The sequence below is a fragment of the Phacochoerus africanus genome, chromosome 4, assembly GCF_016906955.1.
Source record: "Phacochoerus africanus isolate WHEZ1 chromosome 4, ROS_Pafr_v1, whole genome shotgun sequence".
NCBI classification, from domain to species: Eukaryota; Metazoa; Chordata; class Mammalia; order Artiodactyla; family Suidae; genus Phacochoerus; species Phacochoerus africanus.
In genome coordinates, this window is record NC_062547.1 from 76,279,492 (window position 1) to 76,404,734 (window position 125,243).

Consider the following 125,243-nt stretch of genomic DNA (forward strand, 5'->3'; position numbering starts at 1 on the left):
CGGATCGTTAACCCACTGAGCAAGGGCAGGGACCGAACCCGCAACCTCATGGTTCCTAGTCAGATTCGTTAACCACCGCGCCACGACGGGAACTCTGGGGTTTTAGCAACTTTACTGAGGTATAATTCATGCACTTTACCCACTCAAACCCTATATTTAGAGCTGTGCAGCCATCACCACTATCTAATTCTAGAACATTCTCATCACCCCCAAAAGAAGCCCCTTCCTGGAGAGGGGCAAGATAGGGGTAGGAGATTAAGAGGGACAGTCTACTATGTGTAAAGCAAAAAATCTGCAAAGATACATTGTATAACAGGGAGTGTAGTCCATATCTTATACTAACTACAAATGGATTACAACCTTTAAAAATTGTGAATCACAAAAAAGTGTGTGAATGTTGTGAACTTGTAACTTACATAATCACCTACCTCCCCCCCCCCCCAAAAAAAAATCACAGTTTAAAAAAAAAAGAAACCGGAGTTCCCATTGTGACTCAGTGGTTAATGAACCCGACTAGTATCCGTGAGGACGTGGGTTTCATCCCTGGCCTCGCTCAGTGGTTGAGAATCTGGCATTGCCGTGAGCTGTGGTGTAGGTCACAGACGCAGCTTGAATCTGGTGTTGCTGTGGCTGTGGCGTAGGCCAGCCGCTACAGCTCTGATTTGACCCCTAGCCTGGGAACTCCCATATGCTGTGGGTGCAGCCCTAAAATGACAAAAGAATATATATGTATCTAGACTTTAGTGGTCACCTCCCCTCCCTCTCTGCAGCCCCTGGCAATCACTAGCCCACTCTGTCTCCGGATGTGCCTGTTCTGGACGTTTCCCATCTGTGGAGTCATACTGTGTGTCCTTCTTTGTCTGCTTCTCCCCATGGTCTCAACGTCCATCCACGTGGTAGTGAGTGTTGGTTGCTTCTCTCCCTTTCACGGCTGAGTGATGCTCCTGAGTGTGAAGGGACCGACCTGTCCATCTGTTGATGGACACTTAGGTTGTTTCCACCTTGGGGCTGTTAGGAGTGAGGCAGCTGTGAACGGGTGGGTTCAGGTTTTGTGTAGCTGTGTGTGTTCTTTCTCCTGGGCGGATGCCTGGGAGAGGAATTGCTGGGTCAGTGGTTGCCGTGTTTAGCCGTTGCAGGAACCGCCAGACTTCTGTGGTGGCTGCACCTTTTTAATCCCCCAGCTGTGCATGGAGCTTCTGTTTTCTCCCCGTCCTCACTGACATTCTCAGTGGACGTAGCCATCCTCGTGGGGTGAGGTGGTGCCTCGCTGTCCTATTAGTTGCAAACATTTGTAAACACAGCCCTGTGTCCCTTGATGTGGGGTGGGGGGACAAGGAGGCCAATAGGGAATCTGAGTTGTGTGCCCAGCTGGCATGTAACCTGGTGGGGGCCAGTGATATGGGCGGCAGGCAGGCTGGGATCGCCCCGCGGTTGGCGGGGCCAAGCCAGTGGGGCAGTGTTGGGTGAGTGGGTGCTGTGTCGGGGGTGGGGGGGCCTTCATCTTGGCTTCGCTGTGCCCCCAGGTGAGCGGCATCAAGACGCTGTACGAGTCGGAGCTGGCTGATGCCCGCAGGGTGCTGGACGAGACGGCCCGGGACCGGGCCCGGCTGCAGATAGAAATCGGGAAGCTAGGAGCTGACCTGGAAGAGGCCAACAAGAGGTGGGGGTGCTGCTGGTGTGATGTTGCCTGATTCCAGGGTGCACCAGGGGGCCGGGGCAGGGGTGGTCGACCTCTATGTGGTGGTGCTCTTGTCTGTGCCGGCCTCCCAACTCGGACAGCCCTTCTGGGAGAGGGCTGCTGGTTGCGGGGATGGCCCCTGTGGCTTGGCCCTCTGGCTGCCCTGTCCAGAACCTTTATACCCCCAACATAATTTGACCATGGGAAAATGTGAAACCCAGCAGCTCAGGAGTTCCTATTGTGGCTCAGTGGGCTTAGAATCCGACAGTGTTCATGAGGACACGGGTTCTATCCCTGGCCTTGCTCAGTGGGTTAAGGATCCGGCGTTGCCACAAATTGCAGCATAGGTTGGATCCCACATAGGTTGAACTGCAGGGCCAATTCAACCCCTAGCCTGGGAACTTCTATTTGCTGCAGGTGTGGCCCTAAAAAAAAAAAAAAAAAAAAAAACCCCAAAACCAGCAGCTCTCCTGGGACTGAATCCACTGTAGCTGGTAGTTCTGGGCCTGACTCCACTTCCCCAGAGAAGGGGCGTCCCAGCCACAGAGCCCAGCCTCAGCCCCTGTGTCACCTCTCGTGTCTCCCACCCCGGGAAGCTGAGGGCCTACATACAACTGTAGATTCCTAGCTACAGGTTCCTAACCCACTGTGCTATAGCGGGAACTCTCTTTTTTTTTTTTTTTTTTTAATAATTAATAGACTTTTTTCGGCCGTGCCTATGACATGTGGAAATTCCTGAGCCAGGGATCATACCCACACCACAGCAGTGATCCCAATCACTGCAGTGACAATGCTGGATCCTTAACCTGCTGAACTACCAGGGAACTCCCCATTTATTATGTGGGTTTTTTTTTTTGTCTTTTTAGGGCCGTACCCACAGCATATGGAGGTGCCCAGGCTAGGGCAAATCGGAACTATAGTTGCTGGCCTACACCACAGCCACAGCAATGCAGGATCAGAGCTGTGTCTGCAACCTACATCACAGCTCATGGCAGCGCCAGATCCTTAACCCACTGAGAAAGGCCAGGGATCAAACCTGTGTCCTCATGGATACTAGTTGGGTTGGTTAACTGCTGAGCCACAACGGGAACTCCTTATTATGTTTTTGAACTAAAAAGTGATCTCTGCTTCTTGGAATAGATTAAGAAAACCCTAGAGTCAGCACTGCCTGCCTCCAGCTGCTCTCTGTAGCAGCATGGATTCTGGAACCTTCTGGACACCTTTAACCCTGGGTGTTGCTCTGGGCCAAAAAGTCACATTTCTTTCTGCTTATCTTGGTTCTCCCCAAGTTGAGAAGGCAGATAATGCATCTCATTTAAAGAGATCCTCGACCAGTCAGAATCACCTCTGCCAATCTGGCACATTTCTTTCCTGCCTTTTTAAATTTAAACTCAAAGTGGACACCATTAGACAATGCAGCGTGTTTTCTGCTGGCAAGCTCGACCATCCACCAATGGTGCCTGTGGCGCAGTGCCATCCCAGTCCCTGGGCTGTGTCAAAGGCTCCTGTGACCGTCCACAGTCAGAATGGTCCCTTCCCTGGCTCCCCTGGCAGGGAGGAAGGCTTCCTGGGCTGCCGGCTGACCCTCACACTGAGAGCTGAGCCCTTGCTGCAGGGACGTGGGTACATGTAACCCCCGACAAGGTGAACCCCCCTGGCTGGTGCTTTTCTTTTCCTAGAGTATTTTGGAAACCCTGTGATGACAGAAATGCGGGTGGCCATCTGGAGGACCTAAGAAGCAGGCCAGGTTCTCCCGCCTAATCCTCCAGGAATTAGTGTTAGACGGGGGCGGGATCTGCCCTACTGTGCCTCATGCTCCTAAGAAGCAGGCACTTAAGCCAATGAGGCCACCAGTGCCCCTGCGTTCTGGCCCCTTCCATGTTCTGCAGAGCCCTAGAAGGGGGTGAGGTTGTTGAGCTTTTTACGTTTCCTGACGCCGTGCTTCCATCACCCTGGCCTCGTTGCTGTCTAGGCCTGCACACCTCACCCCAGGCCTCAGGCCCAGGCCCCCCTCCTTCACGGGCCGTGGAAGTATAGCTTCTGTGGGGCCCCCCACCACTTCATCTGCCCTTGAAACACACACTCACATCTGAGGGGCAGCAGATCTCTGTTGTCTCCACCCACGGAAAAGTTCTGCCCTATAGACAGTGTTTCCATGAAGCTGGCCTTCAGGCGCACAGATTCTAGTTTCCCCAAACTCTCTGGGGAAATGGGGTCTGTAGCCCCTTGTAGGTGAAGAACCAGGGCTGTGTGGTTTAAGCTCAAGAGCATGGGCTGGGGGGACCCCAGACCCTCATGGTGTGACGCCTGCATAGAGCTCCTGTCTCAAGGGCTGGTGTTGAGAACATAGCCTGGCAGCTGAAGTCACTGGGCTTTATGCCTCCACCACTTGAACAGGTGTGGTGTCCCCGGTGGCTCTCACCTTGGACGGACCTGCCCTCGGGATACCAGGGATGCCTGGGGATGTCTGTGGTTGTCAGGACCAGGCAGGTGGAGGGGGTGCCAGGGATGCTGCTCCACCTCTTGGTGTCCATGGGGAGAGACCCTGCGTGTCCCCACTGTTGCTGGGCGTGGCCCAGTTCCAGTTCTGTTTGTTTGTTTGTTTTTTCGGGCCGCACCTGCAGCATATGGAAATTCCCAGGCTAGGGGTCAAATCGGAGCTGTAGCCACTGACCTACACCATAGCCACAGCCACATGGGATCCGAGTTGCATCTGCGACCTACACCACAGTTCACGGCAATTCCGGATCCTTAACCCACTGAACAAGGCCACGGATTGAACCTGTGTCCTCATGGATGCTAGTCAGATTCATTTCCGCTGAGCCACGACGGGAACTCCCTCAGTTTCAGTTCTTTGCTGGGGAACTGGGGAAGCTTTCAGCCCCAAGAAGACTTAGGACAAGAATCAGAAATGCTCACTCTATTAAGAGTTATGTGTTAAAATCTCCTTTGTATCTTACATATTTACAGTTGCAAGCCATTAATTGTCTATTAGAAGCAGGGCGAGGTCACCTGAAATAGTTTAAGTTTACAAATGAGATCAACTTTTCCAAGGTCAGGGTTTTAATTTATAACTTTCATAAATTATAGATGAATTTTTTAAAAAATTAGAGTCCTTCCCTCATTGATCCCTCCTGTGTCCAAAAGTCTCAAGGAAGGACATCGATGTCCTCAAGGCTTCTTTTGAGTCGCTGCTGGGGCGTGTGGTGCAGAGCAGATTTGAAGAAGATGAGGCTCCATTACTGAGAGCAAGGGTTGGTCAGGGCCACGGGGCCCAGAGACAGGCGTGAACTTGGCCTTGGGCTACCCACTAACTTCTACTCCTGACTTTCAGCGCCAAGAAGAGGGAGGGTGAGCTCATGGTGGCCCAGGACCGCATCAGGGACCTGGAGTCCGTGTTCCACCGCAGTGAGGCGGAGCTGGCCGCTGCCCTCAGTGACAAGCGTGCCCTGGAGAATGACGTGGCGGAGCTGCGGGCCCAGCTGGCCAAGGTAGCATCTGCGGTGCTGGGGGCTGGCCCCGCACATGCCCCATGGGTGTCTAAGGTGATCCTGGGGCCCCGAGGACCACCTGCTGCAGCAGACAGAGTCACCAGCTTCTTGTCCTGTGTCTCCAGGCAGAGGATGGTCATGCGGTGGCCAAAAAGCAGCTTGAGAAGGAGACGCTGATGCGCGTGGACCTGGAGAACCGCTGCCAGAGCCTGCAGGAGGAGCTGGCCTTCCGCAAGGATGTCTTTGAGGAGGTGGGTCCCTCTCGGTGGCCTGGGTGCCTCTCCATCCTGCCTTGGGGGTCCGGGTGTCCTTGGGCATGTGGCCATGACACCCTGATCCCCCCTCCATCGTCACATGGCTGTGTTCCCTCTGTCTCCTTGGACTAAGGGCCCCCCGGATAGTCTGGGATGGTCTTGAGGCCCTTAACCATGTCCAAAGTCCTCTTTTCAAAGAAAGTCACACTCACAGGTCCTGGGGATCAGGACATGGATACACCTTTTGGGGGTGGGGGTTGGGGGGGCACCATTCAACCCACGGCAAACCCAATCCTGACCTCCTCATCTCTGGATCTCTGGGCCTCAGCTCCTTGGCGTGGCCAGACCTGGCCCGAAGCCACTAGGGGTCCCCGGCAGGTAGTGTGGGGTTTCTGCACCCGCTGGGGCCAGCAGGGTGCTCGTGTGGGCACCCAGCATTCCTGAGCCTGTCCCCTGGGCCCTCCCACCTCATTACAGCCCATTGTGTTGTCACAGCCAGGATGGAACCTGGGGCCGGGCGCTCTGGTGCTCACTTCTGGGGACAAGCGCTGGTGGGAAGGATGTCCATGCAGCTGCGCAGTGGCTTCTGGCTCCAGCCGGGCCTGGCTCTAGCCAGAGCTGCCAGGAGCTCCAAGGTGGAGCCCACATCTGTCGAGGAGCCTGTGAGGAGGCTGTAGGGGGCAGGAGGGTACCCCACAAGGGGTCCCTGAGGCGGGCTGTAGAGGGTGTTCTGCCATGTTCTTGGGTCTTTGTAAACACACTTGGCTTCCTTTAGAAATGTTCCCGCTGTTCTCATAATCCGTGCTCGTGATGAGAGCCTGGGTTCTGTAGCTTGAGTTTTGTAGTAAAGAGCTTCCCTTCCCTCGAGCTGCCCCGCCCGCCCTTCACCCCACTGTCATCTGGTCAGTTTCTGGTGCGTGTGGCGGAGGTGTCTGTTGACTGGTCACTGTCTCAGCCCACTGCTGTCCTGAGGGCCAGTATCTGTCTTGGACCCCAGGCACCTGGGATGGGCTCCATTAGGGATTCTTCTTTTGGTAACAGCTTTATTGAAATAGTTCCGTAGGAGCAAGTTTTCAAAGCTTACAGTTTAGAGTGGGTTGTAGTCCATTCAGAGTTGTGCTGCCATCACCTCTTCGTTCCAGAAAATTCCATCTCCCCAGAAGGAAACTCTATACCCATTGCCATGAGCATTCTGGTTTTTTTCACCTAACTTCTTGTCGTTGTTTGTTTTTTTAGGGCCGCACCTGTGTCATATGAAGGTTCCCAGGCTAGGGGTCAAACCAAAGCTTTAGCCGCTGGCCTCCGCCACAACGACAGTAACGCAGGATCCAAGCCGTGTCTGTGTGACCTACACCACAGCTCATGACAACACCAGATCCTTAACCTACTGAGTGAGGCCAGGAATCGAACCTGCATCCTCATGGATACTAGTTAGATTCATTTCCACTGAGCCACGACAGGAACTCCAACAACTATTTTTAAAGCATACAATTAATTTAATGATACTTAATACAATTCAGAGTTGTGCAACCATCATCTCTAATTCCAGAACATTCCATCACCCCAAAAAGAAAGCTTATCTTCTTCAGCAGTCACCCCCATCCCTCCCTGCCAGCCCCTGACAACCAGGAACCCACTCCCTATATCTGGATGTGTCTGTTCTGGACCTTTTCCATCCATGGACTCCCACACCGTGTGTCCTTCTGTGTCTGCTTCTCTGAGCATCATGGTCTCAGGGTCTCTCTACATGGTAGCGAGTGTCTCTGCTTCTCTCTTTAGGCTGAGTGATGCTCCCGTGCATGGAGGACACGTGTGTTGTTCAGCCGTCAGCTGGGACTCCTGGGTGGGACACTCTGCGGTAGCTGTGACATGTGCTGTAGGGAGCGAACAAGTGACCCGGCCCCATGGTTGTCAGGGATCCTGTGAGCAGGGCAGGGCGGTCAGCATGTACTGTGTCCCCAGGAGGTGCGGGAGACGCGGCGGCGGCACGAGCGGCGCCTGGTGGAGGTGGACAGCAGCCGGCAGCAAGAGTACGACTTCAAGATGGCGCAGGCGCTGGAGGAGCTGCGGGCCCAGCATGATGAGCAAGTGCGGCTCTACAAGCTGGAACTGGAGCAGACCTACCAGGCCAAGGTGCACGGCTGCGGAAGGGCGGGACACGCTGGCTCCCCTGTCCCGCCTGGGCCCTCACACCACCTTGTCCCCACAGCTGGACAACGCCAAGCTGAGCTCCGACCAGAATGACAAGGCCGCCAGCGCCGCCCGGGAGGAGCTGAAGGAAGCCCGCATGCGGCTTGAGTCCCTCAGCTACCAGCTCTCCAGCCTCCAGAAGCAGGTACCTCTTGAGCCCCTCAGCCCTGGGACTTCGGTGGTGGCACAGCCGTGAATGCCAGGCGCCCAGTGATGCCCTATCCGCCTCCCCTGCCCCTGTTGCCCCTGAGCCCTGAGTGGGGCTGTGGGCTGCCCAGCTGCTGGACCCTCGGTTCTCCCAGGGCCTGGGCTCCGTCCACAGTCCATGCTGGGGGGCCTTCCCTCCCACCTTCAGCCCTGTGGCCACCTGCCTGTGGCCCCGGAAAGCAGGGAGAAAGCCTGGACTTGGGTGGCCACTGCTTATGACATGTGTGGACCCCCACCCCAGGCGAGCGCGGCTGAGGACCGGATCCGTGAGCTGGAGGAGACAATGGCAGGGGAGCGGGAAAAATTCCGGAAGATGCTGGATGCCAAGGAGCGGGAGATGACAGAGATGCGGGATGTGATGCAGCAGCAGCTGGCTGAGTACCAGGAGCTGCTGGACGTCAAGCTGGCCCTGGATATGGAGATCAACGCCTACCGCAAACTCCTGGAGGGCGAGGAGGAGAGGTGGGGGCAAGGAGGGGGTAGGTGGGTGGCTGAGTGTAGCTGTCTGTCCACCTGGCACTGTCCTGTGCTGGACCATCCACTCTCCAGCCCCCAGTCACTCCTTGCCCCCCACCGCCTCCCCACTGCAGGCTGAAGCTGTCCCCTAGCCCCTCATCGCGGATCACGATTTCGCGGGCCACTTCGAGCAGCAGCGGCAGCAGTGTATCCATGGCTGGGCGCCCAGGCCGCAGCAAGCGGAAGCGGCTGGAGGTGGAGGAGCCGCTGGGTACGGGCTCGAGTGGCATCGGCTCAGGCAGCAGTACCAGCAGCAGCAGCAGCTTCCACCTGGCCCAGCAGGCCTCGGCCTCGGGCAGCATCAGCATAGAAGAGATTGACCTGGAGGGCAAGTTCGTGCAGCTGAAGAACAGCTCGGACAAGGTGAGGCCATTCACCCCCACCCGCTGGGAGGCCCTGGGGTCTTCTCCAAACTGCGTGCCATCGTCCATCTTCCCTGCCAGGATCAGTCTCTGGGCAACTGGAGGATCAAGAGGCAGGTCCTAGAAGGGGAAGAGATCGCCTACAAGTTCACGCCCAAGTACGTGCTGCGGGCTGGCCAGACCGTCACGGTAGGTGGCTGCAGAGGGGCAGGCAGGTGGGCTGGGGGGTGCCAGTGGGTGGGTGGGACAGGGTGTGAGGAGCGGCTGGGAAGGGGTGGGGGGACAGTTCTGATATCAGCCACCTGCTATCACGGATCACCTGGACCAGCATTTCTTTCTTAGGCTCTCCCTGCAGCCCTGGGGAGGCCTAGGTGATGTGCCAGGGCCCACAGTGGCAGTGCGCCTGAGTCCAGGCTGGCAGCTGTTGGCGAGAGATGTAACGGGCACAGGGTCCAGGGCTTCCCATCCTAGCTTGGCCCGTTTATTGAGATGAGAGCCCTTGGCCACTGTGAACCTGTCTCTTCTTCCATACCCTGCTGATGATCATCCTCGGGCAGGACCCATGAGGCCTGGAAGGATTAAATGCCCAGAGCATCAGGGGGGCCTGTGAGGGCTGGCTGGTGGCACATGCCTCTGGGACCTGAGCCGACATTAACCCAGAGGTTCTCCTATTGTGTCCCCAGGTGTGGGCGGCTGGTGCAGGGGTGGCTCATAGCCCCCCATCCACGCTCGTGTGGAAGAGCCAGAACAGCTGGGGCACTGGTGGGAGCTTCCGGACCGTCCTGGTCAACGCTGACGGGGAGGTGGGTGCCTTCCTCCACCTCGGTCCTGGGGTCCCTCTGGAGGTGGTGCCTGGGCCAGTCTTGGCATCCAAGCACCGTGACCCTCACCTGTGAGCTGAGTCCCTGGTATCTGGGGTCGGCGTGTTCTGTAGCTCTTGTCTCCCACAGGAAGTGGCCATAAGAACCGTGAAACAGTCCTCAGTGGCACGGGAGTCCGAGAATGGGGAGGAGGCTGAGGACGAGGCCGCTGAGTTTGGAGAGGAGGATCTTTTCCATCAGCAGGTAGAGGCTCCGGGCAGCACAGGAACACCCCACCCCACCCCCACTGCCTCGGGCCCCGGTCCCGTGGCTGCCCTGGGCAGAGCTGGCCTTGGCCAGGCCACAGCTCTCACAGCCGCGGGGCCAGGAGTCCTTGTCTCCTGGGCTTGGCTATCATGTGGTCCTCAGGTACTGGCCTGGGCACCCCAGGAGTGGAGTGTTGAAAGCCAGCTCCATCACAGAGGGACCTGGTGCAGCACCGAGGGTTCTCGTCGAGCCCTGTTCCCATCTCTCCTCCATAGTGAGAGGCTGGTGACTTCATGGCCTTCAGGAACTGATGGGGGCCCCGGGGACCACACTGAATTAGACAGAAATATAAGACTCTTCTGGGGTCTGAAATAACTGTAACATGTCATTTAGCTCAGAACATAGGTGAGGGAGACATGGAAGGTTCTGTAACAGGGGCCACTGAGGCTGAAGCCACCAGCCCTGTCATCTTGTTGGGAGCGAGCTTCCTGTGGTGGCTCTGGTCCAGCCCCTCCCTGACAGGGGTGGGGGAACTACCAGCTACCTGCCTGGCCAGGTGGGCGCATGCCCTCCTGGGCTCACCTGACTGCAGCTGTCCACGCTTCCTTCCAGGGGGACCCGAGGACCACCTCTCGAGGCTGCCGCGTGATGTGAACCAAATGCGCCTCATCACACGTCTTTCTTTACCCAGAGCCACTGAAGACTATTTTTATATCATTGGCTTCTTTAGTCCTTGGTACATTTCTAGAGAATTTTTAAGCAAACTGCCAGAGCGTGGGGGTGGGTCTCTGCTGATCTTTCCTGTCGGTGGGTTTCCCTGGACCCTTCATCACCACTGTCCAGACTGTCTCAGTGCCCCATCATCTCACCTTTGAATTCGAGGCCCAGGAAGCTAGTGGCTGACAGGCTACTGGTTTTGGGGCCTGTCCACTGCCTCGGTCTCCACTGTGGCTGGGGGCCAGGGTGAAGAGGAGGTCTCGAGGTGGACAGCAAAACTGCAGGAATTCAATTGTCGTTTGTTTTATTAAGCTTTTAAAAAACCAAATTCAGAATCCAGGTTCTGACCTGGTGGGGGGCAGGGGCGTCCCATCGGACGTTGGTGACCCAGCCCAGCGGGGACGGGGCGAGGGGTTGGGAGCAGCTGGGAATCACAGGCTTTGGCCTCCAGCCTGGGCTTTGGCAGTTTGTTCCTGCTCTCCCGGTGGGACTCGGGGCGCCTGGGATGGGCCCCCTGGTTCTCTCTCTGGCTGCTGGACCCTCAGGTTTCTGGAGCTTTCTGCAGTTGAGTTCCTCACCTGGTGGGGCAGGAGAAAAGGAAGCCTGGGGCACAGGGACGATCCCATTCTAAAACTTGTGCCCAGCTAAGCGTGGAGGGGCCAGTGTGACAACCTCAGAGGCAAATGCCTTGGGCTCCTGCACATCCACATGTAACCACTCCCTGCCCCCTGTTGGGAGGAGGGTGACTTAAGAGGAGCCACTGGACTCCCCACTCTGGCTCTGCCTTGCACGAGGGGGCCCGCTGTCTCTGTGTCCTTGGGCACATCGTGACGTCCTGGTTTCCTTTGTAACTTCCTTGCTGAAATGATGTCTTAGGCCTGCCAGTGCCAGCCGACCCCTCCATGATGGCTCCACGTCGTGCTCAGCTTCTGGTCATCGGAGACCCCCTCCCCACATCAGCTTACCTTTGACACTCCTGCCACATAGATACACAGAAGTTATTTTTTTAACGGATATTTATTTTTTTACATTGGTCAGTACACAGATTGCCGGTATCCCACCTCAGGGGCTCACTCACAGCAGGGTCACCAGGACAGTCCCCCTTGGGGGGTGGCGTAGGGGGACCGTCTCAGTGGGCCCTGAGCACCGGACGGCAAACTTCCTTCAGAAAGTGCAGCTTGAGTCTTAGAGACGCAATACTGAGCCATGGAGGCAGGCTGGCCCCTGAAAGCGGGCAATTTCTATGCAGCCTGAGCGCCAGCCCCTCGGACTTCACTCTGCCTCCTTTCCTTGGGAATTGCTCACCACAAGGCCTGGCCAGGAAAGTGCCCATGTGACAAAACCAGCGCTGCTGCTGAGTCCACAATCTCCCCACAGCCCCTGGCTTTAAGTCCACAGCCACTGAGCTCCTGGACAGGGACACCCCTGTGGAAGGAGACACATCTCACCAGAGCCTCGCCTCTCGGGGAAGGTGCAGGCCCCTGGTGAGCATTTCCTGCCCTGGCAACACACCATCCCCACCCAGTGTGTGACCTTCCCCAGGAGTGAGAGGCTTCCAGGCCTCTCAGGCCATGGGCTGTTCCCCACCCCTCCCCATAGCAGGAAGTGAGGGCTAGTGAGGGTCTGGAGGGCATGATGAGGTGCTGGGAGGGTGGGTGGAGGTTACCCCTAATCATGTGGCAACTGCACTGGGCTCAGCCACATCCTTCAAGGTATTTTGGAAATTTGGGGGTCAAAGCTATGTCCTGGCATTTGGGTCTGAATTGCTGACACAATTTGGCAGGCAGGGCTTTTGGCCCAGAAGGAAGGGAGAGGGCCCTACCCTCCCTGCCGGCCCAGAAAAACCAGCCCCAGGGTTGCACTGGGGCCTGCAAGAGCCCCCAGGCTCCCTGGCAGGGATTGTTCCTCGCAGGTGATTTGCCTCAAAGCCACCTTTTGGTCATATCCCTGCCCCACAGTTGCCTGGATGAGGTCTTGAGTGGACCCTAGAGGTGGCCCAGGCAGGCACTGAGGTGCCTTTGGTGGGTATGCTGGGCTGGTGGCCAGTTAGGGCTGGAGTTGGATAACAGTTGTGGGTATTCAAGTATCTGGAAACAAGAGTCCAATGTTAAAATGGCAGCCATAGCCTAGGAAACAATTTGCACTTACCCTTTAACATGCTTAACTTTCAGCCATTTAAATGATGCCGAAGTGATTCTTTTTTCTAAACCCTTGTCATGTGACTGCAAGTAACTGTAGCACCAATTTAGAGAAAACTCATTCTCGGCCCAGCCCAGGGAAGGAATGGCCTACAGGGATGAGGTCGGGCAAGGCAATCCCTGGGAGACACTGCTGCGTTTCCCCCAGGGCCTGGGTGCTCACCTAAGACTTGGGCGTTCAGCTGTTTTCCTAACAGCGAGGCTTCTGACTTGGGGTTTTTACTCACACGGTCTTCCCAGCAGTTCTATTTATATCAGCATATCCGAGTTGGGACTGACATTCCTCAAGGACATTAAAGCTACTGGAAAGGTCTTAATTCCAACCCGTAAGGGATCATCTGTACAATATGCTGGTGGACTCGGCTTCAAGAACCCGGCTGTCTAGACACATTTCAGACATCTGTGGGTGATTTTTAAGATGCATGCCAAACGTGTGTTTTGCTTTCTCCAATGATTTGTAATATACCTTTTATGACTGGAAACTTTTATACAACACTCCAATAAACATTTTGGTTTTAAAAATCTCCCTCTGAGTTCACTCCGACGCCAGCCAGCTGGAGCGGGAGCTCTCATCCTCTAATGTTCCCAGTTTGACCCACTATCCTAGTTTTTGGCATTCCTCGCCCACGGGTTTCACCAACGCCCCTTTGGCCACGTGACACGCCCATGTCCCTCCCCGGACTCAAGGTCTAGTGTAGAAGTGCCCGCCGCCTCGTGCGCACGCGCGGCGAGACCCGCGGGGGGCGGGGCCTGAGCGCGGAACCCTGGGCCTCCATCGGTCTCCTGGGGAAATCGGCTGCGGCCTGCTCCTGTTGCGCATGCGCGGGACTTCCCCCGCGCGGTAAGGGTATCCCGCCCGCCCTTGCTCCCTCGTGCCCGGACTCCATTTCCCGTGGGTCCACGGGGCGGCCCACTTCCGGCGCGGGTTGGGGAGGGCGCACGCGGCCGCTCTCCAGTTGACTTTGCGGAGATATGGAAGGCGGCTTTGGCTCGGATTTCGGGAGCTCCGGCGGCGGGAAGCTGGACCCGGGGCTTATCATGGAGCAGGTGAAAGTGCAGATCGCCGTGGCCAACGCGCAGGAGCTGCTGCAGGTTCGGGGCCGGGGGCGGGGCTGAGGGTGGTCGGGGCCCCTGGGAGTAGGAGTCGCAACTGAGGGCTCGTGTATCCCCACAGAGGATGACGGACAAGTGCTTCCGGAAGTGCATCGGGAAGCCGGGGGGCTCCTTGGACAATTCGGAGCAGGTAAAACCCAGGGAGCCAGACTGGTCGTGGGCCCCGACCGGCGGGGAGGTCTCTGCGCCTGCGCGGACTAACGGGGCGGTGCGGTGGGCCCGCTGCACGTGCGCAGTCCGCTGCTGGGAGTGTTGGGGGTCCCAGCCAGAGGTCCAGACCTGAGCCCCGCGCCCTCCCCGTCCCTAGAAGTGCATCGCCATGTGCATGGACCGCTACATGGACGCCTGGAACACCGTGTCCCGTGCCTACAACTCGCGGCTGCAGCGAGAACGAGCCAACATGTGATCGCGACGCGCCGGCAGCCCACTTCCCACCCCACCCCACTCCCAGTTCCATCTCCATAAATGCTGTTTGTGAGGCGGGGGCCAACGTGTGCGTACTGCCTGCCAGAAGTTTATGAGGACCAGACTGGTGCTGGGACAGTTGGGATTCTGTCTCTCCGTGCCCCGTGCGCGCACACGTGCCGGCGAGTGTAACTTGCGTCTGGGGGGCCCCTGGCCCGGGTGGTGCCTTCCCTAGTGCCCCTGTTACCGAATTGTGTCATATGGACCCTGTTGGGGGCCGGCTTAGGCTCTATGTCTCCTAGGGGGGTGCTTTTTTTCTGTTCCGTGGAGCCTGAAGCTGAGATGGACACAGCACAAGCTTTATTCAGCAGTTAAAGTATGGAGACGCGTGAACAAACGAACTCACAGATCAGCTTCTTAGCTGGCGAGAGGAGCTTAATTTTAACAAGGAGGCCTGTGTGTATGTCTACGCGGGAAGGGGCTGAGCTTTTTCCGAGGGAGTGGGGTGCCACCTCTTTTTTATCTTTTTTGGTCTTTAATGTCTGGTCGAGGCTGCGGATGCGTGTGTTATTTAATAAGCTAATGTAGTAAAATCCACACATAATGAGACAGCGTTTGTTGGAAGTCAGATTTGCCACCATTTTCCTCCCAGCAGGGTTTCGTGGTTTTGTTTTTGTGTGTATGTGACTTCGTGTTTTATGCATTTGGATTAACTGAAAGTTAATCTTTAAAGATTTATGTTCACTCCTACTAAAAGGTGGGGTGGTGGTTGGCAGGTTTTGAGCAGGGACCTCCTTCCTGCTAAAGGTCAGGGTGGATAGGTTGTGAGGAAAGGGCTGGAGCAGCTCTGGTGACAAACTACCCCCTTCCTTATTATTGCTCATTCCTTTTTTTTTTTTTTTTTTTTTTTTAACGGCTGCAGGTGAGGCTTATGGAAGTTCCTGGGCCAGGGATTGAATTCAAACCACAGGACTTCCCTTGTGGCTCACAACATAACTACATGGTGTTGCTTCTACAGTGGCTGTGGTTCTGTCCCTGGCTCGGCAACTTCCATGTGCTGCAGGAGTGGCCAGTTGTTATAAAAAAACAAAAAGAAGAAGAAGAAGAATGAATCTGAGCCAAAGCTATGACCTACGTTACACCTGTGGCAATTCAGGATCCTTTAACCTGCTGTGTCAGGCTGGAAACTGGAGCTGCTGCAGCCAGATTCTTAATCTACTGTGCCACAGTGAAAACTCCCTGCCCCTCATTCTTGAGGGTGAAAGTGTGTCTTCTGAGGCTGCTTCCTGTTGAACATGGGGAATAGTTTTTTTCTGTAGCAGAGCTGTTCCTGACTTGCCTAAAACATATCTGATTGTCACCAGGCAGCAGTCCCAGTGCTTATACCCCTGTATGAGTATCAGCTGAAGCTTGAGGACTCTGAACCATTTACTAAAAAAGCTGACAAGGCTGTTCGAGAGGCCAGGCCTGAAGATGATCAGGAGATTAATAGCAGTTAGTGCATCAAGATGAGGAAGAAACCAGGTTTAATTGGGAAGGCCCTGTTTGACTATATTCCAGATGGAGCTTGGGTTAGGACCTTGTGTGTTATATCTTTGTAACCTCTGAGCTTGCTCTTGTATCTCTTTTATGCTTATCTCAATTTGATGAGAGTGTGGGGCAAGTTTTACTGGTAACTGCAGAAACTCCCCCCTTGCTCAGCCAGGAGATAGTCAAGGACAGTATTTGCTCCTGAGTCCAGAGAAGTAGGGGATCCTTGGAAGGCATCCCCCATGTTTTTAGACAAGTTCTCAAGGGCCCATGTGAGATTTTGTGCAGTGATTTCGTAGTACGTAAAACCTCCCAGGGGGCTGCCAGGCCCAGAGCAATCCCTACTCCTTCCAGGATGAGTTTTATTGCCTTTTTGTGTCAGGCCTGGGTGATGTTATGAATGGTTATACCTAGGTTCCTAGAACTTAGCTAGTGTAGCGTGCATTTTGCACAAACTGGGCATCATCTAAGCAAGGGTAGGCTAGGATTGTTCTGATAGGGCAAGTGGTTTATCCCTGGGCTCCAAAGGAACAGGTAGGTACCCAGAGGGAGCCCATGCCTGGTGCACCTATGAGGAGTTGAACCACCTTCATAAGAGGCTGGCCCAAGAGGCGGTGGCCTTGCAGTGTGGGCAGAGAAGCCCACCTGCATATTGGGGGTCACTGGGGGAATTCTTGACTGGTGGCTTTTCCCCAGAAATTTGGGAGGGCCATAGACTAAACATCAGACATCATCTTTTCCCAACAGGTACATCTCCCATCTGGTCCCTATGTATATTCACGGAGTCAGTGTAGAGGGCACCAATGGGTGAGATTTCCACAGGAGTCAATCCCAGGGTGCTTAAATTGTGAGGTAATGGGAGAAACATTGATTGGAATTCACAGCAGCTCCAGGGTGTTACTGTCGGTTCTTCCCTTTGGGGGGGTGGCCGTTCATGGGGTGGTGGAAGCGGGAGATCAGTTAGAGCGGTGGCACTTGAGAGTGAGTGCTTTGTGTTTGTTAGCGATGCTAACGTGAGGGGTGAGGGTCAAGCAGGCAAGCTATGTTGCGGTGGGACGTGGACTTAAAGAGGGCTAAATTTGGCAGAGCTGTGAGCCAAGGTGAGAGTGAGGTCGTCATTCTCAGGGGTAAGATGTAATACCTTTCATCCATAGGTGTCACTGTGGGTGACAGACCAGCACTGGGATAGATTTTGCCCATGGGCAAGAAATTTGCGATTCCATTAAGTTCCCATTCTGCATGGATAGTTGTCTGAAATAGAGCAGAGAATATAAGAAAGAGTTGTCCATAATGGCTCTTCATCCTGTTTCCTGTGTTAACATCCAGCATGGACAGTCAAGGTGTTTGCCAGAGAAGGGCATTTGGCAGAACAGCAGAAGTCAGGTAAGGCAATAGTAATGGCAAGGCCAAATACTCAGCCTATCCACTACATTACTTAGCTGGTGGTAAGTTTGTCCTTTTGAAGAGGAACTTAAGGTCTGTGACACGTTCACAAGTGTAACGAGTGGGTGGCCCAGTCACTTCTTCCTCAGACATAGTGATGTCTTCCCTCTGGTAGGATGGGTCCTGTAATTTGAGGGCAGAATGAGTGGTCACATTGACTAGATAAGGTCCTCTCCACTTGGGGTCTCACTAACTGGTCTTGTGGGTTTCCAGCCTTCCAAGTTTTCAAATAAACCCATTTCCCAGGGGAGAAAGGATGTATGGCCATGCCAGGAGGGAAGGTGGCTCGATTGCCGTGCGGTGGAAAGCTGGGATTATTTCCCTCTCTGTAAGGCATGTTTCTGTCGAGCTGTGTCCCTAAGGTTGATCTTGGAGCTGGTCCTTTAGGAACGTGCCTCTTGTGTACGGGCTCATATGGATTCAGACTGAGCTTTCCTCAAGGGGTGATTCCCATTCTCACAAGTGCAGTGGGGAGAAGGGGGATCCAGGGTTGATGAGTGTCTTGACAGAGTTTGGCTCAGTTTCTCTGGAGGGTTTGACTTATTCTACTTTTCTTGAGGACTGTGGTTTCCGAATGGGATGTAAACCCCATTTAATTCCTAGAGCTCTAGGGACTCCCTCAGTAGTCTGAAACAGAGGGAGGCCATTGTCGCTCTGGATGGACTTAGCCCAAACCCAGGATTTGTCCCTCGAGCAGGGCCATCGAGACAGACCTCCAGGGCAGTGTTGGTTCGATGGGGATGACCTCCATCCAGCCTGAGAACATGTCGGTCAAAACCCTGCAGATATCTAAGATTTCCTTGTGGCCAGGATATTACTGTAAAATCAGTTTGCCAGGCAGTTCCCTGGTGGTGCAGTGGGTTGAGGATCTGGTGCTATCTCTGCTGTGATGGAGGTTTGATCCCTGGTCTTGAAACTTCCACATGCCCACCCCCCCAAATCAGTGTATCCGTCTTGACCTGGGTATGTGGCTCTATGCTGGGTGTTGGTCATTCCCTTGACCTTTCTGGGGGCGGGGGTGTGCATGTGGTGAGTGGTGGGCTTATTCCAGAGGCGGACAGGCAAGCTTTAACCACCTGTTGAAGGAGGCATGAGAAACAGGGCCATCATGGACGTGATGAGCAATCAGTATGGGGGGCCCCTGCCTGTGATTGTGCTCTGGCGGGCGTCCCGGCTGGCGCAGTGCAGTGGCCAGTGAGAGGGGCAGCTGCCCATGGTCATAACCACCCACCCTGGGAATCCTGGACTTTTAAAATAGCCCCATCTGGGGAGTTCCCGTGGTGGTGCAATGGAAATGAATCCAACGAATATCCATGAAGATGCAGGTTTGATCTGTGGCCTTGCTTAGTGGGGTAAGGAAGAATCTGGCGTTGCCATGAGCTGCGGGGTAGGTCATAGGGCTCAGGTCCCGTGTGGCTGTGGCGTAGACCGGTGGCCACAGCTCTAATTCGACCCCTATGCTGGGAACTAACATGTGGCCCGGACATGGCCCTAAAAAGCCAAAAAAAAAAAAAAAAAGCTCCACCTCAAAGTCCTTCCCCTTCTTTCTGGGGTGTAGGTGGGAGTGTAGGACTTCAGGTCTGGGGGAACCGGTAGGAAGAGAGAAGGATCTTAGAGAAGCCTGACTTGGGCTTGGAGGGTTTGACCCGTGTGCCCCCTTTCTTTATGAGAAGCTGGAGCTAGTGGGGGTCAGGGACTGTCCAGAGGTTAATTTGTCAGCCTCATTGAGGACCCCCTCCCTTAAGCATGGGGTCCTCCTTTGGTGCTTTGGACCGGTTTTAGAAAAGTAGGCTGCAGCCTGAGTCAGAGGTCCCCGATTGTGTAAACGCTCAGGGCAGCTCCTCCTTTCTCATGCATGTATGTGTGGACAGGATGGCTCAGGTCAGAGGAGCTAACTTGGGGGGTCTCATGAGATGGTTTTTCAGTTCCAGAAACGCCTGGTCACAACTGGGGGTCCCTTGGAAGGGGTCAAGGTCCTCCCCTTTTCAGTGTTCTCACAAGGGCTTAGCGATTAAGCCACAGTTAGGGATCCCTGTGCAGCGGGACCCGACCATCCTGGGAACCCCAGAGCTGCTTCCTTGTACTAGGGGCGCCATCTGGCAACTCCTTCCTCTCCCTGTACAGGGCCCTTTGCCCCTTTTCTGTAATGAACCCTAAGTGTTCTACCTGCCAGAGGGAGGTGTGCGCTTTCTCCTCTGCAGCTGTATCCTCCCTTAGCCGGTGATTTAAGACCTTAACCGCATCGTGGTGAGGAAGCTCTTTGGTGGGGCTGGCGGTGAAATGTCATCCACTGTTGAATAGCTCCCTGTTCTAACTTGAGGTGACCAACGTCCTTGGCTCAGCAGTAAAAAACCCAACGAGTATCTGGATGTGGGTCCACTCCCTGGCCTTGCTCAGTGGGTTGAGGATCCAGTGTTGCTGTGAGCTGTGGTATAGTTCGAGGATGCAGCTCGGATCTGGCGTTGCTGTGGCTGTGGTGTAGCTGGCAGCTACAACTCGGATTAGACCCCTAGCCTGGGAACCTCCATGTGCTGTGGGTGCGGCCCTAAAAAATACAAAAAAAAAAAAACCATAGGGAGGTTTTAAATCCTTGGAGATACAGAAACATTCAGCACAATTGTTATTTTCTCATGCTGTCAGGGTTTCTGCCACCCAAGCACAAAAATGTATTGAGATTCTGGAGTTAGGGGCACACGCAAGAGGGCCTCTAAGCCGGAGTACCAGATCCTCTCAGGGCGTAGGTAGAGAGTGATGTGTTGGGCACCACAGTGTGAATCTCCTCTGTAGCTTCATTTATAGCCCAGAGGTCCTGAGCTTCCCATTTGGCTCCTTTACCAGCAGAAGAGGAGTGTTGCAAGGGGGCCGGCAGGGTCTAAGGAGCTCTTGCTTGAGGAGGCTTTGTGTTGCTAGGGCTTCTTTGCTTAAGAAGTATTGTGTTTTTATTTGGGTGATTGTGACTGGGTCACAGCCTGACTACGAGGGGCGGTGCCCTTCTGACTCTGCCCATGGTGTCCCGGGTCCCTACTGGGGACCCTCAGGGTCAATCAGGCTGTTATTCTTGGCAGAGGGCAGTCGCACTTAGGCTGCAAAATGGAAGGGAGCTTTGGGTATTGCGATGGTAAGGCGTTGGTCTCTGAGGTGAATTGTAGCTCCCAGTTTGGATAGTGCATCTTTTCCTTTGAGGGGAGCTGAGCGGCGTTCTGGTATGTGTAAGAGTGAGACAGCATTCTACCTTCCGCATCCTACTCCAGGGGCTCTATAAAATTATATCCCTGTGGCCTCCCTTTTGCTCGCTTTATCTTAGAGTTATCTTTCGTCTTTTTGCTTTGTTGGGTGTTCAAGGCTGAGTAGGTGGACCCTGTGTCCACTAGAAAGTCAACCTTTTTTTAGAGTTCCTGTCACGGCACAGTGGAAATGAATCCAACTAGGAACCATGAAGTTGTGGGTTCGATCCCTGGCCTCCTTGCTCAGTGGGTTAAGAATCCGGTGTTGCCATGACCTGTGGTGTAGGGCACAGATGCAGCTCAGATCTGGCGTGGCTGTGGCTGTGGTGTCGGCCAGCAGCTGTAGCTCCGATTCGACCCCTAGCCTGGGAACCTCCACATGCTGTGGTGTGGCTCTAAGGAAAGAAAGTCAACCTTTTTTGGTTTTTCTCCTCCTTTTTTGGCTGCATGGCCTATGGAGTTCTCAGGCCAGAGATCAGATCTATGCCACAGTTGGGACCTAAGCCACAGCTGTGGCAGCAGTGTGCCTGGCTGGGGATTGAACCTGCATCCTGCCGCTGCAGAGACATCACCGATCCAGTTACACCGCAGCAGGAACTCCAGAGAGTTAGCCTCTTTACCCCCCACAGTCAGGTTCAGCCGAGGCTCCTCCAGGTTCTCTGCTTCTTTCCCGTGTATGACCAGTGAGCATGAGCCAGGACACTGTGTCCCTTAGCTCCCTTCCAGTACCATTGGGGCACTCCTGTCCAGGGGCCCTCCTGCAGGCAGTATGGATGCTGATTGGCTTGGAGCCCTTCTCTCCACTGTGGGCGTGGTCTTTGAAACCCAGCGCAGTTCGTCCATGTCACCGAGTCCCTGGGTTGGGGGTGCATCATCACTGGAAGTTGGTTGATCCTGAATCCCTGAAGCCAGAACACTGGCAGTTCTTTCTCTTCATCTATCCTCCCTGGCATCCACCTCCTCCAGATCCCGAACATCCAAAATGCAGACCCCCACCTCTGGCACGGCGGGCCCTCCCTCCAACTACTGTCACTTTCTCCTGTTGTCTGGGTGCTCTGGGAAGTGAAATGGAGCTTAAGGTGGCCCTCCCTTCCACTGCCCCCAGGTTCACATTTGTGTACACGGGAAGGCCGAGGGGGTTTTCCTCCCGCCCCTGGATACCACCCTGAGCCCTATTCCAGTTGATAGGTTTCTTCCCAGCCAACTGAATGCCCTTAGGAATCAAATCCTGTGGAGTTCCCTGGTGGCATAGTGGGTTAAGAATCCGGTGTTGTCATTGCTGTGGCTCTGGTTACAGCTGTGGCATGAGTTTGATCCCTGGCCTGGGAACTTTCCCATGCCATGGGGAAGGCCAAAAAAAAAAAAGAAAAAAGAAAAAAAAAAGAAACTAAACAAAAAGGAGTTGCTGTCATGGCTCAGTGGTTAATGAATCTGACTAGCATCCATGAGGCAGGGTGGATGGTTCAATCCCTAGCCTCGCTCGGTGGGTTAAGGATCCGGTGTTGGCGTGAGCTGTGGTGTAGGTCGAAGACACGGCTCAGATCTGGCATTGCTGTGGCTGTGGAGTAGGCTGGCAGCAACAGCTCTGATTCGACCCCTAGCCCGGGAACCTCCATATGCTGTGGATGCAGCTCTAAAAAAAAGGAAAAAAACAAAACTAAAAGGAATGAAATCCCTGAAATGTGAGGCACTGCCAACCATTTTCTTCTCCATGGTCCCCCCCATCCGTGGCGGGAATGGCCGGGATTCAAGGCTGGTGTAGAGGGTGTTGTTGACAGGCTTCCTCCCTTGCATTAGTTATAATCACTGCCTTTCCTTCACCGGAGAATAAGATGTCCAGGAGGGTTTGGCCATTGCCCAGGTGGGGGAACGTGTGTAGAGTATTCCCTGGGCTAAATTCAGGCCTTCCCGAGGGTCTTCCTTCAACCCCTTGGGTCGATCCTTCCAGTTTTGTAGATCTGAGGGAGGGAAGGGGGACATACATGGTGGTCATCCCCCTCCCCAGTGGGGACCTCCTGAACGGGGAATGGCCTGTTGCTTCCAGAGAGCTGGTACTGTACGCCACTACGGGTGTGCATTGGACTAGTCCCCTGGGGGCTGTGCTGAGAGTTGGGGCAGCGAGGGCAGCAGGTAAGGATGCTGAGTTGGAAGAAGTAGGGGCGTCCTATGAGCTGTAGGAGGGGCAGAGGCCACCCTGGGTGGTGGCAGGAAGTCTGGAAGGTCCTCAGACTGAGATTCCAGGGCTGGGAGAGAGATTTGAACTAGCCTCGAATTTCTTGTAAAGGCTGTTTTGGCAAAGCTCTGAAAAATTGGATAGGGGATCTTGTCCTATTTTTCTCCAGTGCTAGCAGTACATTACAGAGGTCAGATGGAAGAACGGCCGAATTTGGAGAGCCAGTAGTTGGCCAGCTTTTCCCTGTCTGCCAGTTTATGTCAGGGCACACGGTATTGCAAAAGAAAATAAGCAGTCTATCAGTGGGTGGACCTGGGGGGATTAACAGTTAAGGAGGATGCATCCTCGCAGCGATTTCCCTGGGGGACCCGCTTGGTGCTCTAACAAACCTGAACCAGTCCTCGCAGGGGCTGGAAGGGGAGACGCTATCCAAGTTGTCTTGGTTGTTAAAGTCTCCTCTGAAGTCTGACTAGATGCTGGGGGCCCTGGAGATGCCTGAAGTGGGTGCTTCCTGCCAGCAGTCCCTGGGGTTGGTTGTCAGGGTTCTTTCTCTAACCAGGTCAGCTGCCTCGGCGGCAGTGGCAGGGAAGGGTCCTTTTTCTGTTTGGGTAGGTGAGTAATGAAGCAGAGATCAGCAGGGCACAAGCTTTATTCAGTGGCCAAAGCATGGTGATAGATCAGCCTCTGGTCCACCTGGCGGGAGGGGTTAACTGGAGTAAATAAAGCCCAAGGGAGGGAGGCAAGCTGTGCATTTGCCCATGCGGAAGGGGCAGGGCTTTGTCCAAAGGAGTGGGTGCCACCTCTTTTATCTTTTTTTTGGTCCTTAACATCTGGTCCTGGCCGCCGGTGGGTGTGTTTTTAATGTGCAGACATACTAAAGTCAGGGAGTACTGAGAATCGGGGTGTGCGGGAGGCCAGATTCACTGCCATCTTGGTCCGGATTGGTTCCATCTAATTTTTTGTTTGTGCCTTTTAAATTTCTGGACCCTTTAAAGGTTTACATTTACTCCTGCTAAAGCAGAAATGAGAAGGGGGTGGGGGAGGGTTGGCTGGGTGAGCAAGGATCCTCCTGCGAAAGGAGGGGCTCGTAGGGCCTGGAGCAGCTCTAACATGCTCAGGTCAGTCACCCTGTGCCCCGGGCCTAGAGTCCAGGTTTGGCCTGGCAGTGGGGGGCGGTGTGTGTGTGTGTGTGGCCAGACCCCTTCTGCTCTGGGGACAAATAGATTGCTGAGGAAGGTGGAGAGAACCCTGTGAGTCTTTCTTGCAGGGGCCTCTGTGGGGACAGAGCCTCTGTGCCCTTCCTCCCCTAGTGTTCCTTATTCGCAGGTGACAGGCAGTGTATCCTTCACATAAATGGGAGCCCTAAGGATGAGGCTGCCCAAAGGCTGTTGGGGGGGAGGCAGCCCTCTCCTTGAAAGGCCTCCCCCTCCCCCATCCTTCTGCCCACCCCAGGCCCTGTGTGAGGGGGGGACAGGGGGTTGTTGCTGTGACACAGAGGTGCTGAGCCAGCAGGCTACAGACCTGTGTTTATTGGAACAGATTATGCAGTTAACTGCACCCCAGTTACCCACAGCCCCCTCCACCCCCCCACCTGCCACCTGGACACCCCATCTTGGGTGGGATGGCTGGCTGACTCCTGCGCCTTCATATCGCTGGCCCCAGGCCCGGGCAGCCACGTAGTCGTCACTCCTGGATGTTCTGCCAGATCCAGCCCCTCACAGCAGCCACCCGGGTATAGACGCCCGGGAACTGGGGCCGCCCGCAGCCGTAACCCCAGCTGGTGACCCCAGTTAGCACCCACCGGCTGGAGGGGTCCCTGCAGGCCAGGGGTCCCCCGGCGTCACCCTGAGGGGAGGAGAGGGGGGAGGTACTCAGCAGGCCAGTACTTTCCCCCACAGTGGCCAGGGGAGGGCTGGGCTCATCTGCATACCCCTGGGCCACAGGCCACCAGACAATGTCGCTGGGGCACCGTGGGTGCCTCAGGTGAGCAGCTTCCCACATGAGCCTCACATTTGTTATCTGGGGGATGGGCTTGGGGCTGGGGTGAGCAGATGTTGTCGGACACCTGCTTCGTAGAGCAGCCACTGTGGGGACCCGTTCCCGACCTTCTGCTGGCCCAGGGGAGGGTGCAGTGAGGTGGAACCCAGCTCAGGAGGGATGTCCAGTAGATGGTCGTTCAGTGAAAACTCTGAGGCCTGAAAGGTGCCGTTTGACCCATTTGAGGGGGTGCACCGGAGGGTGGAGCCAGGCCCCGCAGAGTCCCTTGCTGTTGCAGTGTGCTCACCGAGCAGCTGTCCACGCCGCCCTGTGGGAAGCCAGCGCACAGCATGCGGCTGCTGATCTGCACCGGGTAGAAGCGGCGGCATGTCTGCTCGCTGAGGAGGCGCACGGCTGCCTTCTGCAGCTGCCTTGCCATTGAGCCTGCGGGCAAGACGGGGCCGGGTGGGGTCTCATGCCCGCCCTGTGCAGTGCAGACCGCCCCCCCAGTGGATTAGGAGGAGGTCCTTCCCTGCACCCCAAACCCCTAACTCGGAGGGGGCGAGGGGGCTGGCCGTGCCTACCTCCCTCACGCACGGAGCCCCAGCCCGTGATGACGCAGCGCGCGCCGTCGGGAGGCCGCGGCCCTGGTTCGGGCAGACAGATGGGCCGCACGAGGCGGCTGTGGCGCACAGGTCCCGCCAGCTCGAGCAGTGCCACGTCGTAGTCAAGGGTGTAGAGGTTGTAGAAGGGGTGCTTGTGGATGCGCACCACACGCTCCAGCTGCCCGTCTGCGCCGCTCAGGAACGGAGTACCCAGGAAGGCTGCCCACTGCTTGGGATCCCCATAGCTGTGGGACATAGGAGACAGGCATTTGCCCAGATCCCTGGCCCCCCTGCACCCTGCCCAGCAGAGCTGTGTCAGCGGCCAGCCGATGACCTTGCACTGGGCAATTGGCCTCTTTCCATCACCGCTTCTCTTTTTCTTAGAACAGTGGGGAGGACAAGGAGGGGCACACCCAGATGCGCCCAGCCAGCCACCATGCACTGTAGGAACACTACAGTCTGTGTCCATTCCTACTTAACAGTATGGCTCTGGTGGCCAGAGCACCCCATTCACCCTTCCCACCTGTTCTGGCCTGTTCCTCCCACTGTGCTCCCTCCACTAGTGGGGCTCTGGCCTTCAAGGCAGACACAATTAGCGGGGTAGGTGGGCTGGGGATGGCAGTACCCTCGGTCCCAGAGGCCCCAGAGTCTCTGGCAGGCCTGGCCCAGGGCCCCTAGGTTGAATGCCTGCATGACCAGACTCGGGTGGTGGGTGGGCAGGGGGTGTTGCAGGGAGAAGGGGATGGCCTGGGGCAGCAGGTGCTGGTATGGGAGAGGTGCAGAGGCGCCCCCACTGATTTTCTGAGCGGAACTCACACATCGAAGCAGTGCGCAGCTGACAGCAGCCACCTCTCAGCCACCAGCACGGCCCCACAGCGGTGTTCCCGCCGCCGTAGCCACAGGCTCACCTGCCACGGCCACTCCCCTCGGCCAGCAGCACTGCCACCCACAATCCTGGTCAGTGCCGCGGCTGGTGCCAGGCCGCAGTCTGCGGGAGAGGCGAGTACCAGGTCAGGTCGGAGGGCAGATGGACCATGTATCTTTTGCATAAACCCTGTGTGGGGGCACCCTGGAGGAGCAGGGAGTGGAGTAGGGGACCCACCTTGGAAAAACACCTCAGGAAGGGACACAGGGCCTGGTCCTTGGTCCTACAAACTTCCTTTGGGCTTTTCTCAATACTCAAAATGTGTTTAAGCTGGTTTCTAGTGCCCTGAGCTTTGGGGCCACACCTCCCGAGCCAGAGGCCAGACCAGCATCCCCTGCTGCCCCCAAGCCTTTGCACACCCCAGCTGCTCTTCCTGGGTACCCTTTCTGGTGTTCTTTACCTGGTCCCTCTGTGACCCAGTGTCCTTGCCAGGATACTCCCTCCAGGCTGTGACCTCCCCTCCCCCCAACACATGTTGCTTAAGCCCCCCAGACTGTGGGATGCTGCAGCGGCAGACCTTGCAGGTGAACACAGGACCTGTCCCCCCACCTCCCACATGTCACTCCATTTCTCCAGATACCTGGCAGCTGGATGCCCGTGGTGGGCTTTGGGACGTGTGGAAGTGGTGTCTCTCCCCTAGCAGTGGTGGTCATGGCTGTGGCGGTCCTGTTGGCAGGTTGGCTGGTCACCCTGCTGGTGGCCAGAGGTGTGGGTCTACTGGCTGTGATCCCTGGGACTGTGGGGCCAGCCGTTGTTCTGGTGGCAAGACTGCTGGCAAGTGTCCGAGTGGTGGCGAGTGGTGGCGTGGGGTGGGAGGACATAGTGTCCACGATCCAGCCCTTCAGCCTGGTGATTCGAGTGTACACGCCTGGCTTCTTGGCTTGAGCGCAGCCAATGCCCCAGCTCACAATCCCCGCCAAATAGAACACGCCGGAGGTCTCTTCACAGGCCAGGGGGCCCCCAGAGTCACCCTGAGAAGGAGGGACAGAGGGCTGGCTGACCATCCCAGTACACTCTCTGCAGAGGGCACTGCTAGGCCCTCCTCTGCTCCAACCAGTGGGAGAGACCCCTCAGAGGAGCCTGGCTGGGGGACCTTGTGTGACCTTGCCCAAGTCACTCTTCTTACGTGTGTATTGGAAATAAAACAAAAACCCAGAAAGCCCTAAAGAAAAAAATTACCTTCCTGGATAGTCCAGGCTTTTCTGTGCAGAAGAATTCCTTTTTGTTTTTGCTTTTTTTTTTTTTTTTTTAGGGCTGCACCCATGGTATTCGGAGGTTCCCAGGCTAGGGGTCCAATCGGAGCTGTTGCAGCTGGCCTACGCCACAGCCATAGCAACTCCAGGTCCTACCTGCGTCTGCGACCCACACCACAGCTCACGTCAACAGAAGTTCTTCAACCCACTGAGTGAGGGCAGGGATCGAACCCGCAACCTCATCGTTCCTAGTCAGATTCGTTAACCACTGTGCCACAACGGGAACTCCATGTACAGCGGAATTTCTTTACTATTTTTTAGAGTATTACCATAAAACTGCTGTGACTTTGAACAATGAGGCCTTGATGCTCCTTCTGTTGAGTGGTGGGGGGTCTGTCCCTCCCCTTGAACCCAGGCAGACCTCTGTGACTTTCTTCACCCTCAGACTTCGGGGGCAGTGATTCCAGGCAACTTCCAGAGTCAGGTCTTAAAAGTGCCACCTGCTTCCCTTTTGCTTTCTTGGGGTGCGCTTGTTCTTGGGTGTAGGCTGCCATGTTGTCAGGAAGCTCAAGAGCCCTGGTGGAGGCCACTCAGGGGAGCTACCATGTGGGGTATAGGTGAGATCCCAGTTGGCATCTGGCTTCAGACTTGCGACTAGAAATGCCTCCAGATTGTCTCAGCCACCAGCCACGAGTAGCCTCAGCCTCTGGACCTGCCCAGCCAAGGCCTTAAACGTCAGGTGGCTCAGAGGGGCCAGCCCTGCTGCGTCCTGTCTGAATTCCCAGCCCATGAACTCTGCGACCTTATGAAATGGCTGTTGTTCACCAAGCTTTGGGAGTTAGTTTGTTACAAGGCTGTAGGGACTGAAACAGCCCTGCTGCTAATCCCAAAGCCTTACATGTATCTGTAGAAAAATTGTAGTGTTGGAGTTCCCATTGTGGTTCAGAGGTAACAAACTCAATGTGTAGCCATGAGGACGCAAGTTCAGTCCCTGGCCTTGCTCACTGAGTTAAGAATCTGGCGTTGCTGTGGCTCTGGTGTAGGCTGGTAGCTGTAGCTCCAATTCAACCCCTAGCCTGGGAACTTCCATAGGCCACAGGTGTGCTCCTAAAAAAAGCAAGAAAAAAAAAAGGGGGGGGGGGATATTTGTTTCTACCATTATATAATAAGCATGTCACATGTGAGATCTTAGAGTTTGCAGCATTCATCCAGCAGTTATCTTCAAGGTAACCTTGATAGATTGCTGTGAATCCCATTTAACACAAGAATCTGAGGCCCAGAGAGGTTGAGCAACTTGCCTGGGGTCACACAGCTATTAAGAAGTTGAGCCAGGATTTGATGAATCCAGGATTCTGGTTTCAGAATCTGCAGTGGTTAGGTTCCCATCAGAGATATTTACCAGTCTTTAAACCACTGCCTATGAATGGACATGTATGTTATAATCAATATTTTGATATTAGCAACAGTGACACTTTGAGCGTTACCATTGAAGTCTGATGCCATTTGGAGTTTCAATCCTTTTTGTCCTCCTGCTCCACTATGGAAACTGCCAGCATCACGTCTTCATCTATAGTCAGAAGTTTTGGGTGATGTCTTGTTTCTGTCAAGCACTCAAAGGGCCTCTTCCCTCTGGCAGGTCCTCTTATCTCTGATAATCTCAGCTCTGCCTTCCTCCTTCTGTAGTCCTTTCTCATTTCTTAGTTTTCTTCTGCTTTCTGAGAAATTTTACCTTCATCTCTCTTTTTAAGGGCTTTTTCCCCACAGAAATGGTTTCTAAGCCACTGAAAAACCCCTTCCAGCACCCTGTTCTTTCTTCACAGAGGCAGTGTCTTTTCTCACCTCTCTGATGTTAATCATTATACTCTCAGGTAAGTTTTGTCTCTGAATCACTGCTTCTGTTTCCTCCCTTTTCCTCTTCTGTTGGTTCGTTTGGGTCTCATTCCTCCTTTTGGTTTTGTTGTTTTGCATGGCAGACCATTTCCAGAGGTCTCTGCTCAACAGTTCATGTTTGTTTGGATGCTCCCCCATCAAGAAGCAGAGGCCATGTTTCCCACCTGTGGATGTGGGTGGGCTGAGGTGCCTGGATGTAACTCCCCAGGCTCTGTCATGAACATGGTACGGCTTCAGCCAGTTGGCTTGGGATCCACATGCTTGGTGCCAGCCGCCATGCTGTGAGGAAGCCCAAGCAGCCAGTAGGAGACCTGAGGCCTGGAGTCCACAGCCCACAGCCCTGACGGGCTGAACTCCCAGCTTGGTGAATGCACCATTGTGAAAGTGGATACTCCAGCCCCACCAAGCACTTCCCAAGTGTAGGTTCATGAACCAAATAAACAACTGTTGTTTTAAGCCACTAAGCTTATGGGGCGTTTGTACAGAAATAGACCAGTGACACATTCTCTTTTGTCTTGGGTTCTTTTACATCTTTGTTGCTGGCAGTACATGTCTCTGATTCTTCCTCATTTATCCTAGCTTGGGAGTTTGCATTGTGGCTCAGTGGTTATGAACCTGACTAGTATCCATGAGGACGCAGGTTTGATCCCTGACCTTGCTCAGTGGGTTAGGATCTGGTGTTGCCATGAACTGTGGTGTAGGTTGCAGATGTGGCTTAGACCTTGCCTTGCTGTGCCTGTGGTGTAGGCCAGCAGCTGCAGCTCCAATTCAACCCCTAGCCTGGGAACACTCATGTGCCACAAGTGTGGCCATAAAAAGCAAAAAAAAAAAAAAAAATCCTGGCTTGTCTTGTTCCATATCTCCTCTGTATCATTTTTAAAACCAGCTGAAGCTGTATGGCTATTCCAAAATGCTATTGGAAGTGCACTGACTTATAGGAAAAAAATTGGGGAGAAAAGTATCTCCATATGGAGTCTTACCATCTGGGAATATGGTGTATTTTTCTGATCACCCAGAACTTGTCATTTTCTTCAGAGCTTTATAATTTTCTCCAAGAAGATCTTGAACATCCTTTAAAGTTTTTTTCCCCAGACATTGGACAGACTTTTCCCATTATCAATGGAATTCCTTTTTCTATGCCACCAACTTTGGGAAAAGGGATGTTCCTGACTTTAGTATGATGAGCCTCTATCAAGCCATGTTGTTAAACTCTTATGAGTCCTAATAGGACTCATAAACAATCCTGAGAAAAGAACAAAGCTGGAGGCATAACCCTCCCAGACTTCAGACAATACTACAAAGCTACAGTAATCAAAACAGTGTGTTACTGGCACAAAAACCACACATATGGACCAATGGAACAAAACAGAGAGCCCAGAAATAAACCCATACACCTACAGTCAATCTTTGACAAAGGAGGCAAGAATACATAATGGAGAAGAGGTGGTCTCTTTGGCAATTGGTGCTGGACAAACAGGGCAGCCTCATGTAAATCAGTGAAGTTAGACTACATCCTCACACCATGCACAAAAGTAAAATACACTCGAAGGAGCTTAAAAAATTAAATATAGGAGTTCCCGTCGTGGCGCAGTGGTTAACGAATCCGACTAGGAACCATGAGGTTGCGGGTTCGGTCCCTGCCCTTGCTCAGTGGGTTAAAGATCTGGCGTTGCCGTGAGCTGTGGTGTAGGCCAGGGGCTACAGCTCCAATTTGACCCCTAGCCTGGGAACCTCCATATGCTGCGGGAGCGGCCCAAAGAAATAGCAAAAAGACAAAAAAAAAAATTTAAATATAAAACATGACACCATAAAACTCCTAGAAAAGATCATAGGCAAAACATTTTCTGATATAAATCATACCAGTGTTTTCTTAGGTCAGTCTCCCAAGGCAGTAGAAATAAGCAAAAATAAACAAATAGGACCTTATCAAACTTAAAGGCTTTTTGTCCAGAAAAGGAAACCATAATCAAAATGCAAAGACAGTCTCAGAATGGAAGAAAAGGGAGTTCTAACTTTGCTCAGCAGGTTACAAGCCTGACTGATATCCATGAGGATGCAGGTTCGATCCCTGGCCTTGCTCAGTGGGTTAAGGACCTGGTGTCGCTGTGAGCTGTGGTATAGTTTGCAGATGCAGTTCAGATCCCATGTTGCTAAATATTTGCAAACAGTGCAACCAACAAGGGCTTAATTTACAAAATATACGAATAGCTCATACAGTTCGACAACAACAAAAAAGAATACAATCAAAAAATTGGCAGAAGACTCAAAAAGACCTTTCTCCAAAGAAGACATACAGATGGCCAAATAAGCATGTGAAGAAATATTCAACATCACTAATTATTAGAGAAATGCAAATCAAAAGTACAGTGAGATGTCACCTCACACCAGTCAGAATGGCTATTACTAAAAAGTTTACAAATTGGAGTTTCCTTTGTGGCTCAGTGGTTAACAAACCTGACTAGGATCCATGAAGATGCAGGTTCGATCCTTGGCCTTGCTCAGAGGGTTAATCTGGCATTGCCGTGAGCTGTGGTGTAGGTCTCAGAAATATCTCTGATCCCGAGTTGCTGTGGCTGTGGCCAGGAGCTGTAGCTCTGATTTGACCCCTAGCCTGGGAACTTCCATATGCCACGGGTGTGGCCCTAAAAAGCAAAAAAAAAAAAAAAAAAAGTTTACAAATAAATACTAGAGAGGGTGTGAAGAAAAGGGAACCCTCCTACATGGTGGGAATGTAAATTGGTACAACAGCAATGGAGAACTGTATGGAGGTTCCTTAAAAAACTAAAAATAGAGTTGCTATATGATCCAGTAATGCCGCCCCTGGGCATGTATCCAGATGAAACTAATTCGAAAAGATCCATGCACCCCAGTGTTGCAGCGGCACTATTCACAACAGTCAAGACATGGAAACAACCTAAATGTCAGTTGACAAGAATGGATTAAGAAGGTGTGGTACATATTATACAATGAAATATTACTCAGTCATAAAAAGAATGAAATAAAGCCATTTGCGACAACACGGATAGACCTAAAGATTATCATTACTAAATGAAGTAAATCAGACAGAAGGGCAAATACCGTATGATATCACTTACATGTGGAATCTAAAATATGATACACGAGTTCCCGTCCTGGCTCAGCAGTTAGTGAACCTGACTAGCATCCATGAGGACATGGGTTTGATCCCTGGCCTCGCTCAGTGGGTTAAAGATCTGGTGTTGCCGTGAGCTGTGGTGTGGGTCGCAGACACGGCTTGGGTTGGGAGTTGCTGTGGCTGTGGTGTAGGCTGGCAGCTTCAGCTCCGATTCAACCCCTAGCCTGGGAACCTCCATATGGCATGGGTGTGGCCCTAAAAGGACAATAAATAAATAAATAAATAAAATAGGATGCAAATGAACTTATTTATGAAACAGAAATAGATCCAGAGACATAGCAAACAACCTTATGGTTGCCAAAGGGAAAGGTGGGGGGGGGGGGCATAAATTAGGAGTTTAGGATTAGCAGATACACAATATAAAAAATAGATAAACGAGAACCCACTGCGTAGCACAGGGAAAACTATATTCAATATCTTGTATTAAACTATAACGTAAAATAATATGAAAAAAGATATGTACACACACACATAAACTCAGTCACTTTGCTATACAACAGAAACAAACATGAGGCTGTAAATTACTTACACTTCGATAAAATAAATTCAAGGAGCTCCCATTGTGGCTCAGCAGAAATGAATCTGACTAATACCCATGAGGATGCAGGTTCAATCCCTGGCCTCACTCAGTGAGTTAGGGATCTGGCGTTGTTGTGAGCTGTGGCGTAGGTCCCAGAAGCGGCTCAGATCTGGTGTGGCTGTGGTGTAGGCCAGCACCTGCAGCTCTGATTCAACCTCTAACCTGGGAACCTCTATATGCCGTTGGTGCAGCCCTAAAAAAGACCAAAAAAAAAAAAAAACCCCAAAAAACCCAGTGTTGTTAGATATTATCAAGAGTTCATGTTGTGGCTCAGCAGTAAAGAACCAGACTAGTATCCATGAGGACTCAGGTTGGATCCCTGGCTTCAGTGGGTTTAGTTGCTGTGGTGTAAGTTGCAGCTGTGGAACTTCCATATGCCTCGGGTCTGGCCCTAAAAAAATAAAATAAAAATTGGATGCTCTTTTCTATGGCTTTGAAGATGAGCCTGTTTCTTCTCTTCAATCTACTAATGGAATGAATAGCATTAATTGATTCTCCCATGTGGAGCCAACTTTTCTATGAGATCACCTCACCTTAACTGTGATGTGTTTTCATATACTACTGGATTTAATTTACTGATATTTTATTAAGGGTTTCTGCATATATACTTCTAAGTAAGAATGGCCTCTGAATTTTTTTTTTAATTTAAATTATTTATTTATTTGTCATTTCTTGGGCCGCTCCCATGGTATATGGAGGTTCCCAGGCTAGGGGTTGAATCGGAGCTGTGGCTGCCGGCCTACACCAGAGCCACAACAGTGCGGGATCCGAGCAGCGTCTGCGACCTACACCACAGCTCATGGCAACACTGGATCCTTAACCCACTGAGCAAGGCCAGGGATCGAACCCGCAACCTCATGGTTCCTAGTCAGATTCGTTAACCACTGAGCCACGATGGGAACTCTCTGAATTTTTTTTTCCTTTGAGCCCACAGCAAGCAGAAGTTTCTGGACCAGGAATTGAACTCGTGCCACAGCAGTGACTATGCTGGGTCCTACACTGCTAGGCACCTTGAAACTCCCGAGTTTCTTTACCTGTGTGTTTCTTTGGCCTTGACAGCAGGGTTCAGCTAGCCTCTTTATGTTCTGGAGCCAATTCTTTTCCCCTTAAAATGGATCAACCACATATCAAGTGTGACAGGGTGGTCATATATGTATTAATTATATATTATATATATATATACACACACACACATATACGTATTAATTAGCTTTTCTTCAGTTAATATACACTATAGAGCTTTTAAAATCAGTATGTATACATTTTGTATAGATCAACCCATACTTTTTTTTTATTTGGCCGTGCCCTTGGCATGTGGCAGTGCCTGAGGCCAGGGATGGAAGCAGCACTACAGTATTAACCCCAGCCGCTGCAGCAACAACGCCAGATCCTTAGCCCTCTGAGCCACAAGGAGACTCCACCTGCATACTTTAAAACTGCTGCTTCATCTGTGTGGACAAAGTACAATCTCCAAATAACATGATTAGATAGGTGAGTGGTCTCCAGGTTTTCCCCATTCCAGTTCCGAGACAGGGAAGATCCTTTTCCTTCTACTTGGAGTGCATGTTGAATGTGGGTGGGGGGGGGGAGGTGAAGTGGGGGAGAGGCACTCTGGGTGTGGCCCAGGCCTCATGAACTCACCTGGCAGGAGTCAACCTTGCCCTCCAGGAACCCCGCACAGATCATTCTGTCCGTGAGTGAGAAGTTGTAGAGGGCGCTGCATGCCTTCTGGTCTATGATGCCCACGGATGCCCGCTGCAGGATGTCAGGCTTGGTGGCTGTGGGAAGGAGGAGACCCGCACCAAGGCCACTTACAGAATGATCACCATTTCCTTCTCCGTGTCGAGCTTTCCTCTAACCTAACCCCAGAGGGAGGTACCACCCACCTCCTGCAGACATAGAGGTGCATGTCTTCTCAGGGATGCATGTAAAGTGGACCCCAGGGCCCACCTAGGAGCTGTGGAATCTCACCTCTGCCCCCCAAGCAGGTTCCTGAGCACTTTGGTGACCTTTAGGGGGGCTATGCTAAGGTTTCAAAGAAACGTTAACTCTTGGGGAGCTTCCAAAGGATACAACACAAGAGCCCCTGAGTTTTTTTCATAATGGACCACAGAGTAAGTATGTTCTGCTTTATGGGCCACCCACTTCTGCTTTTGCAGCAAGAGAGCTGCCGTGGCTGCCTGTAAACAAGTAGCTGTGGCTTTGTGCCAATAAAACTTTATTTATAAAGAGCAGCTGCACTGGGTCCTCGGGCAGAAGTTTTCTACGCAGAAGTAGCATAGAGGTGGGTGGTTTGGGGGCCTTGAGGCCAGAGCCCCGAGTGGGAGCTCACCATTTCCTTCCTGCGTGTTACCCCATCCAGAGATCATGCACTTGCGGCCCACGGGGAACTTCTGGATGGCCAGCGGGAGGCAGACGGGCTGCACGTACTTGTTGAAGACCAGGGGCCTGGCCAGCTCCAGCACAGCCACGTCGAAGTCCAGGATGCTGGGGTTGTACTGGGGGTGCAGCACCGCCCTCCTGAGCCCCATCTTCACGGGGCTCCCACTGATGCCTGAGAGGGATGCGGTGCCCAGGTGGGCCCGCACCAGCTCCACCTTCGTGCTGCCGGGGAGGGGCCGCTCAGACACACCACCACCACCCCTGTGGCCCCCAGAGTCCCAGGTGGAACTGCAGGGCCCAGGCTCTGGGAGGACACCAGGGGACGTAGGTAAGGCAGAGAGTCCCTCTGGGCCTCATTTCTCTCATCTGGGACATGGGGAAATTGGCCCAGTGGCATTAGAAGCTCCCGCAGCTTTGTGACAATGAAGAGGTCAGTGCTACCTGCCTCTGAGAGAAGGGGAGGTGCCTGGACCCCCGCTAGTCAGCCCAAAGCCCCTTCTCCTTCATACTGCCCCCCCACCACCCATCTGCAGGTGGATGTCCAGACACACTGTGATCCTGGGGAGGTGGGGAGAGGGAGGCCCCCCAGCACACGGACAGCCATGTGAATGGTCTGAATGCAAGGGGGTTGGATGGTGGGGGGACCTGGTGATGCTGGGGAGCCAGGCTGAGGGGGCCTTACTGGTTGAAGCAGTGGGCGGCCGACAGCAGCCAACGGTCCCCCACCACGGTGGCTCCGCAGAAATGCCGGGAACCCTCCTTCAGGCTGACCTGCCAGGGCACCTCCCCGGAGGCAGCGCCGAACCCGCCCACGATCCGGGTGGGCTTCTCCAGCGCTGGCCTGACCCCACACTCTGCAGGGACAAGACAGGAGGGTCCTCGCCTGCTTGTGGTGGGACCACCCTGGTTCCAGAGGTGCCTGGGGATGCCAAGCACAGCCTCTAGGCTCTGGCTGGGCCAGGGCACAACCATTCCATCAGACAGCTGAAGAAATCAAGGCTTAAAGGTGCCCCAAGATCTCAATCGAGCACTGGCCTGACTGGGGGATATGAGTGGAAAAGAAGGTAAAAACGCAGCAATAAAACCCTAGTCACACCAGCTTCAGCCTGACATACACCATATCCTAGACAAAGGCAGAGTTGGGGTGTTATGGGGTTGTGGGCAGGGTAGGTACAGGCACCATTTAAATGGGGCGGAGTTTTGATTGGCTTCGAACCTCGCAGGTCTGTGGGACGGTAAAGGGGGCCCAGTATCAGATCTGGGCTGATGGGACCTGGGTCCTCAGAAACCACAAAGTTGAGACGGGGTGGGTGATGTGTCTGTGATAACTCCAAATTACTCTCTCTCACCCCTGTGCCCACTGCCTCTTGCTGATCCTTCTGGATATTCCATGAATACCCTCCTGGGTGGCCTGAGTTTATCACGCAGTAAATGTGAAGGGTATTCACTGTGCCTCCCCCTGCGCCTGTGACAGACATCACTAATCAATCTCTCAGCTCTTTCCCATGAGTGCTTCAGCAAGCCAGTACCAATACATCAGACCCTGCACTGAGCAGACATTGACTTGTGCTATCTCCCCAGAACATACCTTGCAGTTTGGAAGCTGTGGGCAAGTGGAGAGGTGCAGTGCTGGGGGTCAGCGCGGGTTTGGTGTGGGTGTCAACCACTGGGCTCTTGGGGCTGGTAGGCCAGGCAGTGCTGGGGGTGGGGGGGGGTGGGGGGGGTGGGGGCCACCGTGGGGGACAGAGGCTTGCTTGTCAGGGTGATCGCCTCCAGGATCCAGTCACGCAGCCTGGTAACTCGGGCGTAGACCCCTGGACGCCTGGCTTCTGCGCAGCCGATTCCCCAGCTGACGATGCCGGCCAGGAAGAACCTGCCAGAGGGCTCCTCGCAGACCAGAGGGCCCCCCGAGTCACCCTGGGAGACAGACACACTCTTAGGAGGGATCAGGGCACTTCGGCTGCAGGCAGTCCCAATCCCAGAGCCACAGGGTCAGAAGAGGAGTCCTGATTTGAGACCTCTTTCCCCACAAGCTCATGGACAGCACACAGGGACTGATAATTCACACCTCAGAACTTCGGTTTCTTCTCCTAAAATTACAACAGAACAGCTGGACTATGGGGTCTCTAAGACCTCTTTCAGTTCTACCACTGGTGGTTAAAAACCCAACCCAACCCAAATAAACAACGTCGCCTCCAAACGTCTCACCGGCAGCTGCTGTGTCCTCCAGCCTTGCCAGCACTGCCTGCACTCATCCTGTCTTGCTATCCCCTGTCTGCTCCTCACACCCAGCTCACCTTGACTCAAGCTCTATTTCCTGCCATTTTCTTCAGCTCCTGGGTCTGATGTGGCAGCCTAAGCATTCTCCCCCTCCCACCAGGTCTTAACAAGAGAGCAAAGACAAACTAAAAAAGGAAACCCACAACCATGTGAGTAACCAAACAGGAAATCTTGGTGATGGACCAGAAACCAAGAAGATTCCCTTTCAGGGGGAGGGGAGACTCAGGCAGCCACTTGGGGGGAAGGGGTATTGTCTGGGGCCTCTGGCCTCTTTCCCAGGCCCCTGCGCTTACCTGGCAGGAATCCACCTTCCCATCCAGGTAGCCAGCACACACCATCTGGTCAGTGAGCGAGTGGCCGTACAGATTGGCGCACAGGGCCTGGTCCAGCAGCTCCACAGTGGCTTTCTGCAGCATCTCTGGCTTGACCACTGCCCGGGATGGGGAGAGACAAGTGGGATGAGCACTCCAGGACCCTGGCAGCCACCCCGAGCTGGGAGGCTGTGCATCATTGTTCCCAGCCACAATAGAGCTGCTGCAGCACCAGCTCAGAAATGGGCTGGGAGTAAACATTCCATAAATGCCCGCTAGGCCTGGACAGCTCAGTGGCATCAAAACTGATACCCTAAGATGAGGCTCCCTATCTCCCCTACCCAAACCTGCCCTCCCTGGGCCTCCCTTTACCTGCTGGAGTGTTTTCTTAGCCCAGCAGGAGCCCCATTTCAGCTAAACATTACATCAGATTAGGTAGCATTCTCCTCAAGTCCTCCAGGGCATTTTCCCCTCCCCCCACTCCACCTGGCTCAAATCCAAAAGCCCCAGCCTGGCCTGCCTACCCCAGGCCCTTTGCACATGCTGTTCCAGCTGCCTAGAATGCTTTTCCCTGTGAATCTGCCCACCCTCTTCCTTCATGTCCTTTCTCAAGGAGGCTTCTCCTAACCCTCCCATATTGAACTGCAGCCCCCCCACCATATTTTTCTCTACTGTGCACACCACTCGTCATTTATCTTTTTTCCTCTTTCTTTTTTTGCCCACACCCGAGGCAAGTGGAAGTTGCTGGGCCAGGGGTCAAAATCATTCTGCAGTTGCAGCCTGTGCCACAGCTCCAGCAACGCCAGATCCTTAACTCGCTGTGCCGCAAGTGAACTTCCCATCATCACTTATCTTGTTTAATATCTACTGCCCTCTGGAACTGTGCTGTCCGGTATGGTAGCCATGGGCCATAAGAGGCTATTTAAACTCACATTGAAATTCATTACAATGAAACAAAATGTAAAACGCAGTGTCTCAGCCACACTGGCCCCTTTCATGGGGCAGCTGGCTCCCATAGCGGATGGCAGAGTTGTAGCTTGTGACCACCATGAAGGGAAGTTCCATTTGTTGGCACTGGTCTGGACCAGCGGCTCCATGTGGCCGGGGGCTTCAGTCTGATATGTTTCCTGTCCAGTCCCTGGAGTGGGGACAGCCAGTTTTAGCTGAGGCATCACCATCTCAGGCCCTTTCCTATAACTGTCCCTGTCCCTTGCTCATTTTTATTGTGCCCTGTTGGGTTCCTTCCCATTACTGTCACCATCAAATGTCAATTTGAGCCATAAAGTCAATTTTGTGCTGTAAAGTTACCCAAACACTGAATGAGTGGACACTGCCCCCATGGCTCCTGGGGACACGAAGGGTCAGACTCCCACAAACCTCTGGTCACAACTGACCCACACATAACCTCGTGACAGTACATATGTTTCTGTCTAAAGACACCCTCTAATACACGTTGATGCCTTCCCACTGAGCTCACAGCCCACAGTGCTGTAACTGATGCCTGAATGAAGCTGTGTGACACACCTACTTCCTCCCCATAAGGCGCATCCCAGCCCCCTGTGCTTGGGACACCAGCCAGCACTACAGCTCTACACATGGGGCCAGTTTTGATTTTGTGCAATCTGCCACAAAGCACAAAAATGCAAAAATAAATAAATAAATAAGTAAATAAAAGGTGGCTGTAAATAAACCATGAAAATGACAATGGATTCCAGTCTGCACTGAACCAAGAAGGCAGGATGTCGCCTAGAACTACTCAAGCTTCATATCACAGGACGACCACAAACCACCACGAATTTGTAACCGCCACTCGGGGTTATTAGTGAACTTCAGTGAGCAGGCAAATCTGTAAATATGGAATCTGCAGCTAAAGAGGTCAGACTGTGTGTTGTTTGCATGGCCTGGCTTGGCTTTGCCTGCTGCCCGGCGGCCTGGCTGCAAGCAACAGGTACTTACGGAAGTCCTCCTTGAGGTAGCCCCAGCCGGAGATCAGACACTTCTTCCCGGGTGGGAAGACGTGGGTGGCAGCCGGGAGACACACAGGCTGCACGTGCCTGCTGAAGGGCAGGGGGCCACCCAACTCCAGCACTGCCACGTCGAAGTCAGCTGTGTCGGAGTTGTACAGGGGGTGTGTGATGATCCGGGCCACACGGGCCCGCACCGTGCTGGCTTCCAGGCCACTGAGGTAGGTGGTACCCGCGTAGACCACCCACTCGGTGGGGTCTTGGAACCTGCAGGACAAACAACCCCTCACTGCTCAGAGGATGGCTTGGAGGGTGAGAAGAGCTAGGCACTCACCTGGGAGGCAAAGGTTAAGGGGAGCGCTCCACAATTCAGCCATTGAGACTAATAATACCACTCTCATGCTACATGGTCAAAACTCTGAATAAATGCAAAAACAAAACAAAAAAACAAACCAAAAATTCATGGTGCAGGAATCATCAATATTTAAACAAAGACAGGATCCTACAGGGCTGGGATTAGGGTGAGGCGAGTGAGGCATTTGAATATGGATTGGCTGCTAGATCACACTGTGCAGCCGTTTCTCATTTTCTTAAGTGACAGTGGGTTTTCTGGGCACGCGAGCCACAGATGTGTATAGGAGATTCTGAGGTGATGCCTCATGATGCCTTCCACTTAATTTCAAATGTTTTGGCAAAAATATATAAACATATGTGTGTGTAGATATAGAAAGCAAATATGGCAGAATATTCACAACATTTGCAATTAGATACAGGCTCATGGGTGCTTATTGGGCTGGGTTTTTAAATCTTTTCTGTTTAAATATTTTCATAATAAAATATTGAGAGGAATGAAATTTTATTTTTCTGACCATGATTGTGGTGTGTGGAAGTTCCCAGGTCAGGGATCAAACTCGAGCCACAGTAATGACCTGAGCCACAGCAGTGACAATGCCAGATCCTTAATCCGTTAGGCCACTGTGAACTCCAAAAAGAATGAAATTTTATTTTAATTAATCGAGCATTTATTTGGCCACACCTGCAGTATATGAAAGTACCCAAGCTGAGGATCGAACCTGTGTCTCAGCAGCAACCTGAGCCACTGCAGAGACAATGCCAGATACTTAATTCACTGTATCACAGCAAGAACTCCAGTAATGACTTTTTTTTCTGTCTTTTTAGGGCCGCACCCAGGGCATATGGAGGTTCCCAGGTTAGAGGTCAAATCAGAGCTGTAGCTGCTGGCCTACACCACAGCCACAGCAATAGGGGATCCGAGCCACATCTGTGACCTATACCACAGCTCATGGCAATGCCAGATCCTTAGTCCACTGAGCAAGGCCAGGGATTGAATCCACGTCCTCATGGATAATAGTCAGGTTTGTTAACCGCTAAGCCATGACAGGAACTCCTAGAATGACATTTTAAATAATAATAATAATAATAAAACACTTATTGCCTTGAATGTCATTGCTTATGTGACCTCTGTCGCCCAGACCATGACTTCCTGGGCAGGGAGTAGGCTTCTCCCAGAACCCCAACAGGCTATTCTGTTAGTGACCCCTGGGGGCAATTCTTAGGCAATGGTTTCCCAGGGAAGCCTATGCTTCCTGCCCTCTCCCTAAGGACTCCTCAGATGGAAACAAACAAATAGCCATGCTTGACACAGCCAGAGGCTTCCAGAACCTTCTCCCACCCTTTGGCCAGCTCCATCCAGATTGCCCACTCTAGTTGTTAAAGATTGTGACCCTCCTCAGCAACAAGAAAAAAAAGACCCAATTCAAAAATGGGCAAAGAAGAGCTCCCGTCATGGCTCAGTGGAAACAAATCCAACTAGTAACCATGAGGTTGCAGGTTTGATCCCTGGCCTTGCTCAGTGGGTTAAGGATCCTGCATTGCTGTGCCATAGGCTGGAAGCTGTAGCTCCGATTTGACCCCTAGCCTGGGAACTTACACATGCCTCAGGCAAGGCCCTAAAAAGCCAAAAAAAAAAAAAAAAATCAACCGCAGGGAGTTACCGTTGTGGCTCAGTGGGTTAAAAACATGACTAATACCCATAAGATTGCAGATTTGATCCCTGGCCTCACTTAGTGGGTTAAGGATCTGGCATTGCCATAAGCTGTGGTATAGGTCACAGACGTGGCTCAGATCCTGAGTTGCTGTGGCTGTGGAGTATGCCTGCAGCTGCAGCTCCAACTGGACCCCTAGCGTGGGAATTTCCATAAGCCACAAGTACAGCCCTAAAATGACAAATAAATAAATAAATAAATAAAGATAGGAAAAAAAAAAAACAAATTCAACTGTAGTGGCTCAAGTAGTTGCTGAGGCCCAGCACAGTGGTTTAAAGGATCTGGTATTGCTGCAGCTATGGTGTAGGTCACAGCTATAGCTCGGATTCAATCTCTGGCAGCGACACACACACACACACAAAATGAGTGGGAGTTCCCTGGTGGCTCAGCATATTAAGGACCTGGTATTGTCACTGCTGTGGCTTGGGTGACTGCTGTGATGCAGGTTCGATCCCTGGCCCCAGAACTTCTGCATGCCATAGGCATGACCAAAAACAAAGTAACAAATGATGGTGAGATGTGGAGAAGCTGGGACAGTGGCCAAGATGGTGCGGTAGACTCTGAGCTCATGTCCTCTCACAAGCACACCCACATCACAATTATCTGCAGGACAACCATCAAAGACAAGACTGAACCTACCAGAAAAGATCAACAACTAGAAACATAAGAAAGGAATCACAAGATGGGAAGAAAGGGCAGACTCACAATATAATCAAGTCCCCTACCCTCCAGGTGTGCAACCTATAAGCTGGAGAACAATTTTATTGCAGACATTCTATGATACAAACAAGAGTTCTGAGCCCCAAGTCAGGCTCACCAGCCTGGGTGTCGAGCAGCAGGAAAACAATCTCCCAGAGCATTTGGCTTTGAAGGCCAGTGGGGTCTTGACTGCAGAAGCCCCACAAAACTAGGAGAAATAGAGACTTCACTCTTAAGGGGAACACACAGACTTCTCATGTGCACCAGGAGCCAGGGCAGAAGCAGTAATTTGACAGGACCATGGTCAGACCTTTCTGCTGGTCTTAGAGCGCCTCTTGGAGAGGCAGGGGGTGACAGCTGCTCACCGTGGGGCATAGACACTGGCAGCAGACAGATTTGGAAGCATTCAGCATCATGAACACTGATGTTGGCAGCTGTCATCTTGGCTCTTTGGCTCAGAGACCTGGCCTCACCCAACAGCCTGCAGGTACCAGTGTTGGGAGGCCTCAGGCCAATCAACTAAATGGGTGAGGATACAGCCCCATCAACCAGCCAGCCTCATCCACCAGCCAATAGGCTGCCTAAAGACTAAAGTACCCACAGTTGCCTCCAGACATACCCCTAGACATGACCCAGCCAACCAAAGGGCATAGCTCCACCCACCAGTGGGCAGGGACTGGCTCCTCCCACCAGCAAGACTGCACAAGCCTCTAGATCAGCCTCAGACAGCAGATGCAAGAAAACTATGATCCCACAGCCTGTGGATTGAGTCCACCAACAACAGGCCAGACCCTATCCTGAGACCAGCTGGGCCCTGGTCCTGCCCATTATTAGGCCAATGCAACCCTCCAGACACTCTGGACCCCATATCCAACTGTGTTAGGAATTGCCCACTCCCCACACCCAATGATCTGAAACAAGCTCTGGGGTGCCTGGGCCCTGCAGCCAGACTCCAGAAACCAGCTCTACCTATTAGGAGTCGTCATTAATCCCAGGATCTGGCTTCAACTGCCAGTGGGTGGACAAGAGCCCAGAGTTTTCAGACCTTGAGTCCACCCTACAGTGAGCCAGCATTAGCTCTGAGACCCCCCCTAGGGTTCTCCATCATTGTGACCACGGCCTGCTAAACAGCAGCCAGCAACATCCACACAAGGCAAGGTCTAGCAACCAGGTAGACTAGGGGCCAACCAAGCCCACCAGACCACCCACATAGTCAGCTCACCACACAGTCCTCTTAGGAGGAATCTCTAGAACATCTAGCTTGGGTGATGAGAAGGAAGTGCACTGCTGGACACAGAGGACATATATAGAAGCCACTTCTTCAAGGCTGGGAAATGTAACTAGCCTACCAGATGTGTAAAAATACAAAAAGCAGTTCAGGCAAAATGAGAGGGCAGAGGAACACATTCCAGGTGAAGGAACAAGAGGAAATCCCAGAAGAACCACTAAGTGAAGTAGAGATAAACAATCAGCCTGAGAAAACATTTGGCGTAGTGATCATAAAGATGGTCAAAGAACATGGGAAGAGAATGGATGCAAAGAGTAAGAAGTCAGACGTTTTTAACAAAGACTTAGAAAACATAAAGAACTACTAGAGATGAAGACAATAACCGAAATGAAAAATACACTAAAAGGAATCAAGGGTAGACTAAATGATACAAAAGAACAGATCAGTGAGCTGGATCAGATCAGTGAGCTGGATCAGAACAGCAAGCTGGACAGGGTAGTGGAAATCATGGACATTGAACAGAAAAAAGAATGAAAAGCAATGAGGGCAGTTTAAGAGACTCTGGGACAACATTAAGCGCACTATAATTCACATTACTAGTTCCAGAAGGAGAAAAGAGAAAGGACCTGAGAAAATATTTGAAGAGATAATAGCTTGAAACTTCCCTGACCTGGGAAAGGAAATGGTCACCCAAGTTCAGGAAGCACAGAGAGTCCCATTCAGGATTAAACCCAGAGGAACACACCATGATATTTTGTAATCAAAATGACAAAAGTTAAAGACAATGAGAGAATGCTAAAGCAGCAAGGGCAAAACAACAAATAACATACAAGGAAACCCCCATAAGGCTGTCAGCTGATTTTTCAACAGAAACTCTTCAGACCAGAAAGGAGTGGCACAATATATTTAAAGTGATGAAAGGGGAAAACCTACAACAAATAATACTCTACCCAGCCAGGCTCTCATTGCAATTAGATGAGGAGATCAAAAGCTTTACAGACAAGCAAAAGCTAAAAGGACTCAACACAACCAAACCAGCTTTACAAGCTCTCAAGGATGTGGAGAAATCAGAACCCTTGCACATGGCTGGTGGGAATAGAAAATGCTGTAGCCACTAAGAAAAACAGGATGGTGGTCCCTCAAAAGAGTAAGCACAGAATCACCACATGACCCAGAAATTCTACCTCTAAGTTTATATCCAAAGGAATTGGAAATAGTGAGTAAGACAATCTCAAATATCAGCATGATTCACAACAGTCAAAAGGAGTTCCCATTGTGGCTCAGTGGTAATGAGCCCAACTAGTATCATGAGGATGTGGGCTCAATCCCTGGCCTCACTCAGTGGGTTAAGGATCCAGTGTTGCCATGAGCTGTGGTGTAGGTCACAGATGTGGCTTGGATCCTGCGTTACTGTGGTGTAGGCTGGCAGCTGCAGCTCCAATTTGACCCTAGCCTGGTACTTGCATAGATTGCAGTATGGCACTAAAAAGCAAAGAAAAAAAAAAGTGGGAGGGAACAATCCCAAGTGTCCATGGATAGGATGAATGAATAAACACAAGTGTGGCCATCCACATACTGGAATATTATTTGGCCATGAAAAGGAAAGACGCAATGGATATATGCTACACTGTGCATGAACCCTGAAAACACATTAAGTGAAATGTCAGTCTCAAAAGACAAGTGCTGTATGATTCTAGTTACCTGAGGTCCCTGGAGGAGTCAGATCCACAGAGATAGGAAGTAGATGGTGGGGCAGGGGCTGGGGAAGTCAGTGTTTAATGGGGACAGAGTTTCAGTTTGGGAAGATGAGAAAGTCCTGGAGATGGATGGTGGGGATGGTCACATGACAATGTGAATGTGCTTAATGCCACTGAATGTATACTTAATATGTAAATTTGGGAGTTCCCTCCGTGACTCAGTGGTTAACGAACCCAACTAGGATCCATGAAGATGCGGGTTCAATCCTGGCCTTGTTCAGTGGGTTAGGGATATGGCATTGCCGTGAGCTGTGGTGTAGGTCGCAAACGTGGCTCGGATCCTGTGTTGCTGTGGCTGTGGTGCAGGCTGGCAGCTGCAGCTCCAATTCGATCCCTAGCCTGGGAACCTCCATATGCTGCAGGTGCGGCCCTAAAAAGCACACACACACACACACACACAAAGAAAATTTATGTTATATACACGTTGCCACAATTTAAACAAATTTTAATGCATTCAGATTAACAAAAAGAAAAGAGAAGGAAGGAGAGAGAGAAAGAAAGGAAGAGAAGGAAGGAAGGATTGGAGGGAGGGAAGGAGGAAAGGGGAGGGGAGATTGAGGGAAGGAGGAAAGGTTCCAAGGAGCTTTGAGGACACTCAGGCAAGTGGGGTCCCCAGAGTGGAAGGAAGGTGCAATGGGGGTGGGGTGGGCTCTGAGAGTCAGGGCCATGGACTCACTCATTGAAGCAGTGGGCAGCAGACACCAGCCACCTGGCACTGATGACAGCAGCCCCACAGAAGTGTTCGTTGTTTTCGCGGAGGCTGACTTGCCAAGGGAACTCCCCTGGGGCCGCTTCCACACCACCCACAATCCTGCCGACTGTCCTCCAGCCAGGCTGCAAACCACAGTCTGCAAGACAGGACCCCAAGAAGGCAGAACCTTGGCCACAATCCTGGCACATCTCTCATCCCCACAGCCCTCATGTTCAAAGAATGCCAATGATGCCAGCAAACCACCAGAAGCGAGGAGACTGCATGGGACAGGTTCTGCTCCACAGCCTCAGAAGGAACAGACCCTGCTGACACATTGACTGTGGACTTCTAGCCTCCAGAGCTGAGAGAGAATAAGTTTCTATTGTTTAATCCACTCAGCCAGGGATTTGTTTCAGCAGCTATAGGACCCTCATACCCTAAAGTCAGCTGTATGGGTGCTATATGCCTATGTGCCCCACCCCAAGTACAAACCCTGGACACCAAGGCTTGGGTGAGCTCCCTTGGATGGAAATACTTTGCGTGTGTTGTCACATATGCTGCTGGGAGAATTAGTTAAGTGCTGTCCACGTGACTCCACTGGGAGAGGATAACTGGAGACTTGCTAAAGCCTGGTGTCTCCTGGACTCTGTGCCTTTTGCTTTACTGATTTTCATCCATATCCTTTCACTGTAAGAAGTTATAACCACCCATGTAACAGCTCTACTGAATTCTATAAGTCCTTCTAGTGAACCACTGAACCTGAGGAAGTTCTAGAGAACCCCAACCACGCCTGCCAATTTCAATCAGCCTCCACATCACTGTGAACGTCTCCCTCACCATGTATTTTGAAAGTTTCAAAATATTTGTGTGTTCATCTTTTCATAGGATGACATGTCTGTGTGTTTAGTCTCCTTTTAGGTCCTTCAGTAAAATTTTATAATTATATACAATTATTATAGACATGTCACATCTTTATGTTATACTGTGTTGCTATTGATCAAGAGTGGATTTTTTTTTTCTTTTTATGGCTGCACCTGTGACGTATGGAAGTTCCTGGGCTAGGGGTCAAATCGGAGTTGCAGCTGCAGGTCTATGCCACAGTCACAGCAACACCAGGTCCAATGCATCTGCAACCTATGCCACAGCTTTTGGCAGCTCTGGATCCTTAACCCACTGAATGAGGCCAGGATCAAACCTGCATCCTCATAGACACTATGTTGGGATCTTAACCCCACTGTGCCACAATGGAACTCCAAGAGTGGGATTTTTTCTCATTATACCTTCTAACCCATTATAACTTGCATAAAGCAAAACAGTTTTTTACATGTTAATATTTATCCTATCTTTCCCTCATTGTTGGTCTTATTTATCCAATAGATTTTTTTAGTCAATTTATTGATTCACTTAGACAACCACACCCACTGCAAATTACAACGGTTTTCCCTCTTCCTTTCCAATATTTAAACTGCTATTCTTACTGTATTGCATGGGCTAGTATTGCTAGAAAAATGCTGACTACTCTTGCAACATTTCAATTGCAAGATTCCCTTTCTCATATCTTCTTGGTGACTTCCCACCATATACAAGACAGAGCTCCAGTTCCTGCGCTTGAGGCTTCCTGCAGGTTGACCAGGACCTCTTATCAGCCTGGTTTCTTCCCCCCTCACTCAAGGGCTCTCCACTCCACGCACCTCGAGGTCTCCCTTCTCTGCTCGCTGCTCATGTTTCTTATCGTATCGTGGGTGCCTCCTCCCCTTCTCTGCCCAGCTCCAGCAAATGCCAAGCCCACATGTCTGCGGGTGATGGGCACACTGGGCCAGAGAGCAGGGCCAGCAACTGACTCTGGAAAGGGGACGTGGCCAGGAGACCAGACCAGACAAGCAGACTGACCACAGTGGGCCTCATCGGTTCCATCGGAGCAGTCCACGGTGTCATCACACTCTGGGTTCACCTTGGTTACACACTGGCTGTTTCCACAGGAAAAGGCATTCCCCACACAGCGACCTGAGGCCAATAAGAACCACATTGCTGACATCATGCCGTCCTTCTTGGCTGCAGGGAGAGTCCGCTCTCCACGCGGAAACTCCAGAGTGTGGGAAACATCTCTGCTTTCTTTTCTCTGAGCATTTCTGAAATCACTTTCTCATAATCAGGACAGAGACCTAACTCGAGAATGCCAATGAGCACGGGGCCAGGGCTGTGCAACTCAAGTGTAGTGTGCCATATATGTACTTTTATATTTCTACCAGCCATGCTTTTTAAAAGTAAGATATAGGTGAAATTAAATTTTTTTTTGGTCTTTTTTATGGCCGTACCCATGGCATGTGGAGGTTCCCAGACTAGGGGTCCATTTGGAGCTGTAGCTGCTGGTCTACACCACAGCCACAGCAATGCGGGACCTGAGCTGCATCTGCAACCTATACCACAGCTCACGGCAATGCCAGATCCCTAACCCAATGAGCAAGGCCAGGAATCGAACCCATGTCCCCACTGACAGTACTTGGGTTCGCTAACCACTGAGCCATGATGGGAACTCCAAAATTAATTTTTTAAAGTTCTGGTAAAATACACCTAACAGAAACTTTGCGATTTAAGTGTAAGCTCACATTTGGGGCCAGTCTTTCTCTGGGGGCCAGGAAACTATCCTGGGCGCTGTTGGGGGTGGAGTAGCATCTCTAACCCCACTCACTCAATGCCAGGAGCACCTCCAGTTGTGACAGCCACAGATGTCCCCAGACATTGTCTAGGGTCCCCGTGGGGGTGGGGGCAGGATCATCCCTAGTTGGGGACTGTTGATGTAAAGCTAAATAAATGTATCTACATGTGTTGTGAGCCCTCTGGGAGGAGAGTCACCAAGATATTAAAAACAATGAAATTCCAGGTGGTACCTATTCTCTTTTCTTCCCCCCCCCCAAACTGTTTGTTTTTTGGTTTATTTATTTTTTGTTTGTTTATTGGCCATGCATATGGCATGCTGAAGTTCCTGGGCTGTGGATCAAACCCACTACACAGCAGTGATAACGCCAGATCCTTAACCACCAGGCTACCGGGGAACTCCTTGCCTTTTCTTTCTGGGGTCTCACCTGTGGCCTATGGAAGTTCCCAGGCTAGGGGGCGAATCAGAGCTGAAGCTGCCAGCCTATAACACAGCTATAGCAATGCAGGATCTGAGCCGAATCTTTGACCTATGCTATAGTTTGTGGCAGTGCCAGATTCTTAACCCACTGAGCGAGGCCAAGGATCTAACCTGCATCCTCATGGATAGTAGTTGGGTGTTTTTTTTTTTTTTTGTTTTGTTTTTTTTAGGGTCGCACCCTCGGCATATGGAGGTTCCCAGGCTAGGGGTCTAATCAGAGCTGTAGTTGCCGGCCACAGCCACAGCCACACCAGATCCTTAACCTACTGATCTCGGCCAGGGATTGAACCTGCGTCCTCATGGATGCTAGTCAGATTCGTTAACCACTGAGCCACAACAGGAACTCCTAGTTGGGTTCTTAACCTGCTGAGTCACAATGGGAATTCCAAAATGCCTTGTTTTTAAATTCTTTGCTCATACAGGACTATGAATCTATTTCCCCCACAAAAGGCTGGTGCACAAAACTTATTATGTTGGAGGGATTTCCAATTTTTGTGTCTCAAAAAACCCTCAGGAAACTCCTGAGAAAATCGGGCAGAGGGGAGGGAACTCAGAGGAGCTTGATACACATACCTGATTTTAAGTCTCTTTCTGTAAGCAGCCCCCTCTGGCTTCCTGCAGCAAAACAGGGAAAAAATACAAGCTCACTTACCAAGGGGCCAGGTTCTTTGAAAACACTGTGTTGCAAAGCAGGGAGCCACTCTGTCCACCCAGGAGCTACTGAAATTGCAACTTAAATCCATGAAGATGAAATCAGATGAAACATTCTGTTTCTCATGATAAGAGTCCAACAGCCACATGGGGGCTTCCAGGGTGCACGGCACAGACTTAAAACATTTCCATCACTGCAGAGAGCCTTTGGCAGGGTCATTGAGACTCGCCCAGTAAGTCAGGGGTGGTGGGAAGGGACCAGGAACATACCTCAGGTAAGATCAAGGCAACAATTTTTTTTTTTCATGGCTGCACTAGTGGCTTATGGAAGCTTCCAGGCCAGGGATGGAACCTTAGCCGCAGCTGTGACAACAGCCAGATGCTTTTAACTCACTGCACCACGCTGGAGACTGAACTTGAAACTTCGCAGGGACCTGAGCTACTGCAGTTGGATCCTTAACCCACTGTGCCACAGTGGAAACTCCTTAAAGTTTATTAATTTTTATTATTTTTTTGCTTTTTAGGGCTGCACCCATGACATATGGAAGTTCCCAGGCTAGAAGTCTAACTGGAGCTACAGCTGCCAGCCTACACTACAGCCACAGCAACTCAGGATCTGAGCTGCATCTGCTACCTACACCACAGCTCATGGCAATGCTGGACCCTTAACCCACTGAGCAAGACCAGGGATCGAACCCTCAACCTCATGGTTCCTCATTGGATTCGTTTCCATTGCGCCATGACAGGAACTCTGTTTAAAGTTTATTCCCATTATGGCGCAGCAGAAATGAATCCAATGAGGAACCATGAGGTTATGGGTTCGATTCCTGGCCGTGCTCAGTAGGTTAATGATCCAGCATTGCCATGAGCTATGGTGTAGTTCACAGATGCAGCTCGGATCTGGCGTGGCTGTGGCGTAGGCTGGCAGCTACAGCTCCCATTAGACCCCTAGCCTGAGAACCTCCATATGCAGCAGGTGCAGCCCTAAAAGGACAAAACACCAAAAAAAAAAAAAAAAACTTTTTTTGGCATGTCCATGGCACGTGAGTTTCCAGGCCAAGGATCGAACTAGTACTGAGTTGTAGCCTACATCACAGCTGTGCAACACCAGATCCTTAACCCACTGTGCCACAAGGGAACTCTGGAAAACCTAAAGTTTAATTCAACTTCACCAGGCTCCCCTGCCCCAGCAGTCCCTCCCTTCCAGCCCTGTCTCTGGGGTCACTTGCCTGTGAGCCACACTGACGCGATGGTGCCATAGGTGGCCAGGGGGAGGCCGTGACCCTGCAGCCTCCTATGGAGGCCCCGCTGTAACAACTCCTCCTCCAGGCCTGGCCTCAGCGTCTGCAGCAGGAAGCGTAGCCGGATGTGCACGAGGACACTGCCATTCCCGTCCCTGTAGGGAGATGGCCCTTGGAGAGGAAGGGCGCCTCTCTGCCGGAATCTGCTGGAACCCCCCAGGGTCCACCATGGTGCCTTCACCCCAGGGAGGCCCCCACTCACTGGTAACTCAGCACAGTGCAGCCCAGGCAGCTGGCCTCCAACTCTGTCTCCTCAAAGCTGCTGACAAACTGCAGCGGAAACAACAGCAGCAAAGGTGAGCCCCTGCAGAGACCCCTTGTGCGGAGAACTGGGGAGGGAGTGGGAAAGCACCTCCTTGTAAACTCCATACTCGGAAGTGACGAGGAGGGGCACCTCGGGTTCGTGCCTGTGAAAAGAGTGCTCCATCCACAGATGATCAATAAATTGTGGCCCTCCTCGCATGGGAGCATCACAGCCTGAAAAGGAGCGAAGCACTGACACTCGCCACCACATGCTTGGACCTGGCGACCACGAGGCTCAGTGAGAGAAGCACACACAGAAGAACACACAGTGTGGGATTCCCTGGATGGGAAACGTCCAGAACAGACACAGAGACAGAGGGTACCCACCTGGCTATCAGGGGCTGGAGGAGAGGAAAAAGGGGGTAACTGCTCATGAGGACAGATTTCCCTTTGGGGTGATGGAATGTTCTGAAATTAGAGGTGACAGCTGCACAACAATGTGACTAGACTAAATGCCACTGAATTTTTCACTTTAAAAGTGGGTAATTTTATATGTAAAATAGATCAACAGCTATTTTGATCCAAGGTCCTGCTGTTTGGCACAGGGAGATGTATTCAATATCGTGTAATAAGCCACAATGGAAAAGAATACGAAAAACTGAATCACTTTGCTATACACCAGAAATTCACAGAACATTGTAAATCAACTATATACGGGAACTCCTCAACTATATTTTAATAAAATTTTTTTGAAAAAGAAAAAATGGGTAGTATTCTGTTACATAAATTTTAAATTAAAAAAAAAAAAAAAAGTCTGGGGAGTTCCCGTCATGGCTCAGTGGTTAATGAAACCAACTAGTAGCCATGAGGACTGAAGAGGAGAGAAGCACCGACAGGTTTGAACCGGGTTCAATTCCTGGCCTTGCTTATGGGGTTAAGGATCCAGTGTTGCTGTGAGCTGTGGTGTAGGCCGGCAGCTACAGCTCTGGTTCGACCCCTAACCTGGGAACCTTCATATGCCGCGAGCGCAGCCCTAAAAAAGAAAAAAAAGACCAAAAAAAATCTGGGAGGAGTTCCTGTCATAATGCAGTGGAAACGAATCCGACTAGGAACCATGAGGTTGCGGGTTCGATCCCTGGCCTTGCTCAGCGGGTTAAGGATTCAGCATGGCCCTAAATTGCAGTGTAGGTCGCAGACGCGGCTCAGATCCCACATTGTTGTGGCCCTGGCATAGGCTGGCAGCAATAGCTCCGATTAGACCCCCTAACCTGGGAACCTCCATATGCCATGGGTGCCTCCTAAAAAAACAAAAAACAAAAAAAAAATCTGGGAGTTCCCTTGTGGCTCAGTGGGTTAAGGATCCAGTGTTGTCACTGCAGTGGCTTGGGTTGCAGCTGCAGCATGGGTTTGATCTCTGGCTTGGTAACTTCCACATGCTGTAAGTGCAGCCCCCCCCACCCCCAGTTTTTTTTCTTTTCAGGATCCCTCCTGTGGCATATGGAAGTTCCTGGACCAGGGATTCAATCTGAGCCACAGCTGTGACCTACACCACAGCCATGCCAATAATGGATCTTTAACCCACTGCACTGGACTGGAAATTGATCCTGTGCCTCCACAGCAACCTGAGATGCTACAGTTGGATTCTTAACCCACTGTGCCACAGTGGGAACTCCTATGTCCCAAACTTTATGGTCACCATGCCCCACTCCCTAAACACAGGTGATGCAGTCATGTGTGTTCACTCTCCCTCCTAAAACATGCTTCAATTCACTTCTCTGAACCACACCCTCTGAGTCCACTCACCACTGCCCACATCTAGACCCATGCTGTCCCACAGAACATTCTACAAATTTCCAAAATGTTCTACATTTTTCTCACCCATATGGCAGTCACCCAACCACAGGAGGCTAGTGAATATTTGAAATGTGGCTATTGCCACAGAGGAACTGATTTTCACATTTTGTTCAATTTTAATGAATTCACACTTAGATTTCAAAACAGACATTTGATTCAGTTACCAGAAAACTTAAGTGTATTTGGAGCAATTTGGGTAAATGCTACCGAATCTAAATATGGATGGAGTGTTCCCAATGGAAATTCAGGGTCCACACTGAGATATGAGTGTAAAACACCCACCATATTTGGAAAAGACAATGCACAGGAAAGAATGTGAAATATATGATTAATAACTGCTCTATATATGTTGAAGACATGTTGAAATGATAATATTTTGGATATTCTGGGTCAGGTAAAATGTGTTGTTACAAACAATCTTACTTGCTTCTGTTTACTTTAAAAAAAAAAAAAAGTGGCTACCAGAAAATGTTAAAGTACACATGGGGCTTGTGTTACTTTTTTTTTTTTAAATGGCCAAAGAGCAGCATATGGAAGTTCCATGTGGGTTAAAGGATCTGACGTAGGTCTCAGCTGCAGCTCAGATTCAATCCTCGATTGCAGCCCTTTGAAAAAAAAAAAAATCCTGGTAGTTCCTTTCGTGGCTCAGTGGTTAACGAACCCGACCAGGATCCATGAGGATGCTGCTTCAGTCCCTGGCCTCGATCTGTGGGTTAAGGATCCAGTGCTGCCGTGAGCTGTGGTGTAGGTGGCAGACGCGGCTTGGATTCCAAGTTGCTGTGGCTGTAGCGTAGGCCAGTGGCTACAGCTCCGATTCAACCCCTAGCCTGGGAACCTCCACATGCCACAATTTAAAAATTTCTCATCTAGCCTCCCCTGTATTTCTCTTAAGATAAAATTTTAAACATTTTTTTAAATTGAGGGATATGTCACCTACCATAAGACTCACCTTTTAAAAGTGTCCATTTATTTATTTGCCTTTTTGTCTTTTTAGGGCTGCAACCATAGCATATGGAGGTTCCCAGGCTAGGGGTCCAAACAGAGCTGTAGCCACTGGCCTACACCACAGCCACAGCAACAGCCACATCAGATCCAAGCCGCATCTGTGACCTACACCACAGCTCACGGCAACGCCAGATCCTTAACCCACTGAGTGAGGCCAGGGATTGAACCAGCGTCCCCATGGATGCTAGTCAGGTTCCTTAACTGCTGAGCCATGACAGGAACTCCTAAATGTGTTTTAGATGCATTTGAGTATATTCACAGAGTTGTACAACCCCATCATAATTTTAAAATAGTCTCATGCCCCAAAAGAAACCCCATTGCCATGATCAGTTCCCCCCTCCCAGCCCCTGACAACTAGGAACCCACTCTCTGTCCCTGTGGATGTTCCTGTTCTGGACATTTCCCATCCATGGACTCACATGCTATGTGTCCTTCTGTGTCTGCTCTTCTCACTGAGCATCGTGGTCTCAAGGTCCATCTATGTGGTAGCAAGTGTCAGTGTCTCACCCCTTTTCATGGCAAACAATGCACGTGCGTGTGTGTGTGTGTGTGTGTGTGTGTGTAGGTGGCCGACAGGGTGTGTTTAATCCATCATCTGTGGATGGGCATTTGAGTTGCTTTACTCTGGGCTATTATGAGTCACGCTGCTGTGAACATTTGTGTGCAAATTTCTGTGTGGACATACATTTTTGCTTCTCTTGAGCAGATAGATACCCAGGAGCAGAACTGCTGGGTCAGATGGCAACTCCATTTTTAAACTTTGGAAGAAATGCTAGGCTGTTCTCCACAGCGGCTGCACAATTTCACATTCCCACTGGTTTGATTTTTCCACTGAACTGAAATTTACAACCTCTTGATGTGGCCTTTAGGTCCTCAGGAGCCTGTTCCCACCAGATGCTGTGTGCCCTGCGGTCTAGAAAGCACCAGCACCACCACTCTGCCCATGCCCCACATCCTTGACTCAGAGTCTGCTTTACTCTCTCTGCCAGGGGGCGCTGCCTTGTTAGAGCCCCTGGCCATCCACTTGCCACACCCCTTTACCCTGCCCCCTGATTCTCAGGACCCTCACCAGTGCCTCCAGGGTGGGCGTCAGCGTGCGGTAGTAATCAGAGGTCTCCTGCTGCAAGCTGCAGGCAAACCGGATCCCTCGCAGCTCCGCTGTGTGCTCCACTAAGACGCCCTGTGTAGACAGGGAGGCTGCGGGCAAGACCAGAGCCTGGTGAGAGCGCCCACTTGCAGGGGCAGCACCCAGTCCAGCTGGCCGCCCAGGCCCCCACCCCCCCGGGGTCAGGTCATCCTGACAGATGAGGATGGCCTGACACCCAGGTTCTGAGTGATTAAAGATGCTGCCTCACCAGCTCTCCTCCATCACCCACCTGAGCCCCCAGGTATAGCACAAAGCCCCAGGTGTCCCCCAATGTCCTTGAGGGCTGGACCAGCTCTGGCCATCCTCGTCCAACTGGATGTGCCTTGGCCCAGGGTCACAAATTGCTGAAATAGCCTCAGAAGCCCTTCTCTTGGCTTTGGGACAATTCCTGAAAAAGTCACTGAATACCCCAGGGCCACAACCACAGCTGGGGGCACCAGGATCCTCAGACTCCAGGCCCTGCACCATAATACCATTTTCAGAAAAACACTGTGTCTCTAAAGTACCCAACAGCAAAGAGGAACAGCCCTATAAGGTTTTAAAGACTACAACCCTATACAATACATGAACACAGGGATTTCGAACTGTCAAAAATGTGTGAAATTGGCAAAGGGGCATACTAGTCAAAAACAATCATAATTGAAAAAAAAAAAAAAAAGCTGGGTCCCAACTTTATTTGTGTGAATATCCATCTAGATTGATATTTAGATATGTGTTTATTCAATGGATAGAATAAAAAGCAATTCTAAAACAGTTTGTGCTCTCATGCAAGGAAATAAAAAGAAAGAAAACAAGCCTGCTGTGTAGACCCAAATGCTTATGCTCTGGGTTATTTGGATAAGCCTCAGACTCTTCCTCTGAAATAACCACAGGCTCCCAGGAAATGAAAAACAGCCCAGCAAGGCCGCTATAACCCTCTCCCCAGACTCCCCCAAGGCCAACAAATCCAAAGTAAAAATTTTCAGCTGTTGTGGAAAGGGGACAAATTTGAATTGTAATTTAAAAATTGTTTTTATGGAGTTCCCATTGTGGCACAGTGGAAACAAACCGACCAGGAACCATGAGGTTGTGGGTTCTATCCCTGGCCTTGCTCAGTGGGTTAAGGATTTGGCATTGCCATGAGCTGTTGTGTAAGTTGCAGAGATGGCTCAGATCCCGCATTGCTGTGGCTGTGGTGTAGGCTGGCAGCTGTAGCTCTGATTCGACCCCTAGCCTGGAAACCTCCATGTGCCACAGGTGCGGCCCTAAAAAGCAAAATAAATAAATAAATAAATAAACAAAAATAAAAATTGTTTTTAGGAGTTCCTTACTGGTCTAGTGGGTTAAGGATCTAATGTTGTCACTACTGTAGCTCAGGTCTGAACCATGTTGTGGCATGGGTTCAGTCCCTGGCCCAGAAACTTCTGCATGCTGAAGGGCATGGCCAAAAAAAAAAGGTGTTTTTAAATTTTAATTTTGGAGTTCCTCTGTGGTGCAATGGGATGGGAGATGTCTCTGCAGCCCCAGGACACAGGTTCCATCCCCAGCCCGGCAGTGGATTAAAGGATCCAGCATTGCATCTATGGCTTGGATCTGCTCCCTGGCCCTCCATATGCCACAGGGCATCCAAAAATGAAAGTACATAAATAAATTTAAATTTTGGAGACAGGATTAAGATGGCAGAGTAGAAGGACTGGAGCTCCCCCCCCCCTTTTTTTTGTCTTTTTAGGGCCAAACCTATGGAATATGGAGGTTCCCAGGCTAGGGGTCGAAATGGAGCTGCAGCTGCTGGCCTACACCACAGCAACACAGGATCTGAGCCACGTCTGTGACCTACCCACAGCTCACAGCAATGCTTTATCCTTAACCCACTGAGCAAGGCCAGGGATCAAACCCACGTCCTTGTGGATACTAGTCGGGTTTGTTAACCACTGAGCCACAGTTCATTAACCACTGAGCCATGTTGGGACCTCCCTGGAGCTTGCTTCTCTTATAAAAGCAACAAAATTACAAAGTTTTCCACCTGGCTTAGTGGAAAAGAATCTGACTAGCATCCATGAGGATGCAGATTCCACCCCTAGCCTGGGAACTTCCATGTGCCCTGGGTGTGGCCCTAAAAAGATAAAAAACATTAAAAAGGCAACAAAATAACAACCAAAAGTTACAACCAACTGCTGAACAACCTTCAACAAAATAGACTGGAAACTATCTAAAAAGATACTCTACTCCAGAAGACAGAGGAGGCAACATTGAGACTGTAGGAGGGACAATTATGTGATGTAAGCAACCCCAAGCCCCCAGGTGGGCAGCCCACAGGCTGGAAAGTAACTATATCACAGAGGCTCACCCACAGGAGTGAGAGTTCTAAGCCCCAAGTCAGGCTCCCATGCCTGGGGATCTGGCATTGGGAGGAGGAGCCCCCAGGGCATTTGGTGTTGAGGGCCAGAGGGGCTTATGCTCAGGAGCTCCACGGTACTGGGGGAAACTGAGACCCCACTCTTGAAAGGCACATACAGGCTTTCATGTGCACTGGGTCCCAGGGCAAAGCATGTAAAAATCTGAGTCAGACCTGCCTGCAGTTCTTGGAGGATCTTCTGGGGAAATGGGGGATGACTGTGGTTCATTGAAGGGGAAGGACATTGGAGACAAAGGTCTCGGGAATAATCATCGGTGTGAATGTCTGCTGGAAGTGGCCATTTTGGAAAAATCCGGCCCCACCCATCAGGGCTGAGAAGCCCCAGGCCAAACAACAAACCAAATGGGACCACAGCCCCACCCATCAGCAAAGAGGCTGCCTAAGGACCCCCCAGGCACATAGCTGCCTCTTAGCACACACACAGAGGATCCCCACCCACCAAGGGATAAGAATCAGCTCCACCTACCAGTGGGCAGGCACCAGTCCCTCCCAGCAGGAAGCCTGGAGCAAGTACCACCCCCCAATCCCATACCAACTTCAGTCACAAAGGGGGCAGACACTGAGGCAAGAGAGGCTAAAACCCTATTGTCTCCAAAAAGGAGATCACACCAAAAATCTATACGAAATGAAAAGGCAGAGAATTATGGCTCAGATATGGGAACAAGAAACGCCCCCCTCCCAAAAAAGCTAAGTGATCTGGAGATCACCAGCCTCTACGAAAAAGACTTTTGACTGACGATAGTAAAGATGATTCAAGATCTTGGAAATAAACTGGAGGCAAAGATTGATAAATTACAAGAAACACTGAGCAAACAAACAGATTTAAAGATTAAGCAAGCAGAGATGCAAAACACAATAACTGAAACTGGAGTTTCCATTGTGGCACAGCAGAAACAAATCTGACTAGGAATTTGTGGTTGCCAGGTTCAATCCCTGGCTTCACTCAGTGGGTTAAGGATCTGGCATTGCTGTGAGCTGTGGTATAGGTCACAGATGTGGCTTGGATCCTGCGTTGCTGTGGCTTGGTATAGGCTGGCAGCTACAGCTCCAATTTGACCCCTAGCCTGGTAACCTCTGTATGCCACAGGAGTGGCCCTAAAAAAAAAAGCAAAAAACAAAAAAACAAAAAAAAACCCCACTGAAATAACAAATTCATTAGAAGGAACCAAGAGCAGAATACAGGAGGCAGAAGAACAAATAAGCAAGGTGGAAACAGACTGGTGGAAATCACTGATGTGGAAAAGAAGAGGGAAAAAAAGATCAAAAAGAAAGGAAGACAGTCTAAGAGAACTCTGGGACAACTTTAAAGGCACTGACATCCATGTTATAGGAATGTCAGAAGGAGAAGAGAGAGAGAAAGAGGGCCAGAGAAAATATTTGAAGAGATAACTAAAAACTTCCCCAACATGGGAAAGCAATCATACATTAAAACCCAGGGAACATGAGTACCATATAAAATAAGCCCAAGGAGGGAATTCCCATCATGGCTCAGTGGAAACAAAGCTGACTAGTATCCATGATGACACAGATTCGATCCCCAGCCTTACTCAGTGGGTTAAGGAGTGAGCAGTGGTATGGGTTGCAGATGCAGCTCAGATTCTGCATTGCTATGGCTGTGGCATAGGCAAGTAGCTACAGGTCTGATTTGACCCCTAGCATGGGAACCTCTATATGCCATGGATGTGGCCCTAAAAAGACAAAAATAAATAAACCCAAGGAGGAATACCCTGAGACACGTATTAATCAAACTGACCAAAATTAAAGAAAAAAGAAAACAACTAAAGCAGCTAGGGAAAAGAAAAAAATAACATACAAAAGAATCCCACTAAGGTTATCAGCTGATTTTTCAGCAGAAACTCTGCAGGCCAGAAGGGAGTGGCAGCTTATACTAAAGTGTTGAAAGGAAAAAACCTCCAACCAAGATTATTCTACCCAGCAAGGCTCTCATTCAGATTTGAAGGAGCAATCAAAAGCTGAACAGACAAGCAAAAGTTAAGAGAATACAGCATCACTAAACCAGCTTTACAACAAATACTAAGGGAGGTTCTCTGGGTGGAAAGGAATGGCCACAACTAGAAACAAAAATATTACAAATGACAAGGCTCACCAGTAAAGGCATAGATATGGTAAAGGGAGGAAATCATCCACACACAAATATGCTACCAAAACCCAGAAATTGTGAGAAGAGGAGGGTACAAATGTAGGATACTGGAGATGCACCTGCAATTAGGAGATGAACAACTTGAAACAATCTTGTGTATATATATAGACTCCTGTATCGATACATTATGGTAAATGTAAAGCAAAAATCTACAATAGATACATGCACAAGTAAGAAAAAACAATCCAAACACAACACTGAAGATAGTCTCAAACCATAAGAGAACAAGAGAAGGGAAGAAAAAAAGACCATGAAGACCAAGGAGTTCCCATGGTGGCTCAGTGGAAACAAATCTGACTACTCTCCATGAGGATGCAGGTTCATTTCAGTGGGTTATGGATCCAATGTTGCCATGAGCATTGGTATAGGTTGCAGATGCGGCTTGATCTGCTATTGCTGTGGCTGTGGTGGAGGCTGACAGCTGTAGCTCCAATTCAACCCCAAGCCCAGGAACATCCATGTTCCATGGATGCGGCCGTAGAAAGACAAAAAAAAAAAAAAAAAACCAACAAAACCAAATAAAAAATAATTAACAAAATGGCAATAAGAAGATACACATCAGGAGTTACCATTGTGGCTCAGTGGTTAACAAATCTGACCAGGAACCATGAGGTTGTGGATTTGATCCCTGGCCTTGCTCAGTGGGTTAGGGATCTGGCATTGCCATGTGCTGTGGTGTAGGTTGAAGATGTGGCTCCGATCTGACGTTGCTGTGGCCCTGGCGTAAGCCTGCGGCTACAGCTCCAAATGGACCCCTAGCCTGGGAGCCTCCATATGCTGCAGGGGTGGCCCTAGAAAAAAAATAGGCAAAACGACAAAAAAAAAAAATGGAGATACACATCAATAATCACCTTACAGGTAAATGGACCTAATGCCCCAACCAAAAGACACAGACTGGATGAATGGGTACAAAAACAGGACCCATATATATGCTGTCTTCAAGAGACCTGCTTCAGTTCTAGGGACACATACAAACTGAAAGTGAGAGCAGAGGAGTTACTGTCGTGGCTCAGTGGAAATGAATCTGACTAGTATCCATGAGGATGCAGGTTTTATCCCTGGCCTCACTCAATGGGTTAAGGATCTGGGGTGTTGCTGTGAACTGTGGTGTAGGCTGCAGATGCAGCTGGCATCCTGCGTTGCTATGGCTATGGTGTAGGCCAGCAGCTACAGCTCCAATTTGACTCCTAGACTAGGAACCTCCATATGCTGCGGGGGCAGCCCTAAAAAAAAAAAAAAGAAAAAGAAAAGAAAAGAAAAGAAAAACAGAGAGAGAAAGAAAGAAAGAGAGAGAGAGGATGGAAGAAAATATTCCATGCAAACAGAAATCAAAAGAAAGCTGGAGTAGTAATACTCATCAGATAAAATAGACCTTATAATAAAGAATATTATAAGTGACAAAGAAGGATGTTACATCATGATCAAAGGATCAATCCAAGAAGACATAACAATTATAAATATATATGCACCCAACATAGGATCACCTCAATATATAAGGCAACTGCTAACAACCTGAAAAGGAGAAACTGACAATAACATAGTAATAGCAGGGGACTTTAACATCCCACTTACAGCAATAGACAGATCATCCAGACAGAAAATCAACAAAGAAACATAGGCCTTAAATGATGCATTAGACCAGATGGACTTAATAGATATTTATAGAACATTCCATCCAAAGGCAGCAGAATATGCATTCTTCTCAAGTGCACATAGAGCATTCTCTAGGATAGATCACATTCTGGGCCACAAATCAAGCCTTGGTAAATTTAAGAAAACTGAAATCATATCAAGCATCTTTTCTGACCACAGTGCTATATGATTGGAAATCAACAAGAAAAAAATCTGTAAAAAAACAGAAACACGTGGAGACTAAACACTGAAGAAAGAGGAAATTTAAAAATACATACAAGTAGGAGTTCCTGTCGTGACTCAGTGGTTAACAAATCCGACTAGGAACCATGTTGTGGGTTCGATCCTTGGCCTTGCTCAGTGGGTTAAGGATCCGGTGTTGCTGTGAGCTGTGTTATAGGTCACAGACATGGCTCGGATCCCTCATTGCTGTGGCTCTGGCATAGGCTGGCAGCTACAGCTCCAATTATACCCCAGCCTGGGAACCTCCATATGCCAGGGGTGCGGCTGTAGAAAAGGCAAAAAGACAAATAAATAAATAAATAAATAAAAATACCTAGAAGTAAATGACCACAAAGACACAACAATCCAAAACCTATGGGATGCAGCAAAAGCAGTTCTAAGAAAATTTATAGTAATATAAGCCTACATAAGGAAATAAGAAAAATCTCAAATAAACAACTTTACACCTAGAGCAACTAGAGAAAGAAGAATAGACAAAACCCAACATTAGCAGAAGGAAAGAAACCATAAAGATCAGAGCAGAAATAAATGAAATAGAAACAAACAAACATAGAAGAGATCAATGAAACTAAAAGCTGGTTCTTCGAAAAGATCAACAAAATTGATAAACCCTTAGCCAGATTCATCAAGAAAAAGAAAGAGAGGGCTTAAAGTAATAAGAGTAGAAATGAAAAGGGAGAAATTACAACAGACATCACAGAAATATAAAGGATCATAAAAGACTACTATAAGCAACTATATGCCAATAAAACAGACAACCTAGAAAAAAATGGACAAATTCTTAGAAATAGAATTTTCTAAGAATTTCTATTTTCCAAGACAAAATAGAAAAAGATGAACGGACAAATCACAAGTACTGAAATTGAAACTGTAATTAAAAAACTTCCAACAAAAAAAAATCCAGGACCAGATGGCTTCATAGGCAAATTCTATCAAAAATTTAAAGAAGAGTTAACACCTATCCTTCTGAAACTATTCCCCAAAAAAATTGTAGAGGAAGGAACACTTCCAAACTCATTCTATGAGGCCACCATCCTGATACTAAAACCAAACAAATATACCACACACAAAAAAAGAAAGAAAATTAGAGGCCAATATCACTGATGAACATAGATGCAAAATTCCTCAACAAAATCCTAGCAAACCCAATCCAGCAATACATTAAAAGGATTATACACCATGATCAAGTGGGATTTATGCCATGGATACAAGGATTTTTCAATAGCCACAAATCAATCAGTGTGGTACACCACATTAACAGATTGAAGAATAAAAATCATATGACCCTCTCAATAGATGCAGGAAAAGCTTTTGACAAAATCCAAGACCTATTTCTGATAGAAACCCTCCAGAAAGTGGGCATAGAGGGAACCGACCTCAACATAATAAAGGCCATATATGACGAACCCACACCTAACATCATTCTCAATGGTGAAAAGTTGAAATAACTCCCGCTAAGATCAGGAACAAGATAAGGATGTCCGCTCTCACCACTACTATTCAACATAGTTTTGGAAGTCCTAGCTACAGCAATCAGAAAAGAAAGAGAAATAAAAGGAATCCAAATTGGATAGGAAGAAGTAAACCTATCGACTGTTTGCAGATGACATGATACTATACTTAGAAAATCTTAAAGATGCTACCAGAATGGTGTAGGTCACAGATGCAGCTTGGATCCCATGTTGCTGTAGGGTAGATGTCCTCTGATGTAGGCCTGTGGCTACAGCTCCAATTAGACTCCTAGCCTGGGAACCTCCATATGCCATGGGTGTGGCCCTAGAAAAGACAAAAAAAAAAGGTGGGGGGAGGGGGCGGGATGGAGTGGGAATGCAGACCCCAGACAAACTACTAAGAGGATCTTGGACAAGGCGAGAGAGGAACCAAAATACATACACAATCCTCACCCTCCTTCCCACAGTGAAAATACCCCTAATCCTCCAGACAAAGAATATAGATATCAGACAGGTCATTTAGCAAAGATTGATCTAGTTTCCTCAACAGGAATCTCCCCAAATTAAAATTCTACTGTCCTCTTTTTTTTTTTTTTTTAATGGACTCTCTACCCACAGATCCTTCCTAAGTCAGTCAGGCACAAAACTGAGTTCAGAGACGGGTTTCATGAAAGATCCGAGGATCCTGTGTCTCAGCCAGAAATCAGAGCCCATTCTCACAAGTCTTAGAGATCATTTTTACCAGAGACTTTAGAAAAATTTCCAACAGGAGGCCTTAAAACTTTACCTTTGAACCTCAAAGGCTTTGTTGGGAAGGGATGGAGGAAGTAGGCCAATCTTAAATGCAAGAGAATTGGCCAGAAAAAAGCAATGAATCTGAGGAATGAATGTGTATCCTAGGAGCTACGTGTGTAGTCACAGACATCAATATTGCCTTTTCAATTAAGATTGGCTATAATTAATAGTCTCCCTGGAAATGCATCTCCATAATCTCTATAAAGAACAAGTAATAGAGAATGTATGCCACTCTCCATGGTGCTGATGAAATCACTGTCTCCCAGAACAAGGGCATTCTCCTCATCTGGAGAAGTCCGAGTTCAATCTCAATCTCTCTCTCCCTCTCTTTCTCTCTCTCTCTCCCTCCCTCCCTCCACTGACCCGCATAGCATGTGTGAGTCTTTGCTTTAATGTTCAAAAACCATGCATGATTTTCTTCACTGTTCCTTAACTGTACTGATGATTTCAAATACATTTTATAGTTCTATCATATATCTAACACTACTATCATCTCTAGCCAATTCTTTTTGGTAAGTTTAGGGCATGTATTCCCTTCTCCCTCACTATCTCTATCTCAACCTATATATTTACAATAAATTTGAAAGAAGAAAAAAAATTAAAGCTACTACCAGAAAACTTAGAGCTCTTCAATGAATTTGGTGAAGTTGCAAGATACAAAATTAATATATAGAAATAAACTGCACTGGGAGTTCCCTTCATGGCTCCGTGGTTAATAAACCCGACTACAATCCATGATGTTGTGGGTTCAATCTCTGGCCTTGCTCAGTGAGTTAAGTATCCTGCATTGCTGTGGCTGTGGTATAGCCCAGCTTCAATCTGCCCCCTAGCCTGGGAACCTCCATATGCCACAAGTGTGGCCCTTAAAAAAAATTGACTGCATTTCTATATACTAACAATGAAAGATCTGAAGGAGAAATTAGGGAAATAATCCCATTTATGATCACATCAAAAAGAATAGAATACCTGGGAATAAATCTACCTAAAGAGACAAAAGATCTGTACTCTGAAAACTATAAGATGCTGATAAAATAAAGCAAAGATGACACAAACATTTGGAAAGATATACCATGCTTTTGGATTAGAAGAATCAATATTGTCAAAATGACTATACTGCCAAATGCAGTTTACAGATTCAATGCAATTCTTACCTAATTACCAATGACATTTTTCACAGAACTAGAACAAAATATTTTAGTTTGGATGCACCTAAGACCCAGAATAGCCAAATCCATCCTGAGGAAGTAAAATGGAGCTGGAGGAATCAGGCTCCCTGACTTCAGAGTATACTATGAAGCTACAGTCATCAAAACAGTATGGTACTGGCACAAAAAGAGAAATATAGATCAGTGGTACAGGTTAGAAAGCCCAGAATTAAACCCAAGCACCAATGGTCAACTCATCTATGACAAAGGAGGCAGGAATATACAATGGAGAAAAGACAGTATCATCAATAAGTGGTACTGGGAAAACTGGACAGCTATGTATAAAACAGTGAATTTAGAACACTCCCTAACAGCATACACAAAAATAAACTGAAAATGCATTAAAGACCTAAATATAAGACCAGATACTAAAAAACTCTTAGAAAAAAAATAGGCCAAATGCTCTCTGACATAAAACAAAGCAGTATCTTCTCAGATCCACCTCCTAGAGTTATGACAATAAGAACAAAAACAAAACAAATGGGACCTATTTAAACTGAAAAGGTTTTGCACCGCAAAGGAAACCCTAAACAAAACAAAAAGAAAACCGACAGAATGGGAGAAAATATTTGCAAATGAAGAGACTGACAAGGGATCAATCTCCAAAATACATAAAAACCTCCTGCAGCTCAATACAAAAAAAAAAAACAAAAAACAAAAAACAACAAAAAAAAAAACAGTCCCATCAAAATATGGGCAGAAGAGCTACACAGACAATTCTCCAAAGACATACAGATGGCCAAAAAACTCATCAAAACTATCTAATTATTTGAGAAATGCGAATAAAAACTACTACGAGGTACCACCCTACCCAGCCAGAATGGCCATCATCAAAAAGTCTACAAATGCTGGAGGAAGTGTGGAGAATAGGGAACCCTCCTAAACTGTTGGTGGGAATGTAAATTGGTCCAACTGCTACGGAAAATAGTATGGATAATCCTCAAAAAACTAAAAATAGAATTACCATTTGCTCCAGCAATCCCACTCCTGGGCATCTATCCAGAGAAAATCATGGTTCAAAAAGACACATGTACCCCAATCTTCATTGCAGCACTATATACAGTAGCCAAGATATGGAAGCAACCTAAATGCCCATCGACAGAGGAGTGGATAAAGATGTGGTACATATACACAATGGAATATTACTCAGCCATAAAGAGGAATGAAATACCGGCATTTTCAGCAACATGGATGGACCTAGAAATTATCATGCTAAGTTAGTCAGACAGTGTGACACAAACGTCATATGCTACCACTTATATGTGTAATCTTGAAAAAGGATACAATGAACTTATTTGCAGAACAGAAATTAACTCACTGACTGAAAAACTTTTGGCTACCCAAAGAAGACAGGTTATGGGGGTGGAGGGGGAGGGATGGGCTGGGGGTTTGGGATGGAAATGTTGTAAAATTGGGTTGTGATGATGGCTATACAACTATAAATATAATAAAATTCATTGAAAAAAAAAGATAAATAAATGTTAAGTGCTTCTTTAAAGCCTGCCTTGATTTCAGAGGTCTTCCTGGAGATTATATCTAGGTGTTTTTCCAAAATGTACCTGACTTATATAATGGAGGTGTGAAATTGTCTCCTGCCTCTCCTTAGTGTGAGCACAGGCGCGCGCGCGCGCGCACACACACACACACACACACACACACACACACACACACTTTCTGCACTTCCCCCCAGAGCCACCAGGGGGAGTCCATCAGCTGTGCCAGGCTGTGAGCTATTCCAGATACACACACACACACACACACACACACACACACACATATATATATATATATATATATATACACACACACACATATGACATTGCCAGATCCTTAACCCACTGCATCACCAAATATTGGGGTAACCCACATTGGATGGCTAACTTATACTTTTGTTACCATCATCATTTCACGCATGAAAGGTGACTTTCACATCCTGACACAGAACTAAGAAGCTTATCATCTCAGGAGCCTTGTCCAGAGCAGGGCTGCCCAGCTGGACTTCCTGTGATGACAGAAGGTTCTAGATCTGAGCCATCCCCTGCAGAAGCCACAAGCCACCCATGAAACATGGCTGGTGGAGACAGAGGAACTCAATTTTACCAGTTTTTTAATTTAAATGGATGAAGTCAGAGTTGCTGCTGTGGCTCAGTGGAAACAAATCTGACTAGCATCCATGAGGATGCAGGTTCCATCCCTGGCCTTGCTCAGTGGGTTAAGGATCTGGCGCTGCCGGGAGCTGTGGTGTAGGTAGGAGTCGAGGCTCGGATCTGGTGCTGCTGTGGCTGTGGTCTAGGCTAGCATTGCTGTGAGCAGTGGTGTAGGTCACAGACGTGGCTTGGATCTGATATTGCAGTGGCTATGGTATAGACCAGCAGTCACAGCTCCAATTGGAATCCCTAGCCTGGGAACCTCCATATGCCATGGGTGCAGCCCTTAAAAAAAAACAAAAGACCGAAAAAAAAATGGATGAAATCTATGTAGTGCTGGGGCTCAGGGCTACTGTGCTGATAGCACTGGTATGGGACAGCCCTGGAACCCTGCACAGTCAGTAGGGGTCTGTGGATCCTTCTACCAAAATATCAAAAGAGCTTTCTTTGTGTGGGTGCTTGTTTTCTTTTCTTTTTGGCCGAGCCCATGGTGTGTGGAAGTTCCCAGGCCAGGGACAGAACCTGCGCCACAGCAGGAACCATGCTGGATCCTTAACCCACTGAGCTACCAGGGAACTCCTTTGTGTGTTTTTATTACTCAGCCCCACATCATTCATGATGGGTCATCATTTTGTATGTTTCACTGTAAATAATATGAACATACACTGGAAGCAAATATGGAATGGGAGCCACCGTTGACTGTGGGAGGCGGGAAAGTCAACTATGGTTAATTTCTTATACTTTCTACTACTTTTCAAATTTCTCAAGAGTTTTTAAAAAGTTTGTTTCCCTATTGGTCTCCATTTTACCCCAGCTATGACTCTTCCTTAAGAACCCAGGCAATGGGACACCTGAAATACACAGGTATTACGTCAATGTCCAGCTTGGAACTAAGTGCAGTCATACTCGGCAACCAGCCCAATTGCTTTGCTCTTGGGGGGCCTTCATGGCCTGCCTGCCTGGCCCTTTGCTCTGGGACTTTCTGCAAGTCACCTGCTGTGTGGACCCCTGCAAGCCCATGGCCACTCACCCATGAGGACTCCCAGGGTGACAATGACGATGCTGGTGGCCACCACAGCTGAGAGGGCAGCCCAGGAGCATGTGACACCTGCAGTTTGGACATCCTTGGCTGCCCCGGGCACCAGCTGTAAGTCACTGGCGGTGGGCTCCATGGTTCCCAGACCCGGGAGCAGTGACCTGGAAACCAAGAGAAAAGAGACAGAGAAACAAGATCAGAGCAGGGGGGCGTTTAGTTTCTCTTCCCCTAAGCAAGGGTCTTCCTTGTGCAGACCTGACAGCCATCAACTGCACCCTAGGCATCAAAGGGTTCCACCTAAACAGTCAAAAAACAGATTCAACATGATTGCTGGCTGGACTGGTGCAAATGGGCTCCCTGTGGGTCCCTTGCTGGAAAGAATATGCAGGAGTTTCCTGCAGTTGCTGTAATAAGGCTTAAAGGAATACAGATTTATCACTTTATAGTACTGGAGGCAGAAGTCTAAATAATAGAGGTCTGGGAGTTTCTGCTGTCATACAGAAGGTTAAGGATCTGGCATTGCTGCAGCTATGGCACAGGCAGCAGCTGTGGCTTGGATTTGATCCCTGGCCTGGGAACTTCCACATACTTCGGGTATGGCTGAAAGGAAAAAATAATTAATGAATAGAGGGCTGTGCTGCTTCTGGAGGTGGCTGTCTGCAAGCCACAGGTACAGCCGAAAAAGAGGGAGGGAGGGAGGAAGGAGTAATAGAGGGTTGTACCGTTGTTGGGCAAGCCCCCCAACCCCCACACCCCTGAAATCAACACTGCTGACACCTTGATCCAGGACGTGCAGCCTTCAGACTGAGAGAATAAATGTCTGTTACTCAAGCTGCCCTCACTCTAGGTCCATAGTGTGTTCTGATTTTCTGTTTTCCCCTAACGTCCCTCTCCGTCTCCCACCCAGGATCCCCTGTGACATTCAGCTGTCAGACCTCCTCATGACCCCTCTGGGCTATGAATTTCTCACTTTGCAATGCCCGAGCAGTCTTTTTTTTTTTTTTATAATTTTATTTTCCCACTGTACAGCAAGGGGGTCAGGTTATCCTTACATGTATACATTACAATTACATTTTTTCCCCCACCCTTTCTTCTGTTGCAACATGAGTATCTAGACAAAGTTCTCAATGCTATTCAGCAGGATCTCCTTGTAAATCTATTCTAAGTTGTGTCTGATAAGCCCAAGCTCCCGATCCCTCCCACTCCCTCCCCCTCCCATCAGGCAGCCACAAGTCTCTTCTCCAAGTCCATGATTTTCTTTTCTGAGGAGATGTTCATTTGTGCTGGATATTAGATTCCAGTTATAAGTGATATCACATGGTATTTGTCTTTGTCTTTCTGGCTCATTTCACTCAGGATGAGATTCTCTAGCTCCATCCATGTTGCTGCAAATGGCATGATGTCATTCTTTTTTATGGCTGAGTAGTATTCCATTGTGTATATATACCACCTCTTCCGAATCCAATCATCTGTCGATGGACATTTGGGTTGTTTCCATGTCCTGGCTATTGTGAATAGTGCTGCAATGAACATGCGGGTGCACGTGTCTCTTTTAAGTAGAGTTTTGTCCGGACAGATGCCCAAGAGTGGGATTTTGGGGTCATATGGAAGTTCTATGTATAGATTTCTAAGGTATCTCCAAACTGTTCTCCACAGTGGCTGTACCAGTTTACATTCCCACCAACAGTGCAGGAGGGTTCCCTTTTCTCCACAGCCCCTCCAGCACTTGTTATTTTTGGATTTATTAATGATGGCCATTCTGACTGGTGTGAGGTAATATCTCATGGTAGTTTTGATTTGCATTTCTCTTATAATCAGGGATGTTGAGCATTTTTTCATGTGTTTGTTGGCCATCTGTATATCTTCTTTGGAGAACAGTCTATTCAGGTCTTTTGCCCATTTTTCCATTGATTGATTGTTTTTTTTGCTGTTGGGTTGTATAAGTTGTTTATATATTCTAGAGATTAAGCCCTTGTCAGTTGCATCATTTGAAACTGTTTTCTCCCATTCTGAAAGTTGTCTTTTTGTTTTCTTTTGGGTTTCCTTTGCTGTGCAAAAGCTTTTCAGTTTGATGAGGTCCCATGGGTTTATTTTTGCTCTAATTTCTATTGCTTTGGGAGACTGACCTGAGAAAATATTCATGATGTTGATGTCAGAGAGTGTTTTGCCTGTTTTCTTCTAGGAGTTTGATGGTGTCCTGTCGTATATTTAAGTCTTTCAGCCATTTTGAGTTTATTTTTGTGCATGGTGTGAGGGTGTGTTCTAGTTTCATTGCTTTGCATGCAGCTGTCCAGGTTTCCCAGCAATGCTTGCTGAAAAGACTTTCTTTTTCCCATTTTATCTTCTTGCCTCCCTTGTCAAAGATTAATTGACCATAGGTGTCAGGGTTTATTTCTGGATTCTCTATTCTGTTCCATTGGTCTGTCTGTCTGTTTTGATACCAGTACCACACTGTTTTGATGACTGTGGCTTTGTAGTATTTCTTGAAGTCTGGGAGAGTTATGCCTCCGGCTTGGTTTTTGTTTCTCAGGATTGCTTTGGCAATTCTGGGTCTTTTGTGGTTCCATATAAATGTTTGGATTGTTTGTTCTAGTTCTGTGAAAAATGTCATGGGTAATTGGATAGGGATTGCATTGAATCTGTAGATTGCTTTGGGTAGTATGGCCATTTTTACAATATTGATTTTCCCAATCCAGGAACACGGAATATCTTTCCATTTCTTTACATCTTCTTTGATTTCTTCGATTAAAGTTTTATAGTTCTCGGCATATAGGTCCTTTACATCCTTGGTCATGTGTATTCCGAGGTATTTGATTTTGTGAAGTGCCCGAGCAGTCTTAATATCTTGTGGAATGTCCATCTCTGGAGGTCCGTCTGGTGTTTCTCTCATGATGGGACCAGGGTGACATGGGGGTGTCTGTGGAATCCTCCCCACCAGGCCCCACCATCCACCTCTCCACCTCCACTCTCGGGGTGTCCGCAGCAGCCTCATCCTCCAGAGAGCCCTCCTGACCTCTTGCACCCTTAGCTACAGACCCTCTTCTATGGCATTCATGGACCATCCTCTCTGCAACCAGCTCTTCCCCAAGATTCCACATTTGTCCACCTCCTCAGAAAATGCTCATCACAGAACACCCACAAGACACACAGACACTTGTGGGACCAATATGCCCTGTGGGATAGTCCCCAGCATTGTGTTTGGGTTTCCAAGTTGGTTGAAAGAACACAAACCATTTTCTAAATGCATTGTGGCTGGCAACACAATCCCAGTGCGTACTGACCTCATCTTAAAGGTAAATGTTGAGTCCAAGGTCAGCTGGCCCCATGCCTTGTTTTTATAAATAGTTTTATTGAGACACAGATATGCCCATTTGGTGGCATCAGTGGTTCTCAGCTGGGAGCAATGTTGCCTGCTCTGGTGATATCTGGCGGAGGGGCTGCTCCCAGCTTTTGAGGGGTGGGGGCCAGGGATGCTGCTCAACACCCACAGTGTCCAGGATGGCCTCCCACAGAGAACAATCCAGCTCAACATATTAGTGGTGCCAAGTCTGAGAAAACCAGGGTTATGTACATCTTTGGCCACCTTCATGATGCTGAGGTGGAGTTGAGTAATCAAGGCAGAGACCAATCTGACCTGCAAAGCTAAGCATACTTCCTCTCTGGCCCATTAGAAACATTTGCCCATTCTTGCATAAAGCTGTCCCCAGCTGATAGGTCACCACGAATGCTTTGATGTGCAAGAGGATTTGCAAATGTAAATGCCAGAGTTTGCCCCGGTGTCACCATGCAGGTGCTGGAAAAGTAGCCTTCTCCATCTGCTGCTGGGGGGGTGGTGGATTCACTCCAGGGTGGCACAGGAAATGTTGTACTGCAGTAAAGTGGCCCACTAAGCACAACTGGAACGCTTGCCAGCCTGAGAGGTGGAATGCACGCCATGGCAGACAGAACCAAGATGGCAGCCATGACCTGCCTCCTGAAGGTCCCCCTTCTGCCCCACCCCACCCTCCCCCAGGGTGAGCAGGCCTGTGACTTGCTTCTGATCCACAGACTAGGGCAAAGCTGATGGAATGGACCCAATTACCTGTACGGGGTGATATTCCATCAGATCATAGGGCTTGTCTTGGTGGGGGACCCCTTCTCTCACTGGCTTTGCTGAGTTGTCTCCTTGGGGAGCTCCATGTGGCAGCGCTAACTGACGCCTCTGGCCACTGGCCAGCAAGAGACTGAGGCCCTCGGTCCTGTGACACAGGGAACCGAATTCAGTCCCCAAGCCTGTGAGCTGGGAAGCAGATCCTTCTCCAGCTGAGATGTTGGATGAGACAGCAGCCCCAGCTAATACCTTGATCGCAGACTTGAAGGAGACCATGAACAGCAGATCCAGCAAAAGCTATTCCTGGGCTCCTGACTCACAAACACCAAGAGGTAATAGACTGCATGGATATAAGCCACTAAGCAGGTGGCATAGGAAGTGCATGACACTCCTTCATCCATTAAATCCTACTTGAAAGTAAAATGTTGGCCTCAAGAAGTTCCCTCTGTGGCTCAGCAGTTAACCCAATTAGGATCCATGAGGATGTGAGTTCGATCCCTGGCCTTGCTCAGTGGGTTAAGGATCCGGTGTTGACATGAGCTGTGGTGTAGGTCCCAGATGCGGCTCAGATCCCACATTGCTGTGGCTGTGGTGGAGGCCACCAGTTGCACCTCTGATTTGACCCCTAGCCTGGGAACTTCCATATGCCACAGGTGTGGTCCTAAAAAGAAAAAAAAAAAAAAGTGTGTGAGTTAACAACTCTGGCCTCCAGCTCTCTCCCCTGCTGAATAGGCAGAATGCACCTCCTGATCTGGTGGACCTTTGTCTCTCCAGGGCCCAGGGCCTTAGAACCTCAGATCCAAGGAAGCAGAGCTGAGAGGTGGGGACAGGCTGAGCTCCGGCACTTCCACCTCTGGAACAGCTCCATATCAAGAGCCAGCAAATTCATGTAAGGCAGCTGGTTTCCACTACATGAAACGCAGAGAGTCTGGCATGTGTTAAGCCACACTCAGCTCCCTGCTGGAGAATTCTCTTATGTTCCTAAGACCTGAACAGACCTTTATGCCAAACCCAGCATGTTCTTAGCCTGCAGAGAAGCCTTTTTCTTCGGGGTGGGTGGGTGCAGAATCTCATCACCTCCCCTTCTGCCCCCAAGCCTGGGGAGGGTGCTTCATGCCTGTGGGAGGGAAATGATTCATACCTGGCCTCTGACACACTCTTCCCCATGTGAGCACCACAGAGAAGGCAGTGGGGGAGCAATCCTGCTCTATTTCCCCAGACAGGGGTCCACGAAGGTGCTCTCTCAGCCAAGTGCTTTTCTGGTGGGAGTGGAGCTGCTTCGGAGGCCCACAGGGATGGGTGGCAGGCCTGGGTGGCAGATCTAATACAGGACACCTAGCGAAATGGATTTTAGATCAAGTAGATATAAAAAACCCTGTGATGGTTGATTCTGTGGGGCTAGGCCATGGTGCTGGAGTTTTGTCAAACATGATTCTAGAAGCTGCTGTGAGGATGTAATCAACATTTTTTTTTGGCCACATCTGTGGCATGTGGAAGTTCCTAGGCCAGTGATTGAACCCAAGCCACTGCAGTGACAACTCCAGAGCCTTAACCTGCTCCACCATAAGGGAAATCCATAATTAACATTTAAATGAGTTGATGGTGAGTAAAGCAGATGGTCTCTCTAGTGTGGGTGGGCCATATCTAATCAGGTGAAGGCTTTAAGAGAAAAGACCAAGGTCCCCCCTAAGGGAGAGAGAATTCTATCTCCAGATGGCCTTGGAACTTGAGCTGCAACATCAATTTTTCCCTGGGTTTGCATCCTGCCCTGTAGATTTTGGATTTGCTAGCTCCAAGGATTATGAGCTAATTCCTTAAAATCTCTCAGTCTCTGTCTCTCTCCAGGTTACTGATTCTAGTTCTGTGGAGAACCCTGACTCTCTAATAGTCTTGTGTAAAATCTAGGAAATAGTTGTACTAAAAAAAGAAAGTATTCGTTATTTGTTTGAATTGCTTATATTTCTTGTTAAGCCTGGAATCCCATCCTAGGGCCCAGCTAAATGTCCCATCCTATCATGGTAACATGTCCCTGCTAGGAACAGCCACTTTGCGCCTCACTGCCACCATCCAGAGCTGGTGAGAAAGGGGAGCTGTACTGGAGTGGCAGGGGTAGGGGGGCAAGTCTGTACAACACTTACCCCTTTATTCTTACACTTGAGCTGAATTGCCTTCCGAGGAGCCAGAGAATCTCTAAGAATCACTTGATGAAATGTTTTAGGGACAAAGACACCGAGATTCATTTCTGTGATTAGGGCTGGAAACTCAAATTTAGTATATGAGCTCACTGACCCCCCCACCCAAACACACACACTGTGTTCATTCAACCCCAGCCACCCCTGCCACCCCCAACCCCATGGGTTTTCTAAGGATTCCTGTGTTCTCTAAATTGTCTTGTCATCACCATCATTAGAGCACAGGAGGGCCCCTACTGCTATTTAGCATTGAATATAGAAGCACCATTCATTCCATTCCCATCAATCCGATGTTTACGCTGGGCCAGGCCTGGCTGTTCTGTGCTGGGTACCCGGCCCTGAATGAGACAGTTGCAATTCTCAGCTCATGGAGCGTAAATCTTAGTGACAGGGACCCAAGTAAATTAAAATGGCAGCTACAATAAAGGCTGGAAAGGAGAGATGTGTCTTTCCATGGGGCTTTTGAGTGTCTATAAGAAGGAAACTTTGACCTGGAGAGGGGGGTTAGGTGAGGCTTCCTGATGGAGAGATGAGTTAACTGAATCCTGAAGGATAAAGAAGAATCCAGTAAATTCCCATTGGAATCAACAGGTGTCCACACGCTAAGAACAAAATAGGTAAAATCCCTGTAGCAGGAGGGACCAAGTAAGGGTCATCTTCGAGGAAGTGTATCAGTCATCTACTGCTGCATAACAAATTGCCATAGATGTAGCTACTTAAAACAACGCACACTCGTTCATCCATGGTTTCCAAGCATCAGGATTCTGGCATGTTTTAGTGCTTCCTCTGCCCAGGGTCTCACTCAGCTGCAATCAAGGTGTTAGCTGCATTCTCATCTGAAGGCTCAACTTGGGAAGGATCCACTTCTGAGCTCCCTGTTGTTGACGGAATTTGCTTCCTCGTGGTTGTAGGGCTGAGTCCCATTTTCCATCTGTCTTTTGGCCAGGGGCTGCTCTCAACACCAGAGAGCTGTTTAGTTTCAAGCAAATTTAGAATGCATTTCAAACTCCCATCTTGACTCTATCAATATCTTGCCAACACTTAGAGTGACCAACTGTCTCAGTCTTCCCGGGGCTTTCAGTCCCAGAAAAGTCCCACATCTCGGGAAACCCCTCCATTCCAGGCCAACAGAGGTAACGCCAAAACACAATCTGTCCAAAACTAAACTACTTTTTTTTCTTCAAAACTTCTCTCATCCACACAGTTGCCCAAGCCCTGAATTCTCACTTAAAGTTGGCCCTCCATAGCCACAACTTCAACTAGGAGCTGACAGAAAATATTCAGGTGAAAAAAAAAATTCCACAAAGTCCCAAAAAGCAAATCTTGAAGTTGCCACATGCCTACAACTATTCACATAGCCTTTATATTCTAGTTATAGCTATTTACACAACATTTACATTGTACTAAGTATCATAAGTCATCTAGAGATGATATAAAGTATACAGGAGGATGTGCATAGGTTATGTGCAAATGCTCAGTCATTTTGTATAAGGGATTTGAGCATATGTGGGTTTGGGTATTGGGGGCGAGTGGTTCTGAAACCATCCCCCTCAGATACTTAAGGACGAGTGTACTTATCCCCATCAGACTAATCTAGCAGTAAGTCCTGCAGATTCTATACCCTGAGTTTTCTCTAGAACAGGTGTCACTCAACGTTTTCTGCAAAAAGGGCCAGAGAGGAAGCATTTTCAGCTTTGTAGTCCCACAGGCTGTGTTGTAATTACTCAACCCTGCTATGATGTCATGAAAGCAGCACTAGGTACATGAACACACATGAGAGTGTTTTCAAAAAAGAGGCAGTGGAGGAGTTCCCATTGTGGCTCAGCAGTTAACGAACCCGACTAGCATCTGTGAGGTTGCAGGTTCGATCTCTGGCCTCACTCAGTGGGTTGAGGATCTGGCACTGCTGTGGGCTGTGGTGTAGGTCTCGGAGGCAGCCTGGATCCCACATTGCTGTGGCTGTGGCATAGGCCGGCAGCTACAGCTCCGATTGGACCCCTAGCCTGGGAACCTCCAGATGCCACAGGTGTATGGCCCTAAAAGAGACAAAAAGACAAAAAGACAAACAAAAAAAAGTGGCAATGGGCCATAGTGTGCTGACCCTTGGTCTAGCACCCAGCACTTGTCTTTATCCACACTGCTTAGTACAAGCTGTCACCACCTCAAATTTGAATAGTTGCCAAGATTTGGTCCCCCCACTCCATAATCCACACTGGAGCCAGAGTGATTTTTTGCCAAGAAAACTCAGCTACTCCTCCACTTTTAAAAAGTTGAACCCAATGGGTGAAGGGCAGAAAAACAAAGTAAAACAAAATCTGTCAAGAGAGAAACACCCTCATCCCAGGCTCTGCAGAATCCCCACGGATAAAAGCACGCTGAGAATAAGCTTGCAACCCAACAGTGCAAAACACACTAGAGGGAAAAAAAAAACACCAACAGAAAGAGTCAGCAGACACAAGAAGGCAGTACCAGACATGTCTGAGTGAAGACATTCAGAACGTGAAACTATCCTAGATTATAAAACAGATCTGTTTGAAATTCTTTCAGACATAAAATAACTGAAACTATGAAAAATGATCTCATAAAAAAATGGGTACAACTTTTTAGAAAGTAGAAGTTCTAACACTGAAAATTACAGTCATTAGGATTAAATTCTCAGTAGATGAGTTAAACAACAGATGCAGGTCAATAAAGAATAAATGACTCAGGGAGTTTCCATTGTGGTGTAGCAGAAACCAATCCAACTAAGAACCATGAGGTTGCGGGTTTGATCCCTGGCCTCGCTTAGTGGGTTAACGATCCGGCATTGCCATGAGCTGTGGTGTCGGTCACACATACAGCTGGGACCTGGTGTTGCTGTGGCTCTGGCCACTGTAGCTTCGATTAGACCCCTAGCCTGGGAACCTCTTTATGCTGCTGGTGTGGCCCTAAAAAGCCAAGAAAAAAAGGATAAATGACTCAGGAGTTTCCACTGTGGCTCAGCACAAATGAACCCAACTAGTATCCATGAGGACACAAATTCAATCCCTGGCCTTGTTTGGTGGGTTAAGGATCTGGCATTGCTATGAGCTGTGGTGTAGGTTGCAGACATGACTTGGATCCTGCGTGGCTGTGGCTGTGGCTGACAGCTGTGGCTCCAATTCAACCCCTATCCTGGGAACTTCCATATGCCAAGGCTGCAGTCCTAAAAAAAAAGAATAAATGACTCAAAAGATAGATCTATTACCCAGATTGCAGCAAGAGAAGAGTTGGAAAACTTGTGACAGAGGTTAATTGATACATAGCACAGATAGAACGGAAGGTACCACTCTATATCTTATAGGGGTTCCAGAAGGAGAAACTAGACAAGGGAGAGAGGCAATATTTTAAGAGAAATTAGCTGAGAATTTCCCAGAGTGGTTGAAAGACATGCATCCTCAGATCTGAAAAGCACTATGGGAGTTCCTGTAATGGCTCAGTGGAAACAAGCCTGACTAATATCCATGAGGATGCGGGTTCGATCCCTGGCCTTGCTCAGTGGCTTAAGAATCCCGCTTTGTCCGTGAGCTGTGGTGTAGGTTGCAGATACAGCTCAGATCTGGCACTTGCTGTGGCTGTGGTGTAGGCCAGTGGCTATAGCTCCGATTTGACACCTAGCCTGGGAACCTCCATATGCTGCAGGTATGGCCCTAAAAAGACTGAAAAAAAGAAAAAGGGCAAGAAAAGCACTATGATCTACAGAATAAAAACAGAGGAAAGATGATGGAAGTTACTAGAAAGAAAAGATAGGTTATTTACAACAGAAGGCTGATTAAGAGTGACATCAGGAGTTCCTGTCATGGCTCAGTGGTTAATGAATCCAACTAGGAACCATGAGGTTTCGGGTTCAATCCCTGGCCTTGCTCAGTGGGTTAAGGATCCAGCATTGCCGTGAGCTGTGGTGTAGGTCTCAGATGCAGCTCGGATCCCGCGTTGCTGTGGCTGAGGCATATGTCAGTGGCTATAGCTCCGATTCGACCCCTAGCCTGGGAACCTCCATATGCCGGGGAAGCAGCCCTAGAAAAGGAAAAAAAGAAGGAAAAAAAAGAGTGACATCAGATTTCTCATCAGAAGTAAAAGAAATCGGAGATCCCATCATGGCTCAGGGGTTAATGAATCTGACTAGCATCCATGAGGGCATGGGTTTGATCCCTGGCCTTGCTCAGTGGGTTGAGGATCTGGCCTTGCTGTGAGCTGTGGTGTAGGTCACAGACTCAGCTGAGATCCTGCATTGCTGTGGCTGTGGCACAGGCCAGCAGCTACAGCTCCAATTCAAATCCCAGTCTGGGAACCTCCATATGCTACCGGTGCGGCCCTAAAAGACAGAAAGAAAGAAAGAAAAGAAATCAGAAGTGAGGGAAGAATATCTTCAGAATGGTGTGAGGGAATGGGTCAACCAACAATTATATGCATAAACCAACTTAGTCAAGGAAGAAAATGAAATTCAGACATTTCCAGGAAGAGACCGAGAACTTTACCACTAACAGACCTTCACTGAAAAAGGTACTGAAGAATGTATCTGGGGAAGAATAAAATTGAATTAAGAGGAAAAATGTGAGAAGTAGTTCTGTGAGTCCAGACACTGGTGTACATGTGGGAACATATAAAGAAGCTCTATGTATATAAAATACTAATAATGAGCAATGTGGGTGTACAAAAAACCAACGCTGAACTAGCACACAAGACAGAAGGGATGGTTGCAGTGAAAAGACATTAAGGTTCAAGAAAAAAAAAAGGAGAGACTATGGACAAATTCCACATTTGTTAAGTGTCTGTGATAACATTTTAAGGGTAACTTTAATAAGAGAATTAAAATGGATAAGTTCCCATAAGTAGAGTGAAAAAGATATGAAAGCAAGGAAAAGGGAGGAAAACAAAGAAAAAGAGAAAAAGTACAAAAGTACTAATCTTACAAGCTAAAAGAATTTATCAGGTAAGACTTTTTTTTTAAGCTATTAAGTGCTTTAAGTGGTCTCTTGTAAAAAGTGAAAGTCACAAAATGGAAGAGATAAAAATTCTAAACTCGTATGTACCACATAGCAAAATACGACACAAGTTTGTTTAAAGGACTTATATATTCTCGGCATTAGAGAACAAACTTACTTTTTCATACACACCTGGCCTATTTACAAAAATTAACCATGTAGTAGCCACAAAGCAAATATCAACAAAGCTCAATCTCAGACCACTTCTCTCACCACAGTGCAATTAAATCAGATCACTAGAAATAACAAGAAAATCATGATTGAAAATATAAAAATCACTTCTCATGAATTAATGATTCTAAGAAGTTTTGGCTAAATTAAGAAAATACTTAGAACTGATGATAGTGGATATGCTTCACACCAAAATCCTGGATGCAGCCTTTATAGGCAAAGACACAGAGATCACCATCCATGTTATATCAAGTTGGACAGGCACTGATTTCAGTGCTGTAGTCACTGGGATCTTGACACTCTATGGAAAACACAAATCTCTGGGCCTAGCCCCCCAGCAGTGTTCATAGCATGGAGGTCAACTGCCAGGATCCTGGCATTCCCAGGAAGAGAAGCCCACGTCTTGGGTTTTTCTGTCCCAGAGCAAAACCTCATCTGTGCACCATGGGCCATCATGCCTGCCTTCTCTTAGTTTTTCCTTAAGCAGCAGCTGAGAAGGCAAATATATCAGGAAGAGAAAGGGGTGGGGATTCAAGGGGGGAGAGATATTCCTTATGGGAGTCATAACTTTGGGTTTGGGAGTTCCCTGGTGGCTCAGTGGGTTAAGGATCCAGTGTTGTCACTGCTGTGGCTTGGGTTTGGTCTCAGGCCCTGGCACTTCCACGTGCTATGGACACAGTAAAAGAAAGAAAAAGAAAAAACTTTGGCTTTTGCCTCTGGTTCTGGGAAGTGATCTCTGGGAGACTGAGGTCCATCAATGACTTAGAATAAATCAATTGTGCCCAGTGAAAGCCCCAGACCTTGGAGCCTGGGGCAGCTGTCTTGATTGGCAACACTCTGTGCCTGTTGTCGCCTGTTGACCAGAAGGATGTGCCCTGACTGCACAGGAAGGGGATCAGAACTTCAGTTGATGACTTGATTCTCCCGATTCAATGGACTAATGTTTATGTCTTCCCCTGAATTTCTATTCCCTAACCCCCCACATGCTGCTATCTGGAGGTGGGCTCTTTGGGGGCAATTAGGTCATGAGGGTGGAGCTCCCTGAATGGGATTAGTGCCCTCATAAGGGAACCAGGATAGCTCCCTGGATCCTTCCACTACGTGAGAACACAGTAAGAAGACAGCCCTCTATGAACCAGGAAGCAGGCCTCACAGATACCAGACCTGCCAGTGCCTTGATTTTGCATTTCCAGCCTCCAGAACCATGAGAAATAATGTCTGTTGTATAGGATCCCCCAGTCTCAGTGTTCTGTGCTAACAGCCAGATGGGCCTCAGACAGCTGGACCCAGCCCTGTGAGTCTCTCTCTTTGGCTGATATTTTTTTCTTTTCTTTTGAGGTTCATGCCTGCAGCATATGGAAACTCCCAGGCTAAGGGCTGAATAGGAGCCGCAGCTGCTGGCCCATATCACAGCCACAGCAATGCCAGATCCTTAACCCACTGAGTAAGGCCAGGGATTGAACCCCGATCCTTACAGAGGCAAGGTCAGGTCCTTAGGCCACTGAGCCACAATGGCAACTCCTTTTTGGCTGATGTTAGTCCATAATCTTAATCCATCTGACTGTTACAATTAAACTTTTTTTTTTTTAGGGCAGTATCTGCAGCATGTTGAGGTTCCCAGGCTAATGGTAGAATCAGACCTATAGCTGCCAGCCTTTGCCACAGCAACAACAGATCCGAGCTATATCTTGGACTTGAACCACAGCTCATGGCAACACCAGATCCTTAATCCACTGAGTGAGGTCAGGGATCAAACCTGCATCCCCATGGATACTAGTCAGATTTGTTTCCACTGAGCCACGATGGGAACTGCTGTTACGGTTAATCTTAAGCTGTAATTGTGATTGTGACAGCTCTTAGTGATTTCTGAGTCTTTCTAGTGAACTGTCAAACCCCAGGGTGGTTTGGGGAAAACACCCCACCCCATTAGTTTCCCGGGGCAGCTGTAACAACTGATAATTGTCATCTCCCAGTTCTGGAGGCCAGGAGTCAGAAGTCAGCAGATCAACAGGGCTGGCTCCCTCTGAGGCCAAGGGAGATCTGTTCCAGTCTCCCTCCTGGCTGCTGGGGGGTCACTGGTGATCTCTGATGTCCCTTGGCTTGTGGCTTCATCACCCCTTCTCTACTTCCATCTTCACACGGCCTTCTCCCCCTGTGTGCATGTGTGTCTGTGTCCAACTGTCCCCTTTTTATAAGGACACCAGCTATATTGGCTTCTGGCCCACCCTGACTTCCTTTTAACTTCACGACATCTGCTAAGACCATATTTCCAAATCAGGTCACCTTCTGAGGTGCTGGGGGTCAGGACTCTAATGCGAATTTCAAGGGAGGACACAGTTCATACGGAACATCCCTGAACTTGCAATTGGTGTCACAAGTAAGAGCAGGTCCTATGTGGGGACTGTGGCTGCTGACCCTGCAGTCAGCCCCCACGGCCTCATGAAGGAGGAGTTGAAAAGAGAGAGTTCACACTAGGAGAACAGCTATCACCCCAAACCAGAAGATAGCAAGTGTCAGCAAGGAAGGAGAGAAACCAGATCCCTCGTGCACTGGTACTGGGAACGCAAAAGGGTGCAGCTGACTGGAAAGTAGCCTGGAGGATCCTCAAAAAATTAAACATAGAACCATATGCTCCAGCACTTTCACTCTTTGGCATATGTACACCCCAAAGAATAGAAAACAGGGTCTCAAACAGATATTTGCACACCCATGTTCAAAGCAGCATGATTCACAGTGGCTAATGGTAGAAACAACCCAAGTGTCCATTGATGGATGATGGGTAAAAACACGTGGTCCATCCATACAGAGGAATATGATGCAGTCTTAAAAAATGAAGGAGATTCTGACACCTGCTGCACCATGAGGACGTGATGCTCAGTGAGAGAAGCCAGACACAGAGGGACACATAATGTCTGATTCCACTCCCAGGAGGTCCCTAGAGGAGTCAGATCCACAGAGACAGGAAGGAGATGGTGGGGCAGAGGCTGGGGAGTCAGTGTTTCATGGGGACAGAGTCTCAGTTTGGGAAGATGGGAAAGTCCTAAAGATGATGCTGGGGATGGTCACAAGACAATGTGAATGTGCTTAATGCCACTGAGCTGTGCACTTGAAAATGGTGAAGATGGCAAATTTTACATTGTGTATAATTTACCGCACTAAAAACAGATAGAAGGGAATTAAGAGAGAGAGGGGACCTGATACGTCCCGGAAACTGAGATGTGAGAAGGGAGAACTGTTCACAAACAGAAACATCCAGACGTGGAGGCCAAGATGGAGTACCTGTGAACAAATGAAGAGACTCAGGAGAGGCCAGGCCTCCTGCCAACCCAGCCCCAGCCCCACACACCAGAGCATTCGTGCCCTGGCCCGACCCCTGCGCGGCCTCCCTGAAGGGTAGAGAAACCTCATCCAGCCATTGGCAGGCCTGGTGGAGGGCAGATAAAAATCAGGCTCCAAAATCAGCCTTGGAACTAAGCAAAGCTCAGAAAAGGCAGTGAATGTTTGGTCTGAAACATTTGACAGTATTTCTAGGCACTTCCAAGAAATAGCTTTTTTTTTGACACTGTGGCAGGAAGGGTAATGCATGGAAGATGTCTCCATCCTGGTCCTCAGATCTGTGGATGTGTCATCTCACGTGGCAGAGAGACTTTTTTAAGGCCCCTGAGGTGGGGGTGACCCTGGATGCCCCAGGGGTCCAGTGTCATCACAAGGTCCTCATAAGAGGGAGGCAGGAGGGACAGAGGCAGAGAGAGACAGGAGATGCCGCGCTGCTGGCTGTGAGGATGGAGGAAGGGATGCAGCACCTCTAGAAGCTGGAAGAGGCAGAAACCAACTCTTCCCTGGAGTCTCCAGAGAGATCGGCCCTGCCCACACCTGGGTTTAGCCCCACAGGCCCACTTGCTAATAGAGGCTCTCTGTGGGCCTTGCTACTCAGCGCTGACCCAGAAGAGAGCTGTGTGTTGAGTTGGGGCACTGGGCAGATCTTTTGCAGGATGAGCACCTTGACAATGGGCCTGCCCTTCCCCCACCATCCCCTCTCATCAGATAGAAGGAACGCGGATCATTGGAAGACCAAGGACCACATTATGGCTTCAACCCAATTCGTTCTCTAGCCCCGAGCAAAGCAGTGAACCTCTCCATGCTTCAGTTCTGTCTGGTCCCTGATCAGCTTTGTTCCTTTGGTTCTAATTTTCTATGGCACATGAGTGACAACCTCTTTGCCTTCCTAGAATCCTTTTCTTTGGGGAAAGGCCCACCCTAATCATGATGCCCCACCCAGTGGGCCCCCAGCCCGGCTAATTACAGTATTCGGTGTCCACCCCCATCAGTGATTGGTCCTCACTGGACCCAGGCCTGCCACTCACAGTAACCACTCCTCCATCCCCATCAGTGATTCGTCCACACTGGATCCAGGCCTACCAATCACAGTACCCCCCCCTCCATCCCTCTTGATGATTGCCCCCTAGGACCCAGGCCTGTCAATCATAACCACCCCTCATCCCCATCAGTGATTTGTCCAAAGGGTTGCATATGAATGAAGGTGGCTAACCACGTTTCTTCCTTGAATTTCAACTATATGAAACTGTCATTTTAGGTACCCAAGAACAAGATATGATCAATTTCATAGGTTTTAACTAATAATAGGCAGGATGAAAGTCTTCCCAGAGTGGTTCCTAAGCTGCCATGGCTAGGCTTGGGGCACTGGCAGCCTCATTGGCCTCCCCTAGGAAGGAAGAGGCTTGGTGAATGTTGGGAGGTGGGGGTCACAACCAGGGAAGGACCTCAGGGACAGTAAAGAGTGACCCAACCCTTCCTGGGGCCAGGTGATCCTCTGGACCGCCCAGGCACAGAAGCCAATCTTTGCTTGACCTGGTAAAAGTTGGGGTTGTGTCTCTTATGAGATCAAGATTTACGGCTGTTGGACAAGCCAAAGTGGGGAGCAGGAACTTCTACAAGGACACAACAGGCCTTCACCCACTTTATCAGCCATTGTAAAAAAGAGACCATTTAATCAACACCATGTCAGGCTTATCTGAATCCTAGATGGCGTCACCTCTGCATGCCATGGGATGCCCATTCCCATGAGGCCTGGCAGACCCATGCACTGCCCACGGTCAGGATAGGACCTCCCTCCTAAGCTTGTCCTCCACCTCTGAAAAGGGTCCCTGGAGACCAAGGAGCCTCGCGGGAGGTCTGTGTTCTCACCAACTGGCCTCCCTTGGGGGCAAAATCTTGATGAGATGACACAAGTGGCCACAAGGCAAAGCATGTCAAACTATTTGTAAACTAAACCCATGCTGCAGTCCCTGCAAAAGCCTTCTGCACCTGCCCCTTCCTCTCATCTCCCTGCAAAGTCTTTGCAAATGGTTGGCACAGAAAAGGTGTTTCTTGCTTGAGTGAAAAGCTGATGCTTTTACCAAAGGTGAAATGGGAGTGTGCTTATTGGCTTTGCAGAAAATGGACCAAGACCCTCCAAGTAGCAACATCTCTGTGTTGCTTTATTTTCCATCTAATGTTGAGGCTCAAAAGATGAAGGCTAGATTGATCACCAGCTAATTATCCCTCTTTAGTCATAACGTAAGTCCATTTGAAACCCGACTTTCCCCAAACATCCACATTTCTAAATTGAAATAAATTTCTGAGCAAGATGTAAAGTCTACTTCAGGTTTTTTATTTTATTTTTTTTAAAGGTGCCTCAGACAAATCATTTGGTGTTGGGTAGATCAAAAAACAAGTCTGACTGTTTCAATGTATCTTTCGCTTTTCAAACATAATGGAGACAGCCTGGCTCAGACAGGCGGGCCCTTTACTGAAGAGAGAGGCAAAGGGATGGAAGTTTCAAGAAGATCCTTCACGCCTCTAATCTCAGATGGCAAAACATCTTCTAGAATGTGCTTTACTACCTTTTTTTTTTTTTTTTTGCCAAGATTGAGAGTGGAATACAAAAGCAGAGCAGGAAGGAGGGAAGATAGCCGATTAAGAGAAATCAGAGAAAAGAGAAGAGACGATTGCTGGCTCCACGCGGTGACCTCAGGCTGAGAGAGCGCCCTTGACAGGATGAGGCATAATTCATTTTTCTGAAAGCAACGTCCAAAGATAAGTTACTACCTGAGCTTGAGAGATACATGAGAACACCCCAGGCCGATCTAAAGAATGACTGTGCAATAGGCAGAGAAGACAGAGCGGAGGCGGAAGACTCCATCCCCGTTACCAGAATGATCCCTGAAAGCTTCCAGAAGGATCTGTACCCGCTCAAAGATCTGAAGTGTCCACCCCCGTCCAGGGACGGAAAGTGAAGGGGCTATGTGACATGACCAAAGCACCAAGAGGGTGCAGAACCAGACTGCCAATGGTCAGCACTGAGATCTCAGCCGAACCGGAGGCTCCGTCAGCCTCCCCTCCCCTGAAACACACACCACTGACATCTCATGGCTTCAGCCAAGCAGTGATGGGGTAACACTGAGCAAGCCACCCCCCATGCGGGGTGGCAGTCACCCCAGGTCACCTGGGATGCTTCCAGTTTTAACGTGGAAATTGGGACATCTGGTCACCCTCCTCCCGCTTTGTTTTCACAGGCCAGGGAAAGTCTGGAGCCATTCAGGGCTTTTCAAGGAAGGGGCCCTGAGAACTGAGCTGTGATCGTGAATGAGGCGGGGAAAGTGTCTGTTTCCAGCCTCCTGACCTGCACAGAGAGGCTCAGTTTAAGCCCAGCGTGCCTTCGAAGCTATGCTAACACTTGGCAGAACCTGTTTCCAGAGAGTGTCAACCTTAGCTGCAGGACGCTAGGCCAGGGCAGGGGGGTTGGGGCACCAAATCCCTTGCAACAAGAGCAATAGAATTTTCTCACTGCAGCACAACAGGACTGGCGGTGTCTCTGCAGTGCCAGGACTCAGGTTCAATCCCTGGCCCAGTGCAGGTTGCAACTACAGCTCAGGTGTGATCCCTGGCCCAGGAGTTTCCATATGCCGAGGGGCAGCCAAAAAAAAAAAGGAGGAAAAATGATAGTTTACGCAACATTTTGTAAAAAATCAAAATAACACCAAAAAACTCTTACGACCCACTGAATATCAACATTTTACATACAGACAGGATCCAGGAGTTCCCTCTGTGGCACAGTGGGCTCAGGAGCATCTTGGGAGTGCTGTGACTCAGGTTTGAACCTTGGCCCGACACAGCGGGTTTAGGATCTGGCATTGTTGCAGCTGTGGCTTAGGTCACAGCTATGGCTGGGGTGGCCAAAGGCCAAGGGGTGGCCAAAAAAAAAAAAGACAGGATCAATCCTGCATACGCCCAAAGCATCTTTCTCTCCTCCCCATCCTGGCCCTGCCCAGGTCCATCTTTGCTTAAAACGTTGATACCCGGCATATCCAGAATTCCTCCGCATTCACCTGATATTTCCAAGATTGCACTATAATATCATTTCTCTAGATCTAGAGTTTTTTGGCATCCACTTAAACTCTGGGCCCAAGGTGAGTGTCCTGCTTGCCTCACCTTAGCCTGGGCCCTGGAGGACATTCATGAATGGATAGCACCCTTTGGCTTTCTCCCCAGTTTGTTTTTCAGTTCCACTCTCTTACTTGTTTGCTGTTTGTGCATGTCAGCGATTAAGCTTCCTTTTTAGGTTTAAAAAGGAGACCACTTCAAGAAGAAAAAGTAAATATTTTCACAGACTACCTGCAGCTATGCACCTTGCCCCATTCCAGTCCGTGGTTTTAATAACATCCCTGACATCTCCAAGCCAGACTCATCTTCTAAATTCCAGACTCACATTCAGTTGGCTACTGGAACCTCCTTCTGGGTGACCTAAGATGACCTTCTCCTGGTGCTCACACCCCTGTCTAATCTCCCTGCCTTGAGTGTGGGTGGGGCTTGTGGTGTATTCCTAAGCAATAGGACATGGCCGAGGTGATGGGATGTCACCGTCATGATTAAATGACATCATATAGGACCCTCATCTTAGCAGACTTGGGCTAAAGACCCTCTTGGCTGGTCTGGTGAATAGGTCAGCATGTTGGAGGGGCCTGTATGGGAAGGAAGTGCAGGTGCTTCTAGGAGCTAAGGTTGTCCACCAGCCAGAACTGTGGTCATCCGCCAGCAACCAGCAGGCGTTTACAAATAGATCCTTCCCCAGCCCAGCCTTGGAATGAGAACACAGCCCAGCCAGCACTCCATCGAAGCCCTGAAACACCCTGAGCAGGGAGGGGACCCGGCAAAGTCATACCCAGACTCAACCTACAGAGATCCTGACATAGTACACAGGAGCTATTTCAGGCCACCAAATTGGGGATAATTTGTTCCCACCAGTCCGACACCCCTTCTCAGCCCCGGAATCTCTGTTCCCCCATTTTCCCCATCTCAGATGGAAGCTCCACTTTTATGCCCACTCAGACCACAACCCCCCAGGGCCATCCTGATGCCTTTCTCACATTCTCCATCAGTTGGCCTGCAAATGCCATCAGCTCCTCCTTCAAGAACCTTGTAGGACCAGGCCACTTTCATGCTTTCTACACTGGGCTACACAGAGATCTCCCAGGCCCCTCAGTAGGGCTGGCTGCTTCTACGACATGGCACCCTCGGGGAGCCAGCTGAAACCTGACTCAGGCCCCGTCCACCTCTGCATGGGACTCCCCCAGCTCTCACTCAGGGCAAAAGCCCTGAGGGACCTGGTCCCACCCACTCGGCTGTCTGTCCTCAGCTCTTCCCTCTGCTCTGGCCACACCAGCCTCTCCTTAAATCCACAAGACACTGTCCTGCCTCAGGGCCTTTGCATCTGCCTGATGAGCTTGTCTATACCCTCACGCCTATCACCTCCACTTTTGCATCCCCCGCTTTGTGGGTTTTCCCCTGAACTGTGCCGGCTGCACCTGTGGGAAAACCAGGTAAGATGGTTTCTGCCAAGGAGCCAAGCCTGGATCCCCCTGGAGCCCCTTTTGCAGAAGTGGCTGACTACTGGAAAGGGAGCCAGCGAAAGAGCATGTCCAGCCCAGGATGGACAGAGAGAGCAAGTTACCTCACTCCCCAACCTGACTTCACAGCTCCAGGAGTTCTGGTTTGGTGACTATAGCTGGTATATCGTCCCTTGAGAGAACAGACATGTACTAGAGAAAAATACCTTCAGCATAAGTAAGTCAACAAGCAGTGTTCCCACCATGGCGCAGTAGGTTAAGAATCTGACTGCAGCAGCTCAGGTCACTGCAGATGTGTGGGTTTTACCTACTCTGTCACAGTGGGTTATAAGATCTGATGTTGCCACAGCTGTGGCATAGGTTACAGCCGTGGCTTGGATTCATTTCCTGGCCCAGGAACTTCCATATGCCAAGGGTACAGCCATAAAGATTAGGGGAAAAAAAAAAAAGTCAACAAGCATGTTCTACATGGCAGGCACTGCACTAAACAACATTTACCTTCATTATCCAACTTAGCACCTCAACCCACCTACAAGACCGGCTGTATTCTAAAGGAAGAGGAAATGGAGGCTACCAGGAGCTGTGGAACTTGCCCAAGGTCACGGGTTTTAAAGATCCACAGATCTCTGCCTCGCCTCTCTTGAGTGGAGCCTAATTCTCCTCCCTTACAGTGTGGGCTGCATTTGATTCATGCTTAAAAAATAGAAAACCCCAGAGGAAATGGCCGAGTCATCTGAGGTTGTAAAAGGCACAGAGGACTTCCCTCCTGAGCCCTAGTGCGAGGGACCAGCAGCCATGCAGTGAGGAGGCTCAAGCAGCTCCCCCACCCTGTCAAGCTTTCAGGTGAGGCAGCCCCAGCTGCCATGTGCTCTACAACATCCTTGAGACACTCTGAGCCAGGACCTGTCCCCCCTCCTCTGTAACACATCCCAAATTCTTACCCACAGAAATTGGCATAATAAATGCCTGTCTTAATCTGTTAATTTGGGGGACCATTTGTTACACAGCAACTGAGAGCTGATACATGAGGCAGGCCCCAGGACCTTTCCACTCTCCCTCTCAGAAACCACACACTCTTCTCTGCAGCCCATCCTGTTCCCTTCCCGGCATCCTCCCCTGCAGCCACCCCCCACCACGACATGCCCCACCCTGAATCCTCTGCTTGCCTTTAACAGCCAAATTCTTTTTGTCTTTTGTATTTTTATTTATTTCTTTTTTTTAGGGCTGCAGGTGCAGCATATGGAAGTTCTGAGGCTGGGGGTTGAATCGGAGCTGCAGCTGCTGGCCTATGCCCCATTAATGGCTGATTTTATCTAGTTGCTTCAAACAGCAGTTCAGCCTCTCCAAGGGAAATATACCACTTGGGGTCACTTTTTTCCAAGCAGGGTCAACTCTCAACTTCATTCAGTAAAACCCCAAACTTCACCTTGGCTTTGCTCCTGGGGCTCCTAAAGTGTTTTCCCTTCCTCAGTCTCAACATTACGTCCACCTCCCTAATTTGTTTCTTACCACTAATCCAAGGTGCTCACAGTTTTCCAGCCCGTTTATCTCCCCTTCTTTGCTTCCACAGTGGCACACTGGTCTATGGAACAGGCATCTCTTGTCTGCCCTGCAGCCTCTCCTATTTCTCCTGGTCCTGCGCCTCAGGCCCAAATCCAGCCAGGAAACCTCCCCTCCCCTACTGCGCCCACTTCATGAAATAAATCACTCAGCAAGTCTTCAGGAAATTTAATAAGCTTGGTCTTTTTTTCTTTCTTTCTTTCCCTTTTTGTCTGTGGACTTTTTGTTAGGTTTTCAAGGGAAGAGGTGTTTGTGAGAAAACTATTTGCGGTGATGATATCTCATGTTTTTGTAGCTTTTTAACGTGCACAGAGGAAAAGGGAGTCAGAGACTCGGGGTGGGGGTGGGGGTGGGGCGTTGAAGCCAGAAACTGATAAACATGGGTGATACCCAGCAAAAACGGATAAAGACAAGATTGAAAAAGGAAACTTCCAGGAATTCCCATTGTGACTCAATGGAAACGAACCGAACTTGTATCCATGAGGATGCAGGTTCAATCCCTGGCCACAGTCAAGGTGTTAAGAATCCAGGTTTGCCATGAACTGGGGCATAGGCCAGCAGCTGCAGCTCTGATTTGACCCCTTCTTGGGAACTTCCACATGCCATAGGTGCAACCCTAAAAAGCAAAAAGAAAGAAAACTCCAGTCACTTATGACTTGTACAGTTAAAGTTAACACAGGTTCTAAACACAGTAGGGGATCTCGGATGGGATCCCAGAACAGAAAAAGGACATTTGACAGTGTTTAATGTTCATTTCCCCTTTTTTTTTTTTTTTTTTTTTTTTTTTTTTTAGGACTACACTTGTGGCATACGGAAGTTTCCAGGCTGGGGGTCAAATGAGAGCTGTAGCTGCTGGCCTATGCCACAGCCACAGCAATGCCAGATCCGAGCCCCATCTGTGGTGTTGCCCACAGCTGAAGGCAACACCAGATCCCTGACCCACTGAGCAAGGCCAGGGATCAAACCAGCTACCGAGTTGGGTTCTTAACCTGCTGAGCCACAATGGGAACTCCCTATGTTCATTTTAATGTCAAGTTCTTGGTTTTGATCATTGTGCTGTGGTCATGCAAGATTTGAACACTAGGAGACCCTGGGGGAAGAGTTACCGTCTCTGCAATGAAGACGATTCTGAAATCATTCTCCGAATTAGTAGAGGTAAAATGGGAAATACAACAATGTCTGAGGCAGATGTGACCCAGCAACCCAGCATGCGTTATCCTCTACCTTAATTTTAGAGCCATGCATACTAAAATAAAGAGCTGGCAACAGCCATCTCTCCCTCCTCCCACTTTTCTGTGGCTGGGGTGTGCTTATGCGAGAGAGAACAAGTCACAGGCAGAATGTTCACGCCTAAAACCTCTGTGGGGCTCCCAGACTTGTGACAGTTAATTTAGCCCTGATGTCACTCCCATTGGTGGGGACCAGCACCGATGTCCCCAATTTACAGATCAGGAAACTGAGGCTCGGAGAAACCATCTCTTCTCTATCTCTCCCTCTTTCTCTACCTTTATCTCTCTGTCTCTGTATCTGTCTCTCTATATCTCTGTTTCAATCTCTGTCCGTCTCTGTGTGTCTCTTTCCCTGGGTCTGTCTGTCTGTCTCCTGGGTCTGTCTTGTCTCTGTCCTGTCTCCTGTGTCTCTCTCTTTTTCTCTCTGTTCTTGTCTCTTCTGTGTTTCTGTGTCTATTTCTGTTTCTTTTTCTGCTTCTGTCCCTAGCTATCTTCTCTGTCTCCCTGTCTCTTTTTCTCTCTGTTCCTGTCTCTGTATCTCTATCTCTGCATCTCTATTTCTGTCTCTCTGTTCCTGTCTGTCTCTGTTTCTGTCTCCCTCTTTGTCCCCCCTGTTTCTTACACAGAGTCCTAGAATTCAGGAATTTCCCCTGCCTTGGGTGGTTCTCCATCATGAACTGGGTATGGCTCCCCCAGGACACTGCTATCCAGGTAAGACAGAGGAGCCCTAGGCACATGGACCAAGAGCTCTAAAGCCCACCCATGGCAGGAAGACAGATGGTGGGTGGCCAAAGGGAGAGGGTTCAGTGTCCACACCTGGGTTCAGGCCCCTGCTCCCCACACACCGGCCACAGGGCCACAGACCCACAGGCTCTGCCTGCCAGTGTCTTTCCCCTCCCTCTACTCCTCAGACAGGAACAGATGCCCACACCTTGGCACCACCACTTCTGCCCCCACGTCCTCCTCCAGGATGGACACTTGCCTGCACCAGTGGCTGCAGTACCAGAGGTGGACCTGACTCCACCTTGTGCTGAGCTGGGTGCCCACTTAAAGGAAAAGCCACCCAGCCCATCTGTGTGAAGTCTCTCCCAGCTCCACACATTGTATCCTAATCATTCAGAATCTGGCCAAGTATGCTTTGAACAACATGGATCTTACCCAGGCTGGGCTTCGGGGCCTGTCCACCACTGTCCCACATGGTGGGCAGGTCCAAGGTGACACCTGATGTGGTGGCACAGGAGGGTACATGCTGCGTCCTGGGGGTTCCTGTGGAGCATCAGGAATTCCTGTCCCTACTTCCCAAACAAGGAAATTGGGAAGCAGGGTCCATACACATACACACAAAATCATACAGAATCTCAATGTGATCATGCACATAGCCACACACTACTGTGACACATGTGTAGTCACATACTAGTTACACAGACACACAACACACACACCAACAGGCAAGGACACAACCACACACAGCCATAGGCATTCCACCATTGGCCCTGCAATTAATCCCACTCACAACTATAAACACACCACACCTGGGCTGGGAGCCCCAGATTGACCCCAGGTGAGACAGGGCCAGGAGGGCCCTCCATGGAGGACCCCTGGGCAGCCACCTTCTCCAGCAATGGGTGGGGGGAGAGTGGGGGGAGCTTCCAGCCCCAGGTAACTGACTCTACGGCCCCTCCCCCATATGACCCACACCTAAAATTAAGGCCCTGTGACCACACCCTCCCCAAACTGTTACCCCCAAGTCCTTGTTATATTTTCACTCACAAGCAAGGGATTGCCTGAGAGGAGCCACAGGGAGGTAAGCAAGGGTCCCCTCAGCAAACCCCCAGAAACCTCCCAGTCTTGGTCCATGGTTTCCTGCCACCCCCACCCTCCACCGCCCGTCGCAGCTCCTGCAGAGGCACCACCGCGGGTTTACCCGAGTTACCGGGTGGGAAGGTGGGAGAGTGGCCGTCGGGGACAGGGAGCCCTCGGGGTCCCCCCAAACCCAGGGTACCCGACTGCGTCTACAGGGCCCGGCCTCATTCACAACCCCGGGGGGCGTCTACACAGTCCGACGCGTCTAACAGCCCGAACCACATCTATACCGCCTGCGGCGTCTACACAGCCTGACGGGTCCCCCGCGCGAACCCGACGAAGCCAGGCTCAGGGAGAGGGCTTCCGCCTCATTTTCGTGACGCCAGACTCACCGCGCTCTGCCGGACGCTGCACCGCAGCCCCACTCCCGCAGCGAACCGACCCCGGGCGCCTAAAGCCTCGCGGACAGGGCGGGGCTGGGGGCGGCACCGGTGAAGGCCCCGCCCTCCCGCTCACCCCTGCCTCACCTGAGCTGGGGGCGCCGCCTTCCCCAGCTTCCCGTGACAGCCCCTCACTGCGCCCCTTCACCTGCACCCCTGCGACCCACCCAGGCCCTCCCCCACCTCTGACACCCTGCGGTGGGGGGGGGGGGACTCTGAAAGGACAGTGGGGTTGTGGGAGCCCAGGTGTGTCCCATGAAGGCCCCCTGTGTGAAAGGGCTGGGCCAGCAGAGGGGAGGGGAGTGGGCAGCCCGTTCCCAGAGCCATGTGGGGAGGTGGGTTCTGAATCCTCGGGCTTTCGGGAGCTGCGGAAGGTCTGTGAGGTCTGGGTGGAGGGCACTGGCCTGGGCAGATGACCCTGGACAGAAGGCAGGGGAGGGGTGCCCTGGACCTGTGGGAGCAGATGCTCAGGGTAGGAAAGAGCTTGGGGAGGGGTTCTGTGTGAATAATTATGATTTCTAACCAGCGCCACAGCAATGGCAATGAGATCCTTAACCCATTGAGCCACCTGGGAACTCCCAGTGATTATTAAATGAACTTTTCTCCTTTTTTTCCGGCCACACCTGCAGCATATAGGAGTTCTGGACCAGGATTTGAACCCAAGCCACATTCTTGACCTATGCCACAGCTGGGGCAATGCTGGGTTCTTAACCCACTGCACCGGGTTGGGAATTGAACTGGCAACACCACAGAGACAAGCCAGATCATTAACATTTTGAGCCACAACAGGAACTCCGCTAACGAACTTTTAATTTTGGAAGTTTCACGTTTATGGAAAAGTTGTGAAGGTAATACCCGCGTACCTGGCCCCAGTTCCCCGTTCCTGACAGTTTACTTCAGTGTGGTACATGGCCACAATCACCAACAATATTTATCAATCCCTTGGGCTGTGATTGAATCCAGGTGTTTATTTTGCATCCCACTTTGAGCTGGACAGCTGTGTGGGAGAAGCTCATTACTCCTGGGGGCTATCTTTTTTTTTTTGCCAGGGCAGCCGCCAGGCTCTTTCCAAAAAACCAGCCCCCTCACCTGCTGGTGACATCCAGGTGGTGACTTCCTCATGTGGCTGACCATCCCCACCCCTCTCAAGCCAGGCTTCTTGCCCTCCTCTCATCTCCCCACCGCAGCTGCAGCCGGAAACAGCCCTTCTAGTATCTCTCGGCTCAACAGTTGCCTCCTCCAGGCAGCCTGCCCTGCCACCTGCCCAAGACGGAGCCGGAGGCCTCTCCTGTGCTGAGTCCTATCCTTCCTCACCAGAATGGGCTGTCTTCCTAGACTCACACACGGGTCCTGGGCCTGAGCAGAGGGCCTGGCACAGAGTAGGCCTGCCATGAACAAATGAGTGAAGGAGCCTGTGAATGAATGAGAAATATGTCAGATCTGCCCTGCTTAGTGAAAGAAAATCACTGTGCTCACACTTTTGGTCCACTTTGTAGTTCAGACGCAAAACACTGATGGTACTGTGGCGAGTGCCTGATACGAACCTGGGGGAGCCAGCCCCGGAGCCTCGCCTTCCCTATGTGTAAAGGATAGGCTGGCATCAGCTGACACACGTTAGGACAGGGCCAGCTGCCCCACCATGCACGCAACCTGCAACCCTCGAGATCTGTGCTCCACCTGCTGCGGCCGCCACCTGCTTTGGGCAGCTGCTGGCTAAGCAAGGGCCTTATGTTATTAAATAGTTGAAAAGTATCTAACAGAGAGTATTTTGTAACCCGTGAAAACTGCATGAATGCACATTTTGGTGCCCACCAAGTTTCTGGCCACAGTTAACACCGAAAACATGTTGTCTGATGCCTGTCTGTTTACACGTTGTCTGATGCTCCCAGCTACACAGCTGGCTGATTGGTTGTGACAGCAACCATCTGGCTCTTTCCAGAAAGTCTGCAGGCCCTGCTCTTGGTGATTCCGTGCTTCTTAGATCATCACAGACAAGGTAGCAGTATCCGAAAGCTTCTAAGCTTCCTGCGACCCTCACCTCCCTGAAGGAAGGCACCGCACTGCAGCAAAGCTGGAACCCTGTCTTAGCGGCTGTGGATTTGCTCCTGGTGCCTCCCTCCACACTGGAACCCTTGCAGGACGAAGGCCACCCAGGCCTGGCCCACCGAGGCCTCCCCCAGCTCCACAGAAAAGGCAAAGACTCAGGTGTAAATATCAAAAGCTGTATTTAATTATAAGATTCGAACAGAAGCAAGGCAAAAACCGCAAACGGAAACTTCAGGAACTAACATCTGCCTTTGAATTCCTTGACATTTGTCAAACTTCCAAAACAGAAAAGAATAGATTCCGCGTTCTTACACCATCATACAAAATGGCTTAGAGGAAGGCTAGACTGGGGCCCTCCCCCGAGGCTGCCCTGTGCCTGCAGCCCAGGTCCAGCTCCAAGGCCACGGTCTCCCGTGGGTCCTGGCAGGTCCAGCTGCTCCACCCCCACCCACACACCAGTTTCTTTTTAAGAAACATACCTAACCAGGTGGAAGCTGTCGTCTGATTTTTTAGGAATAAACATCATTTCTCCCTCGAAAGGTGTGGCTGACAGAGAGGGTGAGTCTGTCTGGCGCTGGTATTGTTTGGAATGGATTGTGGTTTGGCCCCCACCTGCCATCTGCAGCACAGTGGCGGGACCAGAGGGACACAGAGCTGGCCCTGGAGCCAGAGGGTCTGTGCCTTCCCTCTCGTCATGGATGGGGAGGAGCAGGCAGGGCTCTGTCGCCAGACGGTGACATGGGGGCCGGCGGCATCTGTCCTGAGGTTCAGAGAACCCTGTCGGTGAGGTAGAAGACATAACGCCAGTTCCAAATATCCTCCCACATTCCAGAAGCTCCCCGCCTTTGCTGTAGCTGGAGGCTGAGGTGCGTGCACTGGATGGGGCTGAGAGCGTGCAGATGCCCATGGCGAGGGTGGGGGCCAAGTTCCTCTAAGCGGAAAGGCAAAATGGGCCCTGGCCTGGCGCCAGCCCTGCCCCTGAGAGGAGCAGTCCCAGGGACTCGTGCCCCAAGAGGCGACACTACCAAGTATTTCAAAAAGTCGTGGCCGTTTATTAAAACACGGAGGAGCTTGAGCACAGGCGCTGGGCGCTTCCTGGCAATGAATGGCTGTGGGGCAGGGATTGGAGATCACCGCAGGCCCCCTCCTCATGCCCCCAACCCAGAGTGGGGGTGTCCAGACCCCACCTAGCAGGCGACACTGGAGTCCAAACCCCTGGGGCCCTGCTGGACAAAAACGTCCCTCCCTCAGGAGGCAGAGGTCCTCCCTCTCAGGCCCTAGGACCTAAGGGAAGCAGCAGCCAGGGAAGCACCAAACTGGGCGTGTCTGCCACCACCCTCCCCGGGGCCCCACCCGGACAGGAAGACTGCGGAGCTGGCCTGAGGGCCTGGGCCGGCAGGGGCTTGTGCAGCGCCGCTCAGGCTCAGAGCAGGGCTGGGGTCCGGGGTGCAGCCAGACAGGAAGAAGAGGACGCGCACATCGGCCAGACCAGAGCACCAAGTTGGGGGCCAGGCGGGTCCAGTCCTGGGCGCGGGGGGCCGGTGGTGAAAGTCTGAGTCTGTGTGCCTTCCCCTAGGCCGAGGGGTCAGGTAGGCCTGCAGGTTTGGGGGCAAGGCCGGTGGGGCTCTCAGGCTCCCGGGGGGGTGCACTGGCCTCGGTCTCCTTGGGTACAGGAGGTTCTGGGGACTGCTCAGCTGGCAGGGAGGCCGGGAGTGCTTCCTGCCCGGGAGGCTGCTGGGCGGTGGTGGTGTCCGAGTCCGCCCGGGACTGAGGGCCATCAGCCGCAGCAGGTACCCATGCAGGCTGAGGTAGGTCCTTCTGCAGAAGAGACTCCTGGTTGGTAGGGCGTGGGGGGCGGGGCTGTGGGGAAGGGGCGCAGGGCAGGGAGCCCCCCCACCTGGGTGGGCTTCAGGCCCAGGAGAGGGAGGCACCCTCCAGGGACTCAGCACCACCACCAGCACTCAGGGCCCCAGGGGCAGCCACTCTGACTTCTCGGAATTGTTCTCCCTCCAGGACCTCCCAGAACTAATCCACCTGCTCTATGGCAAAGCCGACCCCCACTGGGACTGAGACCTCTGGGGACAGTGGGCTCCGAGCCCAGGACACCTGCCCGAGGGCCTGGGAGAGGGTTCTATTGTCAGGCAGCTGATGGGAACCCAGGGCCACAACAGTCATGCCATCTGCAGTGGGCACTCAGGTGGCTGCATCTATGTGGACAAGTTACACACGTGAGAAATGCTCAGGGGCCCCGTCAGGACAGGGCAGATTTCCTAAGAGGGCCTGAGAAATGCCACTGAACAGCAACATCCTCCAGAGTTATGGGGATATGCCATTGCCCTGTGCTGCATGGACAGTGTCCTCTGTTCCAAAGGCCTAGCTGGCTCCCCTCCCCAAAGTGGAAGCAGCAGGAAGCCCAAATCCAACTGCAGCACCTGTGCCTTCAGCCAGGGGGTGGCAGCATCACCCTCAGTAGCACCACCAAGAGCTCTGGTCCCCCACCCCGACCCAGTGGCCACGCAAGTACAGCACCCCAAGCAAAACCTTCCAGAGACTGGGAGATCTGCCCACAGGCGCGGGCTGCGGGGTTTAGTTGTAACACTAGGTCTTACTCAACTTTAACTCTAGTTAGGGCTTATTAGGCTATTATTTCTTGCAGACAGTCATAGCAAACTGGTATTCACCGCAAAGCCGCTGCCCGTCCAGAACATGCCCAGCTCCCTGCGCCAGAGCGCCAGGGCACAGCTGGTGACGAGAGTGCAGGGCACCAGGTAGAGGAGGGCGGGCTGGCCGCGCTGCATGAGGGCCAGCGCCATGAACGTCACCAGGAGGCCAATGCCGTAGGCTGTGGGGACAGAGATGGGCAGCGTGTTACCACCGTTTGCAGGGCTGGAAACAGTGGGGTTGTAGGAGAGGCAGAGAGCGGGCCAGCTGAGGGGAGTGGATGCTTCCAGAAGCGCACCATCTTCCCCACCCCTTTCAGGCCACGCCCCACCCGCTGGGGCAGGCAAGGGGGCACGCTGGGTCCCCGCCAGACTGCAGAGAGGAAGGTCTGGATCCATGAGAGCCGGAGGAGGAGCTAGAAATATAACCCAATGGCTCATTTTTATAAACCTTTAACTGGAAAGGATCTGAATGAAAGTAAGGTGCGTACGGGAGGAAGGCAAATTCTCCCCGAGCTGTGATCATATAAAAGACTGTTTCTGGAGTTCCCATCGTGGCGCAGTGGTTAACGAATCCGACTAGGAACCACGAGGTTGCGGGTTCGGTCCTTGCCCTTGCTCAGTGGGTTAACGATCCGGCGTTGCCGTGAGCTGTGGTGTAGGTTGCAGACGCGGCTTGGATTCTGCGTTGCTGTGGCTCTGGCGTAGGCCGGCAGCTACAGCTCCGATTCGACCTCTAGCCTGGGAACCTCCATATGCCGTGGGAGCGGCCCAAAGAAATAGCAAAAAAAGACAAAAAAAAAAGGGACTGTTTCTGATCCTGTGCCTCAGCCAGGAAGGACTGAGGGGTGGAGAGGCACCACATCTGCACTTTGACCTCATGTTCAGAATAAAATGTGTTATTTACAGATGTCTGAGTGTAAACGTATACACACACATACACACGTGCACACAGAGCATGTGGACGGAAGGAAAACAAAGCAGATGAGATGAGGGGTTAGAGATGCTCATCCTAAGCGCGGGGGTGGGGGGTGAGGAAAGGGGGTGGGGGGGCGGGGTGGGAGTCCTCTGTACTAATCTGGCAACTGAGATGTGCAAGTATTCCAACATAAAGTTACAAGAAAACACACCGTTTACTGGAACCTCTCCTCCAAGGTCAAGAGCCCCATCTCCAGCACCTACTTCCACTCCCGGCCACCTGCTCTGACCCTTACCTCTGCATTTCCAGTGACAGGACAGTGCAGGGAGAGTTCCCGATCATCGGCTGGGGACTATCCACGTGTCCCTGGTTCAACGGGAGCAAACTACAGGGTTCCAATGACAGGAACTACAGAACGATGTGACACACTGTGGTTCACACCGAGAAAAGCTCTGCAGGTGCATCTGTACAGACTCATCATGGAGACTGTAAGCCCGGAGGCCAGGCCAGGTAGGGTGGGGCCTGGACCTGTAGGAACCTGGGTAGGGAGGGGCAGAGGTAATGGCCCTGAAATATGTCAGGAAGGCTGGCGGCATCCTGCTGGTGGTCAACAGTGTTGGAAGGGGGCCTGCGCACTCTGCGCCCCCACTTTGCTAAGGAGCTGAACAAGAGGGACAACAGAATTGGTTTGGACTTTTTTTTTTTTTTTTTTTTCTCCTGGCTGCACCCAGGACATGTGGAAGTTCCTAGGTCAGGGATTAAACCCACACCACAGCAGTGATAATGCCAATGGCCTTAACCTGCTGAGCCACAAGAGAACCCTGGTTTAGACATTTTTAGAAACAAGTGGGTCCAACAGAAAATGAGAAAACATCCCTTTGGTATAAATGGCTTTGATAACAAAAGAAACAAAGAAAAAACAAAGGAAAAAAGAGAAAGACAAGACAAAAGAAAAGAGAAACAACAGCAGCTGCGGAAGGTGAAGAGGCTGTGAGGTGGGCACAGGCCCAACCCCATCCACATGGAGATGGGGCAAGGCTGGGGCCCTGGGGCAGTGGGCTTACCGATGGTGCAGGCCACGAAGTAGACCCTGGAGGATTGCACCTGGATGTCAAAGCGGTGGCAGTAGGCCACGAGCAGCCCTGTGGGAGAGAGGACGTGGGCCAGAGGCCAGGCCACAGCCCCGGCCTCACACCAGGAGCTTCCGTGGGAAGACCTGTATTCCTCTCTGGCTCAGGGCCGGGCTGGGGGTGCCACCCGGGACTTGTGGTGGGTAACCAGAGATGGATGAGAGTGCAAACCCCAGCTCAGAGGCCACCTGGTGGGGGGAGGGACCCTGGGGGCAGTGTGGCTGGCAAGGCGGGCAGGTCTGTGTAGCATGGACAACACCTCCGAGGGGCCGCCTCCCTGCCACCCGGGCTGCACACACTGCCCAACACCCCAAGGACCCCCAACCCCGGTCCGCCCAAGCCCAGGCCCAGTACCTGGGACCAGGATGTCCCCAAAGCCCAGGAGGGAGAAGGGCCGGTCACACAGGGCCAGTGGTGAAGCATTCAGTCTGGGCACCTTCAGAACCATGGGGAGCTGGGGAGAGGGAGGCAGCCAGCTCCAGGACCTGCCCAGACCTCTGCTCGCTCCATCTAGCACCTCGGCCCCCGGGCACCACGTACCTTCTCGTGGGTAGCCGAGTCCGACGGCCCAGTAGCCACCTCCACCATGATGCTGTTCCCACTCTAACAGAAGGAGGGCTGCATCAGAAGGGGCCTGCAGGGCCCTATGGGTTGGGGAGGGGGGAGGGAAGGGGCCCACCTTGGTCAGGAAGGGTGTGATGAACACGAAGAAGACGTCGTAGATGAAGAGCACCAGCAGCAGCAGTGTGCAGGCCTGGGGACAGGGCGTCCTGAGGGCCAGGCTCAGGGACCGGCATAGGGTCCCAGATGCACAGACCCACTGGGATGTGTACCCGCCCCTCACAGCATTCAGACTTTCCCTGTGGGCAAGTCTGAGCAGAGGCAGCCCCATCCTCTGGGGCAACGCCAGGTGGAGGCTCGGGGAGGGCGAGGTCTAGTTTCTGATGGGAAACTAGAGAGGACACGGCTGTGACCAGCCAGCCCCCGTGACAGCCATCTTCACGCTTCCTGTGTGCTTCTAAGTTCCTTCTGCTGGGGTCAGGCCTCGGCCCCCCTGGTTTCACCCTCACTGGCACAGCACCATCGTCAGGGAGGAGGTGGGCCCACTGCACCTGGCCTAGTGTCCCCACAGACAAGTCACAGGAGCTGTTGCAACTCTGTAGCTGATACTTAAGCTCCATCACCAGGGGGACAGATGAGCAAAGACCAGGTCGCCTACACAGGGCCAGGCTCAGAGTAGAAGGCCATGGGCAGAGCTGCCTGGAGGGAGGTGCTGGGCCAACACCAAGAGGCTGGGTACCCTTGTCTGCAGAGTTCCCCCCACCCACCCGCATCTTCTGTGTTCTCACCTTGAATGTGGGGAGACGGATGGTTTTCAATGTGTAGAGGCAGAAGGCAATGCCCAGAGCATCCTGAAGGATCCAAGCCCACCTAGAAGGCAGTGCAGCGTTAGCCTTGGGAAGGGTCTCGGCCAGGAGGCTTGACCTGCCAGTCCCTCCCTCCCCAGCCATCCCTCACCCAGCCTGCTGTGGCCCAGCTGTGAAGACCCTGGGACCTGTGGCAGGGACAAGCTGGGCAGCCATGGCCCGGAGGTGCAAGGGGTGAATAGGCCCTCCCCCACCCACAAGGGCAGAGGGGGATGGACATATGCCAGGACCTCTGTCCCTGTGCGGCAGAGCTTTCACAGGATAGGGCAAGGCTGCAAGAGGAGGGAGCCGTGCCTCCACTGGATTCAAATTTCTCTTCAAAAGTATCTTTTAAATGACTTAGAAAAGCCAAACTTGGGAGTTCCCATCATGGCTCAGCAGTAATGAACCCAACTAGTATCCATGAGAATGCAGGTTGGATCCCTGGCCTCACTCAATGGGTTAAAGGATCTGGCATGGCCATAAGCTGCAGTGTAGGTCACAGATGTGGCTCGGATCCCACATTGCTGCAGCTGTGGTACAGGCTGGCAGCTAACACCTCCAATTTGACCCCTAGCCTGGGAACTTCCATATGCCAAGGGTACAGCCCTAAAAAGAAAAGCCAAACTTGCACCCAGCCAGATGCCACAGACCCTCTCAGGAAACAAGGGCTGGGGTTACTGGGGTCCGCAGTCCCTGGGAACAGGCCTCGCTGCCCCGGGCCCAACACCATCAGAACCACTTCTGAATTTGAAGATTAAAGCTGGGTAACCCAGAGTTCCCGTCAGGGCTCAGGGGTTAACGAATGCGACTAGCATCCATGAGGAAGCAGGTTCGATCCCTGGCCTCGCTCAGTGGGTTAAGGACCCAGTGTGTTGCCATGAGCTGTGGTGTAGGCCAGCAGCTACAGCTCCAATTTGACCCCTAGCCTGGTAACCTCCATAGGCCGCAAGTGAAGCCCTAAAAAGACCAAAAAAAAAAAAAAGCTGGGTAACCCCAGGCTCCAGGTTCTCTGCCCCTCAAGTCACTCATGAGCGCTCCAACTGGGCTCAGGATAAGAAGCTCTCAGGCCAGGGCACTGGTGAGAACAAAGAGGTTTGCCACAGCCACGTGGGCACCTAGACGTGGCGGAAACCGAGGCCTATTCTAAGTTCGCGCAAGGGAGCAGCCTTCTTGGCTCTGATTTAACCGTGAGAGTTCACATTCTCTTTGTGTACAAAGGACTCAAAATATTTTCACATTTTCCTTCTGCCAGTTAAATCTGTTGTGGCTCCAACCAGCAGCACAGCCAAAAGCGTTTAACTGCCTCAGAAGAAGCTCAGAGAAAGTGCCAGATGGTGTCAGTGACGGCAGGCAGCAGGGACACACACACACCCGGGCTCCAGGCCATGCCGCAGGCATGAGGCCTGCCAAGGGATGCAGCCCGGAGAGGTGGGTGTTTAGGGGAGCAGAGCCCACCTCCCTCACCCCCCGAGAGAGCTGCTGGCTGAGCAGGCAGGCGCCACGATGGAGCCACAGAGGTGGCATCTCATGCCAGATTGCAATCACAGTGCCCATGGCAGTGGACAAACTGCAGGGCAGCCATGGCCGGGCGGCCGTCAGCTGAGCCCTGTCGGCACCTGGACAGCACATGGCTACTGCATCCAGGACACTGACAGGAGGCTTTTCATAACCAGGAGCTGGCCCAGCTCCAGCTGTCCCGGTCAGACAGCGAGGAGGCCAGAGCACCTGAGGACAGCCACCCCCACCCCCACCCCCAGGCCCTGGGGTGCACTCACTGGTCCTCGTTCCGGAAGACACCCCACACCACGCTGACTGCCACGCATAGCAGCGCCAGGAGCAGCGTGCGGACCTGAGGCCGCTTGTGGAAGTAGGGCAGGCTGTTGTCAGGGACCCTGAGGGCAGGCAGGTGGGGGCGTCAGGGGCCTCCAACCACCACCCCCAGCCCTGTCTCTCCTTAGCACCCAAAGCCCTCAGCCTCCCCACCTGACCTGCCCTTTCTTCCCCTTCACCTCACCTGTCAAACATCCCATCCCTCACCTCTCATTTCTAGAAGGGAGGCTCCCAAGGGCAGGGCAGAGCAGGCCTTAGGGGAAAGGGACTGCCGACCGGGGCTGGCCTGCTTCCCCTTCCTCACGTCCCCCTAATTCAGCCCATGTCCCACTGGGCCTGACAGAGAGCGGGACCTGGGGAGAGGGAGGCTGCCCTGGGGCCAGGAGGCAGGAGTCAAAAGCCACTCCCACTTCCCTACTCTGCCCTGAGCCCAAGGCCCATAAGCCCCTAGACATCAAAGAGTGGGCACCTGCTGTATGCCTTCCCTGTGCCAGATTGATCAGGGGCTGTAGGAGAGTGAGGGGTCCTCAGCACCTCTGAGCTGCAGAGCCCCAGGGGCCGGATAACGGGAGGTAGGAGCTGATGGGCCAAGAGGCAGCCTGGTGGGAACCCCACGAGCAGAGCCATGGGTGGGGGCCACGCCAGGAGCTCACCTGCACTTGCAGAATGGCAGCCTCTGGATGAGGGGTGACAAGCAGCTGTACAGGCCAGTGGAGGAGGCCAGGCAGAAGATCCCGATGATAACATAGACTGCAGGGCAGGCGGGCAGTGAAGGGAGGGCTCTGCGCTAGGTCCCCCCCGACAGTAACAGCCCCAAGGGGAGAGACAGGACCTCGGTGGGTCAGGTGGGGTAGGGGAGGGGCGCACCAAGCTGGTCGTAGAAGAAGTAGAGCAACACAAGCATGGAGCAGCACATGACCACGAAGACACAGATCATGACGGGCGTCACGTCCACGGCCTCATCCTCCTGTTTCTCGGGCCCATCGTCCCGCTTGTGTTTCATGTACCTCCTCCAAAGACACAGATGGTTCGGGGATGCCCTGCCAGCCGGCACAGTTCCCCAAGGGCCAAGGCCACGGGGAGGGGGAAGGACAGGCAGTAAACCCGGCACAAGGGGTTGGCACAAGCTGGGGTTTGCTTGCCAGGACGTTATGATCATCACCCGCCCCATGGGCCAGTCCCTGCCCCCAGGACCTCATGGGACGGCGCCAGGAGCTCAGGTCCTCACAGTGCGGGCTGCTGGGTGGAAAGCTATGGTGCCCTGGGCCCCCACAGGACCACCCCAACCCTGCGCTGACCCCTCCACAGGCTTCCCTGGGCTGCCAGGGGGGGTCTCCTGTGGACACCCCTGGCCAGGTGGGCCCAGAATCCTGGTGGCAGAACAGAATTTTGGGGAGCAGGACACTCAGGGCCTTTCAATAGGTCTCCTGGGTGTGCACGGCAGCTGTTTTCCAGAAGGCTCTCTGCGCATGCAAAAGCCCCTCTTGTAGGGATTTCCCCCGCCTTAGAGCTGTCCACCCATCACTCAGGCACACATGCGGGCACTCACTTCCTCACGTCCCGGCTCCCGGCCCAGTAGCCCCCCAGGGCGACAGTGCCCACAGCCATGATGAAGATGATGACCATGTTGTAGTCCAGCATCGGCTCCTTGGGTGCATACAGCGCCGCCCGCACCGTCCGGCCGAAAGTCTGCCTCGGAGAACACCGGGAGCTCCTGTGGGGGTGGCTTACCTGGCCCCCTGCCTACCAGAAGAGCCTGGGCCGGCCTGCGCATGGAGCTGGGAACCAGGGGCCGGGGAGGCCCTCGCCCCATGACCCAACCCATCACTCCTGACCCCAAGGAAGGTGGCTCTGCTGGGACAAGCTTCACTCAGGGCAGGCGATGAACCATGCAGGTGGGAGCACAGACCCTACACCCAGGTGGGATGTAATGTGTGTACACCTGGTGGAGGTGCCTGGGCAGAGGCCTGGCGGCTGCCAGCACTGCCCACAGGGAGAGTGGGATCGGGATATTTGCTGCAAACTGCAAAGGGTTTGGCAGAACCTGACTGTTCCCAGGCCACTGTGCTGAAGCTGCCCCGCTCCAGCCCCAACTCCCCAAAGATGAACAGGGTCACTGGGCAGACAGGGCCATGTGTATGCGTGGGGGCCAGGCCAGGGACTGTCAGGGGAGAGCTCCCTGGAGACCAGGAGGCCCTGGCCGTGCGGAGCCTTTGGGACCGAGGTCTCCTGATGTGCACGGCACTGTGGACCCACCGTCTTCTTAAGCCTGGGCCCAGGGGTCAGACTGGTGGGGGGAGCCCTACCTCGAAAATGTCCAGCATGTCCCTGTAGCTGAGCAGGGCCACAGGAATGCCAATCTCATCATATTGCGTCTTGTTGCCTCCTGGGGGGACCTGAGGGGATAGGGCAATTGTCTGGCTCACCAAGGCCACCAGGGTGGGGCAACTGTTTCTGACAGCACAGCCCACAAGAGCCAGCCCTCCCTGAGGGGGCAGAAGAGTCCCACACGTGTGGGGTCCCTGGGGGACAGGCAGGGAGGGAGCACAGCTGGAGGGCAGGCCTGCAGGCTCAGTCCCTCCTTCTGGGGAGGAAAAGCTCCCCTTCCCTCTCAAACCTAGGGCTGGGTGGCACCAGTCAGCCCTGGAAGGCCTGGGGAGAGGCTGGCACATGGCCCATGCCCATTTCTCAGATAGCACCCTCAGATCTCTGCCCCAGGCCCTGTCGGCCCCCCAGGACTGCTCCAGGGCAGGGCCCCCTCCAAGACCACAGTCCAAAGACTCAAGTCCATTCATGGCCAGGAAACCAAATCCTCGTCTCCCCTGGCCAGCTCCCTGCCCATGCCTCAAACCCTTGCCCGGATTCTGCCTCCCAGGGTCCCAGGCGAGTGCCCAGCAGCCGCACCAGTGTCTCCTTGCTGACGATGAGCAGCCCACGTGCCCCGCTGCCCTGGGCCAGCCGCACTTTCTCATAGAAGGTGCAGTTCCCCCGTGCCACCAGTGGGATCTGGTTGCTGAAGCCCTTGACTGGCAGGTCTGATGGAGAGCAGAGCACGGAGCCCGTCCAGTCCCGAACCTGCAGCAGAGACTGAGAGGGGCGGCCTTCACACAAGCTGCTCGGAAAGTTAGGCCGAGCAGAGTCAAGGTGTCAGAGGACCCACCAATGCTGGGGCATCCAGGCCACTGCAGTGACCACTGTCCCCACAGCCTCACCTCAAGCACACCAGGTCTCAACCCCACACACAGCGCCAGAAGAGGCCCCCCCCACACACACCCTCACACACGTGCACGTGTGCACACACACACGCACGCTGAGGACAGGGCAGGAGGGCGGGTTGCAAGGCAGCACGGGCTCAGAGGAACTGCTCAGAAACCCTCAGAGTCTCTTACAAACACCCCGAGGGGCGCGTGTGAGCACTGGCCTCTGTGGTGAGAGCTAAGCAACAGGCTGGGCATCCCGGGTCCCTCTGGAAGGAGTGAGGCTGGACCAGGGAGCAGTGCATGCAGCTGTCCCTGAAGACAGTGACAGGGATGGCTTCTGCTGTCACTCTATTCAGGACCCCTCTGGCAACCACCCTAGCCCAGCACAGGGGCATGGCCGGTGTCCCCGCCAGGGACTGGCCTTTGGTAGCTTGGGGAGCTCCTCTGGGGACACCCCAACTCCAGCGGCCTCAGTGGCCCCTAGAGTGACCAGATCCCTCCTGAGTTTCCCAGGAGAGGTCCCTCCTTGTCCTCAGTGCTCTCTCTGCCAGGAGGCCTCCCTCCAGGGGCCCTCAGAGACTGGGGGGAGCAGCAGGGGGGGGGCCCCCAGCCGCGAGGGCAACAGGCAGTACTCACGGCTTTGCCGAGGTCGTGCGGCAGGTGGGCCCACTGCGGGTTGTAGAGAATGCAGTAGTCCTTGCCTTTGGGGCCCCCAGTCTCCGATACCACGTGCACCATGCCATACTCACAGGCCACCTGGGGGTAAGGGGTTGCCATCAGAGCACTGGGCACCCGGCCTCCAGGCTTGACCTGGTTTGGGATGGTTTGCTCCCTCCTCCAGAACAGTTGGGCACGACCATACACATCTTACAGTGGAGACAACGAGGAGGGCAGGGATGAGCCTCCTCAGGGAGACCTGGGTGCTGACCGTGGCCCTATGGGGTCCAATGCAGGAACAGGGTAGCCCTCCTAGGACTGATGGGATGGTGAGAACAAGAGCCCCATGCCTCTGTCATGGGGCAGGAAGGGGACAGGGTGAGTCAGCAACTCTGTCCCCAGGCCCGGAGGGTCTCCCAGCGCCCCAGCAGGTTCATGGCTCACTCTGGACCCAGGTACCCCTGGGAGAATGGCCTATGGGCCATTGAGGCACAGCTCAGGCCCCACGGACTGACGCTTCCCTTTCCAGGGGATAGTGGAGCCTGGGTCACGTGACCAGCACCTGCTGGGGCATAGATCAGTGGGAACCCCCGGGTCAGAGGCGTAGGAAGTGGGCAGTGAGAGGCCAAGCTGCCTTGGGCCAGGCAGGCCGATGGAGTCACAGAGACAGCATCACACAGCCAGCAGCAGGGCCCAGGCAGCTGACTGGATCTCCTCCCTGGTACATCCCCAGCGAGCAGTGCCTCTGATGAGCATGGGCAGCAGAATTCCCAGGGCTTCCCGACCCTCTGCTCCCAGGACAGGGACAAGGTGCTGGTGGCCGGCCTCAAGCTCCTCCTGCCATGGCCTACTGGGCAGCAGGCTGCTCAGGGAAGCCACACAAAAGACCACATGGACCCTGCCCACTCTAACCGGGAGGAAGGTTGAGGGCAGCTAGTTGACCACACCCCGTTGTGGACCTTTGCTCCGAATCTGAATTCAAGGTGAGGCAGAGGGGCAGGAACCAGAGTCCTCAGAACACTGGACCCCCGCTTCCAGGGCAATGGGGTGGCCAGGCAGCGGGAGAGGCTGGCTCTCATCTTTTCTGTGTAACGTGGAGAGGCTTTATCTACGTAAAAAATGGCTTTACCGGAGTTCCCATCGTGGCGCAGTGGTTAACGAACCCGACTAGGAACCATGGGTGGGTTCGGTCCCTGCCCTTGCTCAGTGGGTTAAAGGATCTGGCGTTGCCGTGAGCTGTGGTGTAGGTTGCAGACGTGGCTCGGATCCCACGTTGCTGTGGCTCTGGTGTAGGCCAGTGGCTACAGCTCCGATTCAACCCCTAGCCTGGGAACCTCCATATGCCGTGGGAGTGGCCCAAAGAAATAGCAAAAAAAAAAAAAGGCTTTACCTACTGACTTCATGCAAGTGTCCCCACTCCCTGCTTGTCCCTCTCCTGCCTGAACTGCTGCCTCCCTCCCAGGGCTCCACAGTCTCCCATGAGGACAACTTCCACTTCTGGAGGACCTCGTCTCACCCAGCAGGTCTAACAGCACCAGCCTATGTCTGTCTGGGTTGCTGGGCCCCTAGGCAGGCTCAGCCCAGGGCTGGGCTGCTCCCCGGGCTGCAGGGTCTGCGAGGGAGGAAGGGGTGGAAGACAGAGCCTCCTGCCTCAAGCCCTGAGCCCACCCTGGCCTCTTGGCTTCTTAAAGCTGGAGGGGCCTGACTAGACCCAAACTCGCACTGAACTCTCAGGCTCCAGGGGCCTGAGAGGGAAACTGCACTCAGCATCCCCCGAGAACCTGCCACAGAAACAACAGGTGGCAGGCACCTGTCTGCTGGGGACAGACCTACAGCCACCCCAAAACATGGCCTTCTCAAGCTGGGGGCTGCAGGGGGTGGGGGCCTCTAACTTGACAGGGCTCCTGAGGGGCTGTAGCCCTGACCACAGCCCGAAGGGTACAGACTAGCTCTCAGGCCAGGGAGCTTGTCCCCACAGGATTCAGGCCCGGATCCCACCGCTGCCCAGGTGGCCCCCGCATGTGTCTGCTCCATGATTTGGTTTGGCCCCTGGAGAGAGATGTCGACCATGCTCGTCAGAAGCACTGCTCGCTCCGGATGCGCTGGGGAGGAAATCTGGTCAGCTGCCTGGGCCCTGTGGCTGTTCATGTGACTCCCTTCCCATCGTCCCCTTCCTGTCCAACCTCATTCCCTCGACCTGAGGCAGAACTAGGATCTCCCTCTTCCAGGTTCTCCCCACCAGACTGCCCCCTAGTTCTGTGCCTGGCCCTGTGCCCGGCCCTGTGCCCCTTCTAATGGCTCATACCCGCTCAGAGCCCCGCCCCCACCCTAGGCCACTTCAGGGAGTCTGTGGCCCCTCAAACCCAGGGGGAATCCAGCCCACCTTCTATATTCATCAATAAAGTTTTATTGGAACACAGCAGCCTAGTTCCTGCATGCAGGGCTTACAGCTGCTCTCAGCTACAATTGCAGAGCTGCGGAGTTCTAACAGAGGCCAGGTGGCCCGAAAGCTGAAAATGCTGTCTGGCCCTTTGGAAAACTTCTGCTGCCCCCTGACCTAGGGGACCTGAGTTGCTGGTGAAAACTGTCCTTTATATACAATGGGAATGGATAGAAAAAAAATGTTTAAGGTCTTTTAAAAGCGCAAGAGCAGGAGTTCCCACTGCAGCACAACAGGATTGGGATCAGCAGCGTCTCTGGAGCGCTGGGATGCAGATTCAATTCCCAGCCTGGCACAGTGGGTTAAGGATCCAGCAGTTGCAGTGTAGGTCACAGCTGTGGCTTGGATCTGATTCCCTGGGTCAGGAACTCCATACGCTGCACACAGGGTGACCAAAAAATAAAAAAAATAAAAGCACAAGCACACACTTCCCAGATTCCTCCCCCAATGTGCACAACTGGCTTTCTGTTAAGAAATAAACCTGGGCTTGAATCAAATACCAGAAACCACATTGTCAATGTGAATTTGGTCTCCTCCCCAAAGTTAAGCGCTAGGAGAAGTTCTTCAAAAGGGCACCGGGATGTGAGTACCCTGCCTTCCAGTGTGGCCCATCCCAGTTTGGAAAACCAAAAACAGCTGGGACTATGGAGGACAGGCCACTTCCCAACACATCACAATCATAAAGCGAGTTCAGGAGCCTCTAGGGAAATTATGCTTCATGGTGATGGTGAAAGCATCCACGTCAGAGGGCTTTGGGAGAAGCTCAAGGGTCCAGGCTGGGCGCAGCCTTCCTAAGACTTGGTGGGTTCTAGGAGGGGAAAATTAGGTCCTGGGATGCTTAGAGAAAGATGTTCAGGTGAAGGAAAGTGGGAGAGGGTTAAGGGGCAAGTGGAAAGGGTTAGGGGGAAGGGGCAGGCGGAGGCGGGCAGTGGAGGGGAGAAGGGGCAGGTTAGGGGGAAAGTGTACGGGTAAAGGGCCAGGTGGAGTGGGGCAGTGGCAGGGGCAGAGACAGCACCAATGTTGGGTCAGATCTGCTTAGTAACAGGCCCCACATGAGCCTTTATGTACATGCCTTATAGTAACTGGGGAGTGTGTGTTTGTCTAGTTGGGGAGGTGCAACCCCTTGCCCAGGGTCACAGAATGGTAGGGAGTGGGTTTAGGGCTGTGAGCAAGCAGCCTCCTGTCAGTGGAGAGCTGGTCTTCCTCTTGGGCGCCATGAAGAACCAGGCCCAGGGAGGGTTCTGTTCTGGAAAGCACTGGCCCAAGAGCTCCTTCCTCTCTCCAACACTCTTCTTGGCTCCCCACACTCAGGATGAAGTTCAGTCAGCTGAGAATAAAGTCCAAACACCTCATCACGTGGGCCTCCAGCATGCAGCTCTGACCTGTCCAGCCCACTCCCTGGACCCCAGCCTGGGAGGGCCACAGGCTCCATCTGCCCTTTACCCTCGGCCTGGAGCCACTCCCCTGACGTTCCCTCCCTGGCCTCCCTGCCAGTGCACCTCAGCCTCCACTGGGATGACACCTTTCTCAGGTGGAACCACTGTACTGAGAATACACCAGTTAGAGCGGAGCTACAGCTTCCCCAAATAAAGCTCTCACGCTTCTGCCTGGCCCTGCTCACATCACCTGCAACACCCTCCACCTGCTCTCCTGACCTAGCAAACTCCTACTCGTCCTTCAGAACACCCTGCAGGCACCGCTGCTCCTGAAAAGCATTCCCAGGCCAATTGCAGCCCTCATTCTGTGGTGTTCCCATGACCCTCCCCCTGCTTCTAGCTTTGCACTCCTTTGGAATACCCAGACAGCTCAAGGTCCCTGCCTCGAGTTGCTGAGACAGCTGAGGAAAATGAGTGAACAGGGCTCAGGGAAGTACAGGGGGCTGGCAAAGCAGCTAGGGGGGCATCCCAGAGAGCCTCTGAGAGGGAGGAGCAATGAAGCTGAGGCTAAGTGTATGACCAGGCAATTCAGCGAAAGAGAGAAGTGCAGGGAGCCTTCAATACACTAGAGCTGGAAAGGAGAAGCTTCCTGACAGCCAGATCACAGGGGCTTCACGAATGCACCAGGAAGCTGCCAGAAGGCTCTCCTCTGGGCACAAGACATGACACACTTTGAGAAAGATCACTCCTGCAGTGTTGAGAATGAACCGGGGGAGCAGAGAACAAAAGTGGCCACAGAGGAAAGCCATCTGCCTGAAGCAGAGGTGGAGGGGCTGTACCAGGCTAATGACCCAGTTTTGGGAGCTGTTGGGGGCCACCACTGCCTGAGCTGTGGAACCTGAGAGAGGGGGAGGATTTGGTAATAAAAGATACACTTATGACAATGTATATCAGCCACCTCGTGGTCGGTCCCCCCACTAGCACCTGGAGACCCTTAACGTTAAATGACAGAGAAGTAGCATGCTGCGCGTTCATGATCCCATACATCATCTCGCTGACTCTGCACTGTACACTTATCTTCCTTTTGTAGACAAGGAACTGATACTCAAAGCGGGGAACTCCCTTGCCAAGGTCATGCGAGCAAAAGATGCGGCGGCGATTCGACCCCACTTCGGGGCTGGGCTCCCGGCCGCGTCCCAACACCGCCAGACCCTGGGTGCCGCGCTGGACAGTTTACCACAACCACGGTCGAGGCAGATAGCGTCGCACTCAAGGAGAAACAGGCTCAGAGAGAGGTAGCTCCCAGACCAAAGTCACGAAGCTAGAGGGGCATCTCCGGCGGCGGTTGGAGACCCCGGGGTGGACTAGCGGGGCTCGGGGCAGGAGAGGGGGAACTCTTAAGACTCCGGCGGGGCCTGGTGACGCTGCGGCTGGGAAGGGCTTCCAGGCAGGGAAGGCAGACGCGCCGGGGACAGTCCGGCAAGGTCACTGCCGGCCCCGAGCCCGCGGGCCGACCGCGTAGGGGGCACGGACACCCTAGGTTGGCCCCCAGGCCAGGCCGAGCGGACCCCTATGCGGGGTCGGGGGGCCAAGGAGTCATGGCACCGCGGACGGCGAGGCCGCCAGGGTCGGCGCCGCCCTCACCTGGGCTGCGAGAAGAACGAAGGCCGCCGCGAGCCGAGCCAGCGATGCCGCCGCCGCCATGTCGCCCGGTCCCCGCCGCAGGCGTCGGCAGATGTTTCCCAGCAACGCCCTGGCGCCCCGCGCTGCGCAGGCGCCAGGCGTCCGTCGCGCATGTGCAGGGGGCAGAGGCCAAAGGGCGCGGCGCGGCGGCGGCAAGATGGCGGTGAGCGTGCGGCGCGGCTGGCTTGGCTGGAGGGGCTGGCGGGGCAGAGTCTGGCCGCGCTTCCCCCCTCACGCAATGTGCTTTCCTCGCAGGACAAAGAGAAGAAAAAGAAGGAAAGCATCTTGGACCTGTCCAAGTACATCGACAAGACTATTCGGGTGAAGTTCCAGGGAGGCCGCGAAGGTGAGGCCCCGCCCCCTGCCTCCCCCCCCCCCCACTCTCCCCCTCTTAAGGTCCACACGGCGTAACGGGCAGCGGTACTGATGACGAATACCTGGGCGGCGCTTTAATCGTTTAGCTCGGAGAACTCGTGCCGGCTTGCAAAAGGCGCCGGGTGGTAGGAACGATTACGGCCCTGTTGCAGGTGGGGAAACTGAGGCACGGGAAAAGGCCCCAAACTAACCCAAAACCCAGTGGCTGGGATTCACTGCTCTGCCTCCTGTGGTTCTTTCTCACCCAGGTGGCTGCCCCAGCTCCTCACCGTGCTCCTGCACCAGGGTTTCTCAGGCTCGGCACTGCTGACATTGGGACAGCAGTGTTCTCTGTGGAGGTTTGTCCTGGGCGTTGTAGAGTGTGAAACAGCATCTCTGATTCCCACCTACTTGATGCCAGGAGCCCCCCATTCGTGACGACCACAGACCTCCCAGACATGGCCCACTGTCCCTTGGGGGACAGAACTGACCCGGTTGAGAACCATGGCCCTATGGTCAATTTTTATGAAGCCACCAGAGGGATCTGTTGTAAAGAAATCCCATCTCCTTGTTCACGGTTGTTCCAGGGTAAAGGAGGAACCTTTTGCTCCAGAGTAATGCTGGGAGTTCTCAACCGCCACAGGGCTGTAAAGATACTTGTTTTCTCTGTCTTGAGCACCTTCACCAGGTTAACTGGCTACCAAGTTAACTTGGTCATTTTCCCACTGGCAGCTCAATACCATTGCTCTGGGAAGCTTTCCCTGACTCCCCAGCCCAGGTCAGGCCTCTTTGTTATGAGCTTCTACTAGTACCTGTCACACAGTTTGCAGTTTTCTGCTGTTATTGTGAGGCTTTAACTCTGCGTCTCCTACTGGAATCTGGTAAGAAGACTGCAGGGTCATGCGGGCAGTGCCGTCCATGGCAGAGCCCTCTTGTCCACTCAGCTGCTGTGGAACTTTGGGCAAGGCACTATCTTTTCTGAGCCTCAGTCTCTTCCTTTGTCAGAGGCTATTATTGACTCCGCCCACCTCAGCAGTGGGGATTAAAGAGTTCAAGGCAGGTAAAGTGTTAACAGGGTTCCCGATGGAGGTTCCCAGGCTAGGTGTCTAATTGGAGCTGTAGCCGCCGCTTATGCCAGAACCACAGCAACTCGGGATCCGAGCCGTGTCTGCGACCTACACCACAGCTCACGGCAACACCAGATCCTTAACCCACTGAGCAAGGCCAGGGATCAAACCTGCAACCTCATGGTTCCTAGTCAGATTTGCTAACCACTGAGCCACGATAGGACGTCCCCGACAGATAATTCAAGGTCAACATTTCACTTACTCAGCTTCCTCTGATCTTCAGTTTCTTAAACAGTGCTCCAGATCCCTCCTTCCCTGAGCTGTGGACAGTTGAGTAGCATCAGAACGGCTAAAAGCACAGTCAGTGCCTGCCAGTCGAGGTACCTGGTGCAGTGAGGATTTGAACATGCTACTACCATCCTAGCTCTGAAACATAGGAGATGGGTCTTGTCTCGGGGTGCTTATGTTTGTTTGCAACGCTGCGGAGCAAACGGCCACCAGTTAGCTGCTTAAACAACACACGTTTTTATCTCACAGTGTGCGTGGTTCTATACTCTGGGTGCCTCAGGTCACTGACAAGGTGGCCATAAAGGAGTGTCTCTGGGAGCTTGTCATCTGAGACCCAGTTCCTCCTGCATGCCCACTGGTTATTGGACTCAGGTCCCCGTATTCTAAAGTGGGCCAGGGACCCTTTTGGCTCTTGGAGGCTGCCTACTGCCCCTGCCATGGGCTCTGTCCATCACATAGCAGTTTGCTTCTTCAAAGCCAGCAGGAAAATCTCTTTTGTCCAGAAAGTGCCCATTCCTTTAGTAGCTCACCTTTCAGGTTGGGCCTACCCAGCATAGCCTCCCTTTAGGTTCACTGAAAGTCAGCCGACTCTTGAACCTTAATTACAGCTGCGAAGCCTTCTGTCTCTGTCACATGACCACAGAGTGATGTCCCATCGTTGCTCCTGTTCCACACTGAGGGGAGGGGGTTCCCAGGCGTGTTCTCGGGGTGAGGGAATGCCGGTTCTGTCTCAGAATCCTGCCCGCCTGCCACAGTGCACCCGTCCCCTTGAGGGGGGCAGACCCACAGGTGTGGGCTCCTGGCCCCCAGGCCAAGTGCCCGAATGCATTGTCCACTCTCCATAACCCCATGAGGTAGGTTCTATCACAGTCTTTGTTCCGTAGGGGCGGGTCAAGTAGGAAAAGGACGCAAAGACAGGGCTTCAAACTCAGGTGGGGCCGACAGACATTTTCTGTAGAAGACCAGACATGGAATATTTTCAGCTCTGCAGGCCAGACTGTCTCTTTCGCAACCACTCAACTGCCATTGCAGCAGGAAAGCAGCCACAGGTGACATTTAGCAAATGAACATGGCTGTGAGCCAGTTAAACTGTTTACAAAACAGGCACAAGGTTTCGCTGACTGTTTTGGCGGGGGTGGTTTGGGGTCAGCTGACACTGCTCCCCTTCTGAGAGCCCTTCCCTCGCTTTCTCCTTGGTCCCCTGTCTCCAGAGCAGCTGCTCCCACATCTGCATCTGGTTGCAGGGTGACCCCTTGCCGGTGGGGCACCCCCATCCTGCCGACACCTGGATGCAGTTCAAACCTGCCCCAGGGTGACCACTGATCTTCCATCTCTCTGTCTCTCTTCTTTTCTCGGTGATTCTGACAAGCCAGTGGAATCCTGAAAGGGTTTGACCCACTCCTCAACCTCGTGCTGGATGGCACCATCGAATACATGAGAGGTGAGTGCAGCTGGCGGGGCTCGAAGCATCCTTGCCAGGCTTTCCTTACTGTTCCATAGTCACTCAGCTGCCACCCAAGTGCTAACCATGAATGTTGTGCCTTGTGGATCAGACGGCTGACAGATGTGTTTGATCTCTCATGGTCCTGGCGAGGCCCAGTAGCCCATCATCTTGAGGCTTCAGAGGTGGGGAGTATTTGCTGATCCGCTCATCACTGACCCTGAGCACCAGTGGGTCTGGAGTGTGCCTGGTCTGGCCAGAAAGATGCCACGGCCCCATGAGAGACCCAGCTGCCCTGGGGTTCCTTCAGACCCGTTACCTCCTGCTGTTCCTGTGCAGTAACTCCCTGCTGCTGACAGAGGGTTCCCCCCCAGTCCCTTTCTCCCCAAGTCCCCAGACTCTCCCCCCCTGTGGTCAGGCCAGTCCCTGCCCCTCAGCCAGCAACTTCTGCAGCTCCTGACAGAGGCGTGAAGGGGACGTCAGGGCCGAGAAGAAAAGCAGTATCTTGCTCCTCCAGGGACTGTGGATGTTGAGACCCGAGTTACTCTGGTGAAGAGTGATTGCAGCCACACAGCAGGGTCACAAGGCTACCAGGGAGAGAGGCCCTCCTTGTGGGAGAAGCGATTCTGTGGGGCCTCCTGCCTTGCCCTCATTTTCTTCTTTCCCACTGGGTCTGCCCAGAGTCCCCCACTGGGATCCTGGCCCGGCTTCCTTGGGCGAATGACTTTCTGGAAAAGGATGCCCTCCGTGTTGGGAACCTAGTGAGCGAGGGCATGCCCTACAGTATGCCTGCTGTTCCTGCCTCAGCCTGCTCCCACTGGGGCCCTGGCTGCTTGTCAGCAGAGTATGTGCCCCTTCCTCACCCCAGAACAGCCCTGGGGCAGAGGTCCTACCCCGTCTCCTCAGTTCCAGGAAGGGAGAGGAGGGGTGGGCCTGGACAGCTGTCCTTCTGTAGGGTCTGGTCGTGGGGGAGCCTCACCCCTACTCGGTTTCCCCCCCACCCCACTGTCTTGGGCTAACAGTAAGGGAGGCTTAACTGTTGTGACCTCAGGAGGACTCTCACTGTCACCACTTCCCTGGGGTCCCTTGCCTCACTGAACAGCCCATTGGCACGAGGGTGAATGGTGGCCCTCTAGGGTTTCTGAGATTTTAGAGATGGCTTTTGATTCCATAGCCCATCCGAGGATGCGGTCCCCCAGGCAGTGTTCTCGTTGTGGAAGGAGGGTAGGCTGCATGTGCCAGTTTCCAGAGCGCGTCCTGGGCACTTGCCCCCGCCCACCCACCTGCCGGCCAGCACGCTCCCCCAGCCCACCCCCGCCGCAGTTTCCCAGGCACATCTCCACACCTGGGCCTCTGAGATTCCACCACCTCTTTCTTCACAGATCCCGACGACCAGTACAAGCTCACAGAGGACACCCGGCAGCTGGGCCTGGTGGTGTGCCGGGGCACCTCCGTGGTGCTTATCTGCCCGCAGGACGGCATGGAGGCCATCCCCAACCCCTTCATCCAGCAGCAGGACGCGTAGCAGGCAGCACGCCACGCCCCAGGACTCGGGCTGCCCTCCCCTGTGACGGGCCATCTGCAGGGACAGAACTTTACTTTTTGTATAGGTTATGTTTTTGTTTTCTTAATAAAATTGCAAACCTCAAGTGTCCCGGAGCCCCACAGTCTTGCTTTTAGCCGCAGTGTCCTGGCAGAAGCCCGTCCTGAGGATTCGGTTTGTCCAGCAGAGTTGAGCGCAGGGCATGGTTCATGTCCAGGACTGGGGAGCTCGGAGGTGACTGAGTGTGCCATCTGGGTGGGGCGGGGGGCAGGGGTGCAGGAGATGAGCAGGCCTTTAGAACCCCTGGGGGCCGTAGCCCATGCAGACCTCCCAGGCGAGCCTTCTCAGTGGGCATGTCCCAGTGACTTGTCCCTGCTTCTTTGTCCCTTCATTGCCTCTGTACACCAGCACAAGTGGGCCAGAACCAAAACCAGTTTGTTACCGCTTACAGCCATGACCTTGGGAAAAACAAACCAGATGGAGTCTTGCTGTTGCCCCCACCCCTGTCTTCCCACCCCATGACATCCGAGTTGGCCCAACCCTCTTCCCATCCCTCAGCCTGCAACTCCAGGCCACTGTCACAAATACCCTTGATGCCCCGTCCTCAGGAAGCAGGGCTTTTTCCTGGCCCCTGTTCCTGAACCCAGGGTCCGTGTTAGGATCCTACCCCCATGGGACTCTCCTGCTGAGAGCGGCACAGCCACCTTGTCCTCAAGAGAGCTGAGTGAGTGGAACAGGGAGGCTGTGACTAAGTGTGAGTCATTCTAGTGGGGAATTATAGACCGAGGGCCCCTCCACCAGCAGCTGGGGACACAGGAAGCGGCTGCAGAAGGGAACCGCAACCCCTGTTCACTGTCACCCACCCAATAAACTGCAGCCAGCTGGCTTATCGCAGCATCTGAGCTCTTTGATGGCCAGCAGCGTTCCCCCTGCTGCTAGGCATTAGCTGTGAGGCCACGCAGCCCACCCGCGTGCCCCCACCCTCCCTGCCCCCTCCTGCCATCTGGTGGCCCTGCCTCCACCAGCCTACATTTCAGAAGCCTCAGCCCCAGCAGCTGGGCAATGGGGGCCCTGGACCAAATGGGGTCACAGCCCCAGGGAAGGCTGTGACCTAGAACCTGGCGCACCCAGCCAGCCAACATCCAGCTCACTGTGCCCTGCTCCTGGTCAGTGATTCCCCTGGGCCATTCGACAGTTGAGAGATGGGGACTCGCAGGGAGGTCATAGATGGAGGGACCCAGAACCCAGGCACCAGAGCCTCTGTTCTCCACACATCCAGCCTTCCCTGTCTGAAGCTGAGATCCTGGGGTTAGAGAGCCCAGGGGCCTGGACCCCAGGGTGGGGAACAGCAAGGCTGCAGGCAATTCAGACCTTGTTAGAGCCCGGGGACAGCCTGGGGCCAGGACAAGGATGCTTGGCTTTCCTGCCCAGCTTCTCTCACATGGGAAGTGGGGCATGCACAGGCTGCCTCCTGACCCCATCCCCCCACCCTCAAAGCAGCCCCCAGGCTTCACACCATTCTCCGCCCACCCCTTACCTCCCAGCAAGATGATGGAAGTGAAAATTCTCAAGGGCCACAAAATCTGGGGCCCCAACTTCCTCCCACCACTTGCTGTGTGGCTGAGAGTAATTGTCTCGACCTCTCTGAGGTCCAGTTCCCTTTTTTTTTTTTTTTTTTGTCTTTTTAGGGCTGCACCAGCAGCATATGAAAGTTCCCAGGCTAGGGGTCGAATTGGAGCTACAGCTGCAGGATCTGAGCTGCATCTGCGACCTACGCCACAGCTCACGGCAACGCCAGATCCTTAACCCACTGAGCAAGGTCAGGGATCCTGCGTCCTCACGGATGCTAGTCAGATTCGTTTCTGTTGAACCACTAAGGGAACTCCCAGTTCCTTTCTTAAGCTCAAGAAAGAGCATCGAATATCTACTCAGTGGCCTGCAGTTAGGCAAAGAGTTGGTTAAAAGCACAAATCTTTGCGTTCAAGTCAGAACAGAACGCTGTGGGGGCCCAAAAGAGGGAGACCCTGACCTCCTGGCTGCTCAGGCAGAATGCCCCAGAAAGGGGGATCAAATGAGCTTGTTCCACTGAACCACATCCACCCTGGAGAGTCATTTTGACCTCGTTTGTAAAAGACCATAAATAACCTAGTGCCCCCCACTGGGGATGTGCTGTATAAACTCAGCTTCCTCCAGCCAAATACCAAGCGACTTTTCACAGACAAGCAGATCTCTCTGTGCAGGGATAGATTAAATATAGCCACATATTCCCTGCAGCTTCCCTCTCAGTATGGGGAATCTGGGGGCTTGCTTTAATGGTAAGAATATGGTAGGAGTGATGCTGTGGGCACTCAGACCTTAGTCTGCAGGGGAGCCCTGCGGCTTCCACCTCTGTCCTCTTGGAAGGCTGCCCTGGGGCCACTGTGTTAGAAGGAAGCTGGACCAGCTTATGGATGATGAAAGCCCCGTGGAGGCTGAGGCTCCCAGCCAACAGCCAGCTCCCAACGCCCTTGTGAGGGTCTCAGTGTTGGCCCCTGTCAACACTGCAGGTGTCTGAGGCCTCCTGAATTAGCCCAGGTGACACCAGCATAGGAACTTTACAGCCAACCCACAAAACCATAAGGAATAATAAAGTATTTTATGCCACTCAGTTGGGGGATTTTTTTTTTTCTAATTTACTTTTTGGCCATGGGATGCCATGGCTTGATGTGGGAACTCAGTCCCCAGACCAGGGATTGTACCTGGGCTGCAGTGCTGAAAGGGCTGTATCCTAATAACTAGACCACCAGGGAACTCCCAGTTGGGGGATGTTTGTTATGCAGTGAGAGGTCACTGAGACTTGCTGTGCCCAATGGCACAGTGAAAACAAGTGTAGCAGGCTGATGTGCGTGTTGTCACACCATTTGTTTAAGACATTTTCAAGAAGTTCTTAAGCTTTTATGCTGTTTTTTAATACATAGAGAAGGCTCTAGAAAGATGATGCTGATGCAGGATTGAAGATGATGATCAAAGCTGGGGCGGAGGGGAATGTTAGCCTATTCCTAAGGTGTTAATATTTCACGACGAGAGATTTAATATTTAATATTTTACATTTAGTGTTATATTGAAATTTTAATATTTTACAAGGAGTCAGCGAAAGAGAAGGCCAGAAGCAGAGAGGGAGATGGAGAGGGAGAGTGAGGGAGGCAAAGCAAGGCAGACACAGAGGCGGGGACTAGAGCCGGAAGAAGGAGAAAGGAGGACACGGTAACCTGGCCGGTGACACCGATCCCGCCCTCCTGCCCAGGGTATAAATCCCCCACCTGGCCCTGCTGGGCCACCAGCTGGCCCACCATGCCATCTGGAGGCTGCCCACTGACCCCAGCCCGGATCCCACACTTCGAGCTCCCTACCCATGGTCAGCGCGGGCCCCGGAACAGCAGGCTGAGGCTGCAGCCATTGGACCCGGGGCCAGCCCTGCTCCACGTGCCTACGGTCACCACGGCCCACAGCCTCCGAGTGCTGGCCCACAGGCCCTGGGTGCTATCCGCCGAGGCTCCACCCTGGGAGATTTTGCTAGACGCCTGGGCAGACGGGGAGAGACGGGAAGACCCTGGCTTGAGACCAGCTTAGCCCAGCCGGTGATCCCCAGGACCCCGCCCCACGGCAGATTCCAGAGTCTCCCAAAGCTGGACAGGACCCTGACGTTGCTGACGGTCAGCCCTGTCCCTTCCCCCAGCTGCCTTGTCCCCCAAACATCTTCGGTAACAGGATGGGCTGATGCACACCTTCTGGTTCCCTTTGCCCTCCCCAACCCTTTTGTTATCCCCCTTCATTGTGAGGAAGCTGAGGCCCAGAGAGGTTGAGCAGCGTGTACAGGGTCACACAGGGGGGATCCTCAGCCGGTGGGCAGGCTCCCTCCAGCACTATCTGTCCCCCACATCCCTCCTGTGCTCTAAAGCCTTTATCATGGGTGCAGAAACTGAGACCCAAAGCTGGGTGGAGGGGGAAGGAGCACATATTAGAGGGGCAGCAACCAGAGAATGGAAGGAACTGCCGGCCAGCCTGGCACCAGGACAGGTAGGGAACCTTCCCCCCTCCTCCTCACAGCCAGGTCCGGTCCTGTCGCCTACAGCCCCAGGGAGCCCTCATCCCTGCGCCACTGGAGCACCAGTGATGCCACAGAGCCCCAGTGGCCGCCTGAGGCTACTGGCTGTCCATGTCCAGTCTCCTGGCCAGTGAGGCAGAAGATGAACCGAGTCCTCCCGCCTGGACACAGACACGGAGGTGGCTGGGAAAGGAAGAAGCTTTTGTCAACTTTGCAAATGGGGTGGGAGGTCTTGGATCCCTGGGGGTGTTGGTTTGAGCTCAATCTGGTCCAGGGTGGGAGTGGGGGTGCCCCGGGGGTCTGGTCCTCCTGCTTTCTGTGTCCTCCCGGGCTCCAAGCCCACCGAGAGCCCCCGCTGTTCACAGGAATATGTCTCCTCCCCTCACCCCCCACCCCACATCAGGCTGGGTGTTTCGTTGATGCTCAATAAACCCTGCTCACAGTGCCTCTGGCCTCACGGTCTTTTCCTGCTTTCTACCTGTGTTCAGGGCCAAGGCCAGCTCCTGACATATCCCCACCAGCGCCCACCCACCCTGTCCCCAGCCGGGCTGACCAGAGCCAATAGAGGTCAGGCCTCACCCAGGAATGAGGAGCCCAGGCAGATAACATTCCCAGCATATAGATCAGGACTTCTGAGAGGGGGGCCTTGGTTCCAGGAAGACATGCCCTTGGGCGCTACCCTGGTAACTGAAAATCTGAGTTCCCTTCCCCTGACCCCAACTCCCCCAAAGCACCAGACTCACACGCATTGTGTATCTTAGAGGAATCCCCAAATCAGCATGCTCCAAGCTGATGCCCCCCTTCTGCCTGCCAACCTCCCTAGATTTCCCCATCCCAGGATGCACTGGCTCAACTCCCCCACTTACTCAGGCCCCAAACCTTGGCATCACCCATGACCCTGCTACCCCTGACATCCCGTCCATCAGCAGCTACTGATAATTCTACTTTAGAACTTATCCCAGAGCTTTTAAGGAACAGATAACACCAATCCAAACTCAGAAACCAGAGAAGGAAGGAATGTCCCCCACCTGTTGTGTGAGGGCAGTATAAGCAAAAGGACATTACAGAAAAAGAAAACCACAGCCCAATATCTCTCATGAATATAGATGCAAGAATCAATCCCTCACAAAACGGCGCAGAAGGGACCCAGCCCTCTACACAAAGGATGGTTCCACATAACCACCAAGTGGGGCCTGTGCCAGGAATGCAAGGTTAGTTTAACACCAGAAAATCCATCAGTGTGATTCACCACATGTATAGAATAAAGAAGAAAGTTCCCACAACCATGTCATAGCTGCAGAAGAGGCATCTGACAAAATCCAACACCTATTCAGATTAAAATCTTGACAACTAGAAATAGAAGGGAGTGGAGGTCCCGTTGTGGTGCAGCAGACATGGTTCCAATCCGGCTAGGAACCATGAGGGTGCAGGTTTGATCCTTGGCCTTGCTCAGTGGGTTAAGGATCCAGTGTTGCCATGAGCTGTGATGTAGGTCACAGACCTGGCTTGGATCTGATGCTGTGGCTGTGGCTGTGGCCAGCAGCTGAGCTCCATTTGGATCCCTAGCCTGGGAACCTCCTAATGCTGTGGGTGAAGCCCTAAAAACTAAAAAAAAAAAAAAAAAAAAAAAAAAAAAAAAATAGAAGGGAGATCTTCAACCCGATCCCGATAAAGGCCATCTGTGAAAAACTTACAGCTAACATCACTGTAAACGGGGAAAAACAATGCTTTCCCCCAAGACCAGGAGCAAGGCAAGGATTTCCACAGTCTCCTTGGACATTGCACTTGAGAGTCTGAACAGTGCAATAGGGCAAGAAAATGAAATCAATGATATATGTTGGAAAAAAAGAACTAAGAGAGTCCCTATTTGCGAAATCTGAAATTATTTGCTGCTGTGGTATTTACTTGCTTAAAATACTTGCTGTGATTCAGGATCCAGCACCTGTCACTTCGATCACAGTGGTACCTGCCTTCTCTCGTCTCCCTGCACCCCCTCCAATCCCCTAGTTTTCAGCAGCAGGTCAGCTCAGAGAATGTCTTTGTCCCTTATTTAAAACCTTCCAGGGTCTTCGCATTACATCAGGACAAAACCTCATTCCTAGGTCCTCAAAGTTGTGCAGGATCCCTCCTATCCCCGTCTCTGCCTTCACCTCCTCTCTCCTCAGCCACATTCACTCCACATTATCCTGCAACGGCCCCCACCCCCCCAACCCTCAAGGGTGTTGGGTTTAGTCCTACCCCAGGGCCTTTGCACATGCTGTCAGTGCTCCTGAACCATGCAAACCTCATCCCTTGCTTTCTCTAGGCCATCACTCGATGGAAGTCTTTCCCTGACCCTCCTCCCCAAACAGCCCAATTCCTGATTACCACAGATCCAGCTTTATCCACGGTGCGATTTCAATCCTCAACCACCATCCACACTGATGTTACACAGTTGGGTGTGTCCGTGTTTTCTGTGCCCCCGCCCAAGAAGCTCCCTGAGGTCAAGGACTTCACCTATCTTAGTCCATCTTATAACCCAGGCAAGATGCCAGGTATCCTAGGGGTACCAATCACCAGGAGGTACATTGAATGAATGATTAGACAAATCCAGAAATAATTAGATTCTTCAACAAATACATGATAAAGAAAGAGAGAGGCAGAGAGAACTTATACATTAAAACAGACACCAACCAACTGCAATGAATGGATCTAATTTGGATCCCGATTTGAATAAAGTGTGAAAAAATTTACAAGGCAATCAGGGGAAATTGTGCCTGGCTAGACATTTGAGGATAATCAGGAATTGCTGTTAATTTTTAATTTTTGTACAGAATAATAGTGAAAGTATGTTTCTTCTAAGTCCTTATATTTTATTTTTTATTTCTTCGGCCATACATGTGGCACACAAAATTTCCTGGGCCTAGGAACAAACCCACGCCACAGGAGTGATGATGCCGGATCCTTAACCTGCTGAGCCACCAGGGAATTCTTGAGTCCTTATATTTTAGATACACAAATATTTATGGATAGAATTATATAGTGTCAAAGATGTGCCATGACATAGTTTG

General features: G+C 51.5%; 5 protein-coding genes across 7 annotated transcripts in view; 3 read left to right on the forward strand and 2 right to left on the reverse strand.

Moving 5' to 3' along the window:
- The window catches only part of LMNB2 (lamin B2), a 17,831-nt gene extending 7,349 nt beyond the window's left edge, over positions 1-10,482 (forward strand). The window contains exons 2-12 of the mRNA XM_047777616.1: positions 1,524-1,660; positions 5,013-5,169; positions 5,295-5,420; positions 7,386-7,556; positions 7,633-7,758; positions 8,062-8,282; positions 8,411-8,699; positions 8,780-8,887; positions 9,382-9,501; positions 9,649-9,762; positions 10,378-10,482. Coding sequence (XP_047633572.1) covers positions 1,524-1,660; positions 5,013-5,169; positions 5,295-5,420; positions 7,386-7,556; positions 7,633-7,758; positions 8,062-8,282; positions 8,411-8,699; positions 8,780-8,887; positions 9,382-9,501; positions 9,649-9,762; positions 10,378-10,419 — 1,611 coding nt within the window. The 3' untranslated portion in view covers positions 10,420-10,482. The remainder of the gene's footprint in view (positions 1-1,523; positions 1,661-5,012; positions 5,170-5,294; positions 5,421-7,385; positions 7,557-7,632; positions 7,759-8,061; positions 8,283-8,410; positions 8,700-8,779; positions 8,888-9,381; positions 9,502-9,648; positions 9,763-10,377) is intronic.
- Positions 10,483-13,574: 3,092 nt separating this feature from the next.
- TIMM13 (translocase of inner mitochondrial membrane 13) lies at positions 13,575-14,807 on the forward strand. Its single transcript, XM_047774447.1, has 3 exons — positions 13,575-13,772; positions 13,855-13,923; positions 14,101-14,807. The coding sequence occupies exons 1-3, from the start codon at positions 13,653-13,655 to the stop codon at positions 14,197-14,199; spliced, it is 288 nt and encodes a 95-aa protein (XP_047630403.1). The 5' UTR covers positions 13,575-13,652; the 3' UTR covers positions 14,200-14,807.
- An 8,392-nt stretch (positions 14,808-23,199) lies between these two features.
- Positions 23,200-94,066, reverse strand: TMPRSS9 (transmembrane serine protease 9). Its single transcript, XM_047777617.1, is given in 20 exon segments — positions 23,200-24,413; positions 24,853-24,989; positions 25,130-25,395; positions 25,967-26,138; positions 26,656-27,046; positions 34,534-34,670; positions 35,225-35,496; positions 35,957-36,128; positions 36,863-36,986; positions 36,988-37,191; positions 37,848-37,984; positions 39,822-40,096; positions 46,256-46,427; positions 48,161-48,274; positions 49,980-50,017; positions 51,283-51,453; positions 51,561-51,628; positions 55,530-55,657; positions 68,667-68,833; positions 94,019-94,066. Coding segments are annotated over 19 exon segments (3,282 nt in total). The 5' UTR covers positions 68,809-68,833; positions 94,019-94,066; the 3' UTR covers positions 23,200-24,251.
- A 2,208-nt stretch (positions 94,067-96,274) lies between these two features.
- SPPL2B (signal peptide peptidase like 2B) lies at positions 96,275-113,472 on the reverse strand. 3 transcript variants are annotated; one of them, XM_047777618.1, is made up of 15 exons: positions 113,378-113,472; positions 107,897-108,016; positions 106,965-107,147; positions 106,367-106,456; positions 105,610-105,749; positions 104,928-105,070; positions 104,714-104,810; positions 104,006-104,122; positions 102,171-102,252; positions 101,501-101,575; positions 101,362-101,424; positions 101,176-101,275; positions 100,756-100,833; positions 98,794-98,954; positions 96,275-97,930 (listed from the first exon to the last, which is right to left on the reverse strand). In XM_047777618.1, the coding sequence occupies exons 1-15, from the start codon at positions 113,435-113,437 to the stop codon at positions 97,685-97,687; spliced, it is 1,755 nt and encodes a 584-aa protein (XP_047633574.1). In that variant the 5' UTR covers positions 113,438-113,472; the 3' UTR covers positions 96,275-97,684. The 3 variants fall into 3 exon arrangements, with proteins under 3 accessions (XP_047633574.1, XP_047633575.1, XP_047633576.1); XM_047777619.1 differs by lacking the exon at positions 113,378-113,472 and adding an exon at positions 108,132-109,070; XM_047777620.1 differs by having other exon boundaries at positions 97,807-97,930; positions 98,727-98,954.
- Positions 113,322-118,220, forward strand: LSM7 (LSM7 homolog, U6 small nuclear RNA and mRNA degradation associated). The gene is made up of 4 exons (XM_047777622.1): positions 113,322-113,579; positions 113,672-113,762; positions 116,495-116,566; positions 117,949-118,220. Exons 1-4 carry the CDS (start codon positions 113,436-113,438, stop codon positions 118,089-118,091), a joined length of 450 nt encoding a protein of 149 aa, XP_047633578.1. The 5' UTR covers positions 113,322-113,435; the 3' UTR covers positions 118,092-118,220.
- The last annotated feature ends 7,023 nt before the right edge of the window (positions 118,221-125,243 follow it).

Coding starts and splice junctions, on each gene's coding strand:
- TIMM13 (XM_047774447.1), top strand. CDS start 13,653: ATGGAAGGCGGCTTTGGCTCGGATTTCGGGAGCTCCGGCGGCGGGAAG. Junction 13,773..13,854: donor ACGCGCAGGAGCTGCTGCAG/GTTCGGGGCCGG, acceptor GTATCCCCACAG/AGGATGACGGACAAGTGCTT. Junction 13,924..14,100: donor CCTTGGACAATTCGGAGCAG/GTAAAACCCAGG, acceptor CCCCGTCCCTAG/AAGTGCATCGCCATGTGCAT.
- SPPL2B (XM_047777618.1), bottom strand. CDS start 113,437: ATGGCGGCGGCGGCATCGCTGGCTCGGCTCGCGGCGGCCTTCGTTCTT. Junction 105,071..105,609: donor GGGAGCCGGGACGTGAGGAA/GTGAGTGCCCGC, acceptor GTGTCTTTGGAG/GAGGTACATGAAACACAAGC. Junction 101,276..101,361: donor ACTCGGCTACCCACGAGAAG/GTACGTGGTGCC, acceptor CCCTCTCCCCAG/CTCCCCATGGTTCTGAAGGT.
- LSM7 (XM_047777622.1), top strand. CDS start 113,436: ATGTCGCCCGGTCCCCGCCGCAGGCGTCGGCAGATGTTTCCCAGCAAC. Junction 113,580..113,671: donor GCGGCGGCGGCAAGATGGCG/GTGAGCGTGCGG, acceptor CTTTCCTCGCAG/GACAAAGAGAAGAAAAAGAA. Junction 113,763..116,494: donor GTTCCAGGGAGGCCGCGAAG/GTGAGGCCCCGC, acceptor GATTCTGACAAG/CCAGTGGAATCCTGAAAGGG.